Genomic DNA, 144,179 nt, shown 5'->3' on the forward strand with positions numbered 1-144,179 from the left:
CTCCTTGTTCGTGGAGAAGTTTGTTGACCACACATTTACTGAAGGTTTCTAACAACTATTTTAGTCTTTTCACATATCACTTCTTTTTTATTGTAAACACATTACAATAAATTTATATTGTAAACAAATAGTAAGAATGATTTATTTGAGCACAAGAAGTACATTGTGTGAAATGAGTCCAGTGCATATGCAACAAAAAAGTATTTCAAGAGTTATTGTTTGCCCACTCAATCACTGGCAGAAAGTACACAACACAATATAAGCATATTCTAATTAAATTACACAAAATGTTTAAAAATATTAATAAAATATAGCAGTATATAAGAAAATACACATTATTGAGATATTTTTGTACAAGACTTCTTATAAATAATCATCCGACAAGTCAACATATCCTCAAAAAATAAAACATCTATATAACTTTTTAAATCCAGTTTATCTAACAGAATTTCACATTCATGTCTCTATTCTCAGTTTTAAAAGGGGTAAATGTGCAGAATAAAGTGATTGAAGGCCTGTAAATTCAAGAACCTGCTCTTTTCTTCCTCTTCTTCTTGCTTGCCTCGTCTGTTCCCTGTGAAACCACAACAGTAAATCCCCTCAGCTGAACTAAAAGCTTATAAGGTTTAATTAAGTAAGTGGTCCACGGCTCCATATGAGCCAAACTAATCCAGCAGAACAGCTCGCAGGTCCACCAGTCAAATCTGCTCAAAGTTCAATGACAATTTTCTGATATTCTCTGAACTGCATGAAGTTATACAGCAGATACCCTATGTAAACACTGTGAAAAAGCTATACATATAATAATGTTTTGTATTGATTACACAATAAGCACTTGTATCATTATTTTTTGTCATTGTTTATGACTTTCATATTTAATAACTTTATGTAATACCAATATATCATAAAGCAATGAAATATGAAATGACATTGTGGGTGTGTTTTCAGGCTTACTCTGCAGATGACGGACAGCGTGATGAATTGTAGCCTCACTTCACTTCTGAGGTCTGTTTGCAGATGGTATTAGTGGTCTAAATGTGCTAATTGCATCAGGCAGTAACATTGGGAGCAGTGGAGTCGTGGTCAGATGAGAAGGATAAACACAGCAGAGATCTGCTCAGACGCTGCCTGACACTCAGTGATGTTCAGCAAACTCAAGAAGATCATTGGGGGTCCGACTGTGGGTCCCACCCCAGCTCCAGCTCCAGCACCTGCTCCGGCCCCTGCACCAGCTCCTGCCCCAGCTCCTGCACCTGCCAAGGTAGATACAATTGGCTTTATCAACATATTTTTGGTGTTTTTACATATATACTGTATACACAGACTGTTTGAGAAAGTTGCCTTTAAAAGTAACATATTACAATCTTAACAATCTAAGTTAATTTATATAGTTACTATATAGGGCGACGCACTGGCCCAGTAGGTAGTGCTGTCGCCTCACAGCAAGAAGGTCGCTGATTCGAGCCTCAGCTTGGTCAGTTGGCATTTCTGTGTGGAGTTTGCATGTTCTCCCCGTGTCGGCGTGGGTTTCCTCCGGGTGCTCCGGTTTCCCCCACAAGTCCAAAGACATGCGCTATAGGGGAATTGGTTAAGCTAAAATTGTCTATAGTGTATGTGTGTGAATGAGTATGTATGAATGTTTCTCAGTGATGGGCTGCAGCTGGAAGGGCATCCACTTTGTAAAACATGTGCTGGATAAGTTATTAATCACTTGTTATTAATCAAAATTATTAATCACCTGTTTCTAAATGGTCTGTCTATAAAAGTGAGCGGGACATATCCCCCCCGGTTGCTATGCCCTGCATATATATATGAGCAATATCACAAGAGTGGCAGCACGATATGGCTGTGTATCGGCACTGATGAGTGGCGTGCGTTGGCATGAGGCTGCAATGCCTTAGTCTCCCAGCAGTGTTGATATACAGCCATATCTCACTGCAACGAGTCTGATATTACTCATATACTGTATATATATATTATACAATTAAAAACATTACACATTTTTGAAACTTTTCCGTCAATTTTTAATTGGGCATAATCATGTGTATAAAAAGAAAATCAAACACGGAGAGTCTGGAAAATCCTTTTGTATGAGGAACTACTTTCTTCCGCCATTCATTCACATCTGCAGCTGATGTCAGAACAGCAGAAACCGTTGCTACTTCACAAACGTCACTTAAGAGCCATAGTATTAGAATGATTCTCTAGCGTAATGTATAAAGTGATGACAAAACAGGTGATTTTGCTGACATTTTGAGATTATAAGACTGAACGGCATGAAATCAGAGAGGGGTCTGGATGCAGACCTGGTGCAGAGCAATCTGAGCTGCATCTAATGCTTTTTAATGCGCTCACCTAACCCCACCCCTAACCCTACCCGTCACAGTGACGTCACTCACTCCATTGAGTGCATTGTGTCTGACATTGCATTGCTGAGTAATGCAATCTCAGTTTGCATCATAAAGGCTGCATCCAGATACTATCGTGAAATCAGTCTACAGAGATTTCCCAGTATTTCTCACAATAGTTAACCCCGAAAATGCCAAAGCAAAGCAAACACTACCAGATTACTATGGTATAAATACAACACTACAAAATATAATAGAGAGAGATTGACTTAAAAAGTCACTTATTTACAGTACACTTACCTATCAGTTTTATAATATTTTGATCAGCTGTAGTTTGAAATTACTCTGAGTTTTTCTCCTCTAAGGGCTTATTTTGCGGTCTCTGAAACCATCTTGTGGTGGAACGTCAACCGTCTTATAAATAATTAAAATAGGCACTATCCTTATAAATAAACTGCATAGTTACAATCTAAAAAGCTACAATCTCACCTAAAAAAGCCTCAAAAGTACATTATGTTGTCCAACAGCAGCAATATTTGTCAAACTGTAGTGAGTTAATTGATCTGCTGTCACTCTAAGTGGGCGGAGTAATACAGAAGGGTGAGGACGCTGTTACTGCAGAATATCGTACGGCTGTCAGCCAATCAGATTCCAGAACCAGACAAAACTGTTGTATAAATATATTTAATTATTTTTTTACAGTACATATATTATATGATAGCTTTATAATAATTTTATATTTTATATAATAATTTTCATAATAATTATATATATATATATATATATATATATATATATATATATATATATATATATATATATATATATATATATATATATATATATTTGCTTTAAAATAAATTTTACACATTTATATATGACAATTGCTGTATCTTTTTTATTTTGATGCACTTTAGATTTTTCCAGTGCTGTTATATATATATATATATATATATATATATATATATATATATATATATATATATATATATATATATATATATATATATATATATATATATATATATAAGTTTTAGTTAAAGGTCTTAAGGCAGCTTAACAGTCTCTGAATGAGTTGCCATTGTGCGTCATTTATGAGAATGTTTTTATAACTGTAAAACCGCTCTGGGATAATGATTAATCTCTGCACCCGGCAGGAAGAAAAACCTGCAGACAAGGAAAATAAAGACAAGAAAGATGATAAAGGCCCTGGTAAGTCATCTGTTATCGTTGTGATTATCCTCTAAATTATCTCATCATTCATGGTATAAGCACCTGCAGAAGATATTTTCCAGATGAGAGGCGTTTAAAATCAGTCTAACAGCCTCTCACAGGTTGCTCTGCAGCAGAGTTTAGTGCACAGGTACAGGAATATGTGATGGTCAGTAAGCTGCTTCAGGGGTCACTTCTCCATCTGTGCCCTTCAGTCAGGAGTTATGCAGAAAACGTACAATGGTCTTCGCTAATATTGACGTCCTTGGTGAATATGAGCAAAGAATGCTGGGAAAAATGTTATGTTTAACTTTTTGATCTTTTCTCAAAAAAGGTTTGATTTTGGATGAGAGCTCTTTTAAAACAATGTATAGTGATGTATAGGTGAGGGTGGATTGTATTTTTGGAGACTTTTCTGGGCCACTTAAACCACCATCCTGACAGTGTGTTCCTGACACATGCTTATCTTCTTCCAGGGTGATTCATAACCAGGGCCAGACAGAATCTGCTGTCTTTGTTTTTTGCTTTTTCTATGCAGAATTTTAGAAATATGCAGATTTCTGTGGAATGATTTTGAGAGTAAGAATTGAAAACTTAACAAACAAAATAATATTTATATTTATTTATTTAAAATGCTAATTCAATCAATTTTAGCCACTTTCTTTGTAATCAAAGCTACAGCATTTCTAATACATAAACAACTGAAAATATTACTTTACAAATTGTATTGCACATAAATCATCTAAACTTCTAAACATTTAAATGTTCAATAAAATGTAAAATTATAATGCAGTTATATTATAACTGAAAAACATTTTTAATAAGTAAATAAATGGAATGATAAGCTCAACCCTTGAAGCAGCAGACTCCATGTGAGCCTCCTCATAACACTAAATTAAATTTCCTAAATATTGCCCTATTGTCACTGTTTTTGCTATTGTCTTATAACCACTTTACATTTTGTAAAGCTCAACGACATTGTGAAGAATGACTGAGGTTGGCCTCTGTGTTTCCTCATATTTATCAGTTCAACAATTTCCTGTCCTCGTCAGCCAGATGTAACAGATGTTTTTTTAATCAATAGGAATATACTCCAAAAATATTTTGCACATATGAATTCATAGGATTGTCAATAATTACGGCATTTGACAAATAATTAAGAAAGATGTGCTGTGCTTTGTTTGCAATTGTTTAGTCTGAATTGGAGACTAATTTTATACACGTTGAGCAGTAGCAGGTTAAACATTTGTTCACAACCTTCTTTGCTAATAATTACCAAGGGTGCTAGTATACATTAAAGTGGAGATGTACAAAGGGCCCGCGGGCCAAAGTTGGCCCATTGTAACCTTTCGTTTGGCCCACCATCCCATCTGATGTAAACTTTTTTGTTTGGTTGTTTGTTTTATGCTGAGCTACAAAAGAAAGCTAGCTGAAATTAAATGTTTCAATTGAATGTTGTAAATGAATCTGATTTTTAAAAATATAAATACTGTCACTCGACGGTTAGAGGACTATGCAGAAAATACCAGCGAGCAAATCAAGGCAAAAACTAGTGTAACTCCATTCTGTTATAAATGAGATTGTTTTTGTTTTTACTGTAATAAATTCATTATAAAATGTAAAACAAATTATACTGTATTCGTTAATATAAAACAATGTTTTCTAGCTATTTTTGCATATTATTGAATAAATTAGGAAATTACCCATGGCATATTTACCATCAGCTCACTAGCTTCAATCAAGTTTGGATTTTGGCCCTTCATAAGAAAAAGTTTGCACACCACTGTCTTAAAGTAACCTTTTCCTTCATAGCTCCAGCAGCAGCTCCAGAACCAGCAGCACCAGCTAAAGAACCAGAACCAGCAGCACCGGCTAAAGAACCAGAACCAGCAACACCGGCTAAAGAACCAGAACCAGCAGCACCTGCTAAAGAACCAGAACCAGCAGCACCAGCTCCAGCTAAAGAACCAGAACCAGCAGCACCAGCTGCAAAACCAGAGGAGACACCTGCAGATCCAGCCAATGACCAGCCACCTGAGGAGAGGTAAAATAAATATTAAAAACCTATCTAATCACAAAGTCACAAATATATAACAGCTTGATTTGATCTTATATATGTCAGTTTAAAGATTAATCAGAGAAATTAAACACATTAATAATAACCACAAACAATAAATAACATATGCATGTGGTCTTCAATTATGGGTTTTGAAAACATGCTTCAATTAAACAATTAGATCAAAAGCAGGGTGGGAAATACAGGGGGGTTAGGGGGGGACTGACCCCCTGATGGATGTCAAAAAAAGACGTATGGGGGGGTTCAGTCCTTTAATACTGAGAAATATTTCACTCCGATATGTATTTTAAATAATAATGTTAATAATTAAAATAATAGATAATATAAATATACATTTGACCACCCCTAAAACCATTGTGAAAACAGTCACGCCAATCAGTGTATTCTAGGGAAAAGTCTGAAATAGGAAGATCTAGAGCACTGATAGACATCGTGTTCACAAAACTTAGTTTTTTCGTAAAATAGATGTTTGTATCTACATTTAGCCTAAGAGTAAAGTCGAATTAGACGCATAAGGTTTGTAGTTTGACCTACAGTAACATCTGAAATAGCCAATCAGAGAATACTGTAGGTCAGAATACACTAAATATAGTGTATCTAGAAAAAATAAATACATTTTATTAATAAACTAGATGTAATTAAAAATAAATGCATAGATGACTGAAACATGTATTACACAAACTAACCGAAAAAAGATGACCCCCCTGTTCAACAGTATATAATTCGCACATTGATCAGAAGTTATTTAAATAAACATCTGTGAAAGAATTGATAGATGAGACTTGATAAATTTGCTATTTGCTGAAAGATAAATCTTGACATTTATGTAATATAAAACTCTAATGTACCTGATAAGAAAAAAAAAGTAATGTCAACAAAACAACAATAAAGAGAAGTACTGGGAACACCTTACTTATATATTAAGGAAACTTACTGTTTTACAGGTTACAGATTTCTACTGTAGCTTTTTTTTTTACAGGGTTTTACTATTGAAATCACAGCCATTTTTACAGTAACTAACTTAAAATTTAAATAAAGTGTCTTGAGCAGTGTGTGTGCATATACATATGGTATTTCCATCAACTGTTGCATCAGCAGTAAACTCTCCAGTTAATTAGGAGAGCAAATTGGTTAATTTTGATTTCATATTGCCTTAAAGTAGTTGTCCGTGCGTCACAACTGCCAAGAGACAGTCTTGCTTGATGAGCTTTAATTAATCAGGCCTAATTAACTAGACTCATTGTTTTGGAAAGGACTCACAGTAGAGTGACTCTCGCCAATGCAAGCACTATAAGATCTGAGTCCGTCCAACAGAGAGCTGGAAGATTATCAGACCACGAGCTGAGAGGAGATTACAAGATTTAAAGTGTTTGATAGAAGCTCATCTCTGGAGCTGCTTAAAGTTAGAAGACAAAAATACAACCAAAAAACTAAATGAGGAATGTAATGACACTAGGGTATAATAATGCATGAGGTGTTCAAAATAGGCCTACGTTTACTTGAAATTAAGTTAATTGTGTGTTGTTGTTGTTGTCAAGATAAACCTTCTGTTTTCTTTGAAAGACGGTAGCTAAAGTTATATTATGTCTAATAATTTAAGTTATATTATTTGCTAACAAAATATCACTCACAAAAAAGGCAAAATCTCTTCACATTTCTGTTGTAATGCGTGTTCACGACCAGCAGAGGTCAGCATATATAAACAAAATGCGGATTAAGTTTTGCCTCATGTAAACATCGTGCTTTAGTGAAAAGTAGACCTACTAGTTATAGTTTTTTTTAGTCAGCCTTTGTGCCATACAGCTATTTACTACAGGTAATGCCAAAACGGACATGTTTAGTTTATTTGAACCATTAATAAGTAGGCTAGTGTTAACTCGCATAACTAATTGGGCCAATAGGGCAACTTAAAATGCGTAAATGGACCGAATGGACAGTTTTACACCTCAAATAACACACACTTTGTATGAAATAATTAATGTAAACAACGTTTAAAAACATATAAACACCTACGTGATAAAACGAGGCTTGTCTGACAAAATTATCGTCGTTATTCAGATGACACGCGGAAGGATACAAATACTTTGCCGCCTAAATGAACAGTATGAATGTTGTACTGTTACAAAATATTAAACTGTAAAATTCTACATTTAAACCTAAATCAAATAAAGATTTTTAAAAAATCTAAAGGATTAGATTTTGTTTATTTTTTAACAAAATTATGAATTCGTATTTCCAATTATTATTATAGGTAAAACTTTACAATGAGGGGAGGTCTAATTTTTAATAAAGTTCATGCATTAACTAACATTAACTACAAAGGAGCAATACATTTGACAGCATTTACAGCAACTTTAAAATATTAATCTTCATGATAGTTGACTAATGTTTGACACAAGCTTTGATTATGAAATTCACAAATATGTGTTATGATAATTCTTTTTGTTATGTGTTATGATAATTCTAATATGTTAATTCTTTATGCTAAGTAATGTTACATGACACTGTATTGTGTTCTCTTGTTTTCTTTATTGTGAAAGTTCATAATTTCTGATTATGAATTTCTAAATTAATTTCACATCCCTGTTTTTTGTTATCCAATTGTTGTACAGTAAGAAGCCCCGACCCATTCTGATAAGCGAGGAAGTTGATACTCATCTCATAGAGATGGTTCAGAAACTTCGACAGAGGACTGAACAGTTTAAAGAAAAGGTCATCGATCCATACGCATCTTCCCCAGAGCGAAGCCCACCAGTCAGTAAGTACAAATCATTCCTGCGCATCTTCAATTAATGACAATTACAGTTTGAGTACAATAAGTTAGGAATAATTGGCGATGGGCTATTGAATTATTGAATTAATAATGTACACACTTGAGGTGGTGACACGGCTATGACTTGAAGTAGGTGTTCATTATTTTATAACAATTCAATGGACCAGAGTTAATTATTCTAATTATACTACAGTTACCAAACATAAAGACTCTGTTCAGATGTTGTATATCAAGACATGGTTTTTGTCCTCAAATTGCTCCTGTGTGATGAGTGTTGGGTAAGGTACTTCAAAAAAGTAATTAATTACTAATTAAGTAATTAATTATTACATAAAGTGCAAACAAAAACAACTTAACCCCGTGGGGGAAAACAACATAGGGTTAGTTTTTAGGTTAGGGATTAACCCTAACCCAAACTGACTGGACTTGACTTTGCAGGGCTTGGCATGACCGACACGAAGTAGAACAACGACGACGGACAAGCACAGGACAAAGCACACTTGGAGAATAAATAGGGAAAGCAAACCAATAAACTGGCAAGTGGGCAGGTGAACATAATGATAAATAATAGGATAACAATGTGGGTGGGACAAGACGATAGATGGGGGAGCACATGGTACAAAAGCACAACACAACCCATGTGCTCATGTAAAACAGGACTAGAATAAGCAGCCAATGAGAGAACTCATTAACCTTGTGTTTACATGAAACACAACACTAAAGCATGCAGCACATGCAAACATGAACCGTGTGCTAAACACAACACCAACAGAAAACTACAACTAAGTCATGAGCACACGATAAATGAAAACACTTACCGTGCACTCACACATGCGACATGCATGTTCCGATTCCAGCGCCAACCAAAACCAACTAGACTGGTTTACAAAAACACCATGCCGCAAACAAAGCAACAAACACACCGGGATGAGAGCGCACATCGTGAGCACGCCCAGACCTTGCAAATACGAAGACACACAATGACAGAAAATGAGCACTCGACCCGAGAAAACTTGAGCCGAGCACAACATACAAGACATGACTGGACTAGTGTCTAGACCAGGCATGGGCAAACTCGATCCTCGAGGGCTGGTGTCCCTGCAGAGTTTTGCTCCAACACTAATCAAACACACCTGAACACCCTAATTAGTGTCTTCAAGATCACTAGAAAGCTACAAGCAGGTGTGTTTGATTAGGGTTGGTGCAAAACTATGCAGGGACACCGGCCCTCCAGGATCGAGTTTGCCCATCCCTGGTCTAGACTCTGCCACCAAAACAAGAATTACCAAGACCGAAGGGGCAGAAGCCTGACATATACTGACATAAATTTTTAAAACATTTCGATGTGTTATAAATGTGCAGTTGTCAGACAATGAAATATTTAAAAGACAATAACTATGCTCCTCTAAATTAATCATTTAAATAGCCTTGAACTCATTTCTCAATTTAATTAGTTTCTCAATCATATTTAAGCAAATTTTCTTGAAAAAAGATGAATGTTTTTTAGAAAAATAGAATTATTTTGCAAAATATGTACTGCTTCTCTTGGTTTATACAGAACTGTTGAATTTATTTACAGTATTTACGAGACGGGCATTATAGGTAATTGTAAATGAATGATCTTAAAATAAAAATAAATCAGTTACTTTAGCGGGAAAGTAATTTAAAGGTCCCATGAAATTAAAATAAAGTTTTTAGATGTTAGTATCAGTATTGTTAGCTTTTAGGATATCTATAAGCAAGTGTGCTCCAAAACAGTGACAAAATTAATGTTTAGAAGATATAAAACTGATATAAACATGTAAAGCTTGTAGTATGTCACTTCAGCCCAAATGGATCAATGAGTCACCTCATACTTTAGTATATCAACAATATAACCCATCATAACCAATCAAATGCTCTCTAGTATCTGACATGCCCCGCCCCCTTCAAAACGCTTCTCATTTGCTTTCCATTTGATGCACTTGAACTCAACTGCTCCCACTGACAGAGCTGTGATAAAACAAAACCCTATTGGCTGTTTTTTAAGAAGGGGAGGAGCTACTCTCTCTCTTTGTGTTTTAGTTGAGATTACATCAGACATTGGATAAAAATGCACATTACAAAGCACTTTATGGGACCTTTAATTACACTAACTTTCTATGTAACCAACTCATTTTTTACATCTCATCAAAAGCCTTCTGTTTTGTCTTGATTTGATTTGTAATTATATTTATACAGGCTGTGAAATAAATGAAATCATTAGGTGTAGTTACTTTGAAGGGCACCTATCTAAGATTTAAGAGAAGTCTTTTGTGTCTCCAGAATATGTCTGTAAAGTTTCAGCTCAAAAGACCAATCAGATTATTTCAACAAATCATAACCAATCAAATGCTCTCTAGTATCTGACATGCCCCTCAGCGAAGACAGATTAGTCTTCACCGAGGTCCAGTTTCCAGCCTCCTGTGCTTAGAGTGCAGCTCTGCACAAGACGTTTCGCCAGAGGAGAAATGGTCGTGCCCAACTGAGCCTGGTTTCTCTCAAGATTTTTTAATTCTTCACTTTCACCAATTGGTGAAGTTTTTTCCTCGCCGCTGTCGCCACTAGCTAGCATGGTTCGGGATCTGTAAAGCTTTGCTCTTCTGTGTTTGGACTCTCAGTAGTGATTATTAAACCACACTGAACTGAGCTAAACTGAACTGAACTTAAACTCTGAAAACTGAACTACACTGTTTCAATTTACTATGATCTTCTATGTGAAGCTGCTTTGACACAATCTACATTGTAAAAGCGCTATACAAATAAAGGTGAATTGAATTATTGATTATACCTTTCAGAATATTGGATTTTCTGCTCTGAATACAATGTAGCTGTTTTTGTTGCCTGTGCCTTTAATGCTAGTTCTCCCCACCCATCATTTCCACGTGCCTATCAGAGTGTGCCTCCATCTCCGCCTCGGCTGCGTCAAATAAACAGCACAGTGACAGATATGATGGAAGCAGATCTCACGTAATGTTTGTTTTATGTAAGATGTTTTATGTTTGTTCTAGCACCCGTCCTGAGAAAAGACGATTACTATAAGCTGGTGGAGGAGAGGAAACGTCAAGAAGAGGAGGAAAGGATACGAAAAGAGGAGGAGAAGAAGAGGAAAGAGGAGGAGGCCAAGAAGAAGAAAGAAGAAGCGGAGAAAAAAAAGAAAGAGGAAGAAGAAAAGAAGAAGAAAGAGGAGGAGGAGAAGAAAAAAGAACAAGCGGGAAAGCCTGTGGAAAAGAAAGACGATAAAACAGACGAGAAGAAGTCCATCTTTTCAAAAGTTAACTACACCTGTGTGGATTTTGTGTTGAAGCCTTTTGAGAAAAGAATGGACGACAGAATCGGCAAATCCATCGATCCTTTCACAGGTTACACCTCATAAAATATACACAAATATTAAGAGACCCCTTAAAAACATTTTTGTATTTAGGATTTATGTGAATGAACCACTAACTTATCCAGCATATGTTTTACGCAGCTGATGCCCTTCCAGCAGCAACCCATCACTGGGAAAAACCCATACACTATCATTCACACACATACACTCGGACAATTCAGCTTACCCAATTCACCTATAGCACATGTCTTTGGACTTGTGGGGGAAACCGGAGCGCCCGGAGGAAACCCACGCGAACATGCAAACTCCACATTGAAATGTCAATTGAGCCAGTGACCTTCTTGCTGTGAGGCAACAGCGCTACCCACTGCGCCACCACGCTGCCCCAAAAATCAAATTAATTTTATTAAACTAATAGAATTAACCTACAGAGGAAGAAAAAAAATTAACAGTTACATAAAAAAGGAATTAAAAAGCCATCAGCCTTTCGACTTTTTGCAACCCCTGGGGTGATTACGTTATATTAAAGACTTTGCAATAGCATCAGATGCAGCACATTGATTTTATGGCACCTGGTTAAACTTTCTGACATCTTTACGGCACTCGCATACATTCAAAATAAATTCATGCCATAACTAAACATGGAGGACGGCCTCAGAGTGGCGTTGTTCAAAATTAAATGACGAATAGACTTGGGCCTATTTGTATGTGTGCACCATTGTGTGCAAGCTTTATATATTTATAACCACCTCAGAGGATATTGTTATTTTGGGGGTCACGAATTGAAAAGGGTGGGAACAGCAGCTTTAAAATACTAGATTTAAAGTTTAAGGTTTATTTGTTTTCTGAATAGCAGTGCCACGATTGAGTTATTGGCGAAATTACATCTATACGCAAAATATATACAAAATATTTAAAAACATTTGAATTAAATACAAATGTCACAAAGAAACAAACAAAACATAAACACATACTAATGACACCTCTTTAAAAATTATAATCACGATGTTTTCCTTTTGAGCTTTTATTTTGGACACATCTAACAAACAAGATTTCATGTTTTCAGGCATGGTTTTATATTCATTAAACAAAAAATAACCAATGTTTTCATGTTTCATTAGAGTTAAGTAAGTCTATATTTAGTTGGAATAATCATGATTTTTAATCACAGCAACTGAAAACCAATGGAGAAATCTGATATTTGGCCCTATAAAAACATATATATAAAACAATAGCTATTATTTTGAACATGCATATATGTACATATTTTTAATTTCGTTTATTCATTTTTTTGGCTTAGTCCCTTATTTATCAGGGGTCGCCACAGTGAAATGAACTGCCAACTTTTCTGGCATATGTTTAACACAGCAGATGCCCCTTCAGCCTAACCCAGTACATTAAAACACCTATACTCAGTTAAAATAGTTGGCTTAAAATAACCCAACATATAACCCAACTATGAGTTATTTTGATTAAATGTTATTTTTTCCATTCTGGTTTTACTATAGCTACTTTTACTAGTACTACTATTAATTTTATAATAATGGCTGTGTAAATAAATAACAATGTTTAAAAAAAATTTAGAAAATGCTTTATTTCCATTACATTTTGACGGCCGAATATCCTAAATATGTGTGTCATTTCCTCCAAAACAAATTGTGGAGATGAACACGGGAGGTAGAGAAAGCATTTTTATTCGTTTAATATAACGTTCAATCGGCTATAAAGCACTTGTTTGTAGAAACAATAATTAAGAGTGATTGTGAAACGGATATAAAAAATATGACACAGAGAGGTAATTTGCTAAAAAAAAAACAACAACAATGTTATTGAGCTTAAATAAACTTTATAATGTAAAAACAACATTACGTACACATAATACAGCTGTTCTCTGTCAGTTAAATCAGTTGAGTAATAAATTAATAACCCAATAAAGAAATAACCCAACAAAGCACCAAATATTTAACCCAACTGGTTGAGTTATTTATAAATAACCCAATAAAGGATAAAATAACCCAACAAAGCACCAAATATTTTTAACTCAACCCTTGGGTTAAATAAACAAGTCAACGTTTTTTTTAGAGTGTACACTTTCACATTCACACACATACATAAAAAATGTAAATAAAAATCTTACACATAACTTAGAAACGGTATTACAGAAAATTTTGGCAGTTTTAAAACCCTGACTTTTCCAAACCGCATTATAACTTGAAAACGGTTATCGTCCCATGCCTAGTCTGCATTAAGGCTGCAAAACTGTGTAGAATTTGTGCCTGGTTTTCTGATGTTTTAAACACATATTTGAATCAGTTCATTTCTGTTCCTGTGAATATGTTTAAGCTACAACGACCATGACAATCTCTTAAAAAGAACAGCTCACTAAAATGACATTTGGAATTACGTTGGATTCTTACTTGATAAGAAAGAAAAAATACAACAAATGAGAAAAACCAAAAATAGCAACAGGAAACACTAAGAAAACAATCATTTTTCACTTCATATTTTCTTGAAAAAAAATCTCGTGTAACGATTTCATAATTTGTATCTTAAGTTTAATGTATTTTTTTTTTGGTCAGTTATCTACAAAATAAACGAAAAAACAAATAATATTTGAGGTGAAGTGACATGGATCAAAAGCTGCTATTTTTCCATGGCCCAAGCACAATCTGTTAAAAAAAAAGTGAAATATTCATAATTTAATAATAAGTATTATAGTATTTCTGGCAATTTGCGTTCGTAGATTTTACAGTATCGTTGTGATACTACTTAGTATCATGGTACTTCAGCTGGTATAGTATCGTGGCCTAAATTTATGGTATCGTGACAACCCTAGTAGTGACCAGTGCATAGCGCAAACTGTGAAGGAAAGTTGTATCAAAATCTGAGCAGCAGTGAAACTCACATCGTTCAAAAGAATTTAAAATGCCAAAATGGGGCGAATTTATACCCTATTTAGAAAGTTAAACATACTCTAATGGGTAGTGTAATCTACACAACAATACGTGCAGTGTGTGAGTGAGACAAGGGCAGTGTTTCGATGTGATCCAGTTATGTTGTGGTTCTGTGACTGCTTGTGTTGATTGCTGTATAGTTAAAAATAATGACCGTTAAAGTAACTAGGTTAATTTAGATTTAAATACATTTGAATTAAATAAGATATTAATCTAATATTTTGCAAGTTTTTTTGTGCGTTTGGCTGGGTTTTGGACAGCTTTTGGGCTGGAAAAAGTCAGCTATATCTGGCAACACTGGACAATGTATGGAAGTAACATATATGACATACAAGTTTGTGTTTAGATTTCAGTTTTAAAACAACCACCATGTTTTTCTTCTTCTCTTTTCTTGTGATTTTCTCTAGACCGCAAGTATATCGCTTGGCTAAGCGTGGTGACCATTGCCTTCAACTATAACCTGTGGTTTGTCCCAGTGCGCATGGCCTTCCCATATCATAGCCCAGAGATCGTCCCAGTGTGGTTCACCTTGGACATTATTGCTGATTTCATCTATATATTCGACATGATCTTTTTCCAGCCGCGACTGCAGTTCAGTAAAGGGGGAGACATCATTGTAAGAAAATTATTTCATTAAAATTATTTTATTTTAATTCTTAATTTAATTATTTTATTTTTAAAAAATTCAAACATTTTTGTGATAAAACTTATGTTTGTTATTTTTTATAAAGCAGTATTTAATGTTTTGCCACTTCTGCTATAAATATATACCTCTCTAATTTTCATACATTTTCTTTCAGTATGACAGAGATGTGATCAAAAAGAAATACCGTGAATCTGGAAGATTTCAGGTACTGACTATTTCAGCATTTCATCTCTGAATAGAAATGCATTTCCTCATCCTTCCTTTAATTTCAGAATGATGTAGTAGCTGTCCTGCCTTTAGACCTGTTATATATCCCATTTGGATTCAAGTCCGTCTTCAGACTCAATCGTCTGATGAAGGTAAAGACGTTATTTTTTTTGCACTTCGTTTTTTACTGAAATAATCTTTTTTTAATGTGCGAGACATATAGTTTAGTAGACGTAAAAAGTAAATAACTAGACAAAACTGTAAGGATCTTTGAGATGTATTTGGATGTGTTTGGCTGTAAGATGTGTACCTGTTTATGAGCTGATTCTACACAACCCGACAAAAGTCTTGTTGCCTATCTTGTTGCCTTGTTGCCTAAGTTTTAGGAACAACAAATAATAACTTGACTTCTACTTGATCAGAAGTGGCTTATATGACAGGCAAAGGCCTCTATATTAGATGTATTTTACCTAAATCAAATATGACCATGCCTTGATTTTTGATTATTTAATTATGACAGTAAGGTCTGACTTTGCTTAGACAAAAGTCTTGTCACTTAACAGAAATAAAGGACAGTATAGACTATAAAGTCATGGTGCAGTGGAGAAAGAATTAATATTGTGTAAGACTCCCATGAGCTTGGACGACTGCATCCATACATCTCTGCAATGACTCAAATAACTTATTAATAAAGTCAACTGGAATGGCAAAGAAAGCATTCTTGTAGGACTCCCAGAGTTCATCAAGATTCTTTGGATTCATCTTCTCATCTCAACAATGTTCATGTCTGGTGATTGGTCGGGCCAATCCTGGAGCACCTTGACCATCTTTGCTTTCAGGATCTTTGATGTGGAGGCTGAAGTATGAGAAGGAGTGCTCTCCTGCTGAGGAATTTGCCCTCTCCTGTGGTTTGTGATGTAATGGGCAGCACAAATCTTATGATACCTCAGGCTGTTGATGATGCCATCCACTCTGCAGATCTCTTGCATACTCCCATACTGAATGTAACCCCAAACCATGACTTTTCCATCACCAAACTTGACTGATTTATGTGAGAATCTTGGGTCCATGCGGGTTCCAATAGGTCTTCTGCTGTATTTGTGATGATTGGGATGCAGTTCAACAGATGATTCATCTGAAAAATCTACCTTCTGCCACTTTTCCATATGATCAACTTGAAGTCAAGTTATTATTTGTTGCTCTTACAACTGGGATCGACAACAATACTTTTGTCAGATAGTGTATTGTTGAATATGCACTGATCTTGTTTTGTTGTTTCTTCTCAAGGTGGAATCATTTTTTGAGTTCAGTGACCGTCTTGAAGGTCTCCTCACCAGGGCTTATATATGGAGGTGTGTAACCAAGTCTTTTCTAGTTATGAGTTTCTCTAACTCTATTAATCTACAATTTAAAAAAATGGCTTGTGTATGAAGACTTTGGCATTCCATATTATTTCAAAAATCAATCAGGTTTATGCATTCAATGAAACATAAATGAAAAGTGCATTAAACAGGAAATATATTCTCAAATTCGAATAAAATTCATGAACTGAAGTGAAAACAAAAAATGAAAAATTGTGTTATTAACTACTCACCCTCATGTTATTCAATCACCTAAGGCCTCTGTTTATCTTCAGAATACAAATCACAATATTTTAGATGTAATCCAAGAGCTCTCTCTTCCTCTGTATGTTCTGAGATGTTCAAATACAACAAAAGAAGACAAAAACATTGTCAAAACACTTCTTGTAACTTCAGTGGTTTAACTGTAATCATACAAAGCTCCAAGAACAATTTTGTGCACCAAAAAAACCTGTAAAAACAACTTACACACAATACAATGCTTACATGTTGGACTCTAATGGCAATACATCATGCACCCTGATGATAAATAAAGTTATATTAACAATTTTTTGAGGGGACAAAGGCATTCTTGGAGCTTCGTAGGATTATAGTTGAACCACTGATGTTTTGGTTCCTTTTCTGGACTTTGAACATCTCGGACCATTGCCGTCTATGGAGGATCGGAGAGCTCCTGGATCTCATCTAAAATATCAATTGTGTAGTGACAATTAATGAAGGTGTCAGGGGATTGTAACGACATGAAGGTGAAGATTTATTAATTTTATTAAAGGGAACCTATTATGCAAAAATCCACTTTTAAAAAGGATTTTAAACACAATTGTGTGGCAGCAGTGTGTGAAGACAGCCAGCCTCTAATGGTAAAATTGATTAATTCTATTTTTATAGTTACACTTGATAAAAACAGTCTGCAGAAACACTTTGATTGACATTCTTCCTTTGTACGTGTCATCAGAGGGGGAAAGCCCCACCCATTAGTGATGATCTCTCCCTTATTAGCATAGACAGCCCTGAGTGAGAAGCAGCTGTCCGCCACTCGAGTTTTTGCTGAAGATAATATCAGCGACTAAGAGGATTATAAATGTTTTTAAGATGCAGAAATGAACACCGTAGTCTTCATGAACTGCCATCTTTTGATGTTTTCAGTTTATTACAGAAATAGTCTTGTTTTGAATCTGCTGCTATGCTGACACATGGGTGTTTGTAGCCCCACCCACTTTTGAAAATCTCATTTGAATTTAAAGTGACAGTCATCTAGTTTGGATCAAAGACTAAAAGGAGCAGTTCCAGTTTTATTTGGTACTTTGAGCTGTAATGTCATACACACACTCTACAGAAATCCAAGACTTGTTTTACATCTTGTAAAAAGGGGAATAATAGGTCCCCTTTAAACTTTATTCATTTAATATTATTGTTTTATTTAAATGGTCAATTTTGGGTTAACTAATCTTTTAATACCACACTGAATTCCACAGAAATCAGTATGAATCACTGTAACACTAATTCTCCTTTGCTTTGTTTATAGAGTGATTCGCACTATTGGATACCTGTTGTTTATTCTCCACCTCAACGCTTGTCTTTACTACGTGGCATCAGTCTACCAAGGCATCGGCTCCACCAAATGGGTTTACAGCGGAAAGGGCAGCGCGTATGTAAAGCACACTTTACCTTTGAAAAGAAACACAAAACACACTTTACCTTTAGATCCACTTAAAATGTATTTTTTTTTCTTGTACAGTTAAAGTCAGGATTATTAGCCCTCCTAAATTATTAGCCCCCCTTGTATATTTTTTTCCCCAATTTCTGTTTAGCAGAGAGATTTTTTCAACACATTTCTAATCATAATAGTTTTAATAACTAATTTCTAATAACCGATTTATTTTATCTCTTTCATGATGACAGTACATATTATTTGACAAGATATTTTTCAGGATACTAGTATTCAGCCTAAACTGACATATAAACTTAACTGGGTTAATTAGTGTAACTATAAGTTAATGTATAATGATGGTTTGTTCTGTAGACTATCAAAAAACAATTGCTTAAGGGGGCTAATAATACTGACCTTAAAATGGTTTTAAAAAAATTTAACATTTATTCTAGCCGAAATAAAACAAATAGGACGTTCTCCAGAAGAAAAAATTTTATAGGAAATACTGTGAAAAATTTCTCGCTCTCTTGAGCATCATTTGCGAATTTTTTTTTATTCACAGGAGGGCTAATAATTCTGACTTCAACTGTATTTATTACATTTTCACAGCAAAAAATGCCTTGGGGTTTTTTTTTCATATTCTCTTAGCTACCTGAGCAGTTTCTTCTATGCGGAGAAATCCCTCCTGATGATCGCAGAACTTCCTTTCCCCGAGACCATGTTCGGTCAGATCTTTCAGATGACCAACTATTTTGTTGGTGCCTTATTTTTATCCATCATTCTTGGCCAGGTAGACATTTTGTCTCCAAAGCTGTTTTTTTTTTGTCTCTAAAGCTTACGCTCCTGAAGCACTTCATGTTTTTTGGTTTGGTTTTGAGGCTCTTTTTTTCCAACACAGGCTCATTTGAAATATGTTTCAGCCACCATTTTTGTAAAACAGCAAAAATGTAAAAAAAAAAAAATAAAATAAATAAATAAATAAATAAATAAATATGTATGACTGCATTTTCTACAGTAGTAGGCTGAAATCTTATATATTCATATATGATTTCATATTTATAATCATATATGAATCGCGTTTTCACCATTTTAATTCACAAAGGCTGCAATTATTTTGTAATTCGAGACTGTTTATGCAGTATCAAATATGGTAACAACAAGCATATAGTCTTATCTATATGTATATATATATATATATATGTGTGTGTGTATGTATGTGATTTTTATATATAATAAATGAATCAAATTTAAAATACTTAGTATTATTTAGTGTTATTTAATGGAATATTTAGTTTTTTCTTAATTTGTCATGACAACTTTATTGGAAAAAATGGCAACAATGTTTAAGAGGTTTTAAATATACTTTATAATCATGCTTGGCCTTTCTTTCGTGCTCTTAAAACCACCACATCAAATTTGTTGCTCATTAATGAAATGGTAGTAAATCAGATTTTAAATCACAAGTCGCAATTTTGATCAGATAAATCACAATCAGATTTCTTCTGCAAATCGTGCTGCCCTAGTTTCTAGGTAAAATTAACCCTACAGGCAGTATGACCCGGACAACTTTTGTTCCTTTTCACACTAATGATATTTACAGGGACATATTAATGTATAAAGCATTATTTTCATGCAGTTCTTTGCACAACACTAATTAAATACCACAAAACAACTTAACAGTGTCTTTGATTTGAAATTAAATTAGTTTGGCTCACCTATTTATCTCAACTTTTCTAGTGTGGTCAGTTTGCTCGATAGCTTACACTGTAAAGTAATGTACTTGTGATGCAGAGTGCTTTAGTTCGAATCCAGTGAAGCAAGGTTTAACACAGATAAAAGCAGTGTAAAGTCAAGGTAAAACTACATGCTCATAGTGCACTTTTTTCTTTCATTTTCTTTTGAAAACACTGTTGGCTGGTTTTAGGAAAGAATTTAGATTAGTGGTGCACACGTTGACCTGTACGACAAGCCCACCTTCTTATTGACGAGTACAAGAAGAACATGCATCTGAACCATATAACAAAATGTACCCTAAGCAATGCATTTAAGTTTCGCAAAAATGTAGAGCGCACCCTCTAGTGGATTTGCCATCTGAAACATGCAATAAAATGTACTCAGAGCAATGTATGAAAAATTGTAGGCTGAGCCACGTATTTCAAAGAGCCTGGGCTGTTGTCCGTCTGCTTTCTCGCTTGGCCTTGGCTGTGCTCAGTGGTTTGATGTCTGCTGTTTGGACGTGGCAGTATGTCTGAATCTTTAACAGAGTTTCAGATATCAGTGTGAGATGTTTTCTTACTACTTGTTTTCTTTCTCTTTTGCAGGTATTTGCACAGTTACTATTTTGCCGTGCGGACTCTGATCAACATCGGTGGTCTGCCTGAGCCGCACACGATCTTTGAGATCAGCTTTCAGTTAACAAACTTTTTCATTGGTGTCTTTGTCTTCTCAAGTTTGATTGGACAGGTACACCATGAGATGATGTAGAGCAGCCAATCATTATAATATAAACCCCACTTACTAGAATGTGATACACCTTAACCTGATGTTAAGATGCACACAATATTAAAACAGTTTATTATTATTACATATTGTATTGTGCATTATTAATATAACATTAATACGTTGAATATTTGATTGTGTATGTTAATTTAGAACTGTATTATTAGTGCAAAAACCCTAACACTTTTATATGTAATCTTTAATTAATTATTATCCCTGGAATTATCATTAATTAATTATAATCAGTTTTTTTCTGCTAATTATAATGCTCTGAAGGCTCAATCTAAATTAGTGTTCTGATTTGAATTTATTTACATATAAATAGAATAGATTTTTCATATTGCCCTCTGGTGGTGGTTGAGGAAATGTCACCTTTTTGAGAGCTGAGAAAAATGCTATATAAATGTAAACCAAAAAATAATAATTATAAATATTTCAGCCAATAAAATAAGAAAATAGCCATTAATTTGTTAGATAATGTCCTGAAAAATAGTTTATTCCTTTCAATGATAGACGTTAATCTTTGATATTACAGATGCGAGATGTCATTGGAGCTGCTACTGCCGGTCAGACCTACTTCCGTGCATCTATGGATGCTTGTGTGGCATATATGGTGACCAATCACATCCCTAAAATGGTTCAATCCAGAGTGCGCACCTGGTACAACTACACCTGGGACTCCCAGGGCATGCTGGGTAAGTTTACCTGAACTTAATGAGTACCAATAAAGGAACACTCCACTTTTTAGGGGAAATTTACAAGTCTCCTAGAGTTAAACAGTTTTATCATTTTTTAATCCATTCAGCCGATCTTCCAGTCTGGTGGGAACACTTTTATCTTAGCTTAGCATAGATTATTGAATCAAATTATTACGCAGTGCTGTCACCTAGTTACCAACTATTGATTAGGGACTATTTTTTATGTACAATGATAATGCCTGCTGCAGCAAATTCTTTGGTCATTTTAAAGCAAGATGATTCAATGATCTATGCTAAGCTAAAAAAAGCTCCTGCCAGACCAGGAGATCAGCTGAATGGTTAAAAAAATGTAAAAAGGTTTATTTATTAAGGTTTTGCTTATCCTCAGATGAGTCTGAGCTGCTGGGACAGATGCCTCTGGTGATGAGAACCGCCATCGCGGTGGACATCAACCTCGCTACTTTCCAAAAGATTGAACTCTTCAAGGTGAGCTTGATTTAAAGGGCTGGTTCATCCAAAAAAAGAAAATTTCCTTAACAATTACACACACTCAAGTGGTTCTAAACTGAATTTCTTTCTCCCGTTGAACAAAACAATCATTTTAGAAAGAAACTCACTGGTAATTGTTTTTAATTAAATAATGGTGCCAAACACAATCCAGTTAAATCATATTAAAAAAAAAAAAACAGCTGGTGAAGCACAGACAATCATGAAATGGCCTTCAAAGAGCCCAGACCTAAATATTACAGAGACCTGAATATTATATTATAGTTATGCATTCACTTGCATAGAAATGGTTCTTGTTATTCTTTTTGTTGCTGCCAATGACGAACTAAAGCAGCTAAACTTTAATGTAATTGTTGAATCTGTATTGGTTGAATTTAAAGAGATGAGACCACATACTGTAAATTCAGTTTGTGTACAACACTTAAACTGTGCTTTCTTAAATAATTTTTCAATCCAGTTTTCCAATGTTAAATTCACAATTTTGAAAGGAACAAAGTGATCATTTATAATTAGTTAATTGACATTTATGCATTTTTTTTCTATCTTTCTCAGGGTTGTGACAACCAGATGCTTGTGGACATGTTATTGAGATTGAAATCAATTGTGTACTTGCCTGGAGACTTTGTGGTCAAGAAGGTGAGTTATACTGCTGTTTAATAGGAGTATGTTTCCCAAAAGTATCAGGGCAGTACATACCCTCAGTTTTGAAGTGACAGTGTGGTATGTTTTCCGGTGGAAGCATAAAATTTTACTATTTTACTGTCTTTAAATAAACTTAATTATAAATTAGCTACAGTGTAGATCAGAGACCAAATTACATTATTACATTTAATAGCTTTTTATTATTAGGCATAATAGCCAACAATCATTTTTTTTTTGTTTACATGCACATGTAAACTGCAGCATTTACATGAATGTCTTAATTGAATTCAAATGAGCTTCTGCTCTAGTTTGTGGTTGAAATTAGTTCATTTGCACAGTGGAGTTTGTAACTTGTTTTCATGACAAATGTATTTAAATATACAGGTTAAATAAGTAAAATATAATAAATATGTAGACTAATGTATGGAAGTGCACATAGTTCGTTTGTTTATTGAACAAGGTGTGGACAATAAATGATTTGCCTCAGGAAAATGCAATGTTAGGCACATAAGATGCTGTTTTACTAGCATATTTATGCAGTTGAGTTATTATTACAGGAGACAAGAGGTGTTAATTTATGTTTATGTACTGCAATAGTGTATTGTATTGATACAGCAATCTGTCACATCCATCAAGGAGCATTTAAACAGCATTTATTTTTTGACTTTCCTAATAAAATGGAGATAATTTGAAACATGACAGTTGTTTTATCGATTGTTGGATTAGAAGTAGAGTATGCTATATAATATGTCGGTAATACTTTACAATAAGGTTGAATAAGTTAATATTAATGCATTTACAAACATGAACTAACAATGAACAATACATTTATTACAGTATTTGTTCAGGTTAGTTCATGAAAATACAGTTGTGCATTCTTAGTTCATGTTAACTCACAATCTGATAACAAGCATGCATTTGGATGTTAATAATGCATTAGTAAATGTTGAACTATGATTAATAAATGCTGTATAAGTTTTATTCATAATTATTTCATACATAAACTAATTAAACCTTATTGTTAATATCTCAATTAAATATTCCTATTATGTATCTGTTCAATTCACGTGCATACAGCACCAAAAGAGCCATAATGTACATTTGCTATATTAATATGTGTGTGTTGTACACCTCTACTCCTAATTTGTGCAGTGTCTTATCTCTCCTGGTTCCCACAGGGTGACATTGGGAAGGAAATGTACATAATCAAAGCTGGAGAAGTGCAGGTCATCGGTGGACCAGATAACAAGATTGTGTTTGTGACTCTGAAAGCAGGATGTGTGTTTGGTGAAATCAGGTGAACTATTGAAATGATAGATGAACTATCGACCATCTGCATTTAAAGCTAAAAGTCATGAATGTGGTTTATGAACTAATATACTGTATGTGTTTATAATCTTCCACAGTCTGCTTCAGTCTTCAGCCAATGGAGGAAATAGAAGAACGGCTAATGTAGCGGCTCACGGATTCGCCAATCTTTTCGTTTTGGATAAAAAGGATCTCAATGACATCTTGATTCACTATCCTGAGTCTCAGAAAGTGCTGGCCAGGAAGGGACGGTGAGTTTTATGTAGATTCACCTACAGGAGAACTGAATCCTTTTCTTAATCCTTTATCAAGCGAAGAACTCTATATGGTAACTTCATTAGCTATGTTTCTATTCAAAGATGCAAATTAAACTGGAATATTGAATTAAATGAGTGAGTGAATGAATGAATGAATGAATGAATTTCTGAGTGAAACAAACTACATATGACGTAATGACACAAAGATTGAACTTTTTTCCAATGAAAACCTACCATTACCACTCCAATTATAAAACATTATTACAAGCTTACCATTTCTGCTCAAAAATTAATTTCGGCTCATTTTTACCCCCAAAAATGTACAGACTACAGCTTTAATCAGTATCTTAAAAGGCAAAGTTTAGGTTTAAGAGGAAAATTTTGTAAGTTTTTATTTTTTATAGTAAGCTGCTGAAAGCCAAGGGTCCTCCTCCAGCTGCGAAAGCCGATGAGGAAAAGAAGAAAGGACTGGCTCTATTTGGACAAAAACCTCCCACTCCAAAAATGTTGCGTGCCTTTGCAGGAGGACCATTCAGCAAAAAGGGATTTCTGGATAGACTTAAGGTAAGAGCTTCTCAGATATGTGTGTATAGTTTGGGGCCAGTAAGAATTCATTTAATTCATTGATTAATTTAATTTATTTAGTCGCAGTAACCCCTTGTTTCAACTGAGTGGTATGATACAGTTTAGTACAGAAAAGTACAGTACACTTAAGTATGGGTCACCCTGATCAGGCTTGCATTTCCACTGCCAACAGTACCCTTATATCAGTAGACATTTCAGTAGCCTTTTACATGACGCATATTGTGCATACATTTATGCATTTTATCCAAAGCGCCTTATATTTCATTAAAGGTATACAATTTGTCCAACCCAGGCACAGTGGAGATACGTACCCATGACCATGTCTGCATGCAGTTTTTTATTTATTTATGAACAAATCCAATAGTGTACACTAGACCACTGTGTACATTTTTGACAATCTCAAACACGTTACTGGGCCACATTTTCACATACGTGCAATTTCTCTTAAAACCACAAGAGGCCGCTGTGTAAATTCTGTGAATCTCCAGTTGCTCACTGGGCCATATTTGATCATTGCACTTGCCATTTACACATTTCTTCTCATGATCATCTGCAAGAAGCCAGCCAGATTGTTGTACATCATATATCAACTTCATATTAACAGACCTACCCCTTTCCCTAAACTCAACTGATTGTGTTTTAGATCACTTTCAATAGTATCTTGATTTCATGTGCAAGCTGAGACACATAGTCTCAGACATGCAGTCTCAGACTTAATGGAACTAGTGACGTCACTGTGAGGGGCAGGGTTAGGGGTGGGGTTAGCTGTGGGCATTGAAAGCATTGCATGCATCTCAGCTTTCACCTGCACCCCGGTCTGCATCCAGACCCTTTTCAACTAGAAGAGAAAAGTGCATCACGGCCCTATGCTTTTACCACAATTTTACAATGCCTTTATTTGGGTGAGGGGATTCTACCTGGTTTATTTTTAAGTCCAATGCCGAACAAGGTAAGCTACCGAGCAAACTGATCAAACTGAACACGCCGGATCAGTTTTTACATTTTTCTAAAAGCCTGCCATATGGAGGTAAGCAGTCAGTGGTACACAAAACAGAACTGAAGTTGTTGTTGGCATCATACCGCCCTATAGCATTCGTTTTTATACTCCCATTCAATGCTCTTAAGTTTACCAACTATGATGACTTCACTGGCTGAGAAAGCTGGAAATGTGAAAAGGTCCATAGCATTTAGCAGTGAGTCTACCTCCACCCTTTCTGTACTGTACTGTTGTGCCAAGTACCCTTATTAAAAGATCCCAAAAAAGGAGTGCAGTATTTTGGCATTTCTGACAGTAGAAATGTAAACAAATGGCTATTGTACTGTACCAAATCATACCTCTCAGTGGAAATGAGAAATAAAACATGTATAATGTTACATTCAGATGCTGTTTTGTTTTGTTTAACTTAACTTCATATGCATTATAGAAAACAAAACAAAAAAATCAGTTTTTCCACAAAAGTATTAAGCAGTAAAAAAAAAAGGCAAGTATAATTATATTTAAGCCCACTCCTGCAAATTGTCAAAATAAGGGAACAGTAATTGATGTTGGTACATATGGTATCATTCGTATGGCAAATCTATATTTTAATGTTTAATAAGAGTATTTTGCAGTACCGTTCAAAAAATTATTACTTTTACTATATATTGAATAGATTTCTTTCAAATACATTTACAAATCTTGCTGACCCCAAAGTTGAGCATTTTAAATCAAACTGTGAGATCATAATATAATAAGATTACAAAAAAGACGGATCATTATTTTCTTCTTGTCTTTCCCTTTTTTTAGAACGCCGCTTCAAATCAGTAGAAGCACACTAGATCATTTCTCTATTTATTTCTCCTTTTCCAATCACTGACTGCTAATAATAAATGTATTTGTACACATTTTGAAAATGAGTTTCCCTGCCAAGCGCAGTACTTGCCAATTAGTCTAATAATAGTGATACATCAGCTACATGATTGTTATTTGTTAACATTCTTCCAAATAGATCTATTTTGTACTAATATTTAAATAAAGGACTTACTTTGTTATTTCATAGTTTCCCATCATTTTTGAAGCAGTTTAATGCCAACAAAAACACTGCAAAATTACACTTAATATATTTACTAAAATGAACTAAGAATGATCAATACTTATACAACATTTATTAATCATAGTTTAACATTTACTGATGCATTATTAACATCCAAAGTACTTGTTAACGTGAACTAAAAATGAACAACTGTAAAAAGACTGTGATAAATGAATTGTTCATTGTTACTAAATACATTAAGTAACATTAATTAATGGAATCTTATTGTAAAGTGTTACCAAAATTACATGATCAACAGATCATGACAATACGTGTTGTGTAAATTACTTCAATAAAAGTCATTCATTATTAATTCATGTCAACTAAATAAATAAATTTGATTGAAAATGTCTGAATTTATGTCTGCACCCTGAAGCACACCTACTTCAGGGTGTCCGTGGGGTCTTAAAAAGTCTTAAATTTCAAAAACAAAATTTTAGGCCTTAAAAGGTCCTAAATTTACAGATATTTTTAGTTGTAGTCTTAAATTATTTTAACCAGTCTTCATTTTTCTCTATGTAAAGTTACCCAATCATGCCGACCAATCACCAATAATTCAATCTAAATAAAACTTTTAATTAAAGTTAAATATTTAACTATATTTATCAACATGGTGTAATTATCTTTCTAACAATAACTTTAATTCGCATTCATTTAGTTCATTTATAGTTTTGTAAATATTATAAATGTTGTAAGCATTATAATATATAACTAGATTTTGCTTGTTTTGACATTTAAAATATGTGGTTAAGACACAACTGAATTAAAATTGTTTCGATGAGGCAAATTAAAAAGAAGAGTTGTGAACCTCTGAAATTTCAGTCAAAAATTAACATTTTTCTCAGCCTCCTTTGGTTATGTTATGGTACATGTTATGAGTTATTTCACTTTAAAGAGCATGAAAAGAAAAAATTTAAAGCATTTAAAAAAAAATTACAGATGGCATTTAGAGGTTTTTGCATCTAAACTCCTTGAATCTTTGTCACTGACCCAACCATGCCATTAGATAAAGTCATTAGCATTTAGCCCTATACAACAACTCTGACATTTTTTTCATAATGGTCTTAAAAAGGTCTTTAAAAGTCTCAAATTTGACTCTGGTTTATACCTTATACTTGAGCTAATTTCTCAAATCATTTTTATTTGAGCTCTTAATCAGGATAAATGTTCTTTAGTTATGATATTACTCTGCCTCTCTGAACTGCATTTTTAATTTTGTATAAATATTATCATGTTGAGTTAGCATTATCTGTTAGCTGAGGATTGGTAGTCAAGTCAGTCTGTCGTGAGATCTCCCTTAATCTCTTTAGTCTGGCAGGAACATCAAGAGTTTTAATTAGCTGAGTGCTTTTTCTAAATGTGGACCCAGAGCCAAATATATACTTGTACAAAGAGAGCAAAAATAGCTCCAGAATAGCCTACAAATGATCACTATTAAAGTACACCTTGATTGTGAGCCAATCAAATAGTAAACACTAAAATAAATATAAGTAATATTATTATAAGGAAACATCACATCACACACCTTCAACCATGCAAATTTAGAGAAGAACCATGATTGGTTGTCTGTGCGAGAAGGCTTGTGATTGGTCAATAAACTGCGGTCAACAAGGGAATTGGGCTGTTCCTGCAAGGGAATTAATGGTGCTTTGAGAATTAATTGAAGCAGGTTGGAGTTCACACATCGGCAGCAGCAGGATAAGGAGAGTCAAAGGATTAATCTGAATGGGATCGTCATGTTCAGCACCTTAAAAACGATTTTTTGGCCCAGAGCTGCAGTTGCAGTCGCACAGAGCCCCGGACCACCAGCTTCAACAACAACAACACCTCCGGTAAAGGTACGACCAGCTGGATTTAACACAGTAGATGTACATTTCATTCCTCAATATTTCTCAGCTTAATTTACTGCACTGAAATAAAAGATTTAATATATATTTTAAAATGTTTAATTCAGTGTTGCATCACATTGTTGTGTAATTATTTTTGAAACCCACTACGTACATTTTTTCAGTATGTAAAATTATACAATATGAATAAGCAATGTGGATTTAAATGGCTAATGTTAGTAACCAGGGTCCGAATTATACATTGGTGATCAGGGGGGTCACCTTTTTCAGTAATGTTATTTGGTGTAATACATTCTTCAGTGAATCAAATTAAATGACATTAATTTATCAATGCACCATATATCCTGTAGGTACAAACTATGCATCTAATTTTACTTTACCTTTAGGCTATATGTAGAAACAAAGAAGAAAAGTGAACACTTACCATGCCTATCAGCTTAGATTTATTGGTGCGATTATGCTTTCACAATGGTATATTCCATTATAGGGGTGATCATGTGTATCTTCATGTTATCTATTATTTAATAAGTAATATTAGTATTTAAGATGAACATCAAAGCAAACTATTTCTTAATATTTAGAGGACTGACCCCCTACACATGTTGTTTTCACATCCTTCAAGGGGAATCAAGCATTAATTAGAGGGGACAGTCACCCTCCCCAAAGCCCCTGTAATTCGCACCCTTTATTATTTGTAAGACTGTGTGTAATATCACTGTTAAATAAGAACCGTCCATTTTATTTTATACATTTGTTGGGATCAAACTGATTAAGTACTGTGAAATAAATAATATAATAAACATATACAGCATCACCACAAGTTTTAGGTTTGATTACTTAAAGAAAAGCAAAGATTATTGGAGTACGTTTCAAAATATATCTAATTCAGCGTGCTACTATTTTTTTTTTTTTTTTTTTTTGAAGCCTTCTAGCATTTTCTGAGTGGAAATTGTTTCTACAGTACATTTTTAAAAAATGTGTGTAGAAAAATCTAATCTAAATCAGCCATTTGGATTTAAATAGCTAATATTTACCTACTAATAACAATTGTTTTATGTCTCAAAAGCGAGTTTTTTTTACTTAATGCTACTTAATGCTATAAAATTTGTGATTTTCTGGTTATTTTTACACTATTTTGTTGAGATCAAATTGATGAACCACTCTAAAAGTCAAATGAACAGTTTTTGAAGCATTAAAACATGACTGACACCAATAACTCCAATGCCATATAGTTAATATTTTTTAATATATCAGTTAGAGATGATGAGGTGAATCACATTCATATAGCGAACATGCTAAATGTCATCTAAATCAATTTCTATGATAATTAATTATTAAACACTCAAAAAAACGACCACTTAGTTTTAATAAGCTAAGTTATTTAGGTCTTTCTAAATGTGGACCCAAAGCCAAATAAACACTATGAGCAAGAATATTTGTGAACTGTACTAGCATTTTCTGAATTGTTTCTACAGTACATTTTTTAAAATGTGGATAGAAAAATCTAATCTAAATCTGAATTAGCCATTTAGATTTAAATAGCTGATATTAACTTACTAAAAACAAAGACTTTATGGTTGAAAAATTGCTGTTTTTTTACTTAATGCTATAAAATTTGTGATTTCTCTGTTTATTTTTACTTAATTTTGTTGGGATCAAATTGATGAACTAGCCTGAGAGTCAAATGAACAGTATTTGAAGCATTAATACATGACTAACACCAATAACTCGAATGCCATACATTTCATATTTACAGTGCTCAGCATAATTGAGTAAACCCCATTTTGAAAATGAATATTTTTATCCATTTCTCAGTGAATATTGGCAATGTGTTTTGGTGCATTTAAACAACACAGATTTATTAAACAGATATATTTATTAAAATAATATTTGTCACCGAACATCTTTAGAAATTAAAAGATAATACAATTAAATTCATGCAAAATATTTGAAAAACAAATTACAAACTACAATATTTCAACAACATTGTATACACTTTTTGTTTCTCTTGATTATTCGTCTTTTTAAAATTGTTTAAAAATATGTAACATAATTTTGGGCAGCAAAGTTTTGGACTGTTATTGTAAACTTAAAAAACAAAAAAGTTAGATAAGCTCCAGATTTGGCTTCGTTACTGACTGTAATGTGTATGGGCAAATGTAATATTGTAAAGCTTCCTTTAGAAAGGATGAGTTTAAATGAGAGATTAGAGAGGGGTGTACTTATACATGCTGAACACTGTATTTAGTATATCAGTTAGTGATGGTAAGATAAATTACATTTATACAGCTAACATGCTAAACATCATCTAAATAATTTTCTATAATAATTAAATATTATTCACTTAAAAAGACTGATCAAACAACTTATGAGTTGAAACAACCCAATTCTTACCTTTTTTGGGGACGACTTATATTTTTTATGTTCAATCCACTTTAATTTGTAAAATATAGTAAGTTAACTGAATTGATTTGTGTCAAATTGATTGGAAATCAAATCCCTGCATGTTTACAGTGTACATGTGTGCTTTTGACATGACATTAATTTAAGAAGGTTTTATACTTTTACTAATTATTTCTCATTCAAGAAAACTCAATACAGTGTGTGAAATAAATCTGAAGTGAAATAAATCATAATCTGAAGTCTTGGGGGGAAAAGAAGCTTATAGACATTGACCTACAGTTACTGTTGACCTACACCAGGCTACTGAAGATCTGCAGAAATGCCCACAAATAAAAGATATGCTCTTTGTCAAGGCAGCAGGAGTAAACACTGTTTTCACAGGAGGAAAAGCCAGAGCCAAAAAAAGATGAAGAAAAGAAAGAAGAGAAAAAAGAAGAGCAAAAGCCCACTGGTGAGTCTTTAAGACGCTCCATTAGTGGAAACTGTCATTTATTGTAACATTTTAATTTAGCTGATGCACTTTATTAATATTAACGAGCATGTCATGAATAGCTGAGATAAGGTTTAACCTGATGTTATGAATGAGCCTTAACATCTCCAGTGGATCAGCAAAAACCATGAACAGTAGTTGCTAATAATCACATATATTATTTTTCTGATAATAATAATAATAATAATAATAATAATAATAATAATAATAATTGCTTACATTTACATAGCGCTTTTCTAGACACTCAAAGCACTTTACACATTGGGGGTAATCTCCTCATCCACCACCATTGTGTAGCATCCACCTGGATGATGCAATGGCAGCCATATTGCCCTAGACCGCACAACCACACACCAGCTGATTGGTGGAGAGGAGACAGAGTGATGAAGCCAATTATGATATGGGGATGGTTAGGAGGTCATGATGGACAGAGGTCAGTGGGCAAATTTGGGATTTTTCACAACCACAGAGAGTCAAGACCTCGGTTTAACATCTCATCCGAAAGCAGTTTAGAGTCTCCTTCGCTATACTGGGGCGTTAGGACCCACACAGACTGCAGAGTGAGTGCCCCCTGCTGGCCTCACTAACACCACTTCCGGCAGCCCTGCTTAGCTTCAGTGGGCGACCATGTGAGAGTTGCAGCTGCTGGCTATGTCACTAGTGCGAGGGTAGTGATCACTATGTGTCTTTAATTATAAGAGTTTAGAATTTAGGAACATAAAGTATCTCAAAAACATGCAATTCTGACCTATTTTAAAGAACCAGCTCCTGCTCCAGCATCTGCACCAGCTCCTGCCCCAGCATCTGCATCAGCTACAGCTCCAGCATCTGCACCAACTCCTGCCCCAGCATCTGCACCAGCTCCTGCTCCAGCATCTGCACCAGCTCCAGCATCTGCACCAGCTCCTGCCCCAGCATCTGCACCAGCTCCAGATCCTCCTAAACCAGAACCAAAACCAGCAGATCCAGCCAATCCCGGAGCAGAAGCTGCTGGGTAAGAGTTTAACCTGTAAATACCCTCTATATTTAATAATAGTGTAATGAAGTTACTTGCCACGTGGCCATCGGGAAGGAGGTGGAGAACCTATGAACTTTTAAATGATTTTAATATTGAAAAAATAAAACAAACAGATGGCAGCTTCTCACAGAGTCTGCCGCCAAGCTGAAAGTAAAAGTAAAATAAAGTGTCCAGGCCTGGTCGTCTCTCGTCTTCCACTGCTGCCTCCTCCTTTTATCTTCCAGAGCTCCTTCGCAGGCTGGAGTGCGGTGCGTGAAACAGGTGCTTCTCATTATCACTCAAGCACCGGCCTCACTTTGTTCCCACTGCTATCGGCACAAATAGTATTACTTCTTATTTATTAGTAGTAGTAGAGGTAGAGAGTAGCAGCAATTAATACTAAAGTAATGTTTAAGAAGTCCGTGTGAAATTCAATTTACAATGTTTATTTTGCTTGCGGACATTGTTATTTTTTAGGCGAACAATTGATCTGTGCAAGTTAATCCACTGGGGCAAAAATGTTTGTTTAGGTAATCTTCAACCAAAGTCTGAGCATTGACGTCAGTTTAACGCTACAGCAACAATATTCTTAAGCAAGCCTCTCTTACCGTTCATTTGCTATAAGGCTTGGGTCTCAAACTGGATTCCTGGAGGGCCACACCTCTGCACAGTTTTGCTCCAACCCTAATCAAACACAGCTGATCCAACTAATTAATGTGTTCAAGACTACTAGGAACTAATAAGCAGGTGTGAGCTGGAGGTGGTTGAAGCTAAAATCTGCAGAGCTGTGGCCTTCCAGGAATTGAGTTTAAGATTACTGATATAACGGATGCCCCCTAATCAATATTCCGTTTCAGTAGGGAGTATGGCTGTATCCGAAACCGCTTACTACTCAGTAGGTACTGCATTTGAATTTAAATATACTACTCGGCAGTTCGAAAAGATCGTTCTATAGTATATATACTATAGTTCTATAGAATCTATACAGTATGAATGTGAACAGTATGAATGGAACTCTGAGGTACTACATCTGCCACTTTGTCATGATCACGTGACCTACCCGTGTTGGTTGCATCGTTTCACTCCCATTCATGAAGTCTCTCGTGGTGCATCATGGAATAGCATAGCGTGCATCGGAAGCAGTAGGTCATCCGGGTACTTCTCGCATACTGTTTTTCAAATTCTATAAATTCGGACATAGTACCCGGCTCGCATACTGATTTTAGTGTACTATATAGCAGTGTTTCCCAACCCTGTTCCTGGAGGCACACCAACAGTACATATTTTGGATGTCTCCCTTTTCTGACCCATTAACTTCAGGTGTTGGAGTCTCTTCTGATGTTATGATAAGATGATTCAGGTGTGTTTGATTAGGGAGAGGTTGAAAATGTGGACTGTTGGTGTGCCTTCAGGAACAGGGTTGGGAAACACTGCTATATAGTATGGAAGTATGCGATTTTGGACACAGCTTATGTCAACATACTGAAATAAAAGTCTCAGAAACTTCTGGTTCATGTGCACTTTATTACAAATTAACTAAATTAAGTAAGGCCAAACAACCGTCATGCACATTATTCTGCTTATCACACAATTACTTGCCATAAAATAAACAATTAGCCACAATAGATTGACTTGTAGACGATTTAGACACGATTACATTGAGCTGTAATATTTTACTAACTCTTTCATTCATTCAAAAAGATTGCAAATAGAAAAAAAGCTGAATTCATCGCAATAACTTATTCAGTCACAAGATGGCGCCGAACGAACAGTGGCGCGAAAGACATTAATAAAGCATATAAATATGTAAAAATATACTCACCAACGGTCAAGCTGGTTCGAAGTACCCATATGAGCCTATGTTATTACCTTCGGTGGTTGTTGACTGAGAATAAAATACCTTGAAATGTGACTGACTGACCAGAATCAAGTATTCCAGAGAGCAGTGTAAAAATACAAGGAAACATGCAGCCTACTGATTCAACATGTATTACATTTATAGCATAGCTGTGTTATGTTTGAATATATTTGATGTATTTTTAGAAACTATAAATACATGAATAGATGTGTGCATATGGAAAGATAGACAGATACTGTGGATGGATAGATAATATACTGTAGATATAGATAGACAGACAGAGACAGATAGATATTTTATGCTTTTATGACGTCGTTGGCCTTTATGTAGCTGGTTTTTCTTTGTTTATGTCCATCTTCGACCCTGTGATGTTTAGCGTGACCCTAAAAGCAGCTGAAAGGAGATTAGGAGATCTGCAGTACTTGTGTCTTAAGAAGATCATGAGAACGTGCTCACGTGTAAACAGGAGTTTCTGTTTTTTTTTCTGTTTTCAGTATTTATCAGAGCCTGTATTGACTTCAGCAAACCATAACGAAGCAGTTATCATTTTACAGTAACATTTCTGATGATGGAATGATAAAACTACTGTAAGACTAAATTTAGCTCTACATGTGTGCTCATTTTAGCTGACTGCAATAAACAAGGCAGGATCAGCTTTCCAGGAACAATCAGAACTGAGGTTTACAGTATTACGGTGGGCAATACGAGTCCCTACTGGGAAAGAGAATGAATTCAATGATTTAAAGTCATTATTTGATACAAATGCAAAGGAGATGCTTTAATTAAAAATAATTGAATATCTGAGGTACAGGTTTATGCTAGCTAGTCTTAAGCATAATACAAAGTGTAGTCTTAGTTCAGCTCTGAAATGAGATCAAGTCTTAGGCTGTGAGCTCTGGAGCGCAGACAAGATTTGTTGTTGTATGCACGATCTGGCTTCCCTCTTCAAGATTAACACATTCTCTGCTTAAACCAGGGCATACTGTAGGTAGTGTTATATAACCTCACAGCTTTTAATATCACAGCAAATTAATTAACCTATTAATAATTAAAATTAAGCCACAAAGTTGCTAGCATGCTATCAGTAGTGTATGTTTTCTCACATTATCTGCATGTTTCAAGCTTGTTTTAACATGTGGCATGTTGCTAGCAAATGTAGCATTCTGGATGTTCAAATTCTAACATGGTTTGTTATTAACATGGCTAATCTGCTTACAATATATCTATTATCAATTAAAATGTTGGTAGTGTGTTAACACTGCGCTAGCATTAATGAGCATGTTTTTTATATGTTGACATGAATTAGCATGTTGCTAGTAAATTTAGCATTTTGGATGTTACCATCATGTTCTTCAAATTCTAACATGGTTAGTTACTAACATGGATGACTTACAATGTCTCTACTATGAATTAACATGTTGGTAATGTGTTTTAACACTGTGCTAACATTAATTACCATGTTTTTTTACACGGTTAAGATGAATTAGCATGTTGCTAGTAAATTTAACATTCTGGATGTTCTTTAAATTCTAACATGGTTTGTTACTAGCATGGCTAAGTGACTTACCATGTTTCTACTATGAATTAACATGCTGGTTGTGTGTTTTAACACTGTGCTAGCATTAATTACCATGTTTTTACATGGCTAACATGAATTAGCATGTTGTTACCAAATTTAGCATTCTGGATGTTGTTCAAATTCTAATATGGTTAATTACTAGCATGGCTAAGCGACTTACAATGTTTCTACTATAAATAAACATATTTTAACACTGTGGTAGCATTAATTAGTATTTTTACATGGTTAACATGAATTAGCATGTTGCTAGTAAATTTAGCATTTTAGATGTCACCAGCATGCTTTTCAAATTCTAACATGGTTAATTACTAACATGGCTAAGTGATTTATAATGTTTCTACTATGAATTAACATGTTGGTAGTGCGTTTTAACTGGCATTAATTAGCATGTTTTTACACAGTTAAAATGAGTTTGCATGCTGCTAGCATGTTTGGCAAGGCAGATCTAGGCCAAATACATTAGCTTTGGCATACTCAATAACATTCTAAAACTATTTTGAGACTTTTCTTGATTGACATGACAATCCCAATATTATAAATGAAATAAACATACCTTGGTCATCTCAATGGCAAAAAGTGTCCCAATTTACCAGGACTCACCCTATTATAATCACTGACATCTTTAATTTTCTGGAAATAATACAAATCATGCTATATAAATACACTGGAAACTGCAGAAAACTTTTTCATTAAAAACAAAAAACCCTTGTGTTTTCTCTTCAGGTTTAGAACAGGAAACTGTAAATCAGGAAAATGTAAGGTAACACTTTATTTTGATGGTCCATTTGAGTATTAGTAGACTGTCTGCTTAATATCTGTTGATACGGCTCCTTCAACGGAGATTTAACTGATTATAAGAAACTTTGCAAGTACATGTCAACTTACACTAACCTCAACCCCAACCTAACAGTCTACTTATAATCTAATGAGAATTAGTTGACATGTAGATGCAATGTAACTTAAATTCAACAAACGGACCATCAAAATAAAAGTGTATCCAAATGTAACCTATATGTTCACTACTACCATAGCCACCATTACTAATACTACAAAGTCTAATAAAATGACTGCTATTGATTACATAATCATTAACCTTATATTTCCCATCACTTCAATGTAGTGAAGATGGAGCCCCTTCACCTCCAACTCCACCAATCGTCTACTACAGATACACTGACGACCACCTGCGGGACATCATCAAGAAAATGCGGGAGAGGACAGAGCTTTTTAAAGAGAAAGTTGTCGACCCGTATGCCTCGTCCCCAGAGCGCACACCACCTGTCAGTGAGTGTTCGATTGCTTTTTTTCTTCATCTATTTCTGCTTTTAGAGTATTGGAGTACCTCAGTGCTCTATTCTGGACCCTGTCTTATTTCAAGCTGCATTCACACTATGAGTGATCGTTCATTTCAACCGTTTTTAACGGAGAGTGAGCGACTTCTGTCTACGTAAGCGAAAGCGACCATTTGCAAGCGTATGGCTGCGACTCTCTGCAACTCGCGGCTGTACGTTACGAACTTATTTGGGATTAGGGTGATGGTTGGGTTAAGGTTTGGGTTAGGTTTAGACATTATTGACTGATGGTTAGGTTAAGGTTTGGGGTAGGTGTAGACATTAATCACTGATGGTTGGGTTAAGGTTTGGGTTAGGTTTAGACATTATTGACTATGATGGTTGGGTTTAGGTTTGGGGTAGGTTTAGACATTATTGACTATGATGGTTGGGTTTAGGTTTGGGGTAGGTGTAGACATTATTGACTATGATGGTTACAGCATCATCTTGCAGACAACAGTTTTGAAACGTGGGTCTCCATAGCTTCAGGTTGCGCCTTTAGCATACAAGTTATGCACCTTCACATTACACCCGTCTTGCAATCTGCAGACAGACCCTACTCACCTTTGATGACAAGGTGGGCATGTTGAGCGATGTGACAAAGTTGCGAATCCTTCAACTTTATACAAATTAAGAGCAACTTTCTTGCGCGACAGCCAATAGGAGCACCAGTAGAGCTCATGTGATTCTCTCTCAGCTCCTGCAGCAGCCGGTTGTATTATCCATGCTGTAGACCTAATGAGATTCACATTTACAGAAGATAAACAGCCGCAATGACGGAAAACACTTTTTTCTTGATCAACTTTATAATTAAGCATTTTATGTACGGATTCCATTCATATTTAGTGAACATTGTTTACTTTCAGTGGCACATAAACTCATTGGCTGTCTGTGAATATCACCATAAACTTTTCCTAAGAAACTTCAAGGTGAGAACGCCCACAAACAACTTCTGCCTCATTCACACCAGCAGCAACTTTGGGTGGCGATTGAAACAGTTAGTGGGCGTTCCCATCTAGACTACGTCTAAAGCACAGAGTTGCTCTTCATTTGTATAAAGTTAAAGGATTCTCAACATTGTTGCCGACGGTCGCTGTCGCTCGTGTAGATGGAGGTCACCAGAAGTCACTCGCTCTCCGTCGAAATGCAAGGTCACTTGACGGTTTGCCGATGCTAGTCACTCGTAGTGTGAATGCAGCATCATTACATACGCTTCTTTTGGGCTCAAAATCAGAAATGAATCGCACGCTTATGAATCAAAATCAAAACTGTGCTTATACAAATGAAATCACCAATTATAAAACATAAACAAATAACGTTTAATACCATGGTTGATTTTCAGAAGCGTTTATTAAAGTTTGCATCTCTGATTCTGAAAATTCGACTTATAAATCAATCTTCTTTATATTCTAGTAGTTTCTTAAGCATTATAAAAATAAATCGGACTTCGATTCCCTTGATATACAGCGCCAGTTTACCGAAAGGAAGACTGGATCAGAAAACAAGAAGAGGAACGAATAAAACGAGAAGAGGCAGAGCAAAAGAAAAAAGAGGACGATGCCAAGAGAGCCGCAGCGAAGAAGGAAAAAGAGGAGAAAGAAAAGAAGGAGAAAGAGGAAAAGCTAAAAGCAGAGAAAGAGGCAGCCGATAAAGAGGCAGCCGAGGCCATGTTTCCTAAGATCAAATGCACATGTATAGACACCCTTCTCAAACCATTCGAAGACAAAATGGACTCGTATTTGGGTGCAACTATCGACCCTTTTACAGGTAGGATATAATGAGCACAGAAAAAATATCAATGAAATTATTTACTCACACTCTCTGGTGTAAACATGTTTGTTCTTTTAACAGATCGGCGGTATATTAAATGGCTGAGCGTCGTCACAGTTGCGTTTAACTATAACGTTTGGTTGGCCACGGCACGCTTGTGTTTTCCCTACCACACTCCTGCCGCCATTCCCTTCTGGATCTTTTTCGATTTCCTGGCAGACCTGGTGAACATCATCGACATCACTATGTTTCAGCCACGGCTTCAGTTTGTGAAAGCAGGAGACATTATAGTGAGTGTTTTTTTCAACATGCTGTAGGTTAATTCTGAAATATACCCCTATATACATTTCTGGAGATGGCGAATTATGTACCCAGAAGTGCGTATGACTGCATATCATCTTTAAAACGAATGCTACTGGAAGGTATGACGCCGTTCCTATTTACGCTTACCAGCTGACGGCTTACCTCCGTATGGACAGCTTTTCTGATGTTACCAGTTTATCTAGTTAGCTCGCCATGTACGTCAGCAGTCTTGAGACGCAGAGAGGAGTCAACCATGACGATGGGGTTCGATTCCGGCGAAGAACGGTTCCAGAAAGCAGATAAGATAAAAACATAAGCCAAAAAATAAAAAAACAAGTAAATAACAAGGTGAGAATGTGGTAAAATCTGAAAACGTGGTAAAAATCAGGTGAGGGCGTTTCTTTTTTCTAGATTGTTTTTTAAAACTGTAGGTTGGGTTTAGGGAAGTCAGTGGGTGGGTCAATCTGTGCTTTTGAAAACACTATCGGTTGGGTTTAGGAAAGGAGGAGAGAGGGTCAGTCGATCGGTCAGTCAGTCAGTCGACAGTGGCCTCTGGTGCATTTATGTGAGAACAGAAGTTGCGAATGGCACTCGCAAATCTGAAAAAGCGTACACAGCGGCCTCTGGTGGATTTGCGTAAACAAAAACTGGAAAAATGTAGCTCATGAGACGTATTTGGCGCTCTCCAAAAATGTATATAGAGGTACATTTTCAGAATAGAGACTAGTACATTTTTTTGTTGAGCTTTTACTAAAAAGAAACCCTGCACATTTATTTCCTCAGAAAGACAGAACACAGACAAAACAGAACTACAGACAATCTGCCAGATTCCAGGTGTGGGAAAATTGTATTGAATAAATTTGTATTGTTAATGAATTAATATATGTATAGTTTATAAAAATAAACATAATTTTCTATACATGTATTGAATACAATTTAATGTGTATATTAAATTGTATTTTTATTTTATTTGACATTATGTATTTATGATTATATTTTACTAAGTGAATATATTATTTTTAGTACATTTATTCTCCCTTGTGTCCTTGATTTTCATGTACTGTGTAACTAAGCCTTGCATAACGTGCAAATATTTTTAGTGATTTAATCTTTGATTAATGTTGATCATGTTTTCTCTCAACAGACAGACCTGATAAGCATCATACCGTTTGACTTGCTGTGTTTCCAGTTTGGGTTTACATCATTCTTTAGGCTAAACCGATTTGTGCGGGTTAGTTCTGCAGCCAAAACTATTATTGTAATATATGTTTTTGTGTATGCATGTATGTATGTATATATATATATATATATATATATATATATATATATATATATATATATACATATATATATATATATATATATATATATATATATATATATATATGTATATATATATATATGTATATATATATATATATGTATATATATATATATATGTATATGTATATATATATATATGTATATATATATATATGTATATATATATATATGTATATATATATATGTATATATATATATATGTATATATATATATATGTATATATATATATATGTATATATATATATATATGTATATATATATATATATGTATATATATATATATGTATATATATATATATGTATATATATATATGTATATATATATATATGTATATATATATATATATGTATATATATATATATATATGTATATATATATATATGTATATATATATATATGTATATATATATATGTATATATATATATATATATATATATATATATATATATATATATATATATATATATATATATATATATGTATATATTATTTTTATTTATTTATTTTTTTTTAACTGTTTCTCCACAGGAAAAAATATTATCAAACATACTGTGAAAATGTCTTTGCTCTGTTAAACATGATTTGGGATCAACTGTATTCTGAGATCAACTGTAATTAAGTGTTGAGTTATATATTAAATATGCATAATTGATATAGTTACAATAATTTCAGTACTAAAATTTATTTCAGTTTTCTATTTTTTAAATTTTGTTTTTGGCTTTATTTGAATACACTTTAACTTTAGCTAATAGTACTAAACCTTTGTACAACTAATAGTTTCTATCAACTGCGTTGCTGTTTTTTGATGCACCGTGCAATTGTATAACACGTTTCCTCTTCTTTTTAGTATGAATCATTTTTTGAGTTCAGTGACCGTCTGGAAAGCATCATGGCTAAGGCGTATATCTGGAGGTATGTCTGCATATGTGTGATTTATATATCTCAGCTACCAGGTGGACATTATTATTAAGTCTAATTTGACATGTAGTATCACATATTTACCCAACCAGCCTGGAATTTTGACATATTATTTGTGACTAAGAGTGTACTAGGCAAATGGCAGGGATTTGGGGTGATCAAATCCATATCTTTAATATTAATTTTGATCTTCTTATTTGCCAGAGTTGGCCGCACTACTGGATATCTGCTCTACTGTCTTCATATCAACTCCTGCCTTTATTATGTGGCATCAGAATATGAGGGTCTGGGCAGCAGTAGGTGGACATATGATGGAATGGGAAATGCGTATGGATTCACTTTTTTAATACTCATTTTAGAAATAATATCTATCTATCTATCTATCTATCTATCTATCTATCTATCTATCTATCTATCTATCTATCTATCTATCTATCTATCTATCTATCTATCTATCTATCTATCTATATATATATATGTGTGTGTGTGTGTGTGTGTGTGTGTGTGTATACATATACATACAGCACGAAAGTAAGTATTGAACACGTCATGTTTTTTCTGGGAATAATAAACAATATTCCTAAAGGAGTTGTTGACATGGAAATGAATCAGATTTTAGTAAAAACCCAAACAATACAAACATAACAATAAATGACTTATGTAATAACTATGAAATGACACAAAGAGAAAGTACTGAACTACTGAAATGTCTTTAATACTTTATATACAAGGCTTTTTAATGATGGCAGCTTAAAGACGCCTCTCATTTGGAAAATGAAGTCACATGCATGCTCAGGTGTGAGTTTTTTTACAGAGTTCAACCGAGTGTAAAAATCTTGATGGTTCTGTGGGTCTCGTCAATCAAATCTGAGCTTTATTTTGTATTTTCTATTAGATTCAAGTCAGGTGATTGGCTGGGCCATTCTACAGCTTGATTTTCTTTCTCTGAAAGCATTTGAGAGTTTCCTTGGCTGTGTTTTGGATCATTGTCTTGCTGAATTGTCCACCCTGGTTTCATCTTCATCATCTTGCTAATGTGGATGTTGGATTGAAGCAGCTAATATTTATTTACAATGAGAAAGGGCAGAGGGTTGCTGACTAACTACTGAGAGATTTCAGCTGCTGTCTGGGCTTTCACTGCCTTTCTACACCTCCCTTTCTTCATGTGTTCTAAACTCTTTCCCTGTGTCATTCAATTTTATTATGCATAACTTAATTTGTAAACTAATTAGATTTGTTTTCTTTGCATATATAGATTTATTTGGATGTTACCAACATTCGGGGAAAATTTCAAGTCAACAGCACCTTTAGAAATATGTTTTCTGAGAAAAATGATGATGTGTTCAATACTTATTTCACCCGCTGCATGTATGATGCATGTAAACGCAAACACTAACCATACACACAGTATCACGTATAGGTTATTAAATATGTATGTGCTTTTTTTATATGTATCTAAATTGCACACTGCATTAGATATCTTTTTTACTTTAATTGCTTCTATTGTTCTCATTTAAAAGTGGTAAAAATTATTGGCAAATTATTTATCTCCCAAATGATAAAAATATTTTTTCATTGTTATCATTTTCAATAAAGCTATTTATGAATGAAATATAATGTAATACACAATTAAATTGGCACACGTTATATAATCAACTAAAATGTATGTTCCATTATTGTTTTATAATTCACAATTAAAATGAAAAATACTGAATTCAAAATAAAATATTATTACATTTATATAAATAAACATTGTGCTATTTTAATAATATTACTTCTCTAAGATATCTGCGCTGTTATTACTTCGCCACTCGTACCCTGATCACTATCGGAGGTCTGCCGGAGCCCCATACGCTCTTTGAGATCGTCTTCCAGCTTGTCAACTTCTTCACAGGAGTCTTTGTCTTCTCCAGCCTGATTGGACAGGTAAACAGAAAATATGGCACATATCTTCACATCACTGAAAGTTTCTTACCATGCTCTGAATCTGTGTGCATTCAGATGCGAGATGTCATTGGAGCCGCTACGGCAGGTCAGACGTACTTCAGAGCATCTATGGATTCTTGCGTGGCTTATATGAACACCTACACCATTCCCAAACTGGTCCAGAATAGAGTTCGCACCTGGTATAACTACACCTGGGACTCCCAAGGCATGCTGGGTAGGAGATTAGTGTAAAGTAGAAAGACTCGAGTGACTCGAACTAGTTTTGTAATCATCGGAGTTTATACAGATGAATGTAGCATGTAGATAGCAATTCAATATCTGGATTATCTGCAAAAATCTTAAACGTCCCACAGATGAATCCGAGTTATTAGACAAGATGCCACTGGTGATGAGAACAGCCATCGCTGTGGACATCAACCTCGCTACTTTCCAGAAGATTGACCTTTTCAAGGTATGACAGTCACATTCAAACAGTCAAACTCATTACTTTCCTTCAGCTTAGTTCCTTATTTAATTCATATAAATATATTCAGATAATGTTGAAGATCTCTAATGTAAAAGCTTATTTCTGATGCAGAATTTAAGAATAATAAACCAGACAGTTGTGGCATTTTATATGAAAACTCTAATGTTTTCCCCTCAAAATTCTGACAGCTTAAATACAAAATGGCAACTCAATTTTAGTATGTAAAGGGATAAAGTCTACATTTCAAGATGTGAACCCAGAATTCCAAAGGGAAAAAAGTCAAAATTCTGAGATAAAAACTTCCAGGGGTGGTCTAAATTCTGAGACAAAAACTCAGCATTCTAAAGGAAAACTATTCTAAGATCTCTGTAAAAGATCTCTGTAAATAATTCAAAATATAAACTCAGAATTCCAAATGTAAAAGAGGAACAAAATGTAAGTTTGGAATTCCAAAGGGTAAAATCAAAATTCCAAAATGTAAATACTGAATTCCAAAGGAGAAAAGTCCAAACTTTGAGATCAGGATTCTGAGGGAAAGTCACAATTCTGAGATGAAAAAAATCTAATTAGAAAAGCAAAAAAAGGTCTAAATTGTGAGATCAGGATTCTAAGGTAAAGTCAAAATCCTGAGATGTAAAATCAGAATTCCAAAGGAAAAAACTAAATTGTGAGATCAGGATTCTGAAGAAAAGACACTCGGAATCCTGAGGGATGAAAAAAAAAATCTAAATTCCGATATGTAAACCCAGAATTACAAAAGAAAAAAAATAACAGCTCCAACATGAAAACTCTGAATTCCAGAGGAAAAAATATCTGTGATATGTGAGCTCTGAATTTTCAGAGAAAAAAAAAAAGTCTAAATTGGATATCGAAATTCTTAGATGTAAACTCTGCATTCTAAAGGATAATTTTTTTAAACTCTGAATTCAAGACATGGCTTGAGAAGCCTGAGGAAACAAGGTCAAAAATATGATGTGAAGTTTGAAACGATAAACCCTGATGTTTCTTCTTCTTTCTAGGGTTGTGACAACCAAATGCTTGTGGACATGTTACTGCGCCTGAAATCCATTGTGTACCTGCCTGGGGACTTTGTGTGCAAGAAGGTTAGAACATCAGAATTAATCATGTGTGTCTGATTACACAATGATTCAAACAATTACCTTGAGCAACTGTTCCATGGCTTCATACAGGGGGACATTGGGAGAGAAATGTACATCATAAAGGCTGGAGAAGTGCAGGTCATCGGTGGACCAGATAACAAGATTGTGTTTGTGACTCTGAAAGCAGGCTGTGTGTTCGGGGAGATCAGGTACTGGACAGAGAATATCTCACATCTCTGAACAGTCATGTGAATGATACAACTGCCTATTTTCTTAATAAACCCATTCATCCATCTATCCATCAGCCTATCAATAAATCCATCCATCCGTCTGTCTTTTTCTTAATAAATCCAGCCATCATCCATCGTTTTGTCCATCCATCCATTTTATCTATCTATCTATCTATCTATCTATCTATCTATCTATCTATCTATCTATCTATCTATCTATCTATCTATCTATCTATCTATCTATCTATCTATCTATCTATCTATCTATCTATCTATCTATCTATCTATCTATCTAAATAAATCCATCTATCCATCCATCCACCTATCAATAAAACCATCCATCTATCTATCCTTTTTCTTAATAAATCCATCCATCCATCCATCCATCCATCCATCCATCCATCCATCCATCTATCTATCTATCTATCTATCTATCTATCTATCTATCTATCTATCCATCATCTGTCTATGTTTTTTCTAAATAAATCCACCATCATCCACCTTTCTATCCATCTATTATTTTATCATTCTATCAATCTATCTTTTTATTTCTATCTATCTTTTTTATTTTCTATTTAACAATAATGTCAATAATAAAATTGCCTACAAACAAGGCTCTACAACAGAACTGCCTTTTTTTCAGTCTTTTACAGTCGGCAAAAGATGGTGGAAACAGAAGAACAGCAAACGTTGCTGCTCATGGATTCGCCAACCTCTTTGTGCTGGATAAGAAAGATCTGAATGACATCCTGGTCCATTACCCAGAGTCTCAGAAAGTTCTGGCTAAGAAAGGACGGTGAGGTCCACTAGAACCATTCCAGAACTTATTTTATTGTGCAGAGTCTACAATAATGGCTGATTGATGCTCCTCAGGAAACTGATGAAGGCCAAAGGCAAAGCTGCTCCTACAAAGGATGAAGGAGAGAAGAAGAAGGGATTGGCTTTGTTTGGACCCAAACCTCCCACTCCCAAAATGTTGCGTGCTTTTGGAGGATTCGGGAAAGGAGGTTTGCTGGACAAGCTGAAGGTGTGTGTTGATCTGATCAGTGGTTTAGTGGTAATGCAGGATGGGTCTGCTTGTGGACTGGCTGTAGGAAGTTTGAAAAGATTAAAACAGCAATGTAGAGATCTGAAGTAACACCATTTCTCTTTCCTGCAGGCTCAAGCAGCGGAAAAAAAGAATTGAGAGATCTATCTGTCTATTCATCTGTCAGTCCATCCATCCACCATTCTGTAATCCATCAATTGCTCTATCTATCTATCTATCTATCTATCTATCTATCTATCTATCTATCTATCTATCTATCTATCTATCTATCTATCTATCTATCTATCTAATTCATCCATCCAGCCATCATCTGTCTGTCTGCCTATCAATCAATCAATCAATCAATCAATCAATCAATCAATCAATCAATCAATCAATCAATCAATCAATCAACCAACCAACCAACCAATCAATCCATCCATCTATCCATTCATCCATCCATCTATCTATCCATCTATCTAATAAATTCATCCATCCATCCATCCATCCATCATCTGTCTGTCTGCCTATCCATCCATCAATCAGTCAATAAATCAATCCATCCATCCATTTATCCATCCATCCATTCATCTATCTATCTATCCTTCCGTCCATCCAACTATGCTTTTACCCACCCATGACCATCCTTCCATCCATCCATTATTTATTGATAGCAATCAACATCCATCAGTTCAACCCTTGATTTTATCCATATTTACATCCATCCATCTATATAACACACACAATCTATTTCATCCACAATCCATCCATCCATCTATCTATAACATTTATTAATCCATACTTTCATTTCATCCATCCACGCTCATCCATGCTCTTATCAACCCATAACATAAATTTGTACATTCATCAATCTATTCATCCACCATTCATTGATAATATTTAACATCCATCAGTTCACCCTTTCATTTTATCCATCTATTATCTGTCCTTTAATATGTTTCTTCCATCCATCCATCCATCATTCATCGATAACATTTAATATTCATAAGCCCATACTTTCATTGTATCTATATCTATAATCCAACCCTACAATGTTTCATCCACCATCCATCCATCCATCCATCTATCTATCTATCTATCTGTCCGTCCATCTATCCGTCTATCCAACTATGCTTTATCCACCCATGGCATCCTTACATCCATCCATCATTCGTTGATAACATTCAACATCCGTCAGTCCATCCTTTCATTTTATCCGTATCTGTTATACATCCATCAGTCCATTTCACCCACCACCATCCATCCATCTATATGTCTATCTATGCTTTCATCCATCCATAACATCCATCAGTCCTTCACTTCATTTTATCTACCACACGACATCATCCATCCATCCATCCAATCCATTTCATCCTCCATCCACCCACCAATTACATTATCCACCCATAATACCTAGTAATTCATTCTTTTTTTATCCTTCCATTTAAGAATAACATCCATCAATCCATCCATCCATTTATAATCTGTCTATCTGACTCAGATCTACAGAAATGTGAATAAAATTGACTGACTTTTAGACTTGTAGTTGGTTTAGTGAGAAACATATTTTGCACATATTGTTTTCCTTTTACATCCAACTATTTACATTCAACCATTATATTCAAGCAGTATCTTGATGAATGAGGTTTCTGGCCTCTGTATGCTGTAAATATGTCAATGTTTTTCATAAAAATAAATATTCAATAAACACCATCTCGTTCTGTCATCATTATTCAATCAGTCTCCAATAATCAACGCTTCGTTTTGGTGATTTATTTACTGTATGTGGAACAAGGCATGCTACAGGCTGTACATCAGTAAAACAACGACGAGTTAAAGACATTACATTAATCTATAACGATGCCAACACAAAGATATCTTATGAAAATAATAGAAAAATAGCTGCAATTTAAATGCAGTTGAGATTATCTATTATATTCCGCTTAGTCTATAACCAGTAAACTGGGCTGGCATGTTGATCAAATTAAATTTCTTTTGCATCTCTGAACATTTAATACTGATTGAGTATTATGATTACTATTAGCATATTCAGGCACAACTCAGAACGAGACGTCAGTATCTAATATGGCTTTCGTTTATACATACGGATTGAGATCTGAGCACCATTCCTCAGTGTCTGCAGTTATATGAGGTCAAACATAAAATATTGGCATGTAAAAAGCTGCCAAAAGATTCTCCATAAAATCAAATCAAACATATATAGGCACAGATTTATATACAGATAATGCTGCTTAATCAAGAAGGCACATTATTCCAATAAATGTGACATGTCAATATAGCTTTATGAGGCACTGATTTTAAAAAATAATAATTATAGATATAAAAAAATGGTCTACAGGAACGTGTTATGATAATTACGTGAAAAATTAAAAAGTTTCTAAATCATGCTAACTGTAAACGATTTTGTAAAGAGGAATGAACCCATAATTTTTAAAAGGTCTTCATACTATTCAATAGATCTCACCTACAACACTAACATGATTTCCTTTTCTATTCTTTTATCTAGTTTGTCTTCTTTTAGTGGCTCTTGAGTCCAAACGAAATCTGTAATAGCTCATTCCATGGTCATATGGCACATAAATATATAATGCTCTGAAACCAAATCTAATACGTCTAGTGGTCTACCTCTTTAAGAAAGCCTACAGTTGTCGTCCAGTTGCATGCAGTATTAAGCAAGGAAATGGGTTGGTCAGTTTTTCACCCCGTTTGAAGCGTCCACTGGAGTGTTTGAGTTTGGAGGGGGATACTTCATCATGTTGAAGAAGGTGATGACCTGACCAGGAACCTCCGCCAGGACACATTTGGCGAGTTCCTCCTTTGGAGACTTTGAAGAGAGAAGAGAAAATGTCAGTTATTGTGTTGTTTGGCTTTATGCAGTAGATTGTGTTCGGGGATGGTGAGAGGGGTTAAGATACATGTTGTTATTTTAAAAGACAATAGTGCAGACGACATGAAGCTTAAGCTGCAATTCAAACATGATATATGTGTGGGCCAAAAATATTTTTAAATGAAATGTGTGAAATTTGAGTGTTAACATGCACAGTTCGATCAAGTCAGCAAGCACCACAGCCCGAAAAAAAAAATACTGCATTTAAGATTATAATAATTATGTATTAGATGGTACATCGTTATCAGTGGTGTAAAGTAACACATTTCAAATACTCAAATTACTGTAATTGAGTAATTTTTACCTTTTATTTCTCTTTTACATTTTAAGTGCAGTATTGGTACTTTTACTCCACTATTTTCCTTCAACCTGAGGTCACTACTTTATTTTTTCTTGTCTATAGGGATTACAAAAATCAGACCTGTGATTCCTGTCCAATCAAATCACAAATAGAAGGTAAATCACATCATAATGAAACTGTTTGGAAGCATTAAAAGTGTCCAAGAAGATGTCCAAAATCTTTACACGCATTGACTCAGACTGTTTAGATGCATGTCACTGATGAGAAAATGACTGATGTTTACTGTATGATGACTGAAATGGTCTTTAACACCCCAACAGGCACAGGACATACACATGACGTCAGATTGACGTTGTACTCCAATGTTGTGGGGACGTCACACTTTGTTTGGAAATGAAAATCAGGTTGACGTCAGAACTTAACGTCAGGCCAACGTCAATGTCTAAAGTCCAACCAAAAAACAACTAAATATCAACGTCTAATGATGTTATAGCTTGACGTTGTGTGGACATTACCACTATGACGTCTATTAGACGTTGGATTTTGGTTGCCATACCTGAGAAATAAATGTCAGTATTTGACGTCAATGTGAGGTTGGTTTAAGATGTTGGCTCGATGTTAAATTTTGGTCACTTTCTAACACATCTAAAGTCAACCAAATATCAACATCATTTGACATCAAAATAATATTGTTCTTAGATGCTGACTAGACATTGAATTTTGGTCACCTGACGTCATGACCTAAATCTAACCTAATATTAACAGGTGCATGAAGGTTAGAAATTTGGTCCAGATTGACGCTGCGCCAACGCCACATGACTGTCACATGTGGCATAAAAGTAGATCAGACAACTGATTTAGCCGGTGCAGGATCTGAAGAGCAACTGCAGGAGCAGCGATGATGACTCTGATATTACACGATTGGCCGAGTTCACAGCGTGACAACAACCATGTGTGATTCGGGTTTATTATTGGACTTCCATCTCACACATTTCAAAACAAAACAATTAACTTTTCATACCATCTCTATCTATATATCATGCTTATTAAAAGACTACAAATATTTTACTGCATCTTTTGTTAAATAATTTGTTTATAATGACTAGATTGTTTGCACAGGTTTATTCTGCCTTTTTTATCTACTGTATTGAGCTCCATAAATGATTTAAATGATATATTTTAGTAAATAACCTAAATATTAACTCAAATAGTTCTTACAGTCTTGTAATAAAATATTTGTCATCATTGATCCTGCCACCCCTAGAAAGATTTCTTAACAAATTAAGTAAAAAAATATTTTATTAAATATAAAAATATATGACTATTAAATATTTTATATCCTGTCAAGCCATTCATGCACAAATGTTAAAAGTGACATTAATGTACCCTGCTCATTCTTGGAAATTTCTACCTAAAGTGTAGCTCATTTATTTTGGTCCTTTTGTTCAATCTTTTTGGATTAAAGTGCTTTTTTGAAAATGGTTTCATTATCCAAAATAATCTTAATCATCGTTTAAGACTTAATCAAAACTCCTTGTTTTGGGTTTTACACTAATATATATTGGAAAGGTTTATATTAATAAATGTAAACTCTTTTTAGCATTTTCCAAAAAACTGGAACAGTATTGACATCCCATTCAACATCTAGGAGCCTAAAGACTGATGTTTCAACTGCTTGAATTTGTGCTTATTTTTTGTGTTTAATAGGCCTATTCGTAGGTATTTATTTCCTTTTTATGTGCCCTCTCGTTTTCCCCTTATTTGTCATGTGTTTGTTATATAGGTTACTTAAATTTAATTCATAACTCATAATTCATAACATTTAAAAATGAACTATCGCTTGTAGAGACTGTATTGTGTTTTATTTGTGTTGTAAATCTTTTGTTGTTGTTGCAATGAATAAATAAATCATGCCACATGATCATGCCATTATGACAGCAGCAACTTTGAGCCCCGAAGTGTCCATCCGGCTTGACGGCTCCATTTTCAACTCCTAATCTCTAATCTTATTGATCGCCGGCTGCAGCTGTGCTTCATGTCGAATGCACCTAACGTCTTATGACGTTGTGTGTCTGCTGGGCAATAACTAAATGCACTACAGAATGTTACGTTTACACACATCCACAAATTTCATGTAAATGCATCAGCTTTCAATATAAATAATCTATTTAAAAATCTAACAATACACTTTCGCTATTTTAAGGACTGGAGAAATGGGCAGTGTGCAAGGTGCATCCTCTAAAAGGGTTTTCCTTATTCTCTTAATGACTTCAGCTTGTGTTCTGGGTGTAACCTGCATTAAACTAATCAGAGTGTCATGCTTCATTCCCTCTAAGAGAGAGTTTTGGTCACACCAAAGTGGATATACTATTTACATGGTGGACTTTTAAAAAAAACTGAATGCTTTACTATCAAGGAAATGGATCTGCAATTCTAATTTGATCTCATTCGCCATTTCTTTAAATCGGTAGGTGGGCTAATTTAGATACATGCAATCATTACCCATTATGACATGTAGGCATTTTTATATTAATGCAGATAATAATAATCTTTTTCATTTTAATCCTTTAATTTTTCACATTTAAAGGTGCTTGTGTGCTGCTGTGCATCCCTGTGTGTGTAATAAGCAATGTGTATGCATGTTGCGGACACACCTATAGGTGCTTATCACTAATTTACAACTAGTCATTGACTTTAGACCAGCTTTAAGTTGGTCGACGGTGCAGACTTTTTCAGTTGCCTCAACAACATCCACAAAAAACAATAGCTTCCTTAAGAGAGAGCAACATCCTATCTGACAGCAGAATGCATTGATAAGAGGTAAAACATAGAGACAGGAGCATGGCATTGGTCAGGTGCAGATAAAGAAGAGAGCCCTACATGTCTATGAATGTTTTGGCTCGTTCGGAGGTGACAGGTTTATATATCTGAAGTAGGTTGTGACTTGTTGAGGTAATTCTGCTAGTACACACTGGGCAAGCATTTCCCTGGGCGCCTGAAATGAAATGGACACAAAGGCACAGGTGAGAAGCTAGAAGCCATGGCATGCTGTATTAGGTATTATTAAACGCTAAATTTTTCTCTCATCATTTACTCTTACTCGAGTTGTTCTTAACAATACCCCATCTGAAGTGGATCAACAAGCGGAAATACACCATAATTTACTGGCCGATTCTAGTAACTAGGAATTACCAATATTTAGGTCAATAAAGCATCTAAAATGAATCTACTGGCATAAATAACTAGTAACTACTAATTTGCCGATATTAGCAACTACGAATGCACTGATATGGAAATTTTGGCCAATGCAGATAACCAAATATTTGGAGAAAGATAAACGATATTTAGACCAATAAAGCATCTAAAGTGGATCAACTGGCAGAAATAACTCATAATTGTTAACTGACTGATATTTGGTAACTACAGATGCACTGATATGTAAATTTTGGCCTATACAGATAACCAAATATTTGGAGGAAGATAACCAATATTTAGCAATAAAGCATCTAAAGTGGATCAAATGGCAGAAATAATTCAGAATTATTAACTGACCGATATTGGTAACTACAGATGCACTGATATGTAAATTTTGGCCTATATAGATAACCAAATATTTGGAGGAAGATAAACAATATTTAGACCAATAAAGCATCTAAAGTGGATCAACTGGCAGAAATAACTCATAATTGTTAACTGACCGATGTTGGTAACTACAGATGCACTGATATGTAAATTTTGGCCTATACAGATAACCAAATATTTTGATCAAGATAACCAATATTTAGCAATAAAGCATCTAAAGTGGATCAAATGGCAGAAATAATTCAGAATTATTAACTGGCTGATATTGGTAACTTTGGATGCACTGATATGAAATTTACCAATACCGATAATCAAAGATTTGGAGAAAGATAAACGATATCTAGGAGAATAAAGCATCTATAGTGAAACACCTGTCAGAAACAACCCATAAATATTAACTGATCGATATTGACCGAACTACAGAAGCACTGATAAAGATATTTTGGCCAATACCTGATAACCGATATTAAAGCTAATGGCACAACTGAAGGGCATTGACTCGTAGAAATAACCCATAATTTATTTTCTTGATGTTCCAATACCAATAATATTTTTTAAAAAAGCATTTATCTGCCTATCCCGATTTGGCCGCTAAAATATCATGCATCATTATTAATAACCAGACAGCTGACTAAAGAAAAAACTCATTATCAGTATTTTCCAAAATATTTTCATTTCAACTGAATATTTCATTTCAAGTCATTCATCTTTGGAACAACTTGAGGGTGCGTAAATGCTCTTTTTGATTTTTGCGTGAACTCTCCCTTCGAGGAAAAAAAAATTCTAAATGTAAAACTGAACTGTGATCTGCTCTGCTCAGTGTATACTGGCATAAAGAACTGAGTAGGGCTGGGAACTCTTTCCATTCACTTTTCATTTTTCATTGTTTTTTAATTTGTAAATTGTTTTAGTTGAAAGTGTCTTATCATTTGGTAACTGAATAGTCATTTTTCCAAAATCTTCATCAAAAGCCTGGAAATGTAATGTTTAGACTTAAACACTAGCTTTTAAATATGTTTATTTCTTATGTATCAAAACAACTAGTCTATCACTGGTATTGATAAAACCAATGCTCCTATTATTTCTCAGTTTTTCCTTCAAAAATGCCATCAAAAGGGGTCCTATTATGCTTTTTCACTTTTTGCATGTTAGTCAGGGTGTAGTGTGTATATTAGGCCGTGTGAAAGATCTAAAAGTTTCCAATTGTCACAGTGCACTCCAAATGAAGATATTTAGTTTTTAAAAAAAACTATTTTTAAGAACTACAACCAACAGCTTGTTTGGACTACAAGTGCTTTTTTTGGGGTTTATGATGTCACAAATTCGGACCAAATCACTGGCTATGCAAATTCCAATGGATGAGGAAGGGGCAAAACAAAAAAGGGGCTAACCAATGATAACACACTTAGATTTTATTATTTTTTGAATCAAGTGCCAGGCTGGGGAGAAAGATATTGTACACTACTTGACACAAGTATTGTCACCTAGTCAAGTTTTAGGAACAACAAGTAATAAATTGACTTCTAGCTGATCAAGTTGTGATCAAGTTCTAGTTGATCAAGGAGTGGCTTATATGAAAGGTAAAGGCCTCTAGATTATGCTTATTTTACCAAAAAAAATATGATCATGCCTTGATTTTTATTTATTTAATTATGACAGTAAGGTCTGACTTTGCTTAGACAAAAGTCCTGTCACTAAACAGAAATAATGTCCAGTATAGAATATAAAGTCATGGTGCAGTGGAAAATGAATTAATATTGTGTATGACTCCTATGAGCTTGGAGGACTGCATCCATACATCTCTACAATGACTAAAATAATTTACTAATAAAGTCATCTGGAATGGCAAAAAAGCGTTCCTGCAGGACTCCCAGAGTTCATCAAGATTCTTTGGATTCATCTTAAATGCCTCCTCCTTCATCTTACCTCAATAATGTTCATGTCTGGTGACTGGGCTGGCCAATCCTGGAGCACCTTGACCTTCTTTGCTTTCAGGAAATTTGATGTGGAGGCTAAGATATGAGAGGGAGCGCTATCCTGCTGAAGACTTTGCCCTCTCCTGTGGTTTGTAATGTAATGGGCAGCACAAATGTCTTGATTCCTCAGGCTTGATTTAGTCATCCACTCTGCAGATCTCTCGCATGCCACCATACTGAATGTAACCCCAAACCATGATTTTTCCATGATTTCTGTCAGAATCTTGGGTCCATGTGAGGTCCAATAGGTTTTCTGCAGTAAAATCTACCTTCTGCCACTTTTCCAAATGATCAACTAGAAGTCAAGTAATTATTTGTTGCTCTTGCAAGTGGGATCGACGACTAGACTTTTGTCAGGTAGTGTAGTAATGAAAATGATGTGAAAAAATGTGTTTTGAAACACCAAGCATGAAAGCAAGTTCTAGTACGCCCCTTCAACAGAACCAGGGTATTGTAAAAGAGCATAATAGATACCCTTTAAAATAATATGCTCAATATACAGTACATTGGCATTCAAAAATCTGGGGTCGGTTACATTTGTTTTCTGTATTATTTTTAATCAAATTTCTTGAGACTTCTTTCTCACAAAAATCTTTAAAAATATAATTTAAAGACCCCAAACTTTTCAAACAGTAGTATAAATCCAAATAAAAATACCTGAGAGAGACAGAGGCCAAAAAGAAAGTGCCAAAGCAGGCAAAAAAAAAAGTGCACAAAACTCCTCAGACTCACGTTCTGGAACTTTCTAAATGGCACAAACTGCACGATGTCCCGTACGGCCGGTTCTCCAGTGATAGACTTTAATCGTCCATCATCTCCATCCAGAATCTCCATGTCTGTAAAGTCGGCTTTTCCTACACCGACAATGATGATGGACATGGGCAAGCGTGAGGCAGCGACTATGGCTCCGCGCGTCTGATCCATATCAGTGATCACTCCGTCTGTTATGATCAGCAGGACGAAGTATTGCTAAAACAGAAACAGGTGAAGTCAGAGACGTATCTAGCATAGGTGGATCATCATGCGTTTGGCCTCAATCTCACCGATGCCGTTTTCTGCTGTAACGCCTGCTGTGCGAAACAAGCCACATGGTTGATAATAGGAGCAAAGTTGGTAGGGCCGTAAAGTTTGACCTGGGGAAGGCACAACCTGTAGGCCTCAATCACACCTTCCACACCTATGGAAACATCAAAGCAACTTTCTGTTACATTTATTTATGCTTTTCCTTAAGCGAGTAACATTTGCATAGAAAGTGTGCATGTTTTAACCAAACCTTTGACTGGTATTTATTGTTACTATTATTATTTACCTGAGCAATAATACTGTAAATATATCATTTTTGTAATTTTTTCAATTCTGTTCACATTTTTTTTTTGCTGTGTATATACAAACACACACACACACACACACACACACACACACACACACACACACACACATATACAGTGCTCAGCATATATGAGTCCAGTTCATTTTCTTGCTTTCTCCACTTTCGAACCATCGATTCGTTAATGTGGAATTGTTTCGCAGCTGCTGTATTCCCATTTACAACCGCGTAACTAATAGCCTGTAGTTTGACTTGTGCCTCGTAAGCATGTGTCTTCACTGGTGCCATTTTTGGGGATCATTAGATAAACAAATGTTGTTGTGATTGTTTTATTGATGGCAGCATACAGAGTGTACATATTACATCCCATTTTTACAGATTTTGGAACTCAGTGCACACAAAGGCGCATCGGATTATCAGGTGCACGGCCAATTTTTTGACAAAATTTAAGGCTCTTAGGTGTACCTTATAGTGCGGAAAATACAGTAACATATCATTTTAGTCACCAAACATCTTCAGAAATAGAAAGATAACGCATGTAAATTCAAGCAAATTATTGCAAAAAATATACAAAACCCCAAAATTCCAACAAAATGTTGTGTTTATTTTCTCTATGATCTTTCCTCTGTTTAAAATTTTGTATTAATATACATTTTTTATATATTTACCATTTAGTTTTTTTGTTAGAACAGCTCAAGTGTGACTAATCTAATGTTTATAGACAAATATATATTATTGTAAAGCATCCAATAGAAAATATTAAACGCTAAAAATGTATTAGTACAATAAAAATGTACTAGTATTTTTTATAGTTTTATTTTATGAAGTATTATATTTAATTATTTATTTTCATACGTTTATATATTTGTTTATTAAAGTGTTGTTTTTCTTGGCAAGCTGCTTAAAATGTCTTTAAATAGGAATCTGTTTAATTGTTAATCAAGTTAATGAATGAGAGGTTAGGGGATGGGACTAACCATGGACAATATTTTACTGGTTACATCTAAATATTTAATTTGTCATACAATAATAATAATAATAATAATAATAATAATAATAATAATACATTTTATTTGTATAGCACTTTTCCTACATACATGCAACTCAAAGAGCTTCACAAACAACAAACAAGCATTGTAAAATAAACCCAATTAAAAAAATGTATAAACAAATAAAGCAAAATAAACAACAAATATATACTCATACAAAAAAGCATACATGTACATGCATATATACATATATCTAATATATCATATATCTATTTATATATATATAACTGAACTTCTCTGACCACATTTCTAGAACTGCTTGATCTTGCAGATTCGCACTCTACAACATCAGAAAGGTCCGACCCTTCCTATCTGAACATACAGCTCAACTCATTGTTCAAGCTCTTGTTCTCTCCAAACTGGACTATTGCAACTCTCTGCTAGCCGGGCTACCAGCTAGTTCTATCAAACCTCTTCAGCTGCTTCAGAACGCAGCAGCACGAGTGGTCTTTGATGAACCCAAAAGAGCACATGTCACTCCGCTACTCACCCGTTTGCACTGGCTGCCAGTTGCTGCCCGCATCAAATTCAAAGCTCTGACGTTTGCTTACAAAGTGACCGTTAGCTGTGCTCCTTCATATCTGCTCTCACTTCTGCAGATATATGTGCCCTCCAGAAACTTGCGTTCTGTGAATGAACGTCGCCTCGTTGTTCCATCCCAAAGAGGGAAGAAATCACTTTCCCGAACTCTCACATTCTGCCCAGTTGGTGGAATGAACTCCCTAACTATATCAGAACAGCAGAGTCACTTGCTGTCTTCAAGAAACGACTAAAAACGCAACTGTTTAGTCTCCACTTTCCTTCCTAATCTGCAACTGCCTCTCTGGCTATACCACTAACTGTGCCCTCTCTCTCTCTCTCTCTCTCTCTCAAAAAAAAAAAAAAAAAAAAAAATTTTTTTACTAATGCTTTGCTTTTTAGACTTTACACACCTGAAACTTGTCTATAGCGCTTGTTCACTGCTGCTCTTATAGTTGTGTAAATTGCTTCTTTGTCCTCATTTGTAAGTCGCTTTGGATAAAAGCGTCTGCTAAACGACTAAATGTAAATGTATATCTACACAATCAAACACGCAATAGTCCTTACATACGCATACATTCACACACTGTACATGCATACATACATACACCTACACAACATACATATATACATAAAATGCATACACTTATATTCATATGCAATTTTAAAAAGGTGCGTTTTAACACGCTTTTTAAAAATATGAAGGCTGGGGGATTCTTTCACTTTATTTGAGAAACAATTCCACATTTTTGGAGCATAGTGACTAACAGAGGTGCCGCCAGATCGCATCAGATTTACAGAGTGAAATTCTATAAGTCCAGCGCTAGAAGAGCTTATCAAAAGGTTTGGATTATATATTGATAAGCAGTCAGAAATGTAAGAAGGTGTCATGTTTTGTAGTGCCTTATATACTAATAAAAGAAAGAGATCTTCAAATCTGTCCTTTGGTGTAATTGGTGTAATTTGGTTGATCCAGTGTAATTCTATTAATGCTGGTGTAATATGTTCTCATTTCTTCAATTTCATTAAAACTCTGGCTGCTGCATTTTGTATCAGTTGCAACTTCCTTATAGAATCCTTAGGTAAACCAATATAAATAGCATTGCAGTAATAACAAAAGACCAATAAAAAAAGATTGAAATAAACCCGAATCTGAAATTAATCAGTTTTTGCATTCCCTGTGAATCAAACCCACAACCTTCTCACTGTTAGCGCTATGATCTAATATTTGAGCTAAAGGAACACTGTTAATACACATTATTTCTTGTCATATGCAGAAAGTGGGTGATGGTAGACCTGATAGAATTGTTGTAACATACCTGTGCAGAATGGATTTGCAGGATTGAAGTTGAGAGCAAACTCATGAGACACCTAGAAAAAAAAAAAAACATCAAACTGAGCATTCTGAGAGTTTAACGCAGTAAAAACAGCAGGTGCTGGTTTATTTACCTGCCATGAAGGTGGAACCTGAGCGCCAAATCCAAACGCCGGAAACATTTTGTCACTACAGCATATGAAAGAAAGCATGAGTCAAAAAATATTCAACTGTATAATAAAAAGACATGCATATAAACAGTATAATAATACAAAATACCAGTACAATGACCCTAACGCTAACATGCATGATTTCCTTTTACCATGGGCACTTCAAAATACCCTGAAAAAAGATCTATTATTTAAATCTTTGAAATGCCTTTCACTATTGAGATTTTCACAGTGGTTAATCTGGCCTACAAAATGCCCACGATTTTTTATGCATATTTTTCATTTAGTACTTGTTTACACTTTACAATAAAGCTCCATTTGTTAACATTAGTTAATTGAAGTAAACTGACTTTGAAAACCACTTGTAAAATATTTATTAATGGGGATGTTCATGTTTTAAGAACTCGTTAAACATTTGTAACTTGAGTTTTTTAAGTTCAGTTAGGTATTTTAAAACTAATATTAATATAATACCTTAAGTTGATGACTTTTTTATTGCAGCCAATGTTTACTAATGAGGCCTTGGTATCGGCATTTCATGTACGATACGAGTACGAATATTTTAACCAAGTATCGACCCGATACCCAATACTGGTATCGGTATCGGTGCATCCCTAGTTATAAGAACAAGTATTTAATATAAAGCAATAATATTTCATTTACAATCAAAAAAATTAGCAATATGATTTTTTAAATTAAAACTAATTACTAAAAAATACAGCGACGCTGATAAAAAGTATTATAAGATTGTTTAATTTGATCAATGAAACACTATATTTCACAATATTTCCCAAATAAAAACATAGGCTAATATCATTTAAAATATACATTCTATTAAAATAGGATTTATCGACAAAATATTCTTACATTAGATACAAACAGATTTAATTTCACCAGTTAAAGTATCCTTTTTTTAAGCGAATGTCAATACCGTTTCTTGTGATAAATGATTTAGCAATTAATAAAAGTGAAAAAATAATATAAAACTACTCATGTGCTTATGTACCTGTCATAGTCCTGGACCACAAGGCCGACTGACCAGATGGCTGACAAATATTCATTCACACCTTGAGGACTGATGTAATGTAAAGAATCAGGTGACCTGGGGTCTCCATTAGACCCTGTGAAGTCTATGCCCACCTTCAGGAGATAAAAACGACATGGATAACATAAGATCAATCATGAAGAAATATAATGCACCAACAATATAAAAAATCCACATAACACTTTTAAATTGTATCAGGCTTTTAATTTATACTGTGGTTTCAGCAGTATATAACTAGGAACATATACAGGAATCAGAGAGTGGATTTCAATACCTTTTTAAGACCTATTGTAAGATTCTTTCCATTCATTATATGACCTTTAACCACTTTAGGCTTCAACTGGTAACATTGGCGACATTTTAAGTTACAATATATTTACTAAATACTGATTGTAGGAAACTAATCCTAAACTAGAAGGCAGTTTTTATTTGTCATATAGCGATGATTTGATCCTGTACTAGTAGGAGGGGCTTCAGTTGCCATATTGACCGTAACACTTTTCCCCATTTAAGAAGATACAAGTGACATGTCTTGTGTATTCTAGAGTCTTTGGTTAAATCTAGCAGGATTTTATCGATTTCATGAACTACATAGCACCTCAATATTCACAGATTAAATTTATGCAAACTTTAGCATAGAACTATACATTGTACAATCAAAAATGATACAAAAAAATACCTTTTAAAATAGCATTAAGACCTTTTAAGTGCCTTAAATTTCTCTAAATGAGGGTATATGCACAGCTAGTGTTTTTTAGCCAATGATAAACTTCAGATGAAAGCTTAATGTAACTATTTTTAATTTCACAATGTTCCCTTTACAGAATCGATGTTGTAATGTAATTACAATACATTGATATAAATAGACTTATACATTCATTTAGTTGTTCAAGTGTAAAATGAGATGAAAGACCGTTTAACCGCTAGCGCTGATCAGCAGGCAAGCTCAGAAACTCCATGCAAAATACTGGGGTAAAATAAACTGTCATATTTTAAAAACATGGCAAGGGAAAATGGAATTTAATGCGCTTCTTGACTGGTCTGAGACCAACTTCATATCATATATCTATCAGGCAGTGAAGATCGCTGAATTTTAAAGAAATCAGACCTAAAACGAGGCAATTTTATAATGGAAAGACAGTTCACCAGAGGAGCTGCGGCTGGCTGGCTGAAATTAAGTCTCTGATCAACTTTGAATACTTTTTAAGACCCCTCAGACACCCTAATATAGATGTGATGAATAACTGATGATGTGCTGTTGAATCATTACAATAAAAACGCACATCTAAGGTGGCGATGCAGCAACAACTTGAAGCCGTTGTGCATTATTTTCGAATAATTCAATGAACAGGAGGCAATTATTCTGCTTATTATAGGGCTAACACACCTTAAAACACTTCAGATATTATATTTCAAGACTTCTGTCATGTTTTTGGCCTTAATTTATTACACATCCCATTCAAAACTTATTATTCAGATTTTTTTTTGACTGTTGTAGCTGCAAAATAACTTATTTCAAGAAGTAGTGATTTGCAATCAAACAAGTATTCTTGCACTTTTTATTCTACGTTCATTAGGAAACAACGAGTCTAAAAGTTTGTGGTTTTCTTTCCTAAAATATGTAGAATAAAATCTGTAAATAAAAGAGAATATCTGTATGAGTGCAGATAGATCACAAATTCTTGAAATAAGAAATTATATATATATATATATATATATATATATATATATATATATATATATATATATATATATATATATATATATATATGAATACATTTTCACAAGATGACTTGAATATCTGTATTTGGAAAGAATTGATCACTTTACATCGGTTGGGATGATTTTGTAGGGGAATGAATCCTGCATAAAATACAATAATCTACGAGCATAAATAAATATATAGAAAGAAATGTAAATCCAATACAGAAAAAGATACAAATAAAACAGTTTTATTGTTTTCTGAGGGGTCTTCATGTACAGTAATTGAATAATCAAATATTTTAAAAAAAATACTGCATAGTCTTTGTTGTATAAATAATTGAATGCAGTTGAAATTGAAACATTGTTAACTCTTTCACGTGTACAATCACACTGGTCTGATCAGCCTTGGCTGGTCCATGAAGCATACGATCACACCGGTGTGATTAGACCGTTCAGAGCACGTGTCATCAACTGCTAAAATTCAAATTTGACAACGTGCGCTGAGGCACAGAAAGAGCAGCGCAGCACTTGTCATTACCCGTCATATAACAAATAACCATATCATTACAGAAAAGAGCAAAAAGAAGCAAAATACGATATATACATACATCAGTGGCACTGGTGGGTCATGTGATAGACTTGACGCGCCGCCATAAGAATTTTAAAACGCAATGGATTCTAAGTAATGGTCACAAAAAAACTCTCGAAGGAGGGCAGGTGGAGTATTTAAAGTCATGCATGAAAGGGTTGAAGTTACAAACGTTACAATCTCTTATGCCTGAATGCTTAAAAAAATAGTCACAGGCCTCAAAAGCATATACAAATGATAAATTGTAATCCAGACTTAACATTGCATCTTCTGTGATGTGACTATTGCGAATGATCAAATTGCGATATCTATGCTGAAACGATATATTATGCAGCCCTACAAAGAACCATAAATTGAACTGTGAAATAGCTGAAATCATTAAGCGTAGTGATAAGGAACTGTACTTTAGCTGTGCATTTATCTGAAAACAACTGCACGCCTTACAATGTCCATCAGCCGATCAGAATCAAGCATTCATCAACCCTGTAATATAAATATACATAGATATACATAAATATACATAGAACACTAAATGAATGTAGAACTTACAGTGAAATTTATCTGGCAGCCTCCCATGATGTAGTCTAGAAAGGTGTACTCCCTAGTGATCTGAAATAGCAAACGCAAACACATCTATAAGTGTTCAACATTGGGTTTTTGTAGAATATTACAACCTCAATCAAACCAGTGTGTTTACGTGACACAATACCTGACAAACTTTCACACTCACGACTCCAGAGTTCTTATAACTCTTCTTCTTCTGTTTCTTCTTGCTGTTTATACACTCAAACTCCGCCTGTAGGACGCAGATTGGGTTTGTTTTTACATTTCAGACATTCAAAATGCACTGATGTTAAATGTGTGTTAACAAGAAGCTCACCGGAGCAGAGCGAGAAGCCGCCTCAAGGCGCTTCATGTTGGTCTCAAAAATCCCAATCAAATCATGAGATCCATCGTTGTCGTAATCATGACATTCCACCTAAAGTCAGACCATAAAATCGAGTATGAAGTGATGTGAGGTTTTGAATGACATTGAAAGGATTCAGAACATAGGGATGGGCGATATCTCATGGTTTTATGATTTATTGATAAAATCCTCCCTGTGGGATATATTGAAATATATTGAAATATAAGACGTGCATACCAAAATATATAAATTGCAATAGTTTGAAATAAATGAGAGCTTTAATATAAAAGTAACTTATATTAAAGGGATAGTTCACCCAAAAGTGAACATTTTCTCACCATTTATTCACACTTGTTCTAAATTTAAACGAGTTTCTAAGAGTAGACCACTTTATTTTTGTTTTCCTGATTATTCTTGATGTTTTCAGGTTGATAAAACTATGCCAGTGGAGCTAAGTGACAGTATTTTTTCATTTAGCATTTGTTTTGTATACTTCCTTCCAATTTATGATTTATTTTAAGCCACAATAAATCATGACTGTTTAATTTCGGAAGTTGTAGCAAGTGTTGGGGAAAGTTACTTTAGAAAGTAATGCTATACAATATTGACTTACTCCCCAAAAAAGTAACTTGTTTTGTTACTTTTTATGATAAGTAATGCATTAGGTTACTTTTGCTTTTTCTGACCTAGGTGAGGCTTGATCTCTTTCAAAACTTGCAGGGTTTTGTTAAATAGAAAAGCTCTGCAATTAACAACACACTGTATAACCATCATAACCTTAAAAAAAACACATAAAAAATGTAGAATAATAATATATTCGGAGAACTTCCTGACCCGAGCTATACATGACATACTGTGCATCTGGAAAGTGCTCATAGCGCTTCACTTTTATTCCAAAATGGATTAAATTCATGCATTTCCTCAAAATTCTACACACAATACCCCATAAAGACAATGTATAAAAAGATTTTTTGAAATAGTTGCAAATTTAATAAAAACAAAAAAATGAAAAATCACATGTACATAAGTGTTCACAGCCTTTGCTCAATACTTTGTTGATGCAGCTTTGGCAGTAATTACAGCCTCAAGTATTTTTGAATATGATGTCACTAGCTTGGCGCACCTGTCTTTGCAAATTTTTACCCATTTCTCTTTGCAGTTCCTCTCAAGCTCTATCAGGTTGGATAGGAAGCAACGGTGTACAGCCATTTTCAGATCTCTTCAGAGATGTTCAATAGAATTTAAGTCTGGGCTCTGGCTGGGCCACTCAAGGACATTCACAGAGTTGTTGTGAAGCCAATCCATTGATATTTTGCCAGTGTGCTTTGGGTCATTGTCCTGCTGGAAGATGAACTGTCACCCTAGTCTGAGGTCAAAAGCACTCTGAAGCAGTTTTTTGAAGCAGTCGTTCTCTCTATGCTGACTAATCTTCTAGTTCCTGCTTCTGAAAAACATCCCCACAGCATGATGCTGCCATCACCATGCTTCACTGTAGGGATGGTATTAGCCTGGTGATGAGCGCTGCCTGGTTTTCTCCAAACGTACCGCCTGGCATTCACTCCAAAGAGTTCAATTTGAGTCTCATCAGACCAGAGGATTTTGTTTCTTATGGTCTGAGAGACCTTTAGATAACTTTTGGCAAATTCCATGTGGGTAGAGGCTTCTGTCTAGCCACTTTACCATACAGGTCTGATTGGTGGATTGCTGCACAGATGGTTGTTCTTCTATAATGTTCTTCTCTCTACACAAAAGAACGCTGGAGCTCTGACAGAGTGACCATCAGGTTATTGATCACCTCCCTGTCTAAGGCCCTTCTCCCCCGATCACTCAGCTTAGATGGCCGGACAGCTCTAGAAAGAGTCCAGCTGGTTCCAAACATATTCCACTTACGGATGATAGAGGCCACTGTGCTCATTGGAACTTTCAGAGCATCAGAAAATTTTCTGTAACCTTCCCCAGGCCTTGTGCCTCGAAACAATCCTGTCTCTGAGGTCTACAGACAATTCCTTTGTCTTCATGCTTGGTTTGTGCTTTGACATGAACTGTCAACCCTGGGACCTTATATAGACATTTGTATGCCTTTTCAAATAATGTCCAATCAACTGAATTCACCACAGGTGAACTCCAATTAAGCTGCTGAAACATCTCAAGTATGATCAGTGGAAACAGAATGTACCTAAGCTCAATTTAGAGCTTCACGGCAAAGGCTGTGAATACTTATGTACATGTGATTATTCAGGGGTTTTTTTTGTAATAAATTTGCAACAATTTCAAAAAACTCTTTTTTCACATTGTCATTATGGGGTATTGTGTGTAGAATTTTGAGGAAATAAATTAATTTAATTTATTTTGGAATAAGGTTGTAACATAAAAAAAATGTGGAAAAGGTGAAGCGCTATGAATACTTTCTGGATGCACTGTATATACTATTTTGGATTTTTTTGTACTAATAAAAAGTAAAATCACTGTTCATTCAAATAGATCTCTTTTCCTTTTCTTCAATGCGCTCAAAATAATGAGAATATTTCCATCGCAAAAATGTAAGGCTCTGCACTCTTCCTTTCTGTCTGTTCCTGCGTTCTCTCATTGCATGCGGGATTTAACGTGACTAAGTTCGTTTTAATTTAAATTGATTTAAGCAATTTATTTTTTAAAGTTAATTAACTAAACTAAAATGTGACTTGCATTATATTTTTAAAAAAGTAACTCAAATATTACTACTTAATTTTTAAAAGTAATGCGTTACTTTACTCGTTACTTGTTACTCATTACTAAAGTAATATTATTACATATCTTTCATTACTTGTAATGCGCTACCTACAACACAGGATGTAGCAATGCTTTCTTTTCACTGAAACAATATGAAACATAAGTTGGTCATAATAACATAATTTAAACAACCGTATCACACATTGATTATCACAATATTAAGCATGCTATCTAATTTCTTTTATTAAATATCTATTTTATAGTAATGATTATATTGATTACAGTGATTAGCATTGCATTACAAATATACTTTATTCTTACAAAAATACCTATTAGGAGATCTTAGAAAACAACAATTTTGTGTTAATTTTATTCTTAAGTTTCAGTGATTTTACATTCTTTTTATGGTTGTTTTTACTACAGTAATGCATATGTGGAGTTTATGCTCTTACAGTATGAATGAAACTGATTTTACATTACGTGTGCTCTCAACACCCTATTGTTGGTTATCAAAATCCCTTTATTAAACAAAAAGAAAAGGATAAAACATATGGGTTATTGAATAATAAACTAATATTGTAATATAGCCCATCCATAAGAAAGAGAAAAAGAGAGGAGAGGGTCATGCAAAAAAAGAAAAAAGCCCACCAGATGAAGAACCATAGATGAGAACAGATCTACAGTTGTTTTAATTTTAAAGCCAGTAAGACACCAAAAAAAGCACAGCAAGCAGGCTAACTCTATAATGAATGCATGGATTCTAGATGTTAAGGGTGACCTGCCATCTCCACTGTCTACAGTTTATTAGGTTAGAGATAATGAAGAAGCCTGTAGCATCTGTGTTTTCTCTGAATCTTTTACCAGGACAGCGAGTCTTTCTGAGGAAACAGTGTCACTTTTAATATTACTGAAATGCAGAAATGAACAATATTACCAAGTCAGTTTTTGTTTATTATTACAGTTGAATGTATAATGAATATAATAGTGGTAGCCAAAATGATTCGACTGCAAATACTGACCTCTTTCAGCAGCACATCTCTCTGAAAGTGTTGTATTTCTATTTCAGCTTCATTTCGTCACTAATGTTATTTCGTGTCTTCTACAACACAATTATTTGAAGGAACATTATTGTGTGACACTGACAATGAAATATGCCTAACTTTTATTTTTTAGCAAGGAAAATGACCTAAATCTCCTTTTGTGTGAATTATAGTGGGATAGTATATACAGATATAGTTGCACACTGCTTTTGATGGCTCTATGCTGTGGTTTATAGAGAGCAGAATAATGACTCATGTGACTATTATTTAATTCAATGTATGGGTAATGTAATACAATCAATTCAATAAATAATTGAAACATATTACATATGCCAACCGTTCTAATAGTTTTGGCTACCACTGTGTATGTGGGTGTATATATACACATACACTTAAAGGCATAATTATTATGATTTAATTTTATCTTCCCAAGTGATATTTAACAGAGCATGGGCATTTTTACAATACTTCCTACAATATTTGTTATTCCAGAAAAAGTTATGTGATTCTTTTAGCAGTAATGTAATGAATAACAGCGATTTATTTTTTAAAAATAATTTAAAACAATATTATTAGCCGCATTAATGCAACACATTTTTAAATTAACTGAACTTGCCTAGTTAAACTAATTAACCTAGTTTAGTCTTCAAATTGCACTTTAAGCTGATCACTAGTATTTGGCCAAATGACTAGCAAATTATTATGTACTGTCATCATGCCAAGACAAAATAATTTAGTTAGTAGAAATGAGTTACTAAAGATATTATGTTTAAAAATGTGTTGAAAACAATCTCTCTTTTAAGTATAATTTGGCAAATATATATATTTTTAAATAATTAAAATGTCACAGAAGGATTAATAATTTTGTGTACATAAATATACAAAATTATTAATATCTAAATAATTATTAACTTATATATACATCAGGGATTCTGCAGGTTTCTTCAAATTTAAGACTTTTAAGACCATTATGAATGAAATTTTCGACTTATACAGGGTTAAAGCTAAGGATTTTTTGTGATGGCCAGGTTACTTCTGTTATAGTTTTTAAAGTAACGGAAGATTATGAAAAGGTATGTTTCTTTAGTTTTCTTTCTCTGATTAGGGAATTTAATTTGGAGAATTTCAGTAAACATTTCAGCTACAGCTGTTGGAATTGTATCTCTTTGCATTGAAAAACAAATATATTTTTTTTAAATGTTGTGTTAGCCCAATAGCGTAGCTTTACGAAGACAAAATTAAGACCTGTTTAACATGATTTAAGACCTACAAGACAATATTTCAGCGAATTTAAGACTCTTTAAGGCCTAAAGTTTTGCTTTTGAAATTTAATTTATTTTAGGACTTTTTAATAGCCGGCAGACACCCTGATATAATATATATAATATTTCCCAAATGATGTTTAACAGAGCAAGGAAATTTTCACAGTATGTCTGATAATATTATTTCTTGAAAAATATCTAGTCAAATATTATTTACTGTCATCATGGCAAAGATAAAATAAATCAGTTATTAGAAATGAGTTATTAATTCAGGGAGGCTAATGATTCCGACTTCAACTGTACAGCCTATATGTAGAGTTGAATTCAGAATTATTAGCCCCCTGAATTATTAGCCCCCCTGTATATTTTTCCCCCCAATTTCTGTTTAATGGAGAGAAGATTTTTTCAACACATTTCTAAACATAATAGTTTTAATAATTCATTTCTAATAACTGATTTATTTTATCTTTGCCATGATGACAGTAAATAATATTTGACTAGATATTTTTCAAGACACTTCTATACAGCTTAAAGTGACATTTAAAGGCTTAACTAGGTTAATTAGGTTAACTAGGCAGGTTAGGGTAATTGGGCAAGTTATTGTATAACGATGGTTTGTTTTGTAGACTATGGAAAAAAATATAGCTTAAAGGGGCAAAAAAATTTGACCTTAAAATGGTGTCTAAACAATTAAAAACTGCTTTTATTCTAGCCAAAATAAAACAAATAAGACTTTCTCCAAAAGGAAAAATATTATCAGACATACTGTGAAAATCTGTTAAACATCATTTGGGAAATATTTAAAAAAGAAAAAATATATATAATGTATATATAATGTGTGTGTTTGTGTATTTATGTGTGTTTATAATGCTTTACACACATCCAGAAACTTGTCTCTTTTCCACAAACTGTCCACTTTCTGATCAACTCCATTATTTCACCTTCACTTTATTTTTCCATAAACGTATGGTTTCTTGAACGTCCATCGTTAACCTTTAAAATTAAAATGTGAAAATGTTTAAATGTCCAGATATGCGTGAAATTGTTTCCTGAGAACGACTCTAGTAGTTAAAGAGTAAAGACATGAAAACACTGTGACCTCATTATTATGACCATAATAATGACCTTCATCAGGAAACAACAGTTGGACAGAAAAGCTCTCGTCTACTGATCTATGAAGGACACACCAGACGCTATTTAATGACACACACATTAATGCATGAAACAGACGTTCTGATAAACGAAAATACCTGGTGGCGTCCTGACTGAGTTTCCATTTAAGATGCTTTTGCGAGAGAAATCACAAAGTCATAAACACTGATTGTAAGCCACCAAAAAAGCCAAGCAAAGCTAGAGTTTAAAAGCCTCTAAGCTAGCAATTGTGTTAGCAACAGGGATCCTTTTAACATTGGAAACTACCTTTCATAGCAAGTAATAAACACAGCGTCTACCTTGATTGGTTTCTCCATGTCGCCTGCACAAAGAGAGCGTAGAGGAATTTTAAAAGGCCTCCAGCAAGGATTCAAATTATTCTTCACCACCTGAATAAAAGATAACAGTTCACTGTAAACATAACATTATAAGACAATATTCATGCCTATGTGCATAACATTTGAATGGGTTATAAAAATAGTGACTGATAAAAAATATTTCCATCTAATATATATATATATATATATATATATATATATATATATATATATATATATATATATATATATATATATATATATATATATATATATATATATATATATATATATATAGAAAATTTCATTCACCTATGAAAGATAACTATATAACATAGTAAGTACACTAATGCTTTTCAGATGTATCATGTCCTGTAGTGTAACATTTATTATGTGTATGTATAGTGTGTATATAGGTAGCAAGAAGGTCGCTGTCACATCCTAGGTGCGTTCGACATGAAGCACAGCTGCAGCCTAATTTATTTAATAATATTTCAAAATGACTAGAAAACATTGCTTTACATTAACTAATACAGTATTTTTTTACATTTTATAATTATTACAGTAAAAACAATCTCATTAATAACAGAATTACATTAGTTTGTGCCTTGATTTGCTTCGGTGTAGTCCTCTATCCGTCGAGTCACAGTATTTACATTTTTAAAAATCTGATTCATTTACAACATTTAATTTCAGTTCGCTTTTTTGTAGCTCAGCAATAAAACTAACAATAAATGTTTAGTCAAAATAGAAATGACGATCTCTGTGTTAAAGGCAATCACCCCAACCCTCTCTATCATTCTCGCTCTCCTCTCAGATGGGATGGTGGGCCAAATCAAAGGTTACACGGGCCATCGTTGGCCCGTGGGCCCTACTTTGGGCATGTCTACTTTGAACAAAGGTAAATCTAGTGTAGGAGACTTCAAAACTAAAATAGTCTTACCATTCACTCAAAAAATGACTTTTGCTGCTTGTTCAAACCACTTATTTAAAATGAGTTGAAACGACACAATTTTTACATTTTTTTAGAGGGATGACTTAATAGTTATGTTTACAATCTACTTAAATTTGTAAAAAACCATTAAGTTAACTTAATCGATTTGTGTTGGAAAAACATGAAGGAATTGAGTGGCATTTTTTACATTGTAGCACATACTTTACAAACACAACACACAATGCACCTCAGTTCTGTGAGCAAGCTGCCAGCCTGTTTCCGTCTGCCTGTAAAATTCGAGGAAGGGGTCTGATTTTCCAAAGAAATCCTGCAACAAGGCCCAAATTTAGACACCGAAAGCATTTAAAGGTTTAATAGTAAATCAAATCCACAAACTCACATCTTGTGTCCTACCTTATTGTCCAGTTTTCTGGCCTCCACTTCAAAATTGACAACTCTGTTGTCCTTGATTTCCTCTGCACTAATCTGTGATTTAAAAAAAATGCAGTATAATTATTATTGTCAATAAAGTGTCCACTTTTTCAGCAGAATTTCCTTTGGGAGAATTCATTTTCCTCATTGGGAAATAAAAAAAAAAGGTGTTAAAGCATCACAAGTCATGATCTAATACAACCAGCATTTTACTCACCGATTTTACTCAGCATTTTACTGACCGATTGGTTGACAGACATTCTAACTGTAATCAATAAATAATTACCAGGTTTGTTGACCCTCATACTTTTCAATATAATCAATACTTTTATTGAGCTTGAATGCAATATATATATCAAAACATCCAGATAAATGATAAGAAATATTAGCAAAAATTGTACAATATTACAATATTATTTTATTCAGTTTTTACTGGATTGTTTTGAAAACAATGGGAGTCTTGGGAAGATTTTCACTTTCAAAGCATTAAAAATTCTTACTGACCCCAAAAATTTTAATGGTTGTGTTTGTGTATATGTGATGTCAAAATAATTGCCATAAGTTTATATTCTGCCATAAGGGACAGTTCACCCAAAAATGTAAATGTATTTACTATTTACCAGAGTGGGGTGTAACGCGTTTAACAGTAACGTGTTACTGTAGTCTAATTACATTTTTGGAGAACGCAGTAATGTAACAAATTACATTTTAAATTTGTATGATTCGATTACATTTACTAAAGTCAGTGTAATTGTGTTACAAATATAGATTTTAGAAAACAATATTAGCTTTTTTTTTTAAACACGTTTTCAGCTGCAACGTCAGTTAATGAGCATTCGCTTTTAAATTGCTGGAGAATGCAAGCTGAAATGGTTGCTGACGAGAGTGGTTGCTTCTTCAAGTGGATGCAGTCACACATTACTTTGATTCCATTGACCGTAAAAACAAACGTATTACTGCAAACTCAGGCAAAACAGGTTAAATTTTTTGGATTTTTGTGCAGCATCGGGAGTGAAGGTAACTTCTGAAAATCTGAAGCGTAGCTGCTTACAGGGCTGTTAACATATCACATCTTTTCCGCATTGCTCTCAATACCCTGCACGTGCCTCCATTGGAAATATGCAGCATATTGGGAGCAATGCGCACGTGGCGCGATCACATATTCAACATTTGAGCATTTACAGTTTGTCTCCACAACCACTGACATATAGGCTATGTGTTTTCCTACTATGAATGCCAATAGTTACAGGTATCCAGTTTTTTTCAAAATGTTTTCAGGGTTAAAAAAAAAAAAAAAAGAAAGACAAACGGGTTTAGAACAAGTGAAGATTAAGTAAATGATCAGAGAATTTCTCTTTTAAATGTTTTGAATTTGTCAAGCCGCAATGTTAAACCTATTGTAATGTTTTTTAGTGAATATCAAATTACTGAAAGAGCTGCAGTTTATTTTGTATTTTATATACATGTTTTAAAAGTACCTTCAAAGTAAAGTAATTAGTAATCGGATTACATTTTGCATGAAGTAATTAGTAAATTAATCAAATTACAATTTTCCATTAGTGATCAGTAACTTGTAATCTATTACTTTAACTAATTTACCCAACACGGCTATTTGCTCACCCTCGAGTGATTCCAAACTTTTATAGGTTTCTTTATTCTGTTGAAGGCAAAAGGAGATATTTTAAAGAGCCCATATTATACATGAAATAGGGTCATATTTAGGTTGTAAGGGTCTCCAACAACAGTCTAATATGCATGCAAGGTCAAAAAACACTGTTATGGTCTTATAATCTGCATTTATTTTTACCTAATTATCCCAGCGACTCCCATATGAATCGTTCAGTGATTCATTTGTTCCCAACCCCCTCCTCAGCGCGAAGCTAATCTGCGCTGATTGGACCAATGACAGCCTCCTGCGATTGGTCGACAGTGACAGGCTTCAGCGCGAGACAGAGTGAAATGCCCAGCTGCTAATCAACAATATAAAAGTAGTCACAGTGCACACGCGCTTCATAGTGTAAGGCTTTTTTCACACACACACACACAACCCTCCTCAGAAGAACTGGGGAGATCGACGCGAGTCTCCTAGCCGTCACACACTCTACCTGCTTTTTCTCTCTCTCTCTCTCTCTCACACACACACAACGCTCCTCAGAAGAACTAGGGAGAGTGACGCGAGTCTCCGGTCTCCTAGCCGTCACACACTCGACCTGCTCTTTTTCTCACACACACACACAAACACAAACACACACACAAACACATCACGCTCCTCCTCAGAACTAGGGACATCGACACCTCTCCCGTCTCCTAGCCTACGATGGCCATAGCAACGACAAACGGCAGTGGAACGCGAGCTCACAAAAGCATTTAACGTTAAATCCGTAAACAAAGCGGCACGCGTCGTGTTTTCAACGTGGCTTACATGCGATAAGAGAATATAAAAAGTAACCGCGTGTACTGTACCAGGTTAACAAGTAACAAAACACAATAAATACATAATTTGCAAGCTAGAGTAAACGAGGCAACAATTTTAATCGCACTTACACTAGTGAATAAACCTCAAACACTGACTCTTCACAGTTTCATATTTGGGTAGAGAATGTCAATATTATCCATCTGAGCACAGCGTGACTTCATTCGACCGGCGGCGTCTGTGTGTGTGTGTCTAGTGTTTTTTCTGTGTTAGTGGGCGGGGCCGCAGGTTTCAAATCTCCCGGGTTTGCGCGCGTAACTACTGGCGAGGCTTGTGTTTCGTAGCTGCGTCATCGCGAAACACCTAATGACTCGTTATCAAGACGACTCGTTTGAAGCACTATGAGTCGACTCTTTTATAGATGAATCAATAATTTTAAAACACTGTACACTTACAGATTTAAGCCTTAGCTGGATATTTCACTTCACTTAGAGCTATGTTACACACTACATGGAAGGGCATTTTCAAAAACCCATAATATGGGCTCTTTAAAAAATGTTAGAAACCTCTTTAACCATTGACTTCTATAGTATGAAACACAAATACTATGGAAGTCAGTGGGTACAGGTTTCCAATTTTTTTCAAAATGTCTTCCTTTGTGTTCAACTGAAATAGACACTGAAACAATTTTGGGTGAGTAACAAGGGTGAGTAAATGATTTTCAGTTTTGGGTGAACCAACCCCTTTAATCTATAACAATCATATTGAAGAAACAAACAAACAAACAAACAAACAAACAAGCAAACAAGCAAAAACAAAACGTTCATGGTGGTAATTGTGCTAAATATCAAGGCCATTCACCATAATCACTCCTTTGCCTGCAGGTTTTTTGTTCTTCAGCAGCAAAGGTCTTGACAGTCTGCTACTGGAAACAATCTGCGTACAAATGAAAAGAACACATCAGATTGAATCTTAATGAAGGTATAAACAAACATAAAAGCAGTTGTTCTGGGTCTTACCTGACCCAACGAACACTCCAACTCGCCCAGGAAGTCGTCATCACTTAAATCAATGGTTTTATTGTCAATATCATAAACGGCAAATCGGAGCTTCTGAACAACCTCAAAGTAGTAATCGACCACAAACTTCTTGGCGAATTTTGGGTTCAGGCAGTTTTTGACTCTCTCTGTGCGGTCGACCTGTGAAGAAACACAGAATCAGATTGTTAAAGGGATAGTTCACCCTAAAATAAAAATTGGCTCACTATTTACTCTTCATAAAATGGTTATAAGCCTTTATAAGTTTCTTTCTTCTGTTGAACACAAAAGAAGATAATTTGAAGAAAGTAGAAAACCTGTAACCTTTTACTTCCATTGTGGAAAAAACAAATACTATGGAAGTCAATGGCTACAGGTTTCCTGCTTTCAATATCATCTTTAACGCAAAGAAAAAAGAAACTCATAAAGGCTTGGAACAAGTCAAGTAAATGGACGCTTGAACAATTTCCACGACAAACAAAAAGTCAGCTGACCTCAAACCACTGATTTCCAGATGTGTTCATGAGCAGGACACACAGCGGGTCTGATTTAGAGCCCACATCCATGTCCAGCAGGTTTTCACAGGAGACTGTCAGCTCCACCTTGGACACACATGCTGTAGCCATTGAGCTGATCTGTTTACATGGAAACATTAGACAGAGATTGGATGAATGTGCCATGGGAACTGAATGCATTTGTGATAACAGGTTTTATGAGCCACAAAGGGCCATATTAGGAAAATCCAGTGGTTTTTGTATTTCCATTTATGCTGGATAACATTTCATGCTGTGTGCTCTATAACCACTTTATTAGCATGCCAGAAAGAAGTATGAAAATGTATTTAAGTTCTTATTATTAGTTAACACCTAGACATGTGGTTAAAGAGATAGTTCATCCATAAATGAAAAATCTGTCATCATTTACTCATCTTCACTTGTCCCAAATAAAGTTTCTTTCTTCTGTAGAACACTAATGAAGACATTTTTAAAAATGCTGGAAACCTGTAACCATTGACTTTCATAGTATTTGCTTTTCTGACTATGGAAGTAACAAGTTTCCAACATTTCTCAAAATATCTTCTTTTGTGTTCAACAGAGCAAAGAACTCATAGAGGTTTGGAAACACCTGATGGTGAGTAAATTTAAATTTTATGTTGAACAGTCACTTTTAAAAAAATACTGTAATTGTATTTTTCTCACGCAAGTTATTTCTTTAAGTGGTCTAACTAGTCAGAAAACATTCTGATTGCATCCAACTGGTTCTGTAGCAAAAGAGTCACGATGTGTATAGAGTTTATTTTAGAATCAATAAAGGATTTATTTACTGTTGCATAATATTTGCTTTTCTGACTATGGAAGTGAGTGGTTCCAGGTTTCCAACACTTCACATCTTCTTTTGTGTTTAACAGAACAAAGAAACCCATAAAGGTTTGGAAACACTTGATGGTGAGTAAACTTTAATTGAACTATCACTTTAAAATCAAATAGTGTAACATTCTTTTTCTCACGCTAGTTATTGGTTTAATTGGTCTAACTAGTCAGAACACATTCTGATTGCATCCAACCGGTTATGTAGCAAAGGAATATCAATGTATAAAAGGGTTTAGTTTAGAATCAATAAAGGATTAATTTATTGTCGCGAGCTTGTTTTTCTTTTAATAATTGTAATCTGGGGGCAGCACAATCGCCTCACAGCGAGAAGGTTACTGGTTTGAGCCCCGGCTGGGTCAGCTGGCATTACTGTGTGGAGTTTGCATGTTCTCCCAGTGTTCACGTGGGTTTCCTCCGGGTGTTCCGATTTCCCCCACAGTCCACAAACATGTGGTATAGGTGAATTGGGTAAGCTAAAATTGTCCATAGTGTATGAGTGTGAATGAGTGTTTATGGATGTATCCCAGTGATGGGTTGCAGCTGGAACGGCATCCGCTGCGTAAAACATATGCTGGATAAGTTGGCGGTTCATTCCGCTGTGGCGACCCCAGTTTAATAAAGGCACTAAGCCGAAAAGAAAATGAATGAATGAATGTAGTAGATTCTGATTTAGATCAAAACATCTCTCATGTGTAGTCTTGTAATATATAGGTGTGTCACAATATCTATTTTTTGTTGTATGATATGATATATTGCACCAAAATATATTGAGATAAACAATATTTTTTGTCATTTTAGTACCATTTTATTCCGCTCAATATATAATGCCAGAATGACTACATAATATCATCCCAATGCAAGTGCACTCTTCCAAAGAACACATAATATTTTATTTCATTCATTCATTCATTTTCTTTTCAGCTAAGTCCCTTTTTTAACCTGGGGTCGCCACAGCGGAATGAACCGCCAACTTATCCAGCATATGTTTTATGCAGCAGATGCCCTTCCAGCCACAACCCATCAATGGGAAACTCCCATACACACTCATTCACACACACACTCATACAGTACTGTCAATTTTAGCATACCCAATACACCTGTACTGCATGTCTTTGGACTGTGGGGGAAACCGGAGCACCCGGAGAAAACCCACGCGAACACAGGGAGAACATGCAGGGAGAACACCAACTGACCCAGCCATGGCTCGAACCAGCGACCTTCTTGCTGTGACGCGATCGTGCTACTTAATTGTCACACACACACACATGTACATACATAGGAGTTTGTGTGTTATTTTCTCTAGCCTATTATACTTTATTTTATACAGTACTATCTTAACCATGCAGCACGGTGGCGCCTCACAGCAAGAAGGTCGCTGGTTTGAGCCTCGGCTGGGTCAGTTGGCATTTCTTTGTGGAGTTTGCATGTTCTCCCCGTATTCGTGTGGATTTCATCCGGTTGCTCCGGTTTCCACCACAAGTCCAAAAACATGCTGGTATAGGTGAATTGGGCTAAATTGTCCGTAGTGTATGTGTGTGAAAGAGATGGGTTGCAGCTGGAAGGGCATCCGCTGCATAAAACATATGCTGGATAAGTTGGCGGTTCATTCCGCTGTGGCGACACCTGATTAATAAAGGGACTAAGCTGAAAAAAAAAATTAATGAATGAACTATCTTAACCATATTGCCATTTAAAGGGATAGTTCACCCAAAAGAGGGAGAAATCCCTTTTTAATCTCCCTCAAGTGGTTCCAAACCTTTATGAGTTTTTATTTTCTGTTGTACACAAAAAAAGATCATTTGAAGAATGTTAAAAACTGGTAACCATCAGCATCCATAATAAGAAAAAATACTATCGAAGTCAATGGTTACAGATTTCCAACATTCTTTAAAATATCTTCTTTTGTGTTCAACAGAAAAAAACTCAAACCAGTATCCCTTTAACTACTTTTCTTGGTAACATATACTTTGCAATTTCCCAATCGCTGAAGTGAATTCAAACTAATAAGATATGCTATATAATAATAATAAAACCATCTTACCATTTATTCAGAAGGCTAACCAGTTATAATAAAAATGTAATTGTAACAGTATAATGCTCTAAGTGTGAATTATCCGTGCAGTGGTATGAGTGATAAGGCCTGTGCAGTGATTGACAGGGGTTGTTCTCACGCAATAGGGTGTGTTTTGAGCAGAATAAGCTGAAGGCTACACTCATTTAAACAGACACTTTGAGCGAGAGAGGAGGTGTGTGTGAGGAGTCTCTATGCTCGTTTGTGTGGGAGGAACAATGAAGACTTCTGAATGGAAAACTTGACTTAATATCAGTGCAATAAACATATGTCAGATCAGAGATTTCTAACAGATCTTTTAATGGCCAAGTTAAAAAAAAAATTAAAAACAAATGTTATTGCAAGGAAGATAATTAAACCCTATTAATAAGCAAACAGAGTTAATGAATAAATGTTTCTTAAAACTTTTATTGAAATATATTGTTAGTGATAGGATGGGTGAAGGCTAGTCATGGGCCGACAGGATTCTGACAGTATGATAACCTTGAATAAAAATATCACGGTTTCACGGTATCATAGTATTGTGATTACTGCTAGGCCCAAGTGGAATCTGCATGCGCAGAATTCCACAAATTTTCTACAGATTTTCCGCAGATTTTTAGTAAATGTGTGTAAATCTATATTTATTCAGTTTTTAAATTAATTACAGTAATATTATTGAGTAATATGAAAATGTTCATCTGATTTATGTACAATACAGTTTGCAAAGTAATTTTTTCTGTCTTTTAGTGGAGATATTATATGATAGACTTGCTTTGTTTACCAAATAAAGTGAATCTAATTGAATTTGCATTGTAAACATTAAATAAAAGTTAAAAAGATCATACTTTTTATTTCACATATTAAGGTTTTAGTTATGATACTCACAAAATAACTCCGCAGAAATAGCAAACAACGTCCGCAGATTCCGTCTGGCCCTAATTACGGCTCTAAAATATATTCTTTTTAAATGTCTGGGTAAAAAACAAAACCTTTTTTCCCCTTTAAACATTAGTAAACATGTCAGGCTGAATAATTAAATTGAATTATCTTCTGCTCACTTCTGCTGTCGTCATTTGTTTTTAAAAACTAATTTCTTTACAATTTTAAAACAGCATCTTTGGATATCTTTTCTGCTGAAGATACTGTTGTCCTAAAAACACACAAAAAACGTAAATAAAAAATCTTACACATAACTTGGGAAGGGTATAGCAGAACATTTTGCCAGTTTTAAAACCCTGACTTTTCCAAACCACGGTATACCTTAACGGTTAACGTCCCATGCCTAATGTTGGCCCAATTGGGTACAGCTTTACATGGAAAATTAAGACCCGTTTAAAGTTATTTAAGACCTACAACACAATAGTTGAGTGGATTTATAGCCTAAAATTTTGTTTTTGAAATTTAAGACTTTTAAAGACCTTGCAGAGACCCTGTATACTAAAAACCATGGTTAAATTCGTAAGTGGTCTGCCCTAATACTTTTTATATTATAACAAATTATTAATAACACAGTGCAGTTTTTAGTATTGTTAACAGCGAGTTATACAAAACATATTCTAATAAACAACTAAATAAAGTGACAGAATAAAACACACTGATCAAAATAGGGTTTTTCTCAATGATTATCAACATTATATCCAATACTACTTGTCCATACCATAAATATCCTTTAGCTTTTGAAAATTATGAAATATATGGAGCATATATTGAGGGAAAGGTGGTTTTATTTTCACACATTCTGGCTTTCTCCTTATCAATATAAATACAGATTTTGAAATGATAAATAATAATACCATAATAGCAGCCAATGACTATAAAAGCACAACATTGCTCACAGTCAAATTAGTAGTGCTAACGTTGTTTTGAAGCCATGCTTGCATGACGTGACTTCAGACTGAATATTCAAAGTTACCATGGTAAACAATATAGGGAGCGTGTCACGAGCTGTCACTGAACGAATGTGCGAATATAAAACCAACTGTATGATAATGGAACAGAGTAGATTTGGTCTTCTCCTGATGTTCAGCGTTTAGCGTGACGTCATAATCTATTATACAATACTCGTTTAACGTTAGCTACGGAAATACTGAGTCAACTAACGTTATAGGAACACTACAATGTTGGCAACTCAATTTTATTACTCAAAATGTCTGAATAAGTGAACTAACTTACCTTGGGTTGTTGTCACGCTAGTTAGTAGCTTGCCTCTGAATGCGAAACTGAAGTAAGAGTTTCGAATCTCTCTGGCTTACTTCTTCGTCCTTGTCAATATCTTCAATGTTTTTGTGGAGGTAGTTATGGAAGTAGATTAAAAATAACAACAGACTATGAAAAGCCACTCCTCTGTTTTGATCCGTGCTTTTCTTCTGGGAGCAGGACCGTTGCGTTGCCTTGCTGGCTGTATAACGCGCATGCGCAGTCGATGATTATGACAGCTACGACGAGTGGGTGTGTCTACTACACCGTGTAGATGCAGAGATTGCTGGTTTATGCACCAGAAATGTTTTTTATTATGTTTTTTATTATATGGTTTATGAAATGAGTCTAGGATGTAGGGTTAATAATAAGAAATTTAAATTAAATTAAGACAGTATCAATAAACAATCCAGTTGTCTTGTAGACAGTGTTGGGGGTAACGTATTAGTCACGTCATAATATTACTTTTCTAAGTAACGAGTCATAGATATATACATTAGATATCGCATACGGACCCTGAGCATGTGTCAATAGCGCCGCCACATTTGTACAGTGCTCCCAGCACAAACGTCTTTGAACCGCACTAGTCAAAACTAAAGCCAATCTGAAGATGCTGGATGTTGTGTACGGGTGTAGTAACGAGCAAACAAAGAAAACAAAGCACAGCATTTCATATGTAAGATTTCGTTTTTTACGTTTTTATATGTTACAAGCTTTTGTGCTCAACAAGTAACGTTATTGATGATTATACTGCCTCTTACTGCACTGACCATAAGGCAAAGTAACACCAACTCGTACTAAATTGTAGGTTTATGCTGGTTTGTTGAATAAAATCAGCAAACAATGTAAATGAAATATGACGACAAGATGCTGCGGTGCTAAAACTTGTATTATTGTCAGCTAAGTAAACAAGTCGTTCATAAAGGAGATTCATTCACAAACGAATCGCTCCCTCCGTTAGCATTAGAAGTGAAAGCAGGAGAGCGGCTGTGTTTCAGGACATGGATTTTAGATTAGATTTAACAGGGAGGTAGGATAATAGATTTCCATGCACACAAACATTTGTCAGTTTTTTGTCAGCAATGCCCATGTGGTCACTTATCCATCAATGTAGAAAAGTGATGTAAAATTATAATTTTCGTAATTTAAAAACAATATGTGCATACTGACCACCGGGAACAATGCTGATCATAGATATATGTATATACAGAATGGATATATTATATATATTATATTATTAATTGGATATATTATATTGTTAATTGCAGAGCTCGTTTATTTAAAAAGAAGAAGAAGAAAACCCTGCAAGTTCTGAAAGAGATCAAGCCTCAGCCAGGTCAGAAAAACTAACACAAAAGTAACTTAATAACGTAAAACATTACTTATCATAAAAAGTAACTAAGTAATGCAACTAGTTACTTTTTAGGGGAGGAACTCAATATTGGAATGCAGTGGCTCCCAAAGTGGGGGTTGGTGGGACAATGACGAGGGGTCGCTTGGTGATTTCCAAAAATCTAATTTTTTTTATTATACTATTAGAATGACCATATTTTATCCATAACCTACTGAAAAACAAAATAGCATTAACATTGTTAACATGTTAATAATAAACATTAAAAAAAAAAAAAACATGCAAATAAAAAGCCATCAGCCTTTCAATTTTTTTTGCGACCCCTGGGGGGATTAAATTATAATAAAGACACAGCAATAGCATCAGTAGCAGCACATTGGTTTTATGGCACCAGGTTAAACTTTCTGACATCTTTACGGCACTTGTGTACATTTGAAATGAATACAGGCCACAATTGAACATGGAGGAAGGTCTCACAGTGGCGTTGTTCAAAATTAAATGATGCACATACTTGGGCATATTAATATGTGTGTGCCGTTTTGTGCAAGGATTATACTGTATATCTATAACCACCTCAAAGAATATCAGGGGTTGTGAATCACTGGCATTGTTATTTTGGGGGTCGGGGGCTGAAACGTTTCGCAATCCCTGTTGTAGAATGCATTACTTTCAAAAGTAACTTTCCCCAACACTGCTTGTAAGTAATTACTGTAGAAATAGAGATAACATTTAAAAGTAATTCTGTATTAATAACAGGAATTTATGAGTTTGCCGTGAAACATTTAAATAAATAAATAGTTTTTTAAAATCCTTCATAATAAACTAACAACACCAAAATGTCATCAAGTAGAGTGCTAGATACATTTATTTGAACAAAGACTATGTAAATATTCCAGACAGTAAACAGATAAATTTGTGCTGATAGTCTCTTTGGAGACTCTGAAGGACCGTGTGACCTGAAAAGGATTCGCAAGGAAGAATTCAAGAATATATTGTTTACAAACAGTCACTGTTTTAAAATTTGGCACATTTATTTTAGAATAATATGCCATAAACACAACCAAAAACACAAACACTGTTATTTGTTAATATATACAACATATCTCTGCAGCCTATATTGAATTCAATAAATATATACAGTAACTAAACTCATATTAGTTTCAGAGCTGGTGTATTTGTGCACTTAAATGAGCAATTACATTACTTTAAAATAGATCCGTCAGTAATTATTTTGAATATATCATCCAATTGTCATTATAAAATCCTTTTGTTCTTGTTAAAGCATAGGCAGTGCTGGTATTCGGTTCAGTTTTCATAAAAGATACAGTATGAACCAAGACAAGAATATATCTGTAAAACAGAAATCAAATAGCAGCATCCAGTGTGCTACTATGAACTGAACATCCCAGAGCACAACTTCTTTAGATTGTCCAGTTCTTCTTTAAGTTTCTGGTTCTCGTTCTCAATCACGGTGATGCGTGTCTCTAAACTCAGCACATAGTCTCTCTTCCTGCTTCTATACTGTTTGGCCGCCGTCCTGCAAAAAGCACAAGCAACAGGGGCAACACATCACACTGACTCAGGCCTCCAGCGCACACACAATCACACGTCACCATCTTTCGCACACGAGACAACACAACCATGCAGATGTCAGCTTATCCGATTGTTACGAAATTAGGCTAGACATTGCGCGAAAAGCGTGTTTGCTTTGTAAACGGACCAGTCTTTAGTGTTTGGTTACTCAGTTTTGCTACAGTATATGTCTTTAAGAGCCTTGAGTTCTTCGATGAGCGTCTTGTTTTGTTTTTCAAGCACGGCAACTCGGTTTTCGAGACATTTGACATATTCTTTCTTCTTCCGCCGGCATTCCCGGGCAGCTTCCCTGGAGGCAACAACAGAGAGGCTCGGTGAGCGTCAAAACTGTAAATCTTACATTGTGTTTACAGGTCCCACTTCATGAGAGTTAAAACTGCAGAACATCATCTGGGCAAGCTTGTAAAGGCAAAACTCTGGGTTTTGAATGAGTGCTTGTTTAGTTGAGGTTGAGTTTTTCCACTGTCACCCAAGCATCATCATGAAAAAAACAGGTTTTAGCACAAGCTTGACACACTCAAGACTAAACAAGCATGACGAAGGGACGTTTCATCAGACAATGAAACCCTACTATGGATGCAACAAAAGAACATTAACATGCGCATGGATAATTTACGCCAAAATAAAATTTGCCGTTAATTTTCTCACCCTGAGGCTATTGAAAATGACTAATTCCTTCAGCAAAACATTAAAGATTTTTACAAAATGTGGCCCTTGGTGATTCATAAAATGCCAGTCAATGCCTACTTTCAGTTGCGCCAGAAAGCTTAGGCAGACGATTTAGCTGCCCAGGTGTTTGTTAATGAAGGCACCTCGTAAAACTGATTTTAGAGACTTCTGAGACAGCATAATGATTTAGGTCATGTACAATAAAATTGAGAGAGCTTTGTAGATAATAACTAAGGAAATGTTTGCTCATTAGAATACTAACTCTAAAAATGCCACCAAAATTGCTAAATATCGGGGTTCTCGCATCTGGCTACACTTTACCTTCTCATTTCCTCGAGGATCTTCATTGAGCCCTCTGCTCTTTTGTTTATTTATTAACGATTTGTATAAATTTTGTTCAATCTGCCAGATTCAACTTTATGCAGATGATACTGTTATTTATTTCTCCCACTCTGATATTTCATAAATTCAATCTTCTTTGCTGTTAGACTTTACGTTAATTCAAGAATGGTTTAATAAAAACAAACTAAATGAAAAGAAATCTTGTAGTGTGGTGCTTTTTAAAAAGTCTCAACGGTTTCACTTGGTAGACATGAATATTGTTGATGTTGTTAATGTTGATGAATTTAAATATCTAGGCCTTTGGCTCGATACTGAACTGTCCTTTAAACTCCTTATTGATTTTATCATTAAAAAGTCATATCAGTGCTTAGGTTAGCTTTATCATTCTATTCATTGTTTTTCATTTAAAGTAAGATTGATCTCTCAATTAATTTTCCCTATTATTGATTACACTGATATTATTTATTACAATACCTCTGATATTAATTTAAAACCTTTAAATACTGTCTTTAACACTCTGTGTAGGTTTGTTTTAAGATGTCCGTATAGATCTCCACATCGCATATTATATAAAACTCTTCAACCTAATTTCCGCAGACAGTATCATTGGTATTTATTTCTTTTTAAATGTGTTTATTTTAGTTTCCCCTCTTATTTAAAGCAGTTTTTGTTCCATATACATCATCATATTCGCTTAGTCATATGCAACAGAATATTTCAATACAAAGCTCCTTCCGACTGGAATAATCTTCCTTCCTCTTTTAGATCAATTAAGTCATTTAGTCTTTTCAGGGCTAATTTATTTTCTTTTTTGGAAACAACTTGCGGATGTTATTGTTATTAATTTTGTTTCCACTTTAAATGTTTATTATTTATTTGTGTATCACATTGTTTGTACTTTTGATTATATGTTTTTGTTTATTTAGGCTTTAAACTGTGGCATGTGTTTCAGGTGAAGTGTGCTGCTTGTTTGTTTGCTTGTGTTGTTAGTTGTTTGATTGTTATGATGTGAAGTACTCTGTTTGATTTATGAACTTCTTAGGGACCCCCTCGAAAATGAGACGGTTCATCTCAAGGGGCTATCCCATTCAATAAATTCAAATTTTGCAGACTTTGTAGCCTTCTTAATCCTTGTGGCTAGGTGGTTAGTCCTCACCCTTCTTCTCACACTTGTTGGATAAGACATGTTCTTTATTTTATGAAATTTGGGAAAATTAGGTACTCTCTTCCCCAACCTGGCACTATTTTCATCAAACATTGGGATCCCTTTGCAAACATGTCCAAACTCTTCAGCTTTACCCTGTTCTTTCTGATTGAGTCCCCATCCCCAACTCCCAGCTTGGTACTGGATACTAGTTCTGGTCAGTACATCGTAGACCTGTATTTTCTGTATGTAAGATTGCACAAGTGTTTTTTTTCTTTGCTCAAAATACCCTTCGGTGTATTTGCTTACTGTTACCTGTTTTTGTTGTCTTTTATTTTGTATCTTTTTGTTATGTGTTTTGCAATGTATAAATAAAACATAAAAAGTTGCTAAATATTGGTCAAATACTTACATTTACATACAAAAAGAAACCTAATCGGTGCTTTGAGATGCAATATTTACTTTTTTATAGCTCAACTGTCAAAACTGCACAGGATTGTGGAATATTGAAAGCAGTGAAAGATACATCTATGCTCCCTTTGAAATTTGATCTGAAGAAAATACTTTCAAAGACAGAAAGTCGAGCAGAATCTGGATCCAGATATGCCTTACCGCCTTGGAATACTGCCTGTGTAGGCAGCATTTAGCCCATCATTAATTCTGTTCATTTACTTGAGTAAATGTGTGTAAATCTATATTTATTCAGTTTTTAAATTAATTACAGTAATATTATTGACTAATATGAAAATATTCATCTGATTTATGTACAATACAGTCTGTAAAGTAATATTTTCTGTCTTTTAGCAGATATATTATATAAAAGACTTGCTTTGTTTATCAAATAAAGTAAATATAATTGGATTTGCATTTTAAACATTAAATAAAAGTTTAAAAGATAATACTTTTTATTTCACATATTAAAGTTTTAGTTATGATACTCCCAAAATAATTCCACAGAAATCTGTAGAGTTTTACCAAAATTCTCAGCAGAAATACCAAAAAATGTCCGCAGATTCCATCTGGCCCTACTTATGACCAGATGCACTGGTGAATAAATGAGTTTTAAGGTGGCATTTAAAAGCAGTTTGCTGGAGCAGATTTTATATAGAGGTTTTTATCTCCTTTCAGTTTTAGGCATGTCCTTGAAACAGTCAGATGCAGATAACTGGAGGATCTTTAGAGTTTAGATGTATTATTGTGAATCTGACATATATGAATGTATCCTCCACCATTTATTAACATGATATGTGCTACCTTGTCTTCATGTTCCAGTGAAAGTTACAAAATTGACCAACACGTGGGACGTATTGGTTATAAAAATTCAATTTTCCTGAATGCTGCAGCCTATACCTAAAATCATCTAATCAGCATTAGCTCATTTGAGTTTAGTTTAGGTATTAACTTAGTTCAGCCTGTATATGTTTTTTTACTATCAAAAGTGTCATTGACTTGCATTTTATGAATCACAAAGAACCACAAAATATTAAAAAAAAATAATTAAATGTTGAACAAAACCTAAAGGAAGAGAAAATTAACAACAAATGTTTGCTTATAATCATGAAGAAAGACTGAGCTATCAATCTAACAATGATTAGATTGGTCGATTGTAGACTGAGAAAGGTGTCTGGGCATTTTACCTGTTCTTCATCAGTCGGAGTTCCCTCTTGCGTGATGCCTCCTCTGCCAGAAGCTGAGGGCTGGGCAGAGAGTCGGGTGAGCTGTCCATGACCTGGGAAAGACCAGATGCAGGAGAGGACATCTGATATCCTGACATACCTCCAGTGGTGGCTGCATAAAAAACATAAAACACACAAGCACATTAATTTACAGTGGAACAGTTTACATGGCTTTTTATGGCACAGAGAACAAGCTTTAAGAAGGAGCGCTTATTTTATGGCTACATTATGCTGCACATTACATCTATGCTAGTTATATATACAAGTATCTGAAAGTATTTGTTCACTAAAGCCATACTAAAAATTACATGAGTGTTGGGTACAATTAGCTACAAATTAATTAGTTACTGTAATTAGATTTTTTTTCGGTAAATAAGGGATTACTTTTTATTTTCAGGTAATTTAATTACAGTTACTTATAACTGAACTTATAAATGAACTTGTTACTTATAATGTACTTAAATACTGTACATAAAATATGGATAAATCAATTAGGAGAAGCAGAGTAATTAATTGATCAAGTAGATAGAACATGCTTGAGAAACAATAAAATTAGTCAAATTTATGTCAATAAATGGTCTGTATAAAATATTGTGGCAATTGAATTTTTTTGATACATATGTTTATTATTCTTAAAGTTTATTATTCTCTGATTGAAATCGTCGCTGACTTTATTTTCTATGCGGCATTGACATTTATATGTAGTGCATTGATGTGTTGAAATTTAAGTTGAGTTGAAACAAGTAATTGAATAACTTACTTAACTGAGTTACTTTCAGACACAACAACAAAAAATGTAATTTAAATAGAATTTTAATGATGTAGTTAGTGATTAATAACTTTTTTGAAGTACCCAAAACTAGGCCCATACACAATTTGTTTGTGAAAAAATCTGCAGATTTCCACAGATTTTTAGCCCATTAATGAATCTATTCTTTTATCTATGTAAATGTGTGTAAATATATATTTATTATGCTTTTATATTAATTTATATATATATATATATATACCTCACAGTCCAAAGACATGCGCTATAGGTGAATTGAATAAAACTAAAATTGGCCGTAGTGTATGTGTGTGAATAAGTGTGTATGGATGTTTCCCAGCACTGAGTTGCAGCTGGAAGGGCATCTGCTGTGTAAAACATATGCTGGATAAGTTGGGGGTTCATTCCGCTGTGTCCACCCCTGATGAATAAAAGGACTAAGCCGAAAGAAACTGAATGAATGAATAAATTATTGAATAATGTGCAAAAGTTTATATGACTGATTTACAGTACAGTTTGTAAAGTAATCTTTTCTGTATTTTAGTTTATTTTGTTTACCAAACAAGGGGATGTACGTAATTAAATTTTCATTGAAAACCTTAAATAAAATTTTAAAAATTAAAAAGTTTTTAGTTTCAATGCTCTCAAAATCAGTCCACATAAATCCACAGATTTGTTACAAACTTCTCTGCAGATTCTGTTTGGCTTTGTTAATGGCCATTTATTTTAAATCAGGACTTCAAAGAAAAAAGCCATTGCATGACCAACATAATTGTGAATTACAGCTGTTGAACAATCAATCGATCGATCAATCAATCAACAAACCAATCAATCAACCAACCAAACAATCAATTAATGAGCCAATCAATCAATCAACCAACCAACCAACCAACCAACCAACCAATCAATCAACAAACCAACCAATCAGCCAATCAATTAATCAACAAATCAATCGATCAGTTAATCAACCAATCAACCAACAAATAAATCAATCAATCAATGATCGATCAATCAACAAACCAGCCAATCAATTAATCAACAAATCAATCGATCAGTTAACCAACCAATCAACCAACAAATCAATCAACCAATCAATAACCAATCAACCAACCAACGAATCAATCAATCAACCAACCAATCAATCAACCAACCAACCAATTAATCAACCACTCAATCAACAAACCAATCAATCAACCAACCAAACAATCAATTAATGAGCCAATCAATCAATCAACCAACCAACGAACCAACCAATCAACCAACCAATCAATCAATTAATCGATCATCGATCAATCAACAAACCAACCAATCAGCCAATCAATTAATCAACAAATCAATCGATCAGTTAACCAACCAATCAACCAACAAATCAATCAACCAATCAATAACCAATCAACCAACCAACCAACCAATCAATCAACCAACTAATTAATCAACCAACCAATCAATTAATCAATCAACCAATCAATAAATCAATCAATCAACAAACCAATCAACCAACCAATAAATAAATAAACACTGCATAGATGAGTTACTATTTTACTAAACAAAAACAACTAATTATTTTAAGGAAATTTAGTATATTGAGTTACACAATCTTTTTTTGTCATCATAACACTAATGGTGACCTAATTTTTATGGAAAAAAATGTAATCAAAACTCTGCGACTGAGCCTGTTAAAATCAACCCATATCACATATCAGTGCGGTGACATTTAGACGTCATTGTGGTTGACAACTGCAACTGCTAATCTCCAGCAGCAAATGTAATCAGTGTGGTTAATCTGCGATGACGTATTGGCATTTGTCTTAAATTTCTAGCAAGAATGTGCCAGTACACTTCTACGTTCTTATACGCATATCTAAAATAGTGAATAGATTTATTTAAATTATATAGATTAAATAAGATCGCACTGACACGAAGCTCTGTTTGACTTCAGGAATACCACCATGTAAACAAACCTAAAGTTCAACCGAATCAAATGTCTGCAAGGACCATAAGTAGACAATTAATATCTATTGAAGATCAGCAAGCACTCTGAGTCCATCACAGTGGTAGATCATACACAGATCTGCTCGTGGTGAGGTTATAAACTGAATTACACACCAATGAAATATTCATCCATGGCTCAACGTGCGACCATCCTGCCATTATGAAAGCTTTAGTGATTCAATTTCCCCCTGTAGCCACAAACTATGTGCTCACGGTCGCAAATTAAAATGAGCAGCAGGTCACATGAGGGACTTGCATGATCAAAAGTTCTCTGTTGATTGAGAGAAATGAAACAATTTTACAAAGCTTACGATCAGTGCAGAGGATTTCTGCACATGATTCATTTGGTCTCCGTGGAGACCGCGCTCCAGTCTGAGAGATGAATAATCTGCTAGTTCTGCTCAGCCTGAGATCACAGCATGACTCTGGAATGACGTCAATGTACATCTTATTTGCCGTTCAGCATTTACATTTTCCTGCTGGTGTACAATTCCAGGAAACAAGATGACGTCGGCTGCACTGTGAGTGGGCAGTGCATTCACGCTTTTCAGAGAGAGAGAGAGAGAGAGAGAGAGAGAGGGGTGCTGAAAGAAATGAGCGAACTCAACAGAAGTCAAAAATTCAGTAATGTGAAAATGTCTTTCTTTCAGCTTGTTGCATGCCGCAGAGATGATTCACTGCAGGAACACAATGAAAAAAAAATGATTCCAGAGTGAGATCAGATGTGTGTTTTCCCTCTTCAAAGTTTTGTTTGAGCATTTGTCTGCTTAAAATCTCTGACTAAAATCCCCCAAACAAGCCTCCCGAAGTATTTCAAACTATTTAAACCAACTTCCCAATGTTAAAACACAATACGAGCCGCCCAAAAACATAGCAGACGTACCTGATTCTGTCTCATCTCCGGTCACAGCCATGTATAGTGAGCTGAAATTCAGTCTGTATCTCTCTGCTGTCAGAAAGCAATGATGGCCAAACCACAAGCTAAGTGTGCAGTCACTGTCAGGGCCATTGACATCACTATGACATCATTAGGCTACTGATGTCAGCAACGCAGTGGCTAGCGGAGCCAGCCCTCCCTCTCCCTCTCTCTCTCTCCTCCTACTCCTCCGTCATTCACATCTCAGACAGTGAGCTGGACTAAAGCAGCCTACACAAGCTTGTTGCAAAGCTTCCTGTGCATAGGACTTTCTATTATGACTTAAATATACTAAAAATATATGAAACATTATTTTCAGTGTCATTTTGTTTACATTTAACTTATTATGTTGATGCCTTGACTCATACATGTATTAATGAAGGATGCATTAAATTGATCAAACATCATATAAGGCAGGAATTCCAGCATTATTGATGTGACATTTGCAGTAAAAACTTGACAAATGAATTCACAAAGAATATACAGTTAAAGTCAGAATTATTAGCCCCCCTGTTTATTTTTCCCCAATTTCTGTTTAACGGAGAGAAGATTTTTTCAACACATTTCTAAACATAATAGTTTTAATAACTCATTTCTAATAACTGATTTATTTTATCTCTGTCATAATGACAGTAAATAATATTTTACTAGATATTTTCTATAGACAATTCTATACAGCTTAAAGTGACGTTTAAAGGCTTAAATTAGGTTAACTAGGCAGGTTAGGGTAATTAGGAAAGTTATTGTATAATGATGGTTTGTTCTGTAGACGGTCAAAAAATATAGCTTAAAGGGGCTAATAATTTTGACCTTAAAATGGTGTCTAAAAAATTCAAAACTGCTTTTATACTAGCCGAAATAAAGCAAATAAGACTTTCTCTAGAAGTAAAAATATTATCAAACATACGGTGAAACATACGGGATTTCCTTGCTCTGTTAAACATCATTTGGGAAATATTTAAAAAAGAAAAATATTTTCAAAGGGGGGCTAATAATTCTGACTTCAACTGTATATGCTATTGAAACATCTGTTTCTAACCACAGAGTTAAGAAATCAGAAAATGTTAAATATAACTTTGGTGCATTAAATAAAATCCTTGCTAATTTATATTTAATGCATTTAATTGTCTGGAAAATAATAAAAAATGTGAATAAAAATAATTTTTATAATCCAGAAAAGTTCATTCATTCATTAATTTTCCTTCGGCTAAGTCCCTTTATTCATCAGGGGTCGCCACAGTCGAATGAACCAGTAACTTATCCAGCATATACACAGCAGATTCCTTCCAACTGCAACCAAGTACTGGGAATCATCCATACACACTTATTCACACTCATACACTATGACCAATTTAGTTTATTCAATTCACCTGTACCGCATGTTTTTGGACTGTGGGGGAAACCGAAGCACCTGGAGAAAACCCACGCTAACACGGGGAGAACATGCAAACTCCACACAGAAATGCCAACTGACACAGCAAAGGCTCGAACCAGCTACCTTCTTGCTTAGCACAGGCAACTGTGTTAACCACTGAGCCACCGTGTCACCCATCCAAAAAAAGTTTCATTTTTACTTGTTGTTTAGGGGGAACGATGAACAGCATGTGTTTTCATGTGTATCCCCCACGCTGAAATGTATACATGTTTATGTGTACAAAATATATAGGTCTGTGTGTGTGTGTTAAATTGAAATATATGTTTACATTATATACATATATATATTTTTTTTTTATTTTTTTTTGTTTTAATAATATATATATATATATATATATATATATATATATATATATATATATATATATATATATATATATATATATATATATATATATATATATAAACAATAATATAATATATAAATAAAATATATGAATATTATCCTTTAAACCCATACAGAATATACGTTTTTGTGTTTCTGTTTCATTTAAAGCTATAATTTTAATAATTTCAGTTCTATAATTAATTTATAATAAAGCAATTGATTATATAATCCAGTAATTTTTAGAAAATAGCTTAAATCATCTTTAATGTATACCACTATGAAAAAAAGGCATCTTAAAGTCATGTAGTAAACTAGATATTTTGGTGAACCATACATTATTGTCTATATGTCATTATACTAAATGCTAGTATATTCCAAAATAACTGCCTGCGTTGATGTCATGTCGTAATAACTGTAATTTCAAGATGACATCACATTCTGTTTAAAACTGCTCACGACTTTGGCCTCAGAATAATGTATTTCTATGGCAACACTATCAAGTCCTAAACATTGTATGTACAGCAGCAAGTTGTACATTACACGTTTGTAATTATGAATGCATTTTACTAGTCTGAAGATCCTAATAACGGTAATTACAATATGCCATGGACTCAGCTAAATGTTGATCTAAGTGATGACGTCATTACCTTGGCCCTGATTGTCAGAGACGATGTAAGTGCCATTCCTGGAGTGGACAGCAAACTGCATCATGGGAGATCTAGGCCAGGAAGAGAAGTTTTCATATCTCTGCTGGCAGGGGATGAAGTGGACACTACCGTTCGGGCTCATGGAGACTTCAAAATAATAAAACAAAAAACATGTGAGGAAATGATTGCGCATATCATTTTGATTTGAGACAATAATGTTTATAAAATTATCTACAGTGGCCTCAATCATATTTAGCATAATTTACTCGTCCTCTGTCTTACAACTTTCTACTTTTATGCCACAATAGAGGACATAAAAAACGTCCTGGCCTGGTCAACTCTTTCATGGCAGTGAAAAGCAAATTATTTTGAAGTATCAAAGAATGGTCCAAGTATTTAGAGTGATACACAGTAGGGTTTGGACAAAAAAAATCTAAACTGTATACATTTGTAATTCAAAATCCTGCCTTTGACCACTGACCTTGACCGTTTTTGTTCCTGAGACTACACTACCTGACAAAAGTTTTGTCGCCTATTCAAGTTTTAGGAACAACAAATAATAACTTGACCTCTAGTTGATCATTTAATATCAGAAGTGGCTTATATGAAAGGCAAAGGCCTCTAGACCAGTGTTTCCCAACCCTTTTCCTGGAGGCACACCAACAGTACATATTTTAGATGTCTCCCTTACCTGACTAATTAACTTCAGGTTTTGGAGTCTCTTCTTATGTTCTAATGAGGAGATTCAGGTGTGTTTGATTAGGGAGACATGGAAAATGTGTACTGTTGGTGTGCCTTCAGGAACAGGCTTAGGAAACACTGCTCTAGACTACGCTTATTTTACCAAAATAAAATATGATCATGCCTTGATTTTTAATAATTTAATTAGGACAGTAAGGTCTGACCTTGCTTAGACAAAAGTCTTGTCACTGAACAGAAATAATGTACAGTATAGAATATCAAGTCATGGTGCAGTTGAAAAAGAATTAATATTGTGTATGACTGAAGGACTGCATCCATACTTCTCTGCAATGACTCAAATAACTTAATAATAAAGTCATCTGGAATGGCAAAGAAAGCGTACTTGCAGGACTCACAGAGTTCATCAAGATTCTCTGGATTCATCTTCAATGCCTCCTCCTCCATCTTACCGAAGACATGCTAAATAATGTTCATGTTTCGTGACTGGGCTGGCCAATCCTGGAGCACCTTGACCTTCTTTGCTTTCAGGAACTTTGATGTGGAGGCTGAACTACAACTATGCTGCTGAAGAATTTCCCCTCTCCCCTCTCCCCTCTGCAGATCTCTGGCACACCCCTATACTGAATATAACCCCAAACCATGATTTTTCCTTTACCAAACTCGACTGATTTCTGTGAGAATCGTGGGTCCATGCGGGTTCCAATAGGTCTTCTGCAGTATTTGTGATGACATTACAACTGGGATCGATGACTTTTGTCAGGTAGTGTATATTAGTCATGCAGTTCACACATGTAGTAGTAATTGCAATTAAAGGAAAAGTGAACAAATATATTCTTTTTAATTATTCATCCTTTGTACAGTAAATACATATGCTGCGTCTGCTGTGGACTACAAAATCAGTCTCAAGTTGCAATAGCAAAAATACATTGTTTGGGTCGTCAAAATTATCGATTTTTCTTTTATCCAAAAATCATTTAAATATGTAAAGACCATGTTCAATGTAGATATTTAGTAAAAGTAAATATTTAAAAACTCTAATTTTGATGAGTAATGTGCATTGCTAAGATTTTCATTTAGATAAATACATTTTTTTTATTTTTGTGAACCCTCAGATTACAGATTTTTTATTATCTTAGCCAAATATTGTCTAATTCTAACAAAGTATACATCAATAGAAAGCCTGTTTATTAATCTTTCTAGTTATAAAATCTCAATTTAAAAACACTACACTTATGACTCTTATGACTTACAAATGCTAATAACTATTTTAAAGCCATTGTACATATGAAACATGTCTTTGTAATGTCTCACTGAAAGGGCCTGTGCTGGTATTGTTGAACATATTTCTTGAGGATTCCACGACTTCAGATTTCTGTTCTTGATTTCCAAATTTTGGAAAGTCACCATTATGTGTATTGGTAGAATCTGGCAGATCCCCAGAATTTTCCTCTTTGACAGTAGCCGATGACACTTGAAGAAAAATCTGGAGAGGTTTTTGAGGGCAAAAAATGTTTAAAAATGCTTTGTTAGCTTTTTTGTAAACCAGGGACGAGCAAAAATACATTGGAATGTTTTTTAAAATAAAATACCAAATACCTCAATTGTAAGCGTATCAAAGAAAACTACAAAATACAGCAGCCACAAATGTAACAAAATAAAATACTGTATTTTTGTATTTTGAAAATACTACAAAATACATTTACAAGGGAGTGTGAAATTTCTTTGCAAACCTTTAATCAATAGGCTTATTGGATCAATCCCTTTACCGTTAAACTGGCTTAGTGAAGCCATGTTTGACAGCCACAGCATTTCTCTGAGCAAGTTTAAGTCATCTTCTCTGTCAACTCATTCACCTCTACTAAGCATAAAAAATTTAACTTTTGTTTCTCTTTGATTTTAGTGTTTTGTAGACTTTTAGATTTTGTACAAATATCATACAGAAACTATTGTCTTGAAGATAATCCCTTTAATCCCTGTATCATTCAATGCAGATAATGAGTTGGAATATTATACTATATCTCTTGATTGTGAAAACTGCCACCATCTCTTAAAAGTCTTTTATTTCAAAATTTTTGCAACTGAAATCCTCAATCCTTAATGTAAAATCACAATTTCTGAAAACGACTAAAATCTCCAGTTTTAGTCATTTCTATAATTTTTGCAATTGTACTTCTCAATACACAATATAAAACATACTGTACTGTACATGAAATATACAAAAAGACATTTGCAATACTATCAGAGATGTAATTACAATGTTATAAAATTGTAATTACAACACCATAGCAATGTAATTACAATGCTATAACAATGTTATAGCATTGTAATTACATTGTTATTACATAGTAATCATAATGTAATGACAACGTAATTACAGCCAAATTAAAAATTTGTACTTACCTATGTACTGCGTATATTTATGTATAAATACAGAAAACCTGTACATGAAATATATAAGGAAACATTTAAGTTTATAAATATTATCTTGGATGTAATTATAATGTAATAGCAATTTGATTACAATGTAATGACGCAGTAATTAAGTTTGTAATTACATGTGTACCGTGTATATTTATGTATTCAAATATAAATGACCAATTACTGTACATGTGATACATGTGAAACATTTACATTTATAAATATTATCTTGGATATAACTACAATGTAATGACAAAGCCATTACAATGTAACAACACAGTAATTGCCCACAAGATAAAAGTTCGTAATTACATCTCAGATAGAATTACAATGTTTTAACAATGTGATTATAATGTCATTTTATCCAAAGTAAAAGTTTGTAATTACATATATACTGTGTATATTTACATATAAATCCACAAGTACAGTACAGGAAATATACAAAGAAACATTTGTTTATAAATATTATCTTAGATGTAATTACAATGTAATGACATAGTAAAACAATGTAACAAAACAGTAATTGCACACAAGATAAAAGTTTGTAATTACATATTACATCTCTGATGTAAATACAACGTTGTTACAATGTAAAAATGTAGTTACATAGTAATTATAATGTAATGACAATGTAATTACATCCAAAATAAAAGATTGTAATTACATATGCACTGTGTATATTTACATATAAATACACAAATACTGTACATGAAATACACAAAGAAACATTTAAGTTTATAAATATTATCTTGGATGCAATTGCAATAAATGCCAATGTAATTGTAATGACATAACAATTATGTTTGTAATTACATGTGCACTGTGTATATTTCCATTTTCTATATATAATAACCAAACATATAAATAACCAAATACTGTACATTCAATGTACAAAGAAACATTTACATTTATAAATACTTTCTTGGATGCAACTACAATGTAATTACAATATAACGGCACAGTATTGCACACAAGATAAAAGTTTGTATTTACATATTACATCTCAGATGTAAATCCAATGTTATAACAATGTAATTACAATGTCATTACCTTCAAAATAAAAGTTTGTAGTTACATATCGTTGCCTCTTTCATACATTAACATGACAGAGACCCTAAATGTACTCTAAATGTAAATGATCAAATTCTCTTAAATTTGGCAAATTGGGGTTAAAAAAAACAGGGGCAAATGCAGATAAAACCTTCTAATTCTAAAAGTAATTTTCCACTTGGAATTATAAGGCTCTATCTGACAGATCATTAATTGAAGCATTACTTTTCGAGAAATACAATCAGTCTGCTTATTCATTTAATTTAAAAAATATAAATTGATGTTGTAACAATATGTTGATGTTTAAGAAAGTAAACTTTTTGAGAAAGTAAGTTTTTTTGCTTTTAATTAATGTTTTAGGCGCAGTGGGTAGCAGAACCCTCACACCAAGATGGTCGCTGGTTTGAGCCCTGGCTGGGTCAGTTGGTGTTTCTGTGTGCATGTTCTCCCCGTGTTTGCATGGGTTTCCTCCAGGTGCTCCAGTTTCCCCCACAAGTCCAAAGACATGCGGTACAGGTGAATTGGGTAAGCTAAATCGTCCGTATTGTATGAGTGTGTGTGAATGAGTATTTATGAGTGTTTCCCCGTGCTGGGTTGTGGCTGGAAGGGCATCTGCTGCGTAAAACATATGCTGGATAAGTTGGCGGCTCATTCTGCTGTGGCGACCCCTGATTAATAAAGGGACTAAACCGAAAAGAAAATGAATGAATGAATGATTAATGTTTTAGGATGATTATTTTTTTCTTGTTCAAATTAATCATACAAGGCTGTGCTAAATATTTTGTCCAGTGCAGCTGTTGATTTGTTTGATTAATATGAATTATATACTTTATATGAATTATTAAATTATATTTATTGAATTATATGCCTCATTAATTAAAGTATTTGCCCTTCAAGGCAATTTAAAGACTTTAAAAGAAAACAGACATTAAACAATAGAGTTTAAAGTAACACTGAAAAATGTTTCACTGACTAAACTTTCAGAAATACGCGAGCTGTCACTGGGGTGGTACCATTTTAAAAAGGTACGCATTTGTACTTAAAGGGTCCATATTGGTACCTCAAAAGTAAATATTAGTAGCTAAAAATTATGAGCAACATTTCTGTACTTTTTAGGTACCAATATGTACCCTTGAGGTATTAATATGGTATTCAAAAGGTAGCACCCCAGTGACAGCTCACGTACCTTATGTATATATACACAAACAAAAATATTTCATATTTAATATATTAGATTTTGAAATAACTGTTTCTTTTTCAACAATGTAAAATTTAACATTTCATCTAAATGTCAAAAAAAAAGTGCTTCTAAATCATCACAATTACCCACATCTTTTCAGTTTCAGGTTTCTGCTCAATTTTATGTGGTGCGGCATCATTTAGTCGCTTCTGATTTTGTGTTATTTTCTGGTGTGAGTCTTTCCCACTGTCAACGGAGCAGTTCAGTGGAATGTCAAAGAAAGCTGATTCTGATTGGCCCGCGTGCATGCATTCGAAATGCTGATTGGCTCAGAGAAAGAACCTTATAGAGCCAAGCTAGTGTTCGACTTTGTAGATAAAATTTTTGATTTTTGTTTTCAAAAGTCTTCAAATGTAAACAACTTATAAATAAACATCACATGATGTAAATCAGTTGTTATTTAATAAGAATATGTGAATAACTCAATTTTGACAAAAATGTCAGATAGAACTTTATAATTTTAAGTTGATGATATCTCAAAGAAATAATAAAAATAAAAATAGCTCTCTGTTTTTGCTGCCATAAAATCTGAGTTGGAAGTTTTTGATCAGTCTGGAGTATTATTCAATATTTTAGTCTCATGCTGACTAACTGTGTCAAAGTTTGTAATTAACTATAAAGAGCACAGGCAGATCAGCTACTGGCAAATATTGAAGGTATCACCACTTTCCTGTCTTTGACTTGCTCACAAATCTACCCCTACTATCTGTCTCTTACTTTCTTTATATGTGTGATGCATAATTTCCATCCATACTCCACGCATTTATCAACTTCTTCAGTATTCTTCAATTTTCTACTTATCTTCTTGGCAAATAACTGAGAAAGCACTATTTTAAAGCACAGTATTTTAAAAATACAAAAATACAAGACAGTTAAGTATTTTGACACAAAATATTAAGCCACTTTTATAAACCCTAGCAAATACATATGACAAAATACTACACAAGTGCCTGAATCCACACTTCTTACTCACCTTTAATTACCATTTATTTATGAACATTGATTTTAATGGTTAATGAGTCGTTGTTTTTGACCCAGCGTAAATGAATTTACAATTTTTCCCTTACCTGTGCGTTTTCTGCAGACTGTGTGACTGGTGGGCTTGAATCACCTGCATCATATCACTTAAACGAAATATGTCCAATAAAGCAAATAATAAATAAATTAATAAATGAGTAAATTTATGCTAGAGAGAGAGAGAGAGAGAGAGAGAGAGAGAGAGAGAGAGAGAATTTAGAAAACTGATTTTTAACGTTTGTCAAGATTCAATTATTTTTTTATCCCAAAAAAGACGTGAGATATATTTACGTGTTTTTAAAAAACATTTAGAGACAACAAAGTTAGCTTTTCCGTCGAATTCATACATGAGATTGACATCAGCTACTTAGTAACGTTAGTAGTTAGACCAACTTAACAACTGTAACGTTAATGTAGGCTAATCGAGTAGCTTTCGTTCGTCCAGACAGTAAACAATGTCAGTTCACTATTTGTGAAATACTGGAATCTATTATTATTATAATTATATTATATCTATTATTTATTACTAGTTTCTTACCTATTTATAAGAGAAAGTGGTTTAAAAATGAACGTGACTGACCACGGTCGTCGAGCAAGTGAGGAAAGCAGTGAGGAAAGCTGTTGGATTCGTAACGGTCAGTTTAGTTTCGAGCGTTTTACTAGGTAACGTTATTTCAAAATAAATAGATTCGCGCTTAGGCTATTATTACCATTTTTACATGTGTTTCAAATTTAAGAGTTCAAGCAGTTTAGCCCGATATACAATGTAAAACACTTAATCCGCCCGAGGAAATCTACTAATCTAGTTAAAATATACACTTCATAATCAAAACTATAAATTGTACATTTAACTACGGTCAAAACGCCAAAGACATTTGGATTAATGGCGACATCTAGTGGCCAAAGTTGGAATTAAATAGTTAATTAACCTATTTTTCTCTATTTCTCCTACTATGGAATTCGTTTTAAAATATCTTTAGTGTTAAGAGTTTGTTTTGTTTGTTTGCTTTCAGAGTGTAGAATCCCTTGAGGGATTTTGCAGGGTTCATACTAGGCATGGGATGATAACTGTTTTCAAGGTATACCACGGTTTGTAAGTCAAGGTTTTAAAACCGTTAAAATTTTCGATCAGCAGTATCTCCAGCAGAAAAAATATCCAAAGATGTCATTTTAAATTGTAAAACCATCTGTATTTGAAAAAAATGAAGACAGCAGAAGTCAATAATTCAATTGAATCATTTAGCCTGACTTGTTTACTGTTCAAAAATATTTTAAATGTTTCTCAAAATAAATATTGTGTTCAAAAGGGAAAAAAGTTTTTGTTTTTACCCAAACATTTCAAAAGAACATGTTTTAGATCAGTAATCAATACCGCAAAACCGTGATATTTTTTTATCCAAGGTTATCATACCATCAGAATCTTATACCAGCCCATGCCTAGTTCATAGTTCATACACATTACTACTAAAATTCCATGACTTTAAGACTTTTAAGCAAATTTTCATGACCTGTTTCTTGGAATGTTTAAGTATATGTGGTAGATAATAAGAAAAAAGATGCACATTCAAATTGAAATTGAATTCTAAAACACAACAATCTATTTTTTATCTTTTTATTTCCACCTAAAATTTATTTAGATGAGGGTTTCTGCAAGTTTCATCACGTCAAATTTAAGACTTTCTAAGACCATTATTAATTACATTTAAGACTTATATGGGGATAAACACTATTTTCCAATGGAAAAAGAAAAAGATTTTACTATCCTCATTAAAAAAAAAAAAGTCTAATTTACTTTTTCTTAGTCACATAGTTTAAATAATGTTCAAAACAAGCAAACTCTGGTTTCACAGATGCACTTTTTTAACATAACATTTCTTTATAAAGATATACACAACTGTCTCTCCAGGTCAGTGTCCTCACCATGAATAAATGGAGAACTTTTAAAACGAATATGTTTATAAAGGAAGATATTAAACTATATTGGTAAAAAGAGTTAAAAAATTAATTTATTTGTAAGTTTTATTGAGATGGATTGCTGGTGATTGGATGATTTGGGCCTGAATGAGTAGCTTTTTCGTGGGCATAAGATAATTAGACATGTTTAAAATGATTTAGAAAGACCCCAATACAATGTTTTGGTAAATTTGAGACCTTTAAGGGCCTAAAATTTTGTTTTAGGAATTTAAGACCCCACAAATACTCTGTTAAATAATACTTATACAGCAGTAATAATGTAACAGTATTTGATTGGCCAAGGACAGAAAGAAGTAAAAACAACTAACCTATATTCAAATATTCAGATATCTTTTAAACAAATTTCCATGACTTTCCAAAACTTTGTCTGTTTTTTCAAAACCTTTCCAGGCCTGGAAGAGGCTGATTTAAAACACCATGGCTTTTCCAGGTTTTTGATGACTGTGTAAACTCTGATTTTAGGCGAATTATCTGTTTGAATTTGAGAATAATATTTTAACATTGACAAATACCTAATCACAGTCCTTATTCAAGCATGAAATAACAAAAACATCAAAGAATACAGCATACAATGCATTTTTATGGTAAGAGTTCTTAAAATTCCACTAAGTCTCCTGCACTTTGTAAAAATGTCTGATTATTAAGCCATACTTTATACAGTTTTAAAAAATTCGGAGAAGTGTTAATTATTCAAGAAACACTTCAAATAAAACACCCAAACTCCTAATTTATTACTGTATTTATTTTTTGGTCTTTCTTGAAAAATACAAAACAAAAAACACATTAAACGTTACAAAAACATTCTTTAAACCGAAGTGACGTAGGCAATGTATAAAGTAAAAAAGACGATGAAAATCAGTTACGGTGTCATTTTGAGGTAACAAGCGATGTTTTGGGTCAATAATAACAACTAAATATTCAAATTCACCTCCTCAAACAGTAACCAGTAGTGTTATCAAATCAACTTAATTGACTTTTCCTCTTTTTTTAAGCAACCACATGAACGATTTATCAATTAAAATGTCGCAGCTCAACGCGATTCCAATATTAATCCTTCTAGAAGACTTTTAAAAGTTAAGAAAACCAAACCAGAGGTACACGAATGAGTTATAGCATGCTCTCAGCACCAATACAGCTCAATCAACCAATTTATGTACACACACACAGGCAATTAGTGCAACAATTAACTGCAGCGAGAGCATGTAGAGTGATAAAACTTACCAACTAAAAACAGGCATATGAAGCAGAGGCACAAACCCTAAAAGTTCGTCTCTCCAACAGGGTAAATCAGTAACAAACACGGCGTCACCCCAGAGAAGACGAACCATGCCTGTAGCTACAAATACCCAAATTAAAACCAGGTAAAATAACCCCCCAAAAATGCTAACGTTGTTAATATTTTGTATGAAATAACAATTAAGACATTGCATTTAATATACAGTTGTTTTTCCCCCGTCCCGATTATTTTTGCTTCAGATAACTGCTGATGGTTTTGCATCTGTCGTAGCTGGTAGCTGTTGGTTTATTATTATTATTATTATTAGCATTTTTTTAATCTTTTTTTTTTGTTTTGTTTTAATATATACATGCATCCCAATAAAACTAATTCCAACTCTCTTCCGGTTTCACCAATTAAAGAGTTAGCTAAAAAAACAAACTGCAAGACAGTCCACACAACACAATTCAGCATGAAGAGCTTTGTCTGGTCTTCGGCCGTGAGATATGTCGTCGAATGAAGTGAAGGATGGGAAGTAGTAATGGAGCCGGACTGGGAAGATACTCTTTCCTTTTCGTCTGCCAACTGGAGTCGGATTCACATTATGGTTGGAAGGAAGAGCAACTGGCTGATAACACTCGTAGCGTCAGCTCCAATCGTAAAAATACTGGACAGTGAGAATGCATATCTACCATCTTTTTGACCTGAAGGTGGTGACAACAACAAAAAAAGACAATTATTTCACACAGGGACAGAAAATAAAAATACTTTGTGAGTATAGAAGTTTAAAAGGGTTTTCAACATTTACAAAAAAAAGATGTTTGCTGTTTGTTTAAACTATTTATTTTTAATGAGCTGAAACAATTCTTGAGTTTTGGGGACAACTTAATTGTCTGTTCAATCCACTTAAATTTGTAAAAACTAACAAGTAAACTTAATTCCTTCAAGTTGTCCCAATACAAATTTATTTTACAGTGAAGCATCAAAAACTGCAATGTGTATGTGTCAATCTATAGCATGATTTACAGAAGTCACCCACTAAAAAGTAATACAAATTTACTGTCATTTTAAATCTTATTTAGTCCACATTACAGCAAACCACTATTTGTCAACAAAACCTTTTTAAAAACATCAAAAAAGGTATTACTCTTTCATATATTTAGGTTAAAATATGCATGTAGTTTTATTTTTACTTAAACAAGTCTGACATTGAATTATGATCAAACATTTTCACCCCTATCTTGACATTTTATGTTAACAAAAGCTTATTGAAACATTAAAATAGACATTTTACTACATTTGTGCTACTACTTTTTGTAAATTTGATCTCAAATATGACCCATATACACTGAAAAAACTGGTCAAAACAGAGAAACATTTCGTCTTAAAAATTGCAACCTGCACTATTTTCATCAAACATTGGGATCCCTTTGCAAACATGTCCAAACTCTTCAGCTTTACCCTGTTCTTTCTGATTGAGTCCCATCCCCAACTCCCAGCTTGGTACTGGATACTAGTTCTGGTCAGTACATCGTAGACCTGTATTTTCTGTATGTAAGATTGCACAAGTGTTTTTTTCTTTGCTCAAAATACCCTTCGGTGTATTTGCTTACTGTTACCTGTTTTTGTTGTCTTTTATTTTGTATCTTTTTGTTATGTGTTTTGCAATGTATAAATAAAACATAAAAAGTTGCTAAATATTGGTCAAATACTTACATTTACATACAAAAAGAAACCTAATCGGTGCTTTGAGATGCAATATTTACTTTTTTATAGCTCAACTGTCAAAACTGCACAGGATTGTGGAATATTGAAAGCAGTGAAAGATACATCTATGCTCCCTTTGAAATTTGATCTGAAGAAAATACTTTCAAAGACAGCGAGCAGAATCTGGATCCAGATATGCCTTACCGCCTTGGAATACTGCCTGTGTAGGCAGCATTTAGCCCATCATTAATTCTGTTCATTTACTGAGTAAATGTGTGTAAATCTATATTTTTCAGTTTTTAAATTAATTACAGTAATATTATTGACTAATATGAAAATATTCATCTGATTTATGTACAATACAGTCTGTAAAGTAATATTTTCTGTCTTTTAGCAGATATATTATATAAAAGACTTGCTTTGTTTATCAAATAAAGTAAATATAATTGGATTTGCATTTTAAACATTAAATAAAAGTTTAAAAGATAATACTTTTTATTTCACATATTAAAGTTTTAGTTATGATACTCCCAAAATAATTCCACAGAAATCTGTAGAGTTTTACCAAAATTCTCAGCAGAAATACCAAAAAATGTCCGCAGATTCCATCTGGCCCTACTTATGACCAGATGCACTGGTGAATAAATGAGTTTTAAGGTGGCATTTAAAAGCAGTTTGCTGGAGCAGATTTTATATAGAGGTTTTTATCTCCTTTCAGTTTTAGGCATGTCCTTGAAACAGTCAGATGCAGATAACTGGAGGATCTTTAGAGTTTAGATGTATTATTGTGAATCTGACATATATGAATGTATCCTCCACCATTTATTAACATGATATGTGCTACCTTGTCTTCATGTTCCAGTGAAAGTTACAAAATTGACCAACACGTGGGACGTATTGGTTATAAAAATTCAATTTTCCTGAATGCTGCAGCCTATACCTAAAATCATCTAATCAGCATTAGCTCATTTGAGTTTAGTTTAGGTATTAACTTAGTTCAGCCTGTATATGTTTTTTACTATCAAAAGTGTCATTGACTTGCATTTTATGAATCACAAAGAACCACAAAATATTAAAAAAAAATAATTAAATGTTGAACAAAACCTAAAGGAAGAGAAAATTAACAACAAATGTTTGCTTATAATCATGAAGAAAGACTGAGCTATCAATCTAACAATGATTAGATTGGTCGATTGTAGACTGAGAAAGGTGTCTGGGCATTTTACCTGTTCTTCATCAGTCGGAGTTCCCTCTTGCGTGATGCCTCCTCTGCCGAAGCTGAGGGCTGGGCAGAGAGTCGGGTGAGCTGTCCATGACCTGGGAAAGACCAGATGCAGGAGAGGACATCTGATATCCTGACATACCTCCAGTGGTGGCTGCATAAAAAACATAAAACACACAAGCACATTAATTTACAGTGGAACAGTTTACATGGCTTTTTATGGCACAGAGAACAAGCTTTAAGAAGGAGCGCTTATTTTATGGCTACATTATGCTGCACATTACATCTATGCTAGTTATATACAAGTATCTGAAAGTATTTGTTCACTAAAGCCATACTAAAAATTACATGAGTGTTGGGTACAATTAGCTACAAATTAATTAGTTACTGTAATTAGATTTTTTTCGGTAAATAAGGGATTACTTTTTATTTTCAGGTAATTTAATTACAGTTACTTATAACTGAACTTATAAATGAACTTGTTACTTATAATGTACTTAAATACTGTACATAAAATATGGATAAATCAATTAGGAGAAGCAGAGTAATTAATTGATCAAGTAGATAGAACATGCTTGAGAAACAATAAAATTAGTCAAATTTATGTCAATAAATGGTCTGTAAAAAATTGTGGCAATTGAATTTTTTTGATACATATGTTTATTATTCTTAAAGTTTATTATTCTCTGATTGAAATCGTCGCTGACTTTATTTTCTATGCGGCATTGACATTTATATGTAGTGCATTGATGTGTTGAAATTTAAGTGAGTTGAAACAAGTAATTGAATAACTTACTTAACTGAGTTACTTTCAGACACAACAACAAAAAATGTAATTTAAATAGAATTTTAATGATGTAGTTAGTGATTAATAACTTTTTTGAAGTACCCAAAACTAGGCCCATACACAATTTGTTTGTGAAAAAATCTGCAGATTTCCACAGATTTTTAGCCCATTAATGAATCTATTCTTTTATCTATGTAAATGTGTGTAAATATATTTATTATGCTTTTAATTAATTTATATATATATATATATATACCTCACAGTCCAAAGACATGCGCTATAGGTGAATTGAATAAAACTAAAATTGGCCGTAGTGTATGTGTGTGAATAAGTGTGTATGGATGTTTCCCAGCACTGAGTTGCAGCTGGAAGGGCATCTGCTGTGTAAAACATATGCTGGATAAGTTGGGGGTTCATTCCGCTGTGTCCACCCCTGATGAATAAAAGGACTAAGCCGAAAGAAACTGAATGAATGAATAAATTATTGAATAATGTGCAAAAGTTTATATGACTGATTTACAGTACAGTTTGTAAAGTAATCTTTTCTGTATTTTAGTTTATTTTGTTTACCAAACAAGGGGATGTACGTAATTAAATTTTCATTGAAAACCTTAAATAAAATTTTAAAAATTAAAAAGTTTTTAGTTTCAATGCTCTCAAAATCAGTCCACATAAATCCACAGATTTGTTACAAACTTCTCTGCAGATTCTGTTTGGCTTTGTTAATGGCCATTTATTTTAAATCAGGACTTCAAAGAAAAAAGCCATTGCATGACCAACATAATTGTGAATTACAGCTGTTGAACAATCAATCGATCGATCAATCAATCAACAAACCAATCAATCAACCAACCAAACAATCAATTAATGAGCCAATCAATCAATCAACCAACCAACCAACCAACCAACCAACCAATCAATCAACAAACCAACCAATCAGCCAATCAATTAATCAACAAATCAATCGATCAGTTAATCAACCAATCAACCAACAAATAAATCAATCAATCAATGATCGATCAATCAACAAACCAGCCAATCAATTAATCAACAAATCAATCGATCAGTTAACCAACCAATCACCAACAAATCAATCAACCAATCAATAACCATCAACCAACCAACGAATCAATCAATCAATCCAACCAATCAATCAACCAACCAACCAATTAATCAACCACTCAATCAACAAACCAATCAATTCAACCAACCAAACAATCAATTAATGAGCCAATCAATCAATCAACCAACCAATCAATCAACCAACCAACCAAACCAATCAATCAATTAATCGATCATCGATCAATCAACAAACCAACCAATCAGCCAATCAATTAATCAACAAATCAATCGATCAGTTAACCAACCAATCAACCAACAAATCAATCAACCAATCAATAACCAATCAACCAACCAACCAACCAATCAATCAACCAACTAATTAATCAACCAACCAATCAATTAATCAATCAACCAATCAATAAATCAATCAATCAACAAACCAATCAACCAACCAATAAATAAATAAACACTGCATAGATGAGTTACTATTTTACTAAACAAAAACAACTAATTATTTAAGGAAATTTAGTATATTGAGTTACACAATCTTTTTTTGTCATCATAACACTAATGGTGACCTAATTTTTAGTGGAAAAAAATGTAATCAAAACTCTGCGACTGAGCCTGTTAAATCAACCCATATCACATATCAGTGCGGTGACATTTAGACGTCATTGTGGTTGACAACTGCAACTGCTAATCTCCAGCAGCAATGTAATCATGTGGTTAATCTGCGATGACGTATTGGCATTTGTCTTAAATTTCTAGCAAGAATGTGCCAGTACACTTCTCGTTCTTATACGCATATCTAAAATAGTGAATAGATTTATTTAAATTATATAGATTAAATAAGATCGCACTGACACGAAGCTCTGTTTGACTTCAGGAATACCACCATGTAAACAAACCTAAAGTTCAACCGAATCAAATGTCTGCAAGGACCATAAGTAGACAATTAATATCTATGAAGATCAGCAAGCACTCTGAGGTCCATCACAGTGGTAGATCATACACAGATCTGCTCGTGGTGAGGTTATAAACTGAATTACACACCAATGAAATATTCATCCATGGCTCAACGTGCGACCATCCTGCCATTATGAAAGCTTTAGTGATTCAATTTTCCCCTGTAGCCACAAACTATGTGCTCACGGTCGCAAATTAAAATGAGCAGCAGGTCACATGAGGGACTTGCATGATCAAAAGTTCTCTGTTGATTGAGAGAAATGAAACCAATTTACAAAGCTTACGATCAGTGCAGAGGATTTCTGCACATGATTCATTTGGTCTCCGTGGAGACCGCGCTCCAGTCTGAGAGATGAATAATCTGCTAGTTCTGCTCAGCCTGAGATCACAGCATGACTCTGGAATGACGTCAATGTACATCTTATTTGCCGTTCAGCATTTACATTTTCCTGCTGGTGTACAATTCCAGGAAACAAGATGACGTCGGCTGCACTGTGAGTGGGCAGTGCATTCACGCTTTTCAGAGAGAGAGAGAGAGAGAGAGAGAGGGGTGCTGAAAGAAATGAGCGAACTCAACAGAAGTCAAAAATTCAGTAATGTGAAAATGTCTTCTTTCAAGCTTGTTGCATGCCGCAGAGATGATTCACTGCAGGAACACAATGAAAAAAAATGATTCCAGAGTGAGATCAGATGTGTGTTTTCCCTCTTCAAGTTTTGTTTGAGCATTTGTCTGCTTAAAATCTCTGACTAAAATCCCCCAAACAAGCCTCCCTGAAGTATTTCCAAACTATTTAAACCAACTTCCCAATGTTAAAACACAATACGAGCCGCCCAAAAACATAGCATGACGTACCTGATTTCTGTCTCATCTCCGGTCACAGCCATGTATAGTGAGCTGAAATTCAGTCTGTATCTCTCTGCTGTCAGAAAGCAATGCCGGCCAAAACCACAAGCTAAGTGTGCAGTCACTGTCAGGCGGCCATTGACATCCACTATGACATCATTAGGCTACTGATGTCAGCTAACGCAGTGGCTAGCGGAGCCAGCCTCCCTCTCCCTCTCTCTCTCTCCTCCTACTCCTCCGTCATTCACATCTTCAGACAGTGAGCTGGACTAAAGCAGCCTACACAAGCTTGTTGCAATGCTTCCTGTGCATAGGACTTTCTATTATGACTTCAAATATACTAAAAATATATGAATACATTACTTTTCAGTGTCATTTGTTTATATTTTATACTATATGTTTATGTATGATGCCTTGACCTCATACATGTATTAATGAAGGATGCATTAAATTGATCAAACATCATATAAGAGCAGGAATTCCAGCATTATTGATGTGACATTTGCAGTAAAAACTTGACACATTAATTCACAAAGAATATACAGTTAAAGTCAGAATTATTAGCCCCCTGTTTATTTTTCCCCCAATTTCTGTTTAACTGAGGAGAAGATTTTTTCAACGCATTTCTAAACATAATAGTTTTAATAACTCATTTATAATAACTGATTTATTTTATCTCTTGTCCATGACTGACAGTAAATAATATTTTAATAGATATTTTCTATAGACAATTCTATACAGCTTAAAGTGACGTTTTAAAGGCTTAATTAGGTAACTAGGCAGGTTAGGGTAATTAGGAAAGTTATTGTATAATGATGGTTTGTTCTGTAGACGGTCAAAACATATAGCTTAAAGGGCTAATAATTTTGACCTTAAAATGGTGTCTAAAAAATTCAAAACTGCTTTTATACTAGCCGAAATAAAGCAAATAGACTTTCTCTAGAAGTAAAAATATTATCAAACATACGGTGAAACATACGGGATTTCCTTGCTCTGTTAAACATCATTTGGGAAATATTTAAAAAAGAAAAAGATTTTCAAAGGGGGGCTAATAATTCTGACTTCAACTGTATATGCTATTGAAACATCTGTTTCTAACCACAGAGTTAAGAAATCAGAAAATGTTAAATATAACTTTGGTGCATTAAATAAAATCCTTGCTAATTTATATTTAATGCATTTAATTGTCTGGAAAATAATAAAAAAATGTGAATAAAAATAATTTTTATAATCCAGAAAAAGTTCATTCATTCATTAATTTTCCTTCGGCTAAGTCCCTTTATTCATCAGGGTCGCCACAGTCGAATGAACCAGTAACTTATCCAGCATATACACAGCAGATTCCTTCCAACTGCAACAAGTACTGGGAATCATCCATACACACTTATTCACACTCATACACTATGACCAATTTAGTTTATTCAATTCACCTGTACCGCATGTTTTTGGACTGTGGGGGAAACCGAAGCACCTGGAGAAAACCCACGCTAACACGGGGAGAACATGCAACTCCACACAGAAATGCCAACTGACACAGCAAAGGCTCGAACCAGCTACCTTCTTGCTTAGCACAGGCAACTGTGTTAACCACTGAGCCACCGTGTCACCCATCCAAAAAAAGTTTCATTTTTACTTGTTGTTTAGGGGGAACGATGAACAGCATGTGTTTTCATGTGTATCCCCCACGCTGAAATGTATACATGTTTATGTGTACAAAATATATAGGTCTGTGTGGAGTGTTAAATTGAAATATATGTTTACATTATATACATATATATATTTTTTTTTTATTTTTTTTTGTTTTAATAATATATATATATATATATATATATATATATATATATATATATATATATATATATATATATATATATATATATATATATATATATAAACAATAATATAATATATAAATAAAATATATGAATATTATCCTTTAAACCCATACAGAATATACGTTTTTGTGTTTCTGTTTCATTTAAAGCTATAATTTTAATAATTTCAGTTCTATAATTAATTTATAATAAAGCAATTGATTATATAATCCAGTAATTTTTAGAAAATAGCTTAAATCATCTTTAATGTATACCACTATGAAAAAAGGCATCTTAAAGTCATGTAGTAAACTAGATATTTTGGTGAACCATACATTATTGTCTATATGTCATTATACTAAATGCTAGTATATTCCAAAATAACTGCCTGCGTTGATGTCATGTCGTAATAACTGTAATTTCAAGATGACATCACATTCTGTTTAAAACTGCTCACGACTTTGGCCTCAGAATAATGTATTTCTATGGCAACACTATCAAGTCCTAAACATTGTATGTACAGCAGCAAGTTGTACATTACACGTTTGTAATTATGAATGCATTTTACTAGTCTGAAGATCCTAATAACGGTAATTACAATATGCCATGGACTCAGCTAAATGTTGATCTAAGTGATGACGTCATTACCTTGGCCCTGATTGTCAGAGACGATGTAAGTGCCATTCCTGGAGTGGACAGCAAACTGCATCATGGGAGATCTAGGCCAGGAAGAGAAGTTTTCATATCTCTGCTGGCAGGGGATGAAGTGGACACTACCGTTCGGGCTCATGGAGACTTCAAAATAATAAAACAAAAAACATGTGAGGAAATGATTGCGCATATCATTTTGATTTGAGACAATAATGTTTATAAAATTATCTACAGTGGCCTCAATCATATTTAGCATAATTTACTCGTCCTCTGTCTTACAACTTTCTACTTTTATGCCACAATAGAGGACATAAAAAACGTCCTGGCCTGGTCAACTCTTTCATGGCAGTGAAAAGCAAATTATTTTGAAGTATCAAAGAATGGTCCAAGTATTTAGAGTGATACACAGTAGGGTTTGGACAAAAAAAATCTAAACTGTATACATTTGTAATTCAAAATCCTGCCTTTGACCACTGACCTTGACCGTTTTTGTTCCTGAGACTACACTACCTGACAAAAGTTTGTCGCCTATTCAAGTTTTAGGAACAACAAATAATAACTTGACCTCTAGTTGATCATTTAATATCAGAAGTGGCTTATATGAAAGGCAAAGGCCTCTAGACCAGTGTTTCCCAACCCTTTTCCTGGAGGCACACCAACAGTACATATTTTAGATGTCTCCCTTACCTGACTAATTAACTTCAGGTTTTGGAGTCTCTTCTTATGTTCTAATGAGGAGATTCAGGTGTGTTTGATTAGGGAGACATGGAAAATGTGTACTGTTGGTGTGCCTTCAGGAACAGGCTTAGGAAACACTGCTCTAGACTACGCTTATTTTACCAAAATAAAATATGATCATGCCTTGATTTTTAATAATTTAATTAGGACAGTAAGGTCTGACCTTGCTTAGACAAAAGTCTTGTCACTGAACAGAAATAATGTACAGTATAGAATATCAAGTCATGGTGCAGTTGAAAAAGAATTAATATTGTGTATGACTGAAGGACTGCATCCATACTTCTCTGCAATGACTCAAATAACTTAATAATAAAGTCATCTGGAATGGCAAAGAAAGCGTACTTGCAGGACTCACAGAGTTCATCAAGATTCTCTGGATTCATCTTCAATGCCTCCTCCTCCATCTTACCGAAGACATGCTAAATAATGTTCATGTTTCGTGACTGGGCTGGCCAATCCTGGAGCACCTTGACCTTCTTTGCTTTCAGGAACTTTGATGTGGAGGCTGAACTACAACTATGCTGCTGAAGAATTTCCCCTCTCCCCTCTCCCCTCTGCAGATCTCTGGCACACCCCTATACTGAATATAACCCCAAACCATGATTTTTCCTTTACCAAACTCGACTGATTTCTGTGAGAATCGTGGGTCCATGCGGGTTCCAATAGGTCTTCTGCAGTATTTGTGATGACATTACAACTGGGATCGATGACTTTTGTCAGGTAGTGTATATTAGTCATGCAGTTCACACATGTAGTAGTAATTGCAATTAAAGGAAAAGTGAACAAATATATTCTTTTTAATTATTCATCCTTTGTACAGTAAATACATATGCTGCGTCTGCTGTGGACTACAAAATCAGTCTCAAGTTGCAATAGCAAAAATACATTGTTTGGGTCGTCAAAATTATCGATTTTTCTTTTATCCAAAAATCATTTAAATATGTAAAGACCATGTTCAATGTAGATATTTAGTAAAGTAAATATTTAAAAACTCTAATTTTGATGAGTAATGTGCATTGCTAAGATTTTCATTTAGATAATACATTTTTTTTATTTTTGTGAACCCTCAGATTACAGATTTTTTATTATCTTAGCCAAATATTGTCTAATTCTAACAAAGTATACATCAATAGAAAGCCTGTTTATTAATCTTTCTAGTTATAAAATCTCAATTTAAAAACACTACACTTATGACTCTTATGACTTACAAATGCTAATAACTATTTTAAAGCCATTGTACATATGAAACATGTCTTTGTAATGTCTCACTGAAAGGGCCTGTGCTGGTATTGTTGAACATATTTCTTGAGGATTCCACGACTTCAGATTTCTGTTCTTGATTTCCAAATTTTGGAAAGTCACCATTATGTGTATTGGTAGAATCTGGCAGATCCCCAGAATTTTCCTCTTTGACAGTAGCCGATGACACTTGAAGAAAAATCTGGAGAGGTTTTTGAGGGCAAAAAATGTTTAAAAATGCTTTGTTAGCTTTTTTGTAAACCAGGGACGAGCAAAATACATTGGAATGTTTTTTAAAATAAATACCAAATACCTCAATTGTAAGCGTATCAAAGAAAACTACAAAATACAGCAGCCACAAATGTAACAAAATAAAATACTGTATTTTTGTATTTTGAAAATACTACAAATACATTTACAAGGGAGTGTGAAATTTCTTTGCAAACCTTTAATCAATAGGCTATTGGATCAATCCCTTTACCGTTAAACTGGCTTAGTGAAGCCATGTTTGACAGCCACAGCATTTCTCTGAGCAAGTTTAAGTCATCTTCTCTGTCAACTCATTCACCTCTACTAAGCATAAAAAATTTAACTTTTGTTTCTCTTTGATTTTAGTATTTTGTAGATTTTTAGATTTTGTACAAATATCATACAGAAACTATTGTCTTGAAGATAATCCCTTTAATCCCTGTATCATTCAATGCAGATAATGAGTTGGAATATTATACTATATCTCTTGATTGTGAAAACTGCCACCATCTCTTAAAAGTCTTTTATTTCAAAATTTTTGCAACTGAAATCTTCAATCCTTAATGTAAAATCACAATTTCTGAAAACGACTAAAATCTCCAGTTTTAGTCATTTCTATAATTTTTGCAATTGTACTTCTCAATACACAATATAAAACATACTGTACTGTACATGAAATATACAAAAAGACATTTGCAATACTATCAGAGATGTAATTACAATGTTATAAAATTGTAATTACAACACCATAGCAATGTAATTACAATGCTATAACAATGTTATAGCATTGTAATTACATTGTTATTACATAGTAATCATAATGTAATGACAACGTAATTACAGCCAAATTAAAATTTGTACTTACCTATGTACTGCGTATATTTATGTATAAATACAGAAAACCTGTACATGAAATATATAAGGAAACATTAAGTTTATAATATTATCTTGGATGTAATTATAATGTAATAGCAATTTGATTACAATGTAATGACGCAGTAATTAAGTTTGTAATTACATGTGTACCGTGTATATTTATGTATTCAAATATAAATGACCAATTACTGTACATGTGATACATGTGAAACATTTACATTTATAAATATTATCTTGGATATAACTACAATGTAATGACAAAGCAATTACAATGTAACAACACAGTAATTGCCCACAAGATAAAAGTTCGTAATTACATCTCAGATAGAATTACAATGTTTTAACAATGTGATTATAATGTCATTTTATCCAAAGTAAAAGTTTGTAATTACATATATACTGTGTATATTTACATATAAATCCACAAGTACAGTACAGGAAATATACAAAGAAACATTTGTTTATAAATATTATCTTAGATGTAATTACAATGTAATGACATAGTAAAACAATGTAACAAACAGTAATTGCACACAAGATAAAAGTTTGTAATTACATATTACATCTCTGATGTAAATACAACGTTGTTACAATGTAAAAATGTAGTTACATAGTAATTATAATGTAATGACAATGTAATTACATCCAAAATAAAAGATTGTAATTACATATGCACTGTGTATATTTACATATAAATACACAAATACTGTACATGAAATACACAAAGAAACATTTAAGTTTATAAATATTATCTTGGATGCAATTGCAATAAATGCCAATGTAATTGTAATGACATAACAATTATGTTTGTAATTACATGTGCACTGTGTATATTTCCATTTTCTATATATAATAACCAAACATATAAATAACCAAATACTGTACATTCAATGTACAAAGAAACATTTACATTTATAAATACTTTCTTGGATGCAACTACAATGTAATTACAATATAACGGCACAGTATTGCACACAAGATAAAAGTTTGTATTTACATATTACATCTCAGATGTAAATCCAATGTTATAACAATGTAATTACAATGTCATTACCTTCAAAATAAAAGTTTGTAGTTACATATCGTTGCCTCTTTCATACATTAACATGACAGAGACCCTAAATGTACTCTAAATGTAAATGATCAAATTCTCTTAAATTTGCAAATTGGGGTTAAAAAAACAGGGCAAATGCAGATAAAACCTTCTAATTCTAAAAGTAATTTTCCACTTGGAATTATAAGGCTCTATCTGACAGATCATTAATTGAAGCATTACTTTTCGAGAAATACAATCAGTCTGCTTATTCATTTAATTTAAAAAATATAAATTGATGTTGTAACAATATGTTGATGTTTAAGAAAGTAAACTTTTTTGAGAAAGTAAGTTTTTTGCTTTTAATTAATGTTTTAGGCGCAGTGGGTAGCAGAACCCTCACACCAAGATGGTCGCTGGTTTGAGCCCTGGCTGGGTCAGTTGGTGTTTCTGTGTGCATGTTCTCCCCGTGTTTGCATGGGTTTCCTCCAGGTGCTCCAGTTTCCCCCACAAGTCCAAAGACATGCGGTACAGGTGAATTGGGTAAGCTAAATCGTCCGTATTGTATGAGTGTGTGTGAATGAGTATTTATGAGTGTTTCCCCGTGCTGGGTTGTGGCTGGAAGGGCATCTGCTGCGTAAAACATATGCTGGATAAGTTGGCGGCTCATTCTGCTGTGGCGACCCCTGATTAATAAAGGGACTAAACCGAAAAGAAAATGAATGAATGAATGATTAATGTTTTAGGATGATTATTTTTTTCTTGTTCAAATTAATCATACAAGGCTGTGCTAAATATTTTGTCCAGTGCAGCTGTTGATTTTGTTTGATTAATATGAATTATATACTTTATATGAATTATTAAATTATATTTATTGAATTATATGCCTCATTAATTAAAGTATTTGCCCTTCAAGGCAATTTAAAGACTTTAAAAGAAAACAGACATTGAACAATAGAGTTTAAAGTAACACTGAAAAATGTTTCACTGACTAAACTTTCAGAAATACGCAAGCTGTCACTGAGGTGGTACCATTTTAAAAGGTACGCATTTGTACTTAAAGGGTCCATATTGGTACCTCAAAAGTAAATATTAGTAGCTAAAAATTATGAGCAACATTTCTGTACTTTTTAGGTACCAATATGTACCCTTGAGGTATTAATATGGTATTCAAAAGGTAGCACCCCAGTGACAGCTCACGTACCTTATGTATATATACACAAACAAAAATATTTCATATTTAATATATTAGATTTTGAAATAACTGTTTCTTTTTCAACAATGTAAAATTTAACATTTCATCTAAATGTCAAAAAAAAGTGCTTCTAAATCATCACAATTACCCACATCTTTTCAGTTTCAGGTTTCTGCTCAATTTTATGTGGTGCGGCATCATTTAGTCGCTTCTGATTTTGTGTTATTTTCTGGTGTGAGTCTTTCCCACTGTCAACGGAGCAGTTCAGTGGAATGTCAAAGAAAGCTGATTCTGATTGGCCCGCGTGCATGCATTCGAAATGCTGATTGGCTCAGAGAAAGAACCTTATAGAGCCAAGCTAGTGTTCGACTTTGTAGATAAAATTTTTGATTTTTGTTTTCAAAAGTCTTCAAATGTAAACAACTTATAAATAAACATCACATGATGTAAATCAGTTGTTATTTAATAAGAATATGTGAATAACTCAATTTTGACAAAAATGTCAGATAGAACTTTATAATTTTAAGTTGATGATATCTCAAAGAAATAATAAAAATAAAAATAGCTCTCTGTTTTTGCTGCCATAAAATCTGAGTTGGAAGTTTTTGATCAGTCTGGAGTATTATTCAATATTTTAGTCTCATGCTGACTAACTGTGTCAAAGTTTGTAATTAACTATAAAGAGCACAGGCAGATCAGCTACTGGCAAATATTGAAGGTATCACCACTTTCCTGTCTTTGACTTGCTCACAAATCTACCCCTACTATCTGTCTCTTACTTTCTTTATATGTGTGATGCATAATTTCCATCCATACTCCACGCATTGATCAACTTCTTCAGTATTCTTCAAATTTCTACTTATCTTCTTGGCAAATAACTGAGAAAGCACTATTTTAAAGCACAGTATTTTAAAAATACAAAAATACAAGACAGTTAAGTATTTTGACACAAAATATTAAGCCACTTTTATAAACCCTAGCAAATACATATGACAAAATACTACACAAGTGCCTGAATCCACACTTCTTACTCACCTTTAATTACCATTTATTTATGAACATTGATTTTAATGGTTAATGAGTAGTTGTTTTTGACCCAGCGTAAATGAATTTACAATTTTTCCCTTACCTGTGCGTTTTCTGCAGACTGTGTGACTGGTGGGCTTGAATCACCTGCATCCATATCACTTTAAACGAAATATGTCCAATAAAGCAAATAATAAATAAATTAATAAATGAGTAAATTTATGCTAGAGAGAGAGAGAGAGAGAGAGAGAGAGAGAGAGAGAGAGAGAGAATTTAGAAAACTGATTTTTAACGTTTGTCAAGATTCAATTATTTTTTTATCCCAAAAAAGACGTGAGATATATTTTACGTGTTTTTAAAAAACATTTAGAGACAACAAAGTTAGCTTTTCCGTCGAATTCATACATGAGATTGACATCAGCTACTTAGTAACGTTATAGTTAGACCAACTTAACAACTGTAACGTTATGTAGGCTAATCGAGTAGCTTTCGTTCGTCCAGACAGTAAACAATGTCAGTTCACTATTTGTGAAATACTGGAATCTATTATTATATTATAATTATATTATATCTATTATTTATTACTAGTTTCTTACCTATTTATAAGAGAAAGTGGTTTAAAAATGAACGTGACTGACCACGGTCGTCGAGCAAGTGAGGAAAGCAGTGAGGAAAGCTGTTATATTCGTAACGGTCAGTTTAGTTTCGAGCGTTTAACTAGGTAACGTTATTTCAAAATAAATAGATTCGCGCTTAGGCTATTATTACCATTTTTACATGTATTTCAAATTTAAGAGTTCAAGCAGTTTAGCCCGATATACAATGTAAAAAAACTTAATCCGCCCGAGGAAATCTACTAATCTAGTTAAAATATACACTTGTTATAATCAAAACTTTAAATTGTACATTTAACTACGGTCAAAACGCCAAAGACATTTGGATTAATGGCGACATCTATTGGCCAAAGTTGGAATTAAATACTTCATTAACCTATTTTTTCTATTTCTCCTACTATGGAATTCGTTTTAAAATATCTTTGGTGTTAAGAGTTTGTTTTGTTTGTTTGCCTACAGAGTGTAGAATCCCTTGAGGGTAAGTATAGTAAATATTCATTTTGCAGGGTTTATACTAGGCATGGGATGATAACTGTTTTCAAGGTATGCCGCGGTTTGTAAGAGTCAAGGTATCAAAATTTTCGATCAGCAGTATCTCCAGCAGAAAAAATATCCAAAGATGTCATTTTAAATTATAAAAACAATCTGTTTTTGAAACAAATGAAGACAGCAGAAGTCAATAATTCATTTGAATCATTTAGCCTGACTTGTTTACTGTTCAAAAATATTTTAAATGTTTCTCAAAATAAAAAATATTGTGTTCAAAAGGGAAAAAAGTTGTATTTTTTTTACCCAAACATTTCAAAAGAACATGTTTTAGATCAGTAATCAATACCGCAAAACCGTGATATTTTTTTATCCAAGGTTATCATACCATCAGAATCTTATACCAGCCCATGCCTAGTTCATAGTTCATACACATTACTACTAAAATTCCATGACTTTAAGACTTTCAAGCAAATTTTCATGACCTGTTTCTTGGAATGTCTAAGTATATGTGGTAGATAATAAGAAAAAAGATGCACATTCAAATTGAAATTGAATTCTAAAACACAACAATCTATTTTTTATCTTTTTATTTCCTACCTAAAATTTATTTAGATGAGGGTTTCTGCAAGTTTCATCACGTCAAATTTAAGACTTTCTAAGACCATTATTAATTACATTTAAGACTTATATGGGGATAAACACTATTTTCCAATGGAAAAAGAAAAGATTTTTACTATCCTCATTAAAAAAAAAAGTCTAATTTACTTATTTCTTAGTCACATAGTTTAAATAATGTATCAAAACAAGCAAACTCTGGTTTCACAGATGCACTTTTTTAACATAACATTTCTTTATAAAGATATACACAACTGTCTCTCCAGGTCAGTGTCCTCACCATGAATAAATGGAGAACTTTTAAACGAATATGTTATAAAGGAAGATAATTAAACTATATTGGTAAAAAGAGTTAAAAATTAATTTATTTGGTAAGTTTTATTGAGATGGATTGCTGGTGATTGGATGATTTGGGCCTGAATGAGTAGCTTTTCGTGGGCATAAGATAATTAAGACCTGTTTAAAATGATTTAAGACCCACAATACAATGTTTTGGTAAATTTGAGACCTTTTAAGGCCTAAAATTTTGTTTTAGGAATTTAAGACCCCACAAATACTCTGTTAAATAATACTTATACAGCAGTAATAATGTAACAGTATTTGATTGGCCAAGGACAGAAAAGAAGTAAAAACAACTAACCTATATTCAAATATTCAGATATCTTTTAAACAAATTTCCATGACTTTCCAAAACTTTGTCTGTTTTTTCAAAACCTTTCCAGGCCTGGAAGAGGCTGATTTAAAACACCATGGCTTTTCCAGGTTTTTGATGACTGTGTAAACTCTGATTTTAGGCGAATTATCTGTTTGAATTTGAGAATAATATTTTAACATTGACAAATACCTAATCACAGTCCTTATTCAAGCATGAAATAACAAAAACATCAAAGAATACAGCATACAATGCATTTTTATGGTAAGAGTTCTTAAAATTCCACTAAGTCTCCTGCACTTTGTAAAAATGTCTGATTATTAAGCCATACTTTATACAGTTTTAAAAAATTCGGAGAAGTGTTAATTATTCAAGAAACACTTCAAATAAAACACCCAAACTCCTAATTTATTACTGTATTTATTTTTTGGTCTTTCTTGAAAATACAAAACAAAAAACACATTAAACGTTACAAAACATTCTTTAACCGAAGTGACGTAGGCAATGTATAAAGTAAAAAGACGATGAAATTCAGTTACGGTGTCATTTTGAGGTAACAAGCGATGTTTTGGGTCAATAATAACAACTAAATATTTCAAATTCACCTCCTCAAACAGTAACCAGTAGTGTTATCAAATCAACTTAATTGACTTTTCCTCTTTTTTTAAGCAACCACATGAACGATTTATCAATTAAAATGTCGCAGCTCAACGCGATTCCAATATTAATCCTTCTAGAAGACTTTTAAAAGTTAAGAAAACCAAACCAGAGGTACACGAATGAGTTATAGCATGCTCTCAGCACCAATACAGCTCAATCAACCAATTTATGTACACACACACAGGCAATTAGTGCAACAATTAACTGCAGCGAGAGCATGTAGAGTGATAAAACTTACCAACTAAAAACAGGCATATGAAGCAGAGGCACAAACCCTAAAAGTTCGTCTCTCCAACAGGGTAAATCAGTAACAAACACGGCGTCACCCCAGAGAAGACGAACCATGCCTGTAGCTACAAATACCCAAATTAAAACCAGGTAAAATAACCCCCCAAAAATGCTAACGTTGTTAATATTTTGTATGAAATAACAATTAAGACATTGCATTTAATATACAGTTGTTTTTCCCCCGTCCCGATTATTTTTGCTTCAGATAACTGCTGATGGTTTTGCATCTGTCGTAGCTGGTAGCTGTTGGTTTATTATTATTATTAGCATTTTTTTTATCCTTTTTTTTGTTTTGTTTTAATATATACATGCATCCCAATAAAACTAATTCCAACTCTCTTCCGGTTTCACCAATTAAAGAGTTAGCTAAAAAAACAAACTGCAAGACAGTCCACACAACACAATTCAGCATGAAGAGCTTTGTCTGGTCTTCGGCCGTGAGATAAGTCGTCGAATGAAGTGAAGGATGGGAAGTAGTAATGGAGCCGGACTGGGAAGATACTCTTTCCTTTTCGTCTGCCAACTGGAGTCGGATTCACATTATGGTTGGAAGGAAGAGCAACTGGCTGATAACACTCGTAGCGTCAGCTCCAATCGTAAAAATACTGGACAGTGAGAATGCATATCTACCATCTTTTTGACCTGAAGGTGGTGACAACAACAAAAAAAGACAATTATTTCACACAGGGACAGAAAATAAAAATACTTTGTGAGTATAGAAGTTTAAAAGGGTTTTCAACATTTACAAAAAAAAAGCTGTTTGCTTAAACTATTTATTTAGAATGAGCTGAAACAATTCTTGAGTTTTGGGGACAACTTAATTGTCTGTTCAATCCACTTAAATTTGTAAAAACTAACAAGTAAACTTAATTCCTTCAAGTTGTCCCAATACAAATTTATTTTACAGTGAAGCATCAAAAACTGCAATGTGTATGTGTCAATCTGTAGCATGATTTACAGAAGTCACCCACTAAAAAGTAATACATATTTACTGTCATTTTAAATCTTATTTAGTCCACACTACAGCAAACCACTATTTGTCAACAAAACCTTTTTAAAAACATCAAAAAAGGTATTACTCTTTCATATATTTAGGTTAAAATATGCATGTAATTTTATTTTTACTTAAGTCTGACGTTGAATTATGATCACACATTTTTACCCCTATTTTGACATTTTATGTTAACAAAAGCTTATTGAAACATTAAAATAGACATTTTACTACATTTGTACTATTACTTTTTGTAAATTTGATCTCAAATATGACCCATATACACTGAAAAAAACTGGTCAAAAAGAGAAACATTTCTTCTTAAAAATTGCTAGTAAAAAACTATTGCAGAGAGAGAGAGAGAGAGAGAGAGAGAGGGGAGAGATGTGGAGACGAGAGAGAGAGGAGAGGAGAGGAGGAGAGAGGGATGAGACGAGAGAGAGAGAGAGGAGAGAGAGAGAGAGAAGAGAGGAGAGATGAGAGAGAGAGAGAGAGAGAGAGAGAGAGAGAGAGAGAGAGAGAGAGAGAGAGAGAGAGAGAGAGAGAGAGAGAGAGAGAGTGGGGGGGTGTAAATATACTGATTATTATTATTTATTATTACTGTTTGATCCATAAATGTTGATTGTTAAATGTACTGTTATTCTGCATCATTTGTTTTATTTGTTGTATTTTTTAATTATTATTATAGTTTATTCTTCTGCTACTGCTAACTACTTAATGTGTGTTTATTTATATATAAATATATAGGTGTTCTTTTTAATGTAAACTTTATAAAAGCGTTGGCAATAAAGCAATCATTGAAAACTTGCAGTTTCACCAAGTTAAATTTAAGACATTTTTAAGACCATTATGAATGAAATTTTAGACTCATAAAGGGGCTAAATGCTAAGGAACTTTTCAAATGGTCCAGATGGAAAAGATTTTTATTTGCTTTATCAAAAAAAATATATATTACATTTAATAATACAAGAATAAAAATTTTATATATTTTAGAGATTTCTTAGCAAAATATTTTAAATATTGTGTAAAAACAAGCAAGCTTTACTTGTATCCACACTTTGTCCAGCATAAATTTTCCAGCATTTTCTTAAATATCAGACTGTCAGCTTGACTTTTAAATGTGGTTTATACATCAGTTCAACAAGCATTAAGCTCCTGTTGAATAATAATTTAGTCAACTATTCAATGATAATTCATAAAGAAAGTCACTTGCTTTAATCATTTTCTAAATGACATTTTAAACAATTGAGTGAATGATTTAAGGAATCAGTCATTAAGACAAAGATTTGCTGAAATGTGGTTTTCGTGTCACTTATTTATCAGTTCAATAGTCAATACAAATTATGCAAAAAAATAAAATGAATAAATCACATAGAATTAGGGCTGGGCAATATGGCAAAAATGCTAATTCGATAATTATTTTCCATATTGAACAACAACGATATTTATTTCAATAAAAGTTGATAATGCTTCCAGATTTAAAAGAGTATCTCAACAACGACTGAAGCCACAACAATTAGAACGTCCATTAAATGGCATAACATTTTCAGCCGATAAATATTCGGTGGCCGTACATCTCTAATAAACACACTTTTAGAATCCCATTGTTGTACATTTCTGCTGTGTGATTGGCTCTTAGATCAATATAGAGTAAAAAAAAAAAGTCCAGAGCTTATTATTGTTATTGACATCAATTTTATTGGATATAATATCTTCAGATTAAAGCTAGAGTTCACCCTAAAATAAAAATTTACTCACACTCAAGTGGTATTAAAAACTTATGAATTTCTTTCTTCTGTTGAACACAAAACATCCAGCCATTCACATCCATTTTTTCAACATCCTTTAACATTTAACATTCTTCAGTCAACCACTAAAATGTAATACAAATTTAATGTCATTTTACACATTTACTGTCATTTACCTTTGTGTTCAACTGAAGAAAGACAGTCAAACAGGTTTGGAACAAGTGGGATTAAGTAAATAATGATAACAGAATTGTAACATTTGGGGATGTTGATTTTGTACTCACAGTGTCGTGTTCACCACTGCGGGGGAACGTAACTGTAGGTTGGAGTGGCAGGCTGGCGGTAGGTGGGCATCGAGGGATGGGGTGCGACTGGCGTCGGAGAGTGAGTAGTTAATAACGTCCCTGAGAATTAAAAACAAAATTCATGCATATTCACCCTTTCCTTTCCTTTCCTTTCCAATAGAGTGCAACAGTCAGGTTTGAGAAGTAAAAAGTCATTCACTTTCTTTATAGGTAAACTGATCAGATTTGTTTTGCTCTATTATGAGTTTAAAGAACATTAATCAACTATATGCGTTTCTCAAACCTATCTGTTCTCATTGTGTCAAATTACTTTAGAAATAATCATGTTTAACAGTAGACTTGATGTTGAAAACTACACTACAAGAATGCCTAGAGAAAAATCCACCCATCAGAAAGTTGCTAAATCTGGCCATTTTTTGCTAAACACACTTTCAAAATACTTTAAGACATTTTAAGGCCCAAGATTTAAGAAATTTAAGATATTTTAAGACCCTGTATTATTTTAGAGTCATAACCACGCTTATTTGTAGAGCAAGTAGCTTCACTGATGTTTGTTATTCCTAGTCTTTTGAATGAATCTCGGGATGTGCTGATGTGGAATTTTTGGCCGATATCAATAACCGATAACTCTTAAGATTTGGAGCCTGATAACCAATATACTCATTTATTCATTTTCAACTGCTTTTCCAGGGCTGGGTCGCGGTGGCAGCAGTCTTAGGAGAGAACCCCAGACTTCCCTCCCCCTAGACACTTCCTCCAGAGGGATCCCGAGGGTTCCCAGGCCAGGTGAGAAACATAGTCCCTCCAGCGTGTCCTGGGTCTTCCCCGAGGCCTCTTTCTGGTCTGAAAAGCCTGGAACACCTCCATAGGTAGGCGTCCAGGAGGCATCCGAAACAGATGCCCGAGCCACCTGACTTCTCTCGATGTGGAGGAGCAGCGGCTCTACTCAAAGCTCCTCACCCTATCTATAAGGGTGCCCCTGCCACCCTGCAAAGGAAACTCATTTCGGCTGCTTGTATCCTAGATATTGTCCTTTCGGTCATGACCCAAAGCTCATGACCACAGGTAAGCATAGGAACGTAGATTGACCGGTAAATCGAGAGCTTTGCCTTTCGGCTCAGCTCCTTCTTTACAACAGCAGACCGATATATCGACCGCATTACTGCTGCCACTGCACCAATCCGCCTGTTAATCTCACGTTCCACCCTTCCCTCACTCATGAACAAAACCCCAAGACACTTGAACTCCTCCACCGAAGGACTTTCCTTTGTTACTTTTTCCTTTGCTATCATGTTTACACATTTAATATTTTTTCCTGAGACGATTTAAACCAATATACACAGTGGCACTCTATCACTAACATATCTACAATGGTAAGGAACATGGTAACTTACTGAGATATTAATGCACAATACCAGATAAAGATAAGACAGACTTTGAAGGAATAAACAATATGAGGCAAGCGCCTTTGTAGTGCAATGGTCAAGTCTGAACAAGTTCCATGCACGTATGCGCCATGGGCGTTGCTAGGCCTATTTTAGGGGGGCTGTAGCTTTGTATACGGAATACTAGTATACAACCCATATTAAACAAAATTTTTAAGTGTATTGCTATTAAATTACTACTTCTAAATGTAATATTAGGCTTTATATATATATATATATATATATATATATATATATATATATATATATATATATATATATATATATATATAATTATTTATTTATTTTTTAACCTTATAAGGAGCTGAGCCACCCTAAAATGACAATATTAAAATCACCCCTGGTATGCGCGATGCAGGCAGTTCTGTATGATTACATAATCTATCGGCTTAAAGATATCGGCCTATTTTTGACACTGAACCGATAATGATAACATTGTTGATACCGGCTGATAACGATATGGCCGCTGATATATCGTGCATCCCTAAATGAATCAGAAGTTGTAAAACAACTGCAGAAAGAGTTTACTTCTGCACTGTAACTAGCTTGTAACTTCTTTAAATAAAACTATGAATAAATTATACATAAACTAACAAAGCCTTTTTTAAAATGGCTGAACACTGACTGTTACACTCTGTTGCATGACTTTTAATAGATTATTTCTGTGACTGACCAGCTGACATCGCCATGGTGGTCCCTCCCACCATTCCCATTGCGACTCCATTGGGGCGGGGTGGTGGAATGGGCGGAGCATACATGGCCGCTGGCATGCCATTGGGCTGCACCACTGTTGTGTGATGAATGACATGAGGCGGCGCTGCGTAGAGGGGCTGTGTGTAGTAAGTGCCTTGCTGCTGAGGGAGAAAAGTATCCAAAATATTAACCAAATACATGTTTGGTGCTATTTGTTTATTTCCAGGTATATGATCTTGCTTACCTGTGCGTATGGGTTCTGCTGGGGGTAAGGACTTCTCACGGGGTAGACGGCAGCTTGGTAGGGGTTGGGTGATGAAGAATAAGGGGGAACAGCACCTGTTGTTGGGGAGCAGGACATTTTGAAAGGGGTCCCCGGAGCATAACCTGTAGGTATGATAATATATGACAAATTAAATAAGACAATAATCTAATGATGTTTTCTCTTTTCTTTTTAATTTTTATAAATTGTATTTTAAATATTACATTTTTTGCATTTAAAAAGCAATGAACGGAAAACAAGCAACTTATTTACTTATAGTAAAATTATTTTACTTTGTTATGAACTATATAAAGCTTATCCCTTAATCTTTCTCCTTAATTTCATGAATTTTACCTCAAATGTAATTTTATTCCTGAGTATTTATACCGTAGAAGTACAGTTTTGTCTATTTAGTAGTAGTATTAATTTTAAAAGCTCATTCTAAGGTACAATAATAATACATGGACAGTGGTCCCTCACTATAAAGCGGTTCACCTTTCGCAGCCTTACAAAATTTTTCGTGCAATTTGACATGTTTTTTTTTTTACAGCACATTGTGTTCTGCGTCCTGATAGGCTGTAGGCTATTGTCAATCAATCTCCTCCGTGTCATGTCTCCTGTACAGTACAGAATGCGTTCAGCTTGCCAAACTTACATAAAACTTCGATCGCTAGCAGTTTGACACTGAAATGCTGTACTGTGTGTTTGCAAATTTTCTCCCCACAATATTGACGAAACCTTCTGCACCATAAAAGGCACCTGCAGTAGCACCCAAAAGGCAGAGGAAGATGCTAACCATCACACAAAAAGTTGAACTTCTGGACATGCTAAAGGAATGTAGAAGTTACGTGGCTGTAGGGCACCATTACTGAATAAATGAACGAGGATCAAATGGTTTTGATCTTTGGTTACATTCTATAATACTGGACTTATTTTTCTACAAAGGTTTGATCTTTGAGAGTCTTTAAACAAGAGAGAAAAGTGTGAAAATGTTAATGCCTGTCTGAGAAAAGTGTATAAAGTGTGTAGTGAGGGATTTTACAGCCTATAAACATCTATAAGTGTAAAAAATAAAGCGGACTACGTTGCAGGTTTTGTCTATTACGGGTTATCTTTAGAACGTAACTCCCACGAATAACAAGGGACCACTGTATAGTTCAAGCAAAAACTTTTATTTTGATGGGCTAACATAAAAAATTATTTGACACTGCAATAATTAAACAGCCTTTTTAGAAAAATTATACATATCAAAAACATATATTATGTTGTTATATATTATATTATATTATATTATATTAAAAAGTCTTTTTGCCATTTAAAATTCTAAATCTCTTTGATTTTATGTCATAAACCAGTGTTTCTCAACCATGTTCCTGAAGGACCACCAACACTGCATGTTTTGGATGTCTCCTTTGTTTGTCACACTCATTACAGGTCTTTCAGTCTCTGCTAATGAGCTGATGATCTGAATCAGGTGTATTTGGTTGAGGAAACATGGAAAATGTGCAAAGCTGGTGGTCCTCCAGGAACGTGGTTGAGAAACAGTCATAAACCATATGGAACTTAGAATTCCGTGAACCGTGCCCAGGTGCATTTCATGGTTCGTTTGAGGAGTGTGAGTGCTCTGAATCAGGCTTTGGCACGGTACGCTTTAGTGTGAGTGCAAAGTGCGCCTGAGCCCGAAACTAAAGACGAGACATGCCTTTTAAGGGACTGTTTAATATGAATTTATCAATCATTCTAACTGTTCAGTGAACGCAAACTCTCATAGTTTCATTCTCTCAATCGCAGTGAAATAGGGGCTTCTACTGGAAGTGTCAGTGAAAGACTGTCCAGCAAATGCAGTGAAATTGTGCAGTTTCTGCATTTTTAAGCAGTTGGAGTGTTTTAAATACTCGCGCTCACCTCCCTCGACATACTAAGCTACCACGACATAGCGCATATGAGATAAATGACATCAGTACATATAAACTGGTTATGATTATTACTGAACTGATACCGAATTGTCTGCGTCTGCATCGTGTTGCACCGAAGAAACAATTAATTGACACCCCTGAGGCAACTGTATATTGTGAGTATGCCCTAAAAGGCATAACAAAATGTTTTAGGATGAGAAATGAACACCATAGACTGAGCCACTTCTTTTGACATTTTCAGTTTTTCACAGAGATAACGTCAGTCATGTTTTGAATCTATCACTGTGCTAAACCACATACGTTTGTAGCTCCGCCCTCTCTTGAAAAATGGGCTGAGAGCACAATCTCATTTGAATTTAAAGCGACAGTCACCAAAACGCCACAATTTGGATCAAAGCCTAAAGGCTGCCCTTTCAAAGAGTTATAAAAAAATTGTGCTGTATTTTGAGCTGAAACTTTACATACACACTCTAGGGACGTCAAAGACTTACATTACATCTTCTAAAGCCTGGTTTATACTTCTTCGTCAAGTGATTGGTGTGACCCATGGTACATACAACGCTCGTAGCTGTTTATTTATACTTCTGCGCGCTCTTTCTGTTGCTATGCAATAACACCTCCGAAATGCTAGCGGGTGTTTTTGTTCCTCTGTGTCGAGTTTCTTCGCTGGCGTTTAGTTTTTTCTGAATGCTTCCTTAATGTACAAGTGCCTCAAACTCGTTCATTTTGAGGCAGGAACCGGCGGACGTGCAACAACTTTAACCATGAGGTAAACAAAGCAAAACGTTCCATCTGGAGCTCCTTCACGGGACTCCACGCTTGTAAACAATCGCTCTATCGGGCTTGCGTGGCTCTCGGTCCCGCCAACACTCGTCAGTGCTACCAAGCCGACCAATCACAGAGCTTGTGCTATGCGTCATTGGGACGTGTAGTTACATTTTTTGAGAGGTGCACGTCTGCAACGGCGGCGGCCACGGCAGGGGCTATGCGTCCATGCGTAGGCCGCACCATAGCATACACATGCGCTTGACGCAGAAGTATAAATCAGCCTTAAGGGGCATAGTGGGTCCTATTTAAAAACACATCTGCACCAGTTGATATATTATGCAGAGTCCAGTAATAACTGATTGAACAATAAACATCTCTGCATGCCTTCTGAGACCTGAAAACAGTTAAATAGGCGGACTTTAAGCTTTCTTTACCTGAAGGAAAAGCTGGATTAGCACCAGGATACATGCTGGGGGAGTAAGCTGGAGCTGCTGCTGCATAGCCCACAGGAAATCCAGCTTTTTGAGAGAGAAAAGAAAAATCACAGTAATGAACACAACAGCATTGACAATGTGCAGGAATTTAATTGCATGAGGTGTGAAAACTCCAGTCACTTCCTACTGATTGCATGCAAAGTGAGACAGAGCTCATTCTCTGGTTACCTGGGTATCCTATTCCTTTAGTGTTGGCATACGGAACCCCTGATGAAGCAGGGTTATAAACAGGGTTCATGATGTCTATCTTTCAGCACCTTTACAGGAAAAGAGAGTAGAAGAACTTATAATATACAACTAAACAATGAGATTTGTCTAAATGGTTGTTTTATAAGGCTGCATGATATTGGAAAAATCTAACATTACGATATTTTGTTATTCTGCAATATAAATACAATTTTACCAGATGACTTAAATATCTCTATTTGGAAAGAAATGATCATTTTAGATTATGATGATACTGTACGGGAGTGTATCTGCATAAAATCAAGTAAATAATCTAGAAGCATATATAAACTAAACAAAAAAAACAACAACAACAAAAAAATGTATGTATATATATATATATATATATATATATATATATATATATATATATATATATATATATATATATATATATATATATATATATATATATATATATATATTATTTTGTAGATATTCCAATAAGTACTGGTCAGAATAAGCCTGTTGCTTTATTTTATATAAAAACATGGAAAATATGTTTCTAATTAAGTGAAATTATATTATTAAAGAGAAATTCAGAATCTGTGAATATAGAACCAACTTTACCTCAATACAAACTTAAGCATCTTTACATCTAAATAAATTGTCAAAAAATGTAATATAGTCTATACATTAATGCTGTACATTAGTGGTAATTTACGCAAGCACTTTATTTACTTCTCAAATAATAATAATAATAATAATAATAATAATGTTATTTTAAAGAAATAATTAAATGACTGGTTTTTGTATCAGGACAGTCAGAAGCTGACAAAAAACTCAAAATAATAAATTTTAATTAAGCAGAAACAAAATAAGAAACAGATTTCATAGGGTTTCCCTAAATTCAAACTTTGATTGCATAGACCATTTCAATGTGACGATGTCATTGGCCCATGAACATTTCCTGGTTGTTGTCAAACTATTTCATAATTATAACAAAAGGCAATTCAATCAAGACTTAACATTAAAACAGCTATCATAACATTATTTATCAATATATGAACCTTTTCTGGATTCTCTGAAGCTATGGAAATAAAAAATGTAAAATAGGAAATACGTTAGGACCATTGTTATTGTTTACATCTCTCAAAATGGTCTATACATTGACAAAAACACAACAAACATAACAAAAATAATAATAATAATAAATAATAATCATAGTCATCATTATCGTCGTGGCCTAAAAATGATGTGTAAATAAATAATACAGCAAAAATTTAAACAACAAGACATACATACACACAAGCGTAAATATTGAGTTTCATAACTCGTGTTTAACAGTTATTAATTTGCAATGAATAACCTCAAGTCACCCTCTATTGCATCCGCATGTCAATCAAAACCAGTCCAATCACATATAAAACGTTATATTCAATACTAGGTATGGGACAATTACCAGTTTCAAGGTTTACTGCGATTTGGAAAATCAAGGTTTTAAAACCACTATAATTTTGTGTTATACCGTTCCTGCAATATTTGTACGTTTATTTTTTGTTGTTTTACGAGTTTTCACAATTTTGTTTAGTTTTTTAAGAGCAGTAACAGTATCTCCACATCAAAACCTACTGCTCAGCCTTACCAAACATCTGAAAAACAAATCACTTATAAACCAACACCCAAGCAGGCATGGGCCGGTATAAGATTCTGACGGTATGATAACCTTGGATAAAAATATCACGGTATCACAGTATTGTGATTACTGCTCTAAAATATATTCTATTTAAATGTCTGGGTAAAAACAAAAACATGTGTCCCTCTTCAACAATATATTTTATTTTGAGAACCTATTGAAAATATTTTGAAAGAGTAAAACATGTCAGACTAAATAAATTATTGAATTCTTCCATCTTCATTTGTTTCAAAAACTGATTTTTCTTTACGATTTAAAACAGCATCTTTGAAGATCTTTTCTGCTGAACATACAGATGTCCTAAAAACATAAATAAATGAATAAATAAATTAAGTTAACAGTTTTAAAACCTTGACTTTACCAAACCACGGTATACCTTGAAAACGGTTATCGTCCCATGCCTACACCCAAGCATGCTTTAGACCTGAACAGTGCCGTGGTTTATTGTATATCCAATTAAAATAAAGATATCCAAAGACGCCCTTTCAAAGAAATCTGTGTTTTTGAAGACAGCAGAAGTCAATGATTCATTTAAATTATTTAGCCTGACATGTTTACTGTTCAAAAATACTTTGAATGTTTCTTAAAACAAAAATTAATATAGAAAACAGGTTGTTGTTTTTTACCCAAACATTTAAATAGAATATATTTTAGAGCAGAAAACCACAATACAGTGAAACTGTGATATTTTAATGCAAGGTTATCATACCGTCAGAATCAAATAGCAGCCCATGACTAATGTTTACTGTTCCAAAATATTTTAAATGTTTCTTAATACAAATATGTAGTGTTCAATAGGGAAAACAGGTTGTTTTTCTACCCAGACATTTAAATAGAATATATTTTAGAGCAGTTATCACAATATTGTGAAACTGTGATGTTTTAATCTAAGGTTATCATACCGTGAGAATCAAATAGCAGCCCATAACTAATGTTTACTGTTCCAAAATATTTTAAATGTTTCTTAATACAAATATATAGTGTTCAATAGGGAAAACAGGTTGTTTTTTTACCGAGACATTTAAATAGAATACATTTTAGAGCAGTTATCACAATACCGTGAAACTGTGATATTTTTTATCTAAGGTTATCATACCGTCAGAATCTTATACCGGCCCATGCCTATAATACTAAACAACGATCTACGAATAAAGATGTCGCATTTATAAATAGCACCATGTTAAGACGCGTGCTGTTGTCAGATGCCGCGTGTTTCTGCTCGCATTGTGCGTTTGAGTATCGAGATCCAAAACATTCAGCCGATGCATCATAACACACAGCAATAAAAAACAGAATAAAAACAATCTGATGCAAAAAAAAAAAGCTAATTCGCATAGCGCGTCGCATCTGCATCCCTGAAACACAAGTATGGTTTTCAAAAAGCCTGCAGTCCCGACTGTAAACTGACTCTGTCGATTAATATTTCACACGATCAAAGAAGCGCTTTTAGCATCGCTGCCTTTCAGCTGGAGCCTCGATGCTTTAGCGCACCATAATAACAGACGTGACATTGTGCACGCAGGATGCAGCTCGGTGTTACAGGCCAACAGCAGCATCTCGCATCCCAGTTTATCCCAATTGACTCCATGTCCCGCTCCCGCATCCAACCCTCCTTTCCCCCGAACCAAAACCCGCTCGTACGGGCTGCTGAGGCGGTGTGTTTTTGTCGGACTGCGGCTGCGGGTACGTACGGTCGCTGGTGTTTTGTGTAGCGGGCGAATTAATCCAGTATTTCGCTGTTGTCTGGGTATGTTGTCTGTCTTGCGTCGGCTGCAAAAACGCTACGCACAGCGAGCGAGCTCTGGCACTGACTGGCTGTACCGTGCGTCACTTCCGTTTCTGGGGAGAAATGGCGGAAAGACGTATTCAAGGCGCTCGTCGAGGTGTTTTGAATAAAATTCGTGTTTTATTTGCTGATCTGTGGGTTTGTTTTAAACTGTTGGTATTGTTAAATAAAATCAGTGTACTTTTAGATTGTTTTGTGGGCTATTCTACATATTGTTTTGTTTAAATAGTTGTTAAAACTGTGTTAAAAGGTCTTTTTATTTTGATTCGTTTTTAATTAATATATGAACAAATAAGACTACTTTTATTTAAATGATGTTTACCCAAAGATTGTATTTATAACAACATATATAACTTTCTACAGCATGGGTCTCAAACTCAATTCCTGGAGGTTAACTGTTGCTAGATTGGATATGGATGCGGCCGGAAGTTAAAGAGAATTATTTATATTATTTTAAAAATTTCACATTTATTATATTTTATTAACGTCTACCCCCACACAAACCTTAAACCCAACCGTCACAGTAATGTAAAAACAGTAGTTGTACTGGCTATTATTTATGTTATCTATTAAATTACCCAATAATTCGTATTTTTTAATGCCTAAACCCCCTCAACCCTAAACCCAACCATCACAGTAACGTAAAAATATAAATTATTGCGTATCCGATCTAGATGTCACCATTCCTGGAGGGCCGCAGCTCTGCACAGTTTTGCTCCAACCCTAATCATACACAGCTGATCCAACTAATCAAGGTGTGCAAGACTCAGCTGTGTTTGATTAGGGTTGGAGCAAAACTGTGCAGAACTGCGGCCCTCCAGGAATCCAGTTTGAGACCTATGTTCTACAGTAAGTGACATAATTTCCGAATATTCATTTTCTTTTCGGCTTAGTTCCTTTATTAATCACAGTGGAATGAACCGCCAACTTATCCAGCATATGTTTTACGCAGTAGATGCCCTTCCTGCCAGGGCCGTAGCGGACATTTTAAAAGTGGGGGGACGGCTGTAGGAGATCATACGTTCATATAATTACTATTCACCTGTTTCTAAATTTCTAACCCCCCCACCTCCCCAGAAGAACCGGCCAAGCTGAGACTCGAACCAGCAACCTTGCTGTGAGGCGATCGTGCTACCCAGATTAAGTGAGCCCATTTTCAGAATATGAAAATACATTTCTTTTAAATAAATTGTTCCATTATTAGATCATTGTAATCCATTTTTTTATTTATTTGTTTTTTATTTTATTTATTTGTTTATTTATTTGTTTCCTATCATTTGTTTTCTATTTACCATTAAATCTTATAAAATAATGTAGGAAATTACCCATGGCAACTTTAATGTAAGACATCTTGGTATATTTTCCTTCGGCCCATAGCTCTCAGTGATATTTGGCTTTTGGTCCTTTGTACGAAAAAGTTTGGCCACCCCTGCTTTAAAATATGATTTAATTTATTCTATATGTCGTTTTTACAGATAAATGCTAATATACTTATAAAACTCTGAGTTGGGCTTCAGGGGGAAAATATATGCATATATTTATTATATACATAGCTATATACATGTGTATATTCTTTGTTCAACTTGCCACTTGGTCTAATAGTATAGCCTAATGTTCAGTTTATGCACAGACATATTGTTTCACTTTTGTTTCACAAAATTATTATTCTGCCAATAATCTAATTTATTCACCCATCACATTTTCAAAATCTGTTTGAGTTTCTTTCTCCTGTTGAACTGAAAAGAAAATATTTTGAAAAAAGCTGATGATAATGGGTGCCAGCCACCAGCATTCTTCAAAAAAAATATATTTTTGGGTTCAACAGAATAAAGAAACTCAACAGGTTTAGAACCACATGTGGGAGATTAAACGATTAGGTAATTTTTAATGTATAACCAAAAATCACAATTTCATCTAAATATCAGCAATGTCCTGTAGAAATGGATTATCCTAATCTTGGATGATTTATTAAGCTTCATCAAAATGTGAACTGTACCTTTAGGGATAGAAATGGGAATGAAAATATACTCACTATTTACTAACCATCAAGTGGCAACATTTATGAATTTCTGTTGAACACTAAAGAAGATATTTTGAAGAAAGCTGAAAACCTGCAACTATTGACTTCCATATGGAAAAACAAATAGAAAGTCAATGGTCACAGGTTTACAACATTTTTCAAAATATCTTCTTTTATGTTCAACAGAAGAAAAAAAAAAGTCTAACAGGTTTGAAACAAGTGTAAATGACAGAATTTCAATTTTTTTGTATGTAATTAGTATTTTCTAAACACTGAGCGGGTCCATGATGATGGCACAATGATGATTACAAAAGGTGAACTGTTTAGAGAACTGTTTATTTCACCCCAAAATAAAAAATTACTCACTATTTACTAACCATCAAGTAGCAACATGTATGAATTTCTTTAATCTGTTGAACACTAAAGAAGATATTTTGAAGAAAGCTGAAAACAGCCATTGAATTCCATAAGAAAATCAAATAGAAGTCAATGGTCCCAGGTTTACAACATTTTTCAAAATATCTTCTTTTATGTTCAAAAGAAGAAAGTCAAACAGGTTTGAATCAAGAGAAAATGATAACAGAATTTCAGTAGGGCGACGCAGTGACGCAGTATGTAGTGCTGTTGCCTCACAGCAAGAAGGTTGCTGGTTCGAGCTTCGGTTGGCTTTTTTGTGTGGCGTTTGCATGTTCTCCCTGCGTTCGCGTGAGTTTCCTCTGGGTGCTCCGGTTTCCCAAAGACATGCGGTATAGGTATATTTGAGTAAGCTTGTCTGTGGTGTATGAGTGTATGGATGTTTCCCAGAGATGGGTTGCAGCTGGAAGGGCATCCGCTGCGTAGAACATGTGCTGGATAAGTTGGCGGTTCATTCTGCTGTGGCGACCCCGGATTAATAAAGGGGCTAGGCTGAAAAGAAAATGAATGATAGAATTTCAGTAATTTTTGGATGATCTATCCCTTAAAGTATGAATTCGTATGGCATGGGCCGTATTTTAAAGGGTTAAAAAAACACAGCGCGGGTCCATGATGATGGTGCGATGATGATGTCACGAGTACGGTAGCCGGTAGAGGGACGGAATCTTACTTTCTGTCTCTCTTTTCCGGGATTGTGTGCGCTGTTCGCACACACACAGACCGCCGCTGTTCTCCGGGCCGTCAGTAGGAAACATGGCGGCCGTCAGCAAGTACTTGACAGCGAAGAACTCCGCGGTGGCTGGCGGTGTCCTACTCGTTTTATACATCCTAAAGCAGAGACGAAGAGCCGCAGCACTGAACAGGTTTGCAAAAACATCAGACGTAAAGTATTTAATTCAAGACTGGAGTTCAGTGTCAGAGTGACCCCGGTTCAACTAAAGCAAATTCAGTTTTGACTGGTGTTCATTTCAATGTGTCAAAACCTAATGAGCTGCTATGATCTATCAGCGTTGTCTATGAAGGCGACGCACTAGGTTTTGAGATGCTTCCTGCGTTGTGAGCTTAATGGTGAAAACAACGTTACAATTCAAGAAGTTCATTGAACATTGCAATCTCACTGTCCAACAATGGACTCTTTCATAAAGGACAGTAACATTAGCATTGGTTGGACAATTGTTGCCACCGTTTTAAGCTAGTTTTTAGTGATTAAAAGGTCTAAATTGATTAAATGTGCACTTTGAACTGGCTTTATTTCTGTGCTTCAAGCTTACTCTTTCGTGCAAATGTTTATTGTGCAGAATATGAACTGTTTTGTGTTGCAATAATTCTAACATGCAATAATTCTTCATGTTTTCAACCGCTGTTTGATTATGGTTGCTACTACTACACTGTAAAAATGTTATATAATCAATTAGTCCTGACAAACAAATGTTTTTAGGTGATTGTAACTTATTAAACTAAGTTAATCATGTTTTAACTTAATTTTATGTTACGCAAGCTATTTTAAGTCAGTTTAACATAATATAAGTTTAATGGACTCAGAAGGTTAATTTGATTCAGCTTCACCAGGATTCTTTACAGTGTACTATTAATATTTTATCTGTTGCTTCACCATTGACAGGAAGAAGGGGTCTGGAAATGAATTGAACAGTGAGGTAAGAGACGTTCTTTTATCTTTGAATGAACTGATTACAACTCTACAACTTGTAATGATGCAATAAACCATGCTTTATTGAAGACATGTCCACAAGAACAATGTTAGCATATTATAAAAGTCTCTATTTAAGAAACACATTTCACTCCCAGAATACTGATTAATAATCATTTTTTGATTGTCAATTTGTATTAGGACTGCAATATTTGAAAAATCTGATATTGTGATATTTTATTTTTCGATATATTGCAATATACACTATCTAAAATTTCACCAGATGATTGAATAGCATTATTTGGAAAGAATTTATACAGGATTTCCGCGGGGTCTTAAAAAGGCTTAAAATGTCTTAAATCTCTAAAACTAAATTTTAGGCCTAAAAAAGCCTCAAATCTACTGAAATGTTGTGTTGTAGGTCTTAAATATTTTTATAACAGGTCTTAATTTTCCTGTCAATTTAATTTTCTTTTTTATTATTATTGTAGACTGAAGTAATTGACAGCTAGGTTTTGTTCTGTTCTTGGTAAGGGTTATAGGGTTTGTGAATAGATATATTTGAAAATTAATAAAGAAATATTCAAAAATTTGTATTGAAAAAACTAAATTCTTATTATTATTGTATTATTTAATGTATTAAATTTGAATCATTTTTAATAGGTCAAGTGAAAATTATTCTAACTGGGATATTCAAAAAAAATCCTTCGCATTTAGACCTGTGTAAGTCTACCATTAACTATGACTTTTGCTTCAGTAAACTAACTTAATTTGCTCCTTATTAATAGATATTAAGGTAGTTTGTGTATTGGGTTGGGGATGTAGAATAAGATCATGCAGAATATTTAGTTTAGAAGTAATAATAAGCTGCCAATATCTCAACAACATGCATGCTATTAAGCAATTATTCAATAGCGAGCATTGGTCCCTAAAGTGTTACCAAATGTATTAATTTAGATTGAGTGGGATGATTCTGTTGGAAAGTGATGGATGCATAAAATGTAATAAATATATTATTATTATTATTATTATATATAAATGTATGTATTGCATATATAAATGTACAAATTACACTGCAAAGTCTTTATTGTAAAATTAATGCAATAAAATAATTTTTTAATAAACTTCCGATTAGCAAAAAGGGTCTTGTGCCCAAATACTTTAATCTCTCTCAGGCCTTAAAGTCTTGCAAACTAAAATTTCACTCTGTTGTGGTTAAAGTCTGCAGTGACTCCACAAATACTGTGTTCTGAACTTTTTTTGCTCAGACATAATCCTAACTCAACATTACATATCAATTTAATGTGACCATTACATACATTGCGATTTCCATGCTGAAACGATATATTATGCGTCCCTAATTTGTATATACAATGTTATCCTTCAAACCAGTAGTTTTTAATTCTTTTAGTCATTTACAATATAATAAAAGATTAATTTGTATTATCACTTTTAATTAAAAAAAATAAAATATTAAGTGATCATACAAATGAAAATTTTAATGAAAAATACAAAGTTACATTTATATTTACATTTAAAATTTATATATATATATTGCATTAAATCTACTATCTATGTTTATAAATGTAATGTAAATATAATTGTAATTTCTATTGTAAATGTATTAACAAGACACCAAATTTAAACAACCTTTCTTAATATATCATTTAATAATTTATACTATAAATATAATAAGCATTTTATACTTTTTTCCAAAGAAAATTGACATGTGATTTAACAGTTAAGTTTAATATACTGGATGACCTTAAGTGGAAAAGTCTATTTTTTGTGTACTTTGTCTTTTTTTTTCAGTAAAAAGCTGCAATCTTGATGTTATACTTGAAAATTTGGATGTGTCCATTTCCCTCCATTTCTTTTGACTTTCATCACTTCTTGTGTTTTAACACCAGCAGAAAGATGGCAAGAAAGAAAGGGCTGCTGTGGACAAGCTCTTTTTCATCCGGATCTCACGGATTCTCAAGATTATGGTGCCGAGACTCTTCAGCAAGGAGGTGAAAAGATTGTATGGCTTCTGTTATAATGTATTGCCATTTGAAAGTCATCCTAAAACATTTTTTGTGTGCAACAGACATGGTATCTGCTCCTGATCGCAGTGATGCTTGTGACTCGGACGTATTGTGATGTCTGGATGATTCAGAATGGTACAATGATTGAAAGGTACATTGAGGATCAAGACACAAGTTGTTAGTGATGTGAAATATTACACTTTTAAAGGAACACTGTGTTTTTTTTTTGGAAATAGGTTAATTTTACTTTTCACCTAGAGTTAAACAGTTGAGTTTTACAATTTTTGAATGCATTTAGCCAGGGCTGATGGAAGCACTTTTAGCTTAGCTTAGCATATATTATTCAATCGGATTAGACCGTTAGCATCTTGCGTAAAAAAAGTTTTGATAATTTTCCTATGTAAAGCTTCATTTTTGATTTGGATGCTAATGGTCTAATCTGATTCAATTGTCTATGCTAAGCTAAAAGTGCTCCCGCCAAATCTGGAGATCAACTGAACGGATTCAGTCTCGCTTTACTTCAAAGCTTCACTCTTTTTCTATTTAATTTTTTTTGAGAGAGACGCTAATGGTCTAATCCAATTCAATGATCTATACTAAGCTAAGCTAAAAGTGCTCCCTCCAGATCCGGACATCAACTGAACAGATTTAAACATGCTAAAACTCAACTTTTAGCATCTTGCTTCATCTCGCTTCACTTCAAAGCTTCACTCTTTTTCTATTTTTATTTTTTTCAGCTAGATGCTAGTGGTCTAATCCAATTCAGTGATCTATGCTATGCTAAGCTAAGCTAAGCTAACAGTGCTCTCGCCAGATCTTGAGATCATCTGAATAGATTCAAAAGTGCTAAACTCCACTGTTTAAACCTTGATGACTTGGATAATGATCCTATTTTCATAATACAATGTGGAGTGTTCCTTTAGAAGACACCAAGTGCCCAGCTAAATATTGATATAATGTGACTTGATTGTATTTTTAAATCTTTGACAGTGGAATCATTAGCAGAGATATCAAACTATTCAAGAGGCACTTTTATTCCTACCTGACTGTCATTCCTGGGGTAATTAGCTGGATCTTCATGTGTTGTGAAAACTAATGTATTGTTACAGATGTGGTGTCCCATACTTGAACCTGTAATTTACACTGAACCTGTCCGTTAACATGTGTTTTTCTACATGTTCACCTCTGCAGTTTAAAGGGACAGTTCACCCAAAGATGAAATCGTTTACTTGCTCTTCACCTATTCCAGCCTGTTTGAGTTTTAATTCTGTTGAACACAAAAGAAGATATTTTAAAGAGTGCTGGAAACCATTGACTATTTGTTTTTTTATACTATGGAAGTCGATGGTTACCGGTTTTTAGCTTTCTTCAAAATATCTTCTTTTGTGTTTATCGGAAGAAAGAAACTTATGAAGGTTTGGAACGTCTTTAGGGTGAATAAAAAAATTATATATGAGCAAATTTGACAAAATGTGTGAGCTATCCCTTTAAATCCACATTTGTGTTTTGTTATTGTAACCATGAATGTCCTGCTTCCTCAGAGATTATTTGCATTCATTTTTATTTCCGTGCAGATAAAGGACAGGGCAGCAAGATGTGTGTTTATTTGCTTCTGTATTAACTCTAACCACGTTTGCATGTGTTTGTGTGCATGTTGTTATGGTTTGCAGTGCAATCATTGGTCGATCCACTAAAGGTTTCAAGAAGTACTTATTCAACTTTATGACGGCCATGCCAATTGTAAGTGTCTGTTTTTTATTAAAGTCAGTCGTTAATAGTCTGAGGAGCTCTGTAAATATGAACTAATTTGTTAAATGTTGGAAGTGCTTCCTAAGAGCAAACTTAAAGGGATAGTTCACACAAAAATGAAAATTTCCTTACCATTTCCTCACATTCAGGTTCCTCTTAACCTTCCCGAATGACTAAATCTGTTCATCTGGAGCTGTTTCATTGTAAATGAACAGTAGTATGTTTTTATTATTATTATTATATTCACAAAAGAAAAAATAAACAGTACATATTAGCAGCAAATAAATTAGCAAAGAGTTTAGCTCATTAAAATTAAATAGCTATTATAACGAAATAGAATCAAGTTATCAAATCTCATTCATCTTTTCTTCACTGAATAGCTTACACATTCTGATTAAAGACCAACAAATGAATATCTCATTTTTTTAGATGTTTCGTTTGTTTACATTAAATAACAGTGGTGTCACTTTAAAAATGCACACATCTAACATTATAATGAAAGCATTCGATTGCTTTCCTAACTTTCCTAACAGCATCTATTTATCACTATGGAGCGTGTCAGCTGACAGTCTGCATGACAGCTTTGAGGATTGCATAGGAGGAGCGACGACGCCTGTAGTGAAAAGAAAGGGGGATCCTGACATTTTTATATTTATTTCAAAGTGTTTTCATGCCTAAATAAAACGAAAGCACAGAACAGACTCATATTTAAGAGCAACGGGTGGTTTGGCGGTATGAGTTGCTATTATCTATATCTATATGCTATTATCAGGATTATTACTATCCTGCTATTATCCCTTTACAGGATAATAGCAGGATAGAATTGTAAAATACAGGAGAATCCTGGTGAAAATGGGAGAGTTGACAGGAATGGCCCTGAATCAAGTGGAGGATGAGTAAATGATGTCAGAATTTAAATTTTGGGGTGAACTATCCCTTTAATCGGGCTCTATGTAGAATTAAGAAAATTAGTTTCTAGTGACACCGGTGGCCGTAAAGTGAACTGCAGCAACCAGCTTATTAATTGTGCTCGTGCTCAAAACTAAGTAGCTTATTATTCTTGAATTAGATGAATTTGGGAAATAAGTTAAATATGCTGTTAATAAACATTGAGATACTGTTCGCTTTGCTTAGTGTTTTTTTGTAACTGAGATATTTAGAATTAAAAAATTAAGGCAATGTTTTACAGAATGCCAGACAAGACAAAAAAATCTAAATTGTTAAATTATTTACACATATATTTAAAACTTCCACAAAAAAATCAATAATTAGTTTGCCATATTAATAATTTAAATTACATTCCCAGAGAATATACTTTCTTTTTCAATTTAGAAGAATGTTATTAGTAGATTCTATACAGACAATAATGAACAACACACAAAAAATCACAAGAAAACAAAAAAAGCAACTGTTTTTGTTCTCATTTTTATTCCTTTTTTTAGCAGAGAAAATAAACAAGCAAACATGATTACACTTAAAAAGTGAAAGAATTTCTATTTAGTAAATGGTGCAATCTTCGTAAAGTCAACTAGTTCTTTGAAAAGGAACAAGAGTTCAATTCAGGTCAATACACATAAATTTTTGTTTTTTTTTAACTCAAATTAATGTTTAAATAACAAAAAAGTAATGAATTTCCATTAATATGCAAATGCTTGTGCTCTTTTCTCCTAATTACAAATCAAACGTACAAGAACTGGCATATGGATATGTTTGCATATCTCTGCAATTCACCATCATTATATTGACAAATGGAATAATTAAAATGACAGTGTTATGATTTTATGATCATAAAGTATATTTGAGAC

At 34.1% G+C, this 144,179-nt stretch overlaps 6 protein-coding genes across 13 annotated transcripts in view; 3 read left to right on the forward strand and 3 right to left on the reverse strand.

Annotated features, from left to right (window-relative positions):
• Positions 1-1,141: 1,141 nt before the first annotated feature.
• Positions 1,142-26,881, forward strand: LOC130218724 (cyclic nucleotide-gated cation channel beta-3). The gene is made up of 18 exons (XM_056450976.1): positions 1,142-1,255; positions 3,506-3,560; positions 5,373-5,604; positions 8,250-8,395; positions 11,440-11,790; positions 15,121-15,329; positions 15,514-15,564; positions 15,632-15,718; positions 16,854-16,918; positions 18,453-18,575; positions 19,227-19,368; positions 21,613-21,772; positions 22,164-22,261; positions 22,835-22,918; positions 24,103-24,221; positions 24,331-24,483; positions 24,894-25,053; positions 26,861-26,881. Exons 1-18 carry the CDS (start codon positions 1,142-1,144, stop codon positions 26,879-26,881), a joined length of 2,370 nt encoding a protein of 789 aa, XP_056306951.1.
• A 2,001-nt stretch (positions 26,882-28,882) lies between these two features.
• On the forward strand, positions 28,883-47,069 carry cngb3.1 (cyclic nucleotide gated channel subunit beta 3, tandem duplicate 1). Its single transcript, XM_056450361.1, is given in 18 exon segments — positions 28,883-28,984; positions 31,760-31,880; positions 32,646-32,880; positions 37,441-37,604; positions 39,119-39,418; positions 39,503-39,711; positions 40,508-40,558; positions 40,869-40,955; positions 41,898-41,962; positions 42,173-42,295; positions 43,753-43,894; positions 43,970-44,129; positions 44,269-44,366; positions 45,401-45,484; positions 45,572-45,690; positions 46,355-46,507; positions 46,585-46,738; positions 46,871-47,069. Coding segments are annotated over 18 exon segments (2,394 nt in total). The 3' UTR covers positions 46,898-47,069.
• Positions 47,070-48,496: 1,427 nt separating this feature from the next.
• cpne3 (copine III) lies at positions 48,497-81,255 on the reverse strand. Of its 2 annotated transcripts, XM_056450363.1 has the most exons (17): positions 81,022-81,255; positions 75,921-76,061; positions 75,409-75,588; positions 75,251-75,325; positions 71,959-72,030; positions 71,792-71,872; positions 70,593-70,682; positions 64,104-64,202; positions 63,933-64,019; positions 63,773-63,832; positions 60,892-61,025; positions 59,850-59,904; positions 59,720-59,771; positions 56,549-56,682; positions 56,238-56,474; positions 52,828-52,942; positions 49,494-49,583 (listed from the first exon to the last, which is right to left on the reverse strand). In XM_056450363.1, exons 2-16 carry the CDS (start codon positions 76,050-76,052, stop codon positions 52,832-52,834), a joined length of 1,599 nt encoding a protein of 532 aa, XP_056306338.1. In that variant the 5' UTR covers positions 76,053-76,061; positions 81,022-81,255; the 3' UTR covers positions 49,494-49,583; positions 52,828-52,831. The 2 variants fall into 2 exon arrangements, with proteins under 2 accessions (XP_056306337.1, XP_056306338.1); XM_056450362.1 differs by lacking the exon at positions 52,828-52,942 and having other exon boundaries at positions 48,497-49,583.
• A 2,584-nt stretch (positions 81,256-83,839) lies between these two features.
• Positions 83,840-100,419, reverse strand: cremb (cAMP responsive element modulator b). Of its 2 annotated transcripts, XM_056450750.1 has the most exons (4): positions 100,381-100,419; positions 93,904-94,050; positions 87,782-87,932; positions 83,840-84,278 (listed from the first exon to the last, which is right to left on the reverse strand). In XM_056450750.1, exons 2-4 carry the CDS (start codon positions 94,043-94,045, stop codon positions 84,134-84,136), a joined length of 438 nt encoding a protein of 145 aa, XP_056306725.1. In that variant the 5' UTR covers positions 94,046-94,050; positions 100,381-100,419; the 3' UTR covers positions 83,840-84,133. The 2 variants fall into 2 exon arrangements, with proteins under 2 accessions (XP_056306725.1, XP_056306726.1); XM_056450751.1 differs by lacking the exons at positions 93,904-94,050; positions 100,381-100,419 and adding an exon at positions 91,462-91,543.
• Positions 100,420-121,700: 21,281 nt separating this feature from the next.
• On the reverse strand, positions 121,701-134,553 carry fam168b (family with sequence similarity 168 member B). 4 transcript variants are annotated; one of them, XM_056451086.1, is made up of 7 exons: positions 134,422-134,553; positions 131,038-131,126; positions 130,810-130,893; positions 127,674-127,768; positions 127,410-127,590; positions 125,271-125,390; positions 121,701-122,889 (listed from the first exon to the last, which is right to left on the reverse strand). In XM_056451086.1, exons 2-6 carry the CDS (start codon positions 131,105-131,107, stop codon positions 125,281-125,283), a joined length of 540 nt encoding a protein of 179 aa, XP_056307061.1. In that variant the 5' UTR covers positions 131,108-131,126; positions 134,422-134,553; the 3' UTR covers positions 121,701-122,889; positions 125,271-125,280. The 4 variants fall into 4 exon arrangements, with proteins under 4 accessions (XP_056307061.1, XP_056307060.1, XP_056307058.1 ...); XM_056451085.1 differs by having other exon boundaries at positions 127,410-127,587; positions 127,674-127,816; XM_056451083.1 differs by having other exon boundaries at positions 127,674-127,816.
• A 3,070-nt stretch (positions 134,554-137,623) lies between these two features.
• The window catches only part of abcd3a (ATP-binding cassette, sub-family D (ALD), member 3a), a 19,349-nt gene continuing 12,793 nt past the window's right edge, over positions 137,624-144,179 (forward strand). Inside the window, exons 1-5 of one of the 3 annotated variants that reach the window (XM_056450675.1) lie at positions 137,624-137,813; positions 138,572-138,605; positions 140,509-140,610; positions 140,688-140,776; positions 141,616-141,685. In XM_056450675.1, coding sequence (XP_056306650.1) covers positions 137,704-137,813; positions 138,572-138,605; positions 140,509-140,610; positions 140,688-140,776; positions 141,616-141,685 — 405 coding nt within the window. In that variant the 5' untranslated portion in view covers positions 137,624-137,703. Of the gene's footprint in view, positions 137,814-138,571; positions 138,606-140,508; positions 140,611-140,687; positions 140,777-141,615; positions 141,686-142,295; positions 142,366-144,179 lie in introns of all 3 variants that reach the window. The other 2 variants (XM_056450674.1, XM_056450677.1) reach the window with 2 other exon arrangements.

The sequence above is a fragment of the Danio aesculapii genome, chromosome 24 (assembly GCF_903798145.1).
Source record: "Danio aesculapii chromosome 24, fDanAes4.1, whole genome shotgun sequence".
NCBI lineage: Eukaryota > Metazoa > Chordata > Actinopteri > Cypriniformes > Danionidae > Danio > Danio aesculapii.

Excerpts from the sequence above, each read along its gene's own strand:
- cpne3 (XM_056450362.1), bottom strand. The coding sequence starts at position 76,052 with ATGGCTACAGCATGTGTGTCCAAGGTGGAGCTGACAGTCTCCTGTGAA. Across the intron at positions 75,326-75,408 it reads TGGAGTGTTCGTTGGGTCAG|ATTGTTTCCAGTAGCAGACT; the intron begins GTAAGACCCAGA and ends ATTTGTACGCAG. Across the intron at positions 56,475-56,548 it reads TACAGCAGAAAACGGCATCG|CAATACTTCGTCCTGCTGAT; the intron begins GTGAGATTGAGG and ends TTTCTGTTTTAG.
- fam168b (XM_056451083.1), bottom strand. The coding sequence starts at position 131,107 with ATGAACCCTGTTTATAACCCTGCTTCATCAGGGGTTCCGTATGCCAAC. Across the intron at positions 130,894-131,037 it reads TAAAGGAATAGGATACCCAG|CTGGATTTCCTGTGGGCTAT; the intron begins GTAACCAGAGAA and ends TCTCTCAAAAAG. Across the intron at positions 127,817-130,809 it reads TAATCCAGCTTTTCCTTCAG|GTTATGCTCCGGGGACCCCT; the intron begins GTAAAGAAAGCT and ends TCATACCTACAG.
- LOC130218724 (XM_056450976.1), top strand. The coding sequence starts at position 1,142 with ATGTTCAGCAAACTCAAGAAGATCATTGGGGGTCCGACTGTGGGTCCC. Across the intron at positions 19,369-21,612 it reads TATCCATCATTCTTGGCCAG|ATGCGAGATGTCATTGGAGC; the intron begins GTAGACATTTTG and ends TTGATATTACAG. Across the intron at positions 21,773-22,163 it reads GGACTCCCAGGGCATGCTGG|ATGAGTCTGAGCTGCTGGGA; the intron begins GTAAGTTTACCT and ends GCTTATCCTCAG.
- cremb (XM_056450750.1), bottom strand. The coding sequence starts at position 94,045 with ATGAGCCCGAACGGTAGTGTCCACTTCATCCCCTGCCAGCAGAGATAT. Across the intron at positions 87,933-93,903 it reads CTCTGACAATCAGGGCCAAG|CCACCACTGGAGGTATGTCA; the intron begins GTAATGACGTCA and ends TTTTTTATGCAG. Across the intron at positions 84,279-87,781 it reads CTCCGACTGATGAAGAACAG|GGAAGCTGCCCGGGAATGCC; the intron begins GTAAAATGCCCA and ends TGTTGCCTCCAG.